General features: G+C 48.1%; 6 protein-coding genes across 18 annotated transcripts; 4 read left to right on the top strand and 2 right to left on the bottom strand.

Moving 5' to 3' along the window:
* The first annotated feature begins 10,926 nt into the window (after positions 1–10,926).
* SRSF6 (serine and arginine rich splicing factor 6) lies at positions 10,927–15,444 on the top strand. Of its 2 annotated transcripts, none has more exons than XM_031605609.2 (6): positions 10,927–11,179; positions 11,443–11,591; positions 12,852–12,979; positions 13,211–13,419; positions 13,757–13,846; positions 13,969–15,444. In XM_031605609.2, the coding sequence occupies exons 1-6, from the start codon at positions 11,073–11,075 to the stop codon at positions 14,321–14,323; spliced, it is 1,038 nt and encodes a 345-aa protein (XP_031461469.1). In that variant the 5' UTR covers positions 10,927–11,072; the 3' UTR covers positions 14,324–15,444. The 2 variants fall into 2 exon arrangements, with proteins under 2 accessions (XP_031461469.1, XP_031461468.1); XM_031605608.2 differs by having other exon boundaries at positions 11,443–11,600.
* Positions 15,445–20,564: 5,120 nt separating this feature from the next.
* Positions 20,565–59,059, top strand: L3MBTL1 (L3MBTL histone methyl-lysine binding protein 1). 8 transcript variants are annotated; one of them, XM_090151906.1, is made up of 23 exons: positions 20,565–20,916; positions 36,851–36,968; positions 37,209–37,347; positions 38,116–38,339; positions 39,199–39,343; positions 39,502–39,640; positions 40,275–40,398; positions 40,999–41,080; positions 43,267–43,358; positions 43,958–44,062; positions 44,913–45,048; positions 45,539–45,639; positions 46,627–46,778; positions 47,999–48,075; positions 48,517–48,602; positions 49,182–49,292; positions 49,576–49,690; positions 49,883–49,982; positions 50,848–51,045; positions 51,385–51,431; positions 52,358–52,515; positions 53,439–53,501; positions 55,148–59,059. In XM_090151906.1, exons 3-23 carry the CDS (start codon positions 37,212–37,214, stop codon positions 55,280–55,282), a joined length of 2,526 nt encoding a protein of 841 aa, XP_090008032.1. In that variant the 5' UTR covers positions 20,565–20,916; positions 36,851–36,968; positions 37,209–37,211; the 3' UTR covers positions 55,283–59,059. The 8 variants fall into 8 exon arrangements, with proteins under 8 accessions (XP_090008032.1, XP_090008031.1, XP_090008030.1 ...); XM_090151905.1 differs by having other exon boundaries at positions 40,999–41,095; positions 45,548–45,639; XM_090151904.1 differs by having other exon boundaries at positions 40,999–41,095.
* Positions 59,060–74,813: 15,754 nt separating this feature from the next.
* LOC116240829 (ciliary microtubule associated protein 1A-like) lies at positions 74,814–79,779 on the top strand. Of its 3 annotated transcripts, XM_090152210.1 has the most exons (7): positions 74,816–76,627; positions 76,927–77,056; positions 77,500–77,700; positions 77,905–78,006; positions 78,332–78,453; positions 78,611–78,751; positions 79,272–79,471. In XM_090152210.1, the coding sequence occupies exons 2-7, from the start codon at positions 76,951–76,953 to the stop codon at positions 79,353–79,355; spliced, it is 756 nt and encodes a 251-aa protein (XP_090008336.1). In that variant the 5' UTR covers positions 74,816–76,627; positions 76,927–76,950; the 3' UTR covers positions 79,356–79,471. The 3 variants fall into 3 exon arrangements, with proteins under 3 accessions (XP_090008333.1, XP_090008335.1, XP_090008336.1); XM_090152209.1 differs by having other exon boundaries at positions 74,815–76,627; positions 78,332–78,751; positions 79,272–79,779; XM_090152207.1 differs by lacking the exon at positions 79,272–79,471 and having other exon boundaries at positions 74,814–76,627; positions 78,332–79,265.
* A 1,868-nt stretch (positions 79,780–81,647) lies between these two features.
* Positions 81,648–86,803, top strand: LOC149915569 (borealin). The gene is made up of 10 exons (XM_090152132.1): positions 81,648–81,821; positions 81,910–82,038; positions 82,322–82,362; positions 83,915–83,990; positions 84,295–84,428; positions 85,100–85,179; positions 85,425–85,523; positions 85,711–85,837; positions 86,278–86,364; positions 86,702–86,803. The coding sequence occupies exons 1-10, from the start codon at positions 81,740–81,742 to the stop codon at positions 86,744–86,746; spliced, it is 900 nt and encodes a 299-aa protein (XP_090008258.1). The 5' UTR covers positions 81,648–81,739; the 3' UTR covers positions 86,747–86,803.
* Positions 86,804–105,189: 18,386 nt separating this feature from the next.
* On the bottom strand, positions 105,190–110,347 carry LOC116244317 (borealin). The gene is made up of 10 exons (XM_090151991.1): positions 110,172–110,347; positions 109,955–110,083; positions 109,631–109,671; positions 108,003–108,078; positions 107,565–107,698; positions 106,814–106,893; positions 106,470–106,568; positions 106,156–106,282; positions 105,629–105,715; positions 105,190–105,291 (listed from the first exon to the last, which is right to left on the bottom strand). The coding sequence occupies exons 1-10, from the start codon at positions 110,251–110,253 to the stop codon at positions 105,247–105,249; spliced, it is 900 nt and encodes a 299-aa protein (XP_090008117.1). The 5' UTR covers positions 110,254–110,347; the 3' UTR covers positions 105,190–105,246.
* Positions 110,348–112,213: 1,866 nt separating this feature from the next.
* LOC116244338 (ciliary microtubule associated protein 1A-like) lies at positions 112,214–117,179 on the bottom strand. 3 transcript variants are annotated; one of them, XM_090152206.1, is made up of 7 exons: positions 115,366–117,176; positions 114,937–115,066; positions 114,293–114,493; positions 113,987–114,088; positions 113,540–113,661; positions 113,242–113,382; positions 112,522–112,721 (listed from the first exon to the last, which is right to left on the bottom strand). In XM_090152206.1, exons 2-7 carry the CDS (start codon positions 115,040–115,042, stop codon positions 112,638–112,640), a joined length of 756 nt encoding a protein of 251 aa, XP_090008332.1. In that variant the 5' UTR covers positions 115,043–115,066; positions 115,366–117,176; the 3' UTR covers positions 112,522–112,637. The 3 variants fall into 3 exon arrangements, with proteins under 3 accessions (XP_090008331.1, XP_090008332.1, XP_090008330.1); XM_090152205.1 differs by having other exon boundaries at positions 112,214–112,721; positions 113,242–113,661; positions 115,366–117,177; XM_090152204.1 differs by lacking the exon at positions 112,522–112,721 and having other exon boundaries at positions 112,728–113,661; positions 115,366–117,179.
* Positions 117,180–128,968: the final 11,789 nt, after the last annotated feature.

The raw sequence follows: 128,968 nt of genomic DNA, 5'->3' as shown, positions 1-128,968 counted from the left end.
ACAGACCCATCTGGGTCACACGAACAAGAGTCAGCAGTGAGTGTCTAAGGTGAGACCAGGAGCTCATAATTGCTTAATCCGATTTCCCTACATGCCACAAGGAGCTTGAGTGCCAGCTATCCTTAGTCCCCAAGTACAGCTCCTCTCCTTTCCACCACCCTTTTTTATTAATGATGCTTATTGGCTTTGTGCCATTCCCAATGAGCCAGGACTCTCTTTTCAGCCTCCAGATCTTCAGAGAAAAAGTAAACCTCACTCACAGGGATATGCCACCAAAGGCCCCTAAACCACGTGACAGGCAGGAATGCATCACGGTGAGGGACATTCATTTTCCTGGTTTGTTTTCCTGGGGGTCAGCCTCTTCTCTCGTGTCATTAGTGATAGGACCAGAGGGAATGGTTTCAAGCTACAACAGGGGAGATTCAAGCTGGACATTAGGAAGTATTACTTTTCAGAAAGGGTGGTCAGGCACTGGAATGGACTGCCCAGGGAGGTGGTAGAGTCACCGACCCTGGGGGTGTTCAAGGAAAGACTGGATGTTGTGTTGAGGGACATGGTTTAGTGGGTGCTATTGGTAATAGGTGAACAGTTGGACTGGATGATCTTTTAGGTCTTTTCCAATCTTGGTGATTCTATGATTCTATTCTATGAAAAAGCACATCCTGCAAATCCCTCTTTTGTACACTTAGCATTTGTGTCTGTGCTCAGACCTACTCCTTGCTGGAGCTTCATCCTGGTAGTGTTTTGGGATGCCACAATTCCCTCAGTCCTATGAGAAGCTCTGCATGGCAGCAGTTCTCATGAGTGAACCCTCCAACTTTTTCTCTACTCAGGACAAACCTCAGGAGGCAAAGATGTAGGAAAGATGCTCGAGAAGTCACAAGCCATGTATCATGAACAGGAGAATACCTAGACTGTCACCTTTTGTGCCCATTACCTTCCCTTGCTTTCTTTTGACTCAGGAGAAACATGTTTCTCTAATATGTGCTGCCAGCTCATCAGAGTTTGAGGTCATCTGAGGTCAGCATCAGCCAGATGGCAGCTGGAGGGACTACAGGCTCCTCTCACAGGTCCTATCTCCTTGGTACAGAGGATGTGACTGCTGGAAGTACTCCCACCTTGATGAAGCTCAGTGCTTTTCACTCACTGTCAGCTGAGGCCGTGGCGAGATGCTAGGCGAGATGTAGAATCTAAGGAAAACTAATTGCTTTAGAGATAAGGCTGTGGTCATTTCTCCAAGCACATCACAAGAGAAAGTATTGGGACAGAAAGAGAAAAAAACAAACAAATAAAAAAACCCCATCAGCTTAAATAAAGGGCTGATTCAGCAATGAACAATTATTTGGATAGGAGAACTGCATCCAAACCCTCTATTATAAAGTGTCTGATCCCAGTCAGGGAAAGCCTTTTGCTGCCTAAGGGATTTAGAGAGTCTTTATATTATCCCAGAAGGAAACCTCATATTTGCCAGCTGACCATCAGATTTTCCTACTTAGTTTCCTACTCAGCAAACATCTTTTTCTGTTGCATTTGTATAGCACTGTGAACTGCAAAGTCCTACTCCATGCCTGGTTTTCCAGAATGCTGCTAGCATGCAGGGAACCTGGAAGAAGTGCAGACACATCTGCAGATGTGACTTCCTTTGCCCTAATGCCTGTCTCAAAATGGTCCACCACTGCAATGTGGGCTGCTGTGCAGAAGAAGCCTGTGTTATCTGCCTGGATTGCTAGATTACTAGGAGCAGCGCAGATTTGGGTTGCTGCTGGCCCAGTTCCCTCATACCTTGCAGGAAGACTGAGGGGAAATGGATAGATGCTTGCAAATGGAGCAGTGTCAGACCAATCTATTTCCCATCCCCTCTGACCACTTCTACCATTATTATATGGTGCTGATTGTCTCCAGATTGATAAATAAGAGCAGAGAAGCTGCAAGGGAATGTCACTGCTAATAGCATGCAAGACAAGATGACTGCTTTTTCATGCTTATGACTGAGGCATTTTGCTTGTGAAAGTGTCAGTCTTTTGGCTGAACTTTACCCTTCTGTACCTCTCAGGGATATGTTTTCTCAGATTGGGCACAAGATATGCAGAGTCTGGGGCTGTTTCTGACCTGCCTTCACAATTCTCCCGGTCCAAGCATGGGTCTCCTTGAAGACTGAAATACAACCACTTCACTCCAGGTCTTATTCTGCCTAAATATCTCTCTTTTTTCTTTTTTCTTTTTGTTTTTCTCCCCCCAGTATCTGCAATTAGCTCAATGAGTTTTCAGCTCTAATGCCATGACTTCTCACCATGCTCTGCGCAGTCTCTTCTTACAGCACTGCATCTGTCTGTGTATGCACCCATACAGCTGTTCTGTAAGGAGACTACAAGCAAGGATCAACGCATGGGCTAGGGCAAATTTAAATGCATCCTGGGAGACTGGATTTGTTGTAAGGAATTAAAGGCTCCCAAAGATTCGTCTGGCCAAGTTGCACCTAGATCTCTTATCACAGAATCATAGAATCGCAGAGTTGGAAAGGGCCTACAAGATCATCTAGTCCAACCATCCACCCATCACCACTGCTACCACAAGCACTAAACCACATCTTGTAGCTCCTCATCCAGACACCTCTTGAACACTGCCAGGGACAGCAACTCCACCACGTCCCTGGGCAGCCATTCCAGTGCCTGACCACCCTCTGAGAGAAAAAGTTTTTCCGTATGTCTAACCTAAACCTCCTCTGGTACAACTTGCGGCTATTTCAAGGCTTCATTCCCAATAACTGCAACACACATGTGGAATACAGGCCATGTAAGTAGCTTCCAGAAATGGTTGGTGGTCCAGGTGTCAAATAGCTCTAGTATTTGCTCCTGGTAATTTGGCCTTTCCTGGCGCCTGTCATCATGATAATCAGTACAGCATCCTGACTGAGGACTGAGGGATGTCTTGCCTGAGGGCTCAGCCCAGCTTATGACAGCTATTTGCTGAAGGACTGGATGCAGGATGCAGTGGGGAAATCTCTGCATATCACCTACATGGCTACCAGATACAACTTGTAGCAAGATCACTACAGCAAGAGCAAGAACCTTTCAAGGTCCTCTATGACATCTCATAAAGATCTCAAACATACAGTTTCAGGTGAAACTCACAAATCTGCTGCTGCCTGAGAAGCTCTGTGCATGGCTACAGGCACCAGCAAGGCACCAGGAGTGCAGACAGCCCCAGTAGCCAATGCTACAGGCATGGTTGATAACACATTTTTAATTTGTCTGAAAAAAACGGACACATTTCAGGTTTTACTGAAAAACCACTGTTAAAGGATTTACTGTATTGAACAACTTCTGAGTGATGTTTTACCAGGTGAAAACTAAACCATGCTTCTTAAAAAAATCAGAAATGTTACCATCCACAAGCATGCTGATCTCTGACTCTGTGTCATTTAAAAGGTACCAATGTGTTCTTATTTCAATAGAAACTTCGAGGCTGAGCTTTGGAAGCACACACAAAAGACTGCTCAATCCTGCAAGAATTTATTTGCACCAGATGTTTTCATGCTTAGTTATGTATGGCATTAAATATTTCTCTCACATACATGATATAGCCCAGAGATGTTTTGCTGGAATCAATTCTCAAGTCTGATCATGTAAAAATGTGGGAAACAAAAATAAACACAAGACATCTTAATCTGAAGCCCAAAGTGCCTTCATAGAAGGCACTTTGCACTGCTGAGAATAAATCTCTATCTCTGCTTATGTCCAAAATCCAAAAGTAAATTATTTGATATTTATTCTTGCAACATATGTGAAAGTCTTATCCATTACATGTTTGGCTCTCAGGGTAAGTGGATAAGCACTGGTCTCCAGGCTCAACAGAAAGGCTGAGAGCCTACCAGAGTGAGTGAATTACTCTCCTGTTCTCTAAAAAAGGGATGATGCCCAAAATTCATTGCTGAGCTCAGCTTGGGCCCAGAGTATCAGAATGCCTCAGCTGGCCCACCAACCCTTATCCACCACCATCTCATCTTCTGCCTGCTCTTCTCCAACATCTCTTCTCAGCAGATCTTATGAGACTGGGGCTCCTCCATACTTCTCCACGGCCTGTGACAGCAGACCCTCACTCTCCTGCTTGGCCTCATGCAGGTGCTCCAGCTGAAATCCCTGCCAGCACCCTAAGCTGGCTTCCACCAGGCCAGCCAGGTTTGCCCCAGCTGGAAGTGATGTGTGCCACCAGCACCATGCCAGAAACATCAGCAGGTCAGGTGTTTTGCAGTCAAGCCTTAACCTTCCACTTCCTTCCAGAAAAACTTTTTATTAATATTCCTCCCTTCTGCAAACCCTCCCCCTTGAGCAAGTTTGGCAGGAGCTCTGACAGGTTGCTTCTCTAAGGGAGACCATCTCTTTGAATTTCTAGTCCAGAACATTTTAGGTTTTATTGTTGGGAGTGGGATTTTTAATGCTACATAAATTTCAGCCTGCACCAGAGAAGTCAAGTAGCATGGGCAGCATAAAGAAGGATTTAGAAAAGAGATTCACAGAAGTTACAGAGGCTTTAAAAAAAAAAGAGCTATGATTAATCTCCTAAATGCAAAGAGCATTTTCTGTGATGTTAATTTAATGAGTCAGCACTGTTTTCACAGTGCTACCAAGTCCCTCCACTTGCCCTAGCTGCTAGAGTCCAGAGAATTCTGCTTCAGTTCAAACTAAGAAGTGCAGAATTCCAGGGGCAAGAAGAATAGCTGGACAAGGCAATAAGAAGCCTCCAGAATGTCATGCAAAGGGACCAAGTAACTCATCACTCACAAACCAGACTTGTGGTTTTGGTGCCCTATCCCCACCCACCTGGAAAACCACCACGGAGGCCAGGCTCGTCCCAGCTCCCCTGCACGAGAACACCCCCTGCCAGGGGCCAACACTCTTATCTGTGCTGCACACATGGAACTGGGTGAGCACTTCGTGGCTGGCCACAAGACCTTCCATAGAGCTGGTAGGGGACACAGCAGCAGCATGAGCGTGGGTGTGGGACATGGTAACAGCACAGGGGTTGCTTGCAGGGACAAGTAGAGCTGAGTGCAGGCAGGCCTATGCATTGCTACTGCCATGCAACAGAGCTGGCAGGCAGCACTGGCAGTGTCAGGGGAATGGGGCAGGCAGGCCCAGGGGAGCGCTTGCCCCACTGGGCTCCTTGCACTTGCATCACCAAACAGCCTTGTGGTTACAAATTTCAGCCAGGACTGACATGAACTGAGAGCAGATGGACAGGACTGGAAAGCAGATGGAGGGAAGGAAATTTGGACATAATTTAAAGGCCCCTAAGTGTCTTGTCAGGAAAACACACATTAAGGGCAGCTGTCTGAATGGCAGACAAGCCCACGGCTAAGTGTGAGTGCAAAGCTGGAACAAAAGGGATGCAAAAGGAGGGCAAAACACAGCTACTCTTCACAGGCAAGTCATTACCCACTCAAATCATTGGTGGCACACACAACCTCCAACTTGCTGGCATATACTGGTGTGGACAGAGATGGATGTTTTGCCAGTTTTTGAAGCTTTTGAAGCAAATAATGCCAGGCCTGGTACTGGCCAGATCTGTGCTGGGGATACATGTGTATGTGTGGCCAGGACATGGAAGGACAACTTGATTTTCCATCACATGGGAAAGGCTGGGAAAACTCTGTCCCTAAAACAGCCTGCCTTGGACTCATCCCACAGTGGAGAGTGTTTCCTGGTGGTTTCCTTCACCTAGTGCTCCCAGACAGAAATCTTTGTGCTGGTAGACAGCTAGCTAGTATCTTGTATGCATACTGCTTGCAGCATAGCAGCAAAATCACCTCACAGTGAGCAGGTTGCTGGTGCTGGGCCACAGTGCCTCAAGGTCCTGGATGGCTTGGCCTCATCTCCACTACGCACGCTTTCCCTGCAATCCTCACGCTGCCCCACAGCTGCCCAGAGCAAAGGGGCTGGCTCCTGCACTAGGCTCTGCTGACAAATGGTCCAATCTTCCACAACTCCATGGCTCTCAGCCTGAAAGCTGCCATGGCTTGTGAAGCGTTCCTGCTACAAGTGGGGCCGGCATCCTTTGAAATGAGAGTGGGAGCTGCCCACTACAGAGAGCAGATGGGAAAATGGGGGAAATGTGAGCCAGTTCACTGTCTGTATATTGGTTTCTACACCCCTCTGCTGGGCAGTCAGTACCATTGCTAAATAACGCAGCAGTGAATCACAGTGGAAGGCAGAAATGACGGTTGGCAGGAAAAAAAAAAAATCGAAATGCTACTGAAATGAAAATAACTTCATCAAAATTTCAAAATATGAAAGATGTTGATAATCTCTACTGACAACAGACTGGAGTTAGTGATAACCTCTCAGGGCCCTATTCTGCCTAGAGGCAAGAGGCTCAAAATATATTTTCATCAGGAGAATCACTTAAAGACAGTCAAGCAGGGAATCCTTGCTCTGTTCTTCCAGTGATATAAGATGCTGGACAGAAGGCATTTGAAAATAGTCACTTTTACCTCACTGAGCATTCACCTTTTATATTCTCGCAAGGTAGCAGAGATTGGGGATCCAGACTTGGAGACATCCCAAATCAGAGATTTTTTTGGCCTAAGCACAGACAACACCACGTATATTCTGTGGCACTTTATGAAAATAGCAATGTGGCAGCTGTATCTACATTTCTCATACATATAGGTCAATCAATCTTACAAACTTATATAAGACAAAATGAAACAAGAGACCTTTAGATACACTTCCCAAACTGAATAATAATAAAAGGTCTCAGTATGTAATGAGTACTTTGTCTGAGCACAGAATAGATGACATTACTGTGACATTTCTCAGGGACAGGCAGGATGTCCACATGGAGAGTGTATTTTTGCTGGAATCTATGACCATATAGGAGATGCAAACAGCACACATCGCACTAGCAGTGCTACTAGGGAGAAGAACAAACACACCTACTGCCCAAGGATATCTATCTCCATTCATATGTGTAAGTCCACGCTGTATAAGGATACCTCCAGACCTATATTGGGTGCCTCTGTTTAGGAAATGGATACATGGGGAAATGAAACTTTTGCAGAAGAGAAAACAAAGAGACTGCAAGCTGCAAAAGCCACTTGGCTGCTGCCCTTAACTGGGCACTGATGATGCCCAGGGAGTGCCCACAAAACATGTAAGGACACCTAAATGCACAACAGAAAAAAGCGTTAAAAATCACGTTCTAGCCACTAACACACAGAAACAGTTACTGTCAATTCAGCAGATTTGCATGTATCACAGAAACACAGAATCATAGCATGGCCTGAGCTGGAAAGGACCTTAAAGATCATAGAGTTCCATTCTCCTGTCATGGGCTGGCTGCCTCCCCACCAGACCAGGCTGCCCAGAGCCCCATCTAGTGTGGCCTTAGGCACCTCCAGGGATGGGGCAGCCTGTGCCAGGTGCTCACCGCCCTCTGAGTGGATGTGTGTGTATGTGTCAAGAGGTCCAGTCTTGGTCCAAAGCCCAGGCAGACATTCACAAGTCAGTGACTAGTCTGACCCAGCATGATAGCTCTGAAGGATCTGCTAAGCCACAGCAGATGGATGAGTTGCTTGAACAATAGCCCCTGGGAGCCGTTAACATCTCTTGTGTCTCTACTCACTTCAAAACATTTTTTAGTTTGTACCATGACTGGATGATGACAGCTTTTGCAACTCTTTTATTTTAACATTTTAACTGTGAATCCATTTTAACTGTGAATCTACTTTAACTACAAATCCATTTTAACTGCGAATACAAACTTACCCTTCAATATCAGTGACTATGACATTCACCTAAAGAAGCGAGGCAAAATGCAAGCAAAACAAAAAATCCAGTCCAGGCAGCCTGCACATTTTGCCTTTCGAGCAGCATCCTGAGCTCAGAACTGGGTTCTCTGTCAGAGACGTGACAGGGAATTGTTGATCTGAAAGGAAAGTGTAACAGCAATACTGTCAGAGACCTGACAGCAGTGTCCTGAGATGTCAGTCTTGCAACAAATAGCTGACCATAATGAATTCAGGATATGCATATTTTATACTGTTTTCATGAGACACACATATATGTCTGTACTTGCTGCTGGCAAGATTGGAGAAAAATCATCAATTTCACGCTGAGGACTCCTTTGACAACAGATTATAAGAAATAATCACTAGCCAAATATTAGAACTCAACAAGACAGACAAATTACATATGATTTTTATTGGGCTAACAAAAAAATACCATTAAAAAGTTACCAGAGCTCTGCTTTGTATCTCACAGATTATGATTAATTACAGACTTCAAGTCTTTGTAACAAGAGAGCCTTTCACCCTTAGCAAGAAAAAGGATGAATTGTAATTTCTTCTTATGACGCTTCTCTCACCTTCCACTGTGGAAGTTGTGTGGAAAGACTAATACTTTCTCCATTTCTCTGTTCCTTCTTTGTCTTAAGTGCCCAAGAAAATGCATCAGAGGTTTGAACTAAAGAGTTGCAATTTACAGTTCTGTGGAACCAGTTGATTTGGTGAGCCTGGCCAGTCAACACATTTGAGCCATTTATTCTGGGCTCCCAGGGGTCAGGAACACATATCTCTTTGAAAAAAAAGATGCGTACTTGTGTCAGGAATAAGAATGGAATAATGGGGGCATAAAAATTGGACAATACAGAGATAGGGATGGGAAATGACCCAGGGCCACTGATCCAGAAGTAAGAAGACAACAATTGATTTTATCTGTGTCTCCTGTGAGTAACATCTAGTAGCAGGCCCGGCCTGTGTAAGAGGTGAGGTTCATCTCTGGTCTCTACATATCTTTTTTACAGCCACTTCTTGCCTCAGCTTTACCAACAGACTATAAGTGAAGGCTAATATTATGCCTCTAATCACAGCCATGACTGGTCATATGGGTCCTGACATCTGCCTAGGCAGATTTTTTGTTGTTCTCCTCCTAGCTGTCAGCTTGACCTTAGCTCGGCCATTAAGCCCCCTGAAGTGGAAGAATATCAGTGGAAAAAGAAGCAAAGTGAAAAGCAGGCAAGTGATTATGGGGGACAACCAGTGGGAAAAAAAAGGGTAGGGGTGTGGGAATCAAGGATTTCAAAATGGCTTGAAAGTGCACCAGAGGCAGACGTTGGACGCAGCACCCAGTGAGGAAGCACCATGAAGTCCCTTTGTCTCTCAAGTATAGGAACAAAATAACAGAACAGTCATGCTTCAAGATTCAAGCATGACTCCAAGCATGGCTCCAAGCACGACTCCAAGCACTAGGGATCGCTTTCCATTCTTTACAGCAAGTCTCTCTCTGTAGTCATCTGACACGAGCTTTGAGATGTCCTCCCAAAGTGTATAATGGGAGCCCTAGGAGGCTTCAAAGGTGCATCACCCCATGCTGGTATATCAGTATTGCATATGAAATATGGAACTTCATATAGTCCCATCCTCTGATATTTGCACTTGGTGCACAGGTGTGAAAATTCACTGGAGAAATGGGCATTGTTGCACTGAAGATAACTGTACAATTCCTCTATCACTGGATGGGCTTTAGATGTGTTCTAGTCCAGAACTGGAAAGGTCCAGGCAGCACTACTCCCCTCATCAGCAAGACATGCTGCTAGGAATGACCCAGACCAAACAGAGATGGAATCGGGCAACTCTCTGTCTTTTGCTATCCTAGACATTCCTTTATGCATTTTAGTGCTATTTTGACCCATTCTAGACCTTTCTCTCTTTTATACTTTGTTGTTTATTCATTTAGTTATTTTTTTCTAACTTGATGTGGCTCTTGGCAGATGGGTTTGTCCAATGGATTTTGTTACAGAAAGACCAATTTTTGTTTGTTTTTGTTTGCAAAACTTGACACCACTTTGTTTGGGGTAGGTAGGCCCCAGTCACAGTTCTTTGCAAGCAAAACACAACCAAGAAAGTGCTGGGACTGCCTGTGCTTTTATGCTCCATATGACCCACAGCCAAGCTGACTGTTTCTTTCAATTCCTGCAGCACTGTCCAAACAGATAGCAGTGAAATAAACAGCAGCTGAAGTCTTGTAGCTCAGAGGGTGCACAAACAACACTTTTGTTGTGAAGAATTTTTTTACCTGCTGGAGGGGGGAAAAGAAACTCCTTATGCAGAGAGGCAGAGACACTGCAGTTGTGTCACAGGGCAGGATTTCCATGGGCTGTGTGAAAATACAGAGCCGCAGCCTTTCCTGAAAAAGCAGTTAATTTAAGCTCTGATGATGAAGAGTTTCCACCTGCAGGGAAGCCCCTAAGAAGAGGTTTAGCTTTCCTCCTATCCTTGAACATTAGCAGACGTTTACATACTGTCAGAAAGCCAGCACAGGGCATTTTAACAAGAATTACCTAATTGGGTTGCCTCCTCCAGATGATAGCATCCAACTCTCCTTTGCTGTGGGCGCCAGCACGGACAATTTCACATGAATAATCACAACCACTGTTTTTCAAATTTCCCCTGGATCTTTATCCTCTTAAAGAGCACGAGTGAAAAATGACAGTAACGGGGCAGAGAACGGCTGGTGACGGGAGCTCAGCAGCGACGGGAGCAGCACCAAAGCGGGGCAGCCGCGGGGCCGAGCCGCGAACGGAGGCCGCACTCCCGCACCAACAGCACGGCCGGGCGGGGCGGCGCAGGCCGCGCAGCTCCACGATCTGGAGACGCCGCTAAGGATGGGTGGAACGACGCTCCCAGTCAAAGCCTGCCAGCGCCCCGCGCATGCGCACAGGCGGTTCCTGCGCAGCGAGCGCCAGCACGTGCGGAAGAACGCGCATGCGCGCAGACACGCCGCCCAACCTACCTCTCTTCCACCGGCCCGCTCGGGCAGCGCGGTGACGTCACGGCCTCGGCCCCGCCCCCTACCCGCGATCGCCGCAACGTCCGCTGAGGCCCCGCCCTCCCCGCTATAAAAGGGACGGCGGACGGCGGGCGCCATTGTGCTGCGGAGCAGGCCGCGGCGGCGCGGTTGTGGGCTTGGGGTCGTACGCTTCCCATTCTCTGCTTGCCTCTTTCTCCGTCTCTCCTTCTCTTTTTCTTCGCCTCTCCCTCCCCTCTCCCCCTCCCTTCCCCTCCGGCCGCGGATATGCCGCGCGTGTACATCGGCCGCCTGAGCTATCATGTCCGGGAGAAGGACATCCAGCGTTTCTTCAGCGGCTACGGCCGCCTGCTCGAGGTCGACCTCAAAAACGGGTGAGCGCCGTCCGCGGGCCGGGAGCGGCCTGCGAGCGCCCGGGCGCGTCCTCCCTTCCCCCCCAAGGCCCCGCGGGGCCGCCCATCCCCCACGCTGGCGGCTCGGCCCGCGCCTCTCGCCGCTGCCGCGTGGCGCCCGCCTCAAAATGGCGGCGGCGCGGGGGGGAGCGGGGGCGCTGCGGTGGGGCGGCACTCATTGTCCCGGCCTCGGGAGCCGCCGGCGGGCGGGGCCGGGGCTGACGGAGCGGTTCCTTTTCACCCAGTTACGGCTTCGTGGAGTTCGAGGACTCCCGCGACGCCGACGATGCCGTTTACGAGCTGAACGGCAAGGATCTGTGCGGGGAGCGCGTGATCGTGGAGCACGCCCGCGGCCCCCGCCGCGACAGGGACGGGTACAGCTACAGCAGCCGCAGTGAGTACGGTCCGTTCTGCGGGGGGCTGCCGGGGCGAGGGCCGGGCGGGGCCGCGCTGGGGGTCGGTGTGTGTGCGGGGTACCTGGGCGCCGCTGGGAGCGCTGCCGGCCGTTTGTCGCGGCGCCGCGCTGCGCTCGGGTACCCCTAAAAAAAAAATTGAGAGAGAATATAAGCGGAGTGATTTTGGCTGCGAAATTGGGGCCTTCTTCTAGAGAGAGTTTCTCATAGCTTAGAGAAGATGTGCTCTGCTAACACATGGGCTCCTTACTCGTAGGAGCGCTTAAATAAAAGAGTGGTGTTCCATCGCTAATGTTAACGAGTAGATATCGCTATTTAATTGGGGTAGAAGCCGTCAGTGGTGATGGGTGGGGGTGGATTTCGAGCAGCAGTCTGGTGTATTTGTGGGGCGTGCTGTGAACTTTTCTGTGCTCAGCTCGTGTAGCTTCTTGAGGAGCTGAGCTGTGTGTGCATTAACTGCCCGGTACTGTAAATGAAGTACTGTGGTTTGCTGTTTAGTAATCTCTGAAATGGTGGTGTTTGGGGGGGGTGGGAATCTGTCTGTTTAAAAGAATCGAATGTATGTTGTTTAAAATTGTTGCATGTTCAATTTCAAACTTTTTAACAAGTCCTTGATGTTTCAATTTAAAAGTGACCAGTGGGGCTGAGGCTGTGTCCACTGAGGCTAAGATGACTGCCTTTCCTGATTGGCCATGGCTTTTCCATACATTGTGTGACCCTTGCCCTATGACCCTTTGGCTGACCTTACCGGAAGCCATGACGACAGCAGCCTTTTGCCATTAGACGCAGGGTGATGGTGAGGATTCCAAGGGTTAGACAAAACTGGTTAAACTGAACTAGGTGACTGTTACCTTGCGTGTTTTGTGGCCAAACCACCACCAAAAACCTCATACTGTGATGTAAGTACTTAGTGTAACTAGTAAACGTTTTTGTAAAATGTAGAAATGCATGTAAATCAGTTAAGTTTTATATTTTACAATGTTCTGTAAAATAAAACTTAGCAAGGTGAATCTAATAAGGAGCAGTCACTCTCTAACAGATCTTAGGAAGACAGACTTATAGGATTTCAGTCTGTTTGATTTGCCATTAGTATATATTATGGCAAAATTGCAAGTTTATTGGAGGTGTAGAGAAATAAAGTCCTACTCCAGTAAATATAACTGTTTAACTAACTTTTTCAGAACGTTTTAATTTTCTTCATTCTAGGAGACAATCTAACTTTATTTCTTTGTACAATAAAGGTGGGGGTGGTGGCGGATATAGCAGTCGGAGACAATCTGGAAGAGATAAATATGGACCACCTGTTCGTACTGAGCACAGACTGATTGTTGAAAACCTTTCCAGTCGCTGTAGTTGGCAGGATTTGAAAGTATGTATTAGCGTTCTATCGTAGAATGTGTTGTGATCAGTAGTGGGCAGTAGCTTCCTTTCTGTGTAAATGTTATTTTGATTTTGGTGGAAATAATTGAGAAGCATTTGCACATGAGTGTTGGCACACAATGCTTTTTCATTTGCTCAGGCTTATCTTTTAAGCTAATGTAATTGTGGAATACAAGCTACATATGAAATAGTTGTGTAATTTTCCATCTACTCCTAAAAGGATTTTATGAGGCAAGCTGGTGAGGTGACCTATGCGGATGCTCACAAAGAACGTACAAATGAAGGAGTAATTGAGTTCCGATCGTACTCGGACATGAAACGTGCCCTGGACAAACTGGATGGCACAGAGATAAATGGGAGGAAGATCAGACTGGTTGAAGACAAACCACGGTCAAGCCATAGACGATCTTACTCTTGCAGCAGGTCAAGGTAACTTGTGGGATATGTAGGTCTCTGCGTTGACAAGTTTAATTTAACTAAGAATGTATGTGTGCATCTGCAACCTGACCTACTGAGTGAGCTTACCTTCTCTTGGTGCTTTAGGAATGGGGTGATTGCTGAGAATGTTGTTTATATAATGCAGTGAAGTAGGGTATGAGAGTTTTTACATAAGATTAATTGACAGTATATTGAGTTGAGGTGGATTAGTGGTATATCTTGATGTGGTTGCTTTGAGAAGTTCTTTAACAGTTTCTCTATGATTAATAATGGGGCATGGCACACCAAACAAACAGTAAGGACCTGCCTTGTGTTTAAATGTGTCTAGGTCACGATCTAGAAGACGATCTAGAAGCAGAAGTCGTAGAAGTAGGAGCAGCCGCAGCAGGTCCCGTAGTGTCTCTAAAAGTCGTTCCAGGTAAGTGATCCACTGCTTTCTGCCAGTAGAAGAATTGCTGCTTGTTCATTGGTAAGAACTTAAAATGGCTACAAGTATATTTCAGTTCATGCTGAAATATAAACTGTCTGTCTTTTTGGAAGATCTAAATCCAGGTCACGAAGCAAAGACCGCTCACGTTCCAGATCTAAAAGCCGGAAGTCCAGATCAAAGAGCAAATCGAAACCCAAGTCTGACAGGGGGTCACGCTCTCACAGCAGATCTAAGGAGAAGTCGGAGAAGTCTCGGTCCAGGTCCAGGTCTCGATCTCCCAAAGAAAATGGTAAAGGAGATACCAAGTCTAAATCCAGGTCAAGGAGTAGGTCTCGTTCCAATTCTCCGCAGCAGCCATCTGCCAAGGCTCGTTCAGAGTCACCACCCAAAAGAGCTGCATCGAGGTCCCATTCCAGATCTCGTTCAAAGTCTCGCTCACGATCAAGATCTAGCTCAAGAGATTAAGACTAGAACTCTCCTCATACCTTGCACACTATTACGGAACATTTTTCCTACTTGTCAGGCCATTAGTGTTACGTTAGTTCTTCAGAAGTTGGTTTTTTCTCTTGCAGGAGTGAATGGCCTATGAACTAAGTAATGAGGCATAAAGCTTTAATTTGTATCCTAAATTTGAAAATAAGAGATCAGAAGGTGTGGTACAAAGCAGAAGACGCCCCCCACCTTTTTTGTTTCTTTTTTTTTAAACATTCAGCTAGAACTTTTAATTTTATAACACTTCTGCTGGAGTAACTTAACTACTCTATAGTGCGGAGTGGTTTTTATATTAAAATTTGAATATAACAGGCTTAAATCTGGGCTTTTTTCCTTCTTTTTTCTCCATGGTTTTAGAACTATGAGTATCATTGACTTAGTAGTTTTACAGCTTGCTACCAAAGGCAAGATTGTCTTGCTGGACAGATCAGAATTGTCTGGTTTATCTTCATTTGTGGAAGCAGGCTGCAAAGCTATAAGCAGGAAACTAAACTAGGAAGGCTAGACCAGCAATAAACTCAAGTTGGAGCATTTGTTTTGCATTTTAACTTGCCAAAAGAACATTCCTCCCCAATACTGTGACTGTATTAAAGGTAACAAAGGTACTCTAACCTGTGTCGTGCAGTATTGCTACGAATCATACTTTTTGAAACGTAAAAGAATGAAAGCTTGACATTTTTTTGCTTGACTATCAAGTGGCAGTTCTCAGACACCAATGTGTCTCTTGGGTGTAGCTGAAGTCCACTAGTATGTTGTATGATTTGTCAGCCTTGAAATATCTATTGGATATGAAAACTAGCTAAAATAAAACTGCTCCCTTTAGACTCATTTATGTTAACATTCTGCTTCAGAACTAAGATCATATTGTGTTTGAACTTTACTGGAAGTGTAATCTCTTCAAGCTAGAGTTCTAGTCTTAATGAATGCTTTGCTAAACCACAGTTGCCAATTCACTTAAATTGTGGAATAGAACTCATCCTAAAAACTCCCCTTTATAGCTGAATTGATTTTTGTAACATGCAACATTAGAACTGCCTTGTACTCTTTATACAATGTGTAGTTTGACTTGTATAAAATTAAATTGGTGACTCAAACTCTTGTGTTTGTTGGCTTGCAATGGAATTCTTTTTGTCTCATGCTGGTGAAATCAGTTTCTTGCTTTACACTTTTCATTGATCAACTATTTTTTTTAGCAGGAAAGTTGGGAGCTTTCAAAATCAAACTTGGTTTTGTGCCTGAGATGAACTGGTCAGCCAACTACAGTTTTTCATTAAGAAATTCTTTTTGTTGCTCATTGTCTTTTCAGATGTGACAATGTAAGAACATCTGACTTAGCAGGATTTTAGATATCTGTTCAGATAATTGGATCATGCACAAGAGAGTATCTGGTGCATATTCCAGTGTGACCATTGTGATGGTAACTTGCCAGGAGTTGCTTTACCTGAAGATTTCTCATCACTTCCTGATCGCAGCTGGAAGGCCTGAGCTTTCTTTTTTTTACCTGCTGTTCATTAGTAGCTATTCTAGGGATTGAAAGATGAGTGAAGTTGGCTGACTACTAAGCACATACCCTAGTGAAACCTGAACTGAAATGATTTCATTTCGTGCTTTGTGGTGCCAAAATATGTATTACTATTGTGTGCGTTGTGTCTATCCCAAGCATGGAAGAGCTGCTCATAAAACTTTCCCTTCTTCAACTTTCCCTTCTTCAACTATGGGTATTTACTGGAAACTTTAATAGAGGCTGGATGGTTCTAAGATACATGAATGGAAAGATTTTAATCCCCTAAAATTACACAAAAACATTGTACTTCCTTGTTTTTTTGGTGGGGTGTGTATATATTTTTAGTCATTTTCAGGATGTAGGTCAGATTTTCTGGAGAGCTACTACCCTTGGATTATACTCTGGGGGCTCTGTAAAATATGTGTTCCTTGAAACTATATTGTGAGTTAAGAAAAAACTCAGTCTGGTGTATGTGATCAAGTACATTTGAGATCTTTTAGACTTTGCAAAAGTGTATTTGGATGAATAATGTCTTAAACTTGAAGAGTGTGGAAGGCTTGCATGTATGCAGCCTTTTGCAGCTGCAACATGTAGCAGGAACAGTTAAAGGCAAAAGCATTTGGTGTTACTCAGCTCAGATTTTAACCTGATGTTGGAACCATCTTTTCAGGGGTGTGCATGTGTTAGGCATGCTGATTTTTTTTTTCCACACTTGATACGATGCAACATAAATTTGTTTTTGGAAAAAATTGAGTGATGAACATGCATGGTCATCAGATGTGTAGGTCTGATTTAAAATGCTTTGTCTTAAAGCAAATATTGAAGGGGAAATCAGTGCTGTTCTGTAAAAATTATTGAGAGTCGCAGTGAATGCATTTGGAGTCTGTTCTGGGCTTTCCTTGTTTTACTTTCATTTCTGAGTCCTCTCCCCTTAAATGTTGTTTTGGTGCAAATCATAGAATCACCAGGGTTGGAAAAGACCCCAAAGATAATCCAGTCCAACCATCCACCTGCCACCACATTGGCCTTTTATGTGATGGTAAGTACCTGCCTTAAAGTGAGCTGGTGAAAACACCTCATGTCTGTAATGTGTCTGGAACTGTTGATAAACAGTTTTGATAAACAGCGTTTGCAATTTCTCCCTCAGAAAGGAATGCCAATGGCTATTATACCTCAATGGGGATATTGTAATACACTATCACTCAGGGCTTCATGTTGACTTGTTTGTATTTGCCTTAACTTTAATCTGCATTGCCTGCCAGCGTCAGTATGACTTCGAGTATGTCTAACTCAGAAGTAGTGTGTGCATAATGTTTTCTTACAGTGGCAGAGACAGCCAGCAAAGAATTACTCTGCCTCTCCCTGTCCTGGAGAGAGTTTACTGATCTGCAGCTGCCCAGAGAGGCTGTGGATGCCCCGTCCATCTCTGGAAGTGTTCAAGGCCAGGTTGGATGGGGCCCTGGGCAGCCTGGTCTGGTATTAAATGTGGAGGTTGATGGCCCTACCATCGGGAGTAGGAGCTTCATGACCCTTGAGATCCCTTCCAACTCAAGCCATTCTATGATTCTAAGAGGATTCCTTTTTTCCCCAGCTCAGAAAGGCCCTTTTGTGCTTTAGTTCTGTGCTTTTATGGAGAAAAGAATAAAACATCAGTACACCAGGTCTGATGAGGAAGAAAGTTGCAAAATATGATTATACCTGAACTGGGTAGAAGACTGAAGCCTGAAATTCAAGTAGTGATTGAGGTTGGAGCGTATGTTGAGCATCTAACTGTTAAGTAGTTGGATACCCCAAAACCAGTGAACGGGGCAGATCTGTAGAGATGCTTCCTCAGCAGTGCCAAGGCCTGGGAACAACTATGTCGGCCTTTGCAACCACTCACTTGATTTTCAGAAGCTGCTAGCACTACTATTGAAGTCAACACAAGTAGTTCTGCTTCTGCATGCCACCATAAAAAAATGTCTTGCTCCCAGCATGCTTTAACAGGCAGGCATGCAGGCTTGTTTCATGGCAGGTGTTCAGAAATCACTTCTTAAATCAGAGCAGGAAATGAACTAAGAACAAGCTTGCTGTGCTTGTTACTTCATACCTGGTGTGAATTGAATTATTTCCAGTTCTTAAATCTAATTCGTTAGCACTGTAGTGAGAGCAGTGATTAATGTTCTCTAGTCAAAGAGTGAATCTGGGGATGTGTTCAGATAGCCAGAGTCAAACAACGTAAGCTGAGGAGTCTGCAAAAAAAAAAAAAAAGCAAAAAAAAAAAAAACAACAGTTGAGCTAATGTTTCCTTATGCCTTTGAGAGAACATGGAAAAACTTTGCAAGATACAACTTAAAATTTTCCTGGAACAGAGTTAGCAGATCTTTGCTGTATTTCTTGTTTGCTTTTCAATGCTGATGTAATATTTATAGGGATGCACTACTTTAAAAGGTGAGAAGAAAATCTAAGATAAACCGTTTTGTGTAGTGGCAGATATTAACAGTTCACAAACTTAGTCATCTGTTCTTGGGATCATAAGAGTATCTGAACATTGTGATTGACCTATTTTCCCCATGTTTAGTTTTGTGGTTAGCTGGAAGGAATCGAGTAGATAAGTAGCTAAACTCCCAAAGCTGCTTCATACTTTTGCTAGATTTGAATGTTGGAAGTTAACTTGCTTCGTTTTACATGATTTTGTGGGGTCTGAGCTCAACCCAATAAAAATCTGCAGTCAACTGTTCTAAAATGGCTCAAACCCTGTTAGTGACATCTTTCCATAATGGTCTGAGCTGGTTAACTAAATACAGGTGCAGGGGCACATCATAGCAATTGGTATGGTACATGCTGCAGTAAAAGTAGTGGCAGTAAGTTGATGTGTACCGCTAACACACGTTTTAGAGTGTATTTCACAATGGTTCGTAGCTCTGGATAGGATTCAAGGTGATTCTGAGTCCAGGGCTGCATCATTTTATAGGAAGCTGCGACAGTTACTTGGGTTTAGGAATCTCAAACTTTAATAAAATAAGCAAAGATGTTCCATTTTAAAAAGCAAAATTCTTAAAATTTTCCTCAAATGTTTTGACTTACTGGGACCAGACAGTTCTGTGATTTCAGTGCAAAATACTGAAAATAATGGAGGGGAGAGCTGCAGTTGAAAGTGATTGGAAGATGTAGCTTGTACTCATGGATGGTGCTGTGGGTGGAATTTGACAAATACTCTCCTGGTCTGTGCATCTGAAATAGGATTATATTGTGTTTAAATAGTAAATATTACTGTTCAGTAGATGTGAAATAGCTCGTCTCATCTGCTTGGTGTAATGATGTACAGTTGCACCTGATTGATTTACTAGCAGGAAAAACATTGCTTCTAGAAACAGGTAAAATGGGAAGCCTTTTCCTTACACAGTACTCTGCTTAGCATCAGTCACTAGCATTGCTGCTCAGCATCGATGTGAGTTGAAAATAATGCAGCAAATAGTCCCTTGGGATCATAGTGGCACAGTGACATTGCAGTTAACCAGTGGAGCAGCAGTGCTTTGCATATGGATGGTGCTTGGGATGGCAGCTCCTATTCTGAGCTGTCCAGTAGTGCCATGCTGCTCAGTGCAGGGTTAAGTGTTGTGAGGAACTGAGAGCAGAAATGTGTTGAAAGAGTCATTTAAAAGAAAATAAAACATTACAAAGAAACAAAGAACTAACTTGAAATAATAGAGGCTGTTACAACAGAGGTTGCAGTTGAGGCACAGGGAAGTGGAATAGCGGCATAGTATACCAACGTAGTACAGCAGCCAGAAGGTTCATGGCAGAACTGAGGACCTTTATGGTTTTCTTTTGCCAAAACCAGCTGTTCTCCAGGCATTCAGCATTCCTGAATTTGTAACTTTTTTTTTAATTGGCAAACATCACCAAGAATGGAGGGCCTACAGTGTGTGCTTTCAGTGCAGAGAGGGTGAGTTCTAGCTGATTTCCAGTGATGGATCTTGCACTGCTCTTCCTTTGAATCTGTTTGAGCCTCCTACTCACTGCATTACTTAATGTAAGTAGTACTTAAAGTAAGTGTACTTACTTTAAGTAATTACTTACTGAGCAATCCTACACTGCAGTGTAAATGCATTATGGGATGACTCTCCTCCCTGCTGTACTACTGACTTAAAAATAGTAAAGAAAAAAAAAAAGCAGTACCAGCAGAGGAAACACCTGTCAGTTGTTTCCTGATTGCTTGATCAGGCTTCTGCATCTTTTTTTAACACATTAAAAGTTTTGGAGTGCACAAATCCAGGCACGGTGAAGTAGCAAGACTCCATAGGAACAGCTACTACTGTGCTGCCATTCTTGGCCTACTTTGGCTGGGGTTTAAGGAGCCAGTTGTACCATCCTGTAGGTCTCCTATCTATATTATATGAGGTAGGTACTTCACCAGCCGTGATGGATTTCGATTGCTCTCCCTGCCCAATGTAACACAATTTCAAGCTTAAATTTTTAAGAAAGAGGAGTGAAAATGCCAGTTGAACTACCTCCCTGCCCCAGTACAAAGCAAGGCTGTGGGAGCCTGGAGCTCAGCCCTGCAGTTCGCGTTGTGAGGACTGAGTACTTCGTGCCTGCTCGCTTCTGCTACAGCCTGGGGGGGACGGAAGGACGGGGAAGGAGAGACGGATTCACCGCTATCGCCGCAGCTCACGGAGGTCCCGAGCGCAGCAGTATTGCCGCCGCCAGCCGGGCCGCGCCCAGAGCCCTCCCGGCCGGCTTCCCGCGGCCGAGCGCTGTGCCCGGCCGTTGCCGTCGGGCCGCTCCCCGAAATCGCGCGGCCGGACCGGGAACCGACGGCGCGGCGCCGAGAAATGCGCGGGTTGCCATGGCGACGGCGCTCATTAAGTGCATACATTCCCAACCTGCCCAATTACCGCCCCCTCCCCCCGCACACTCTCACTCACGCACACGCCCGGCGCGGGGCTCCGCAGCTCCGGGCCGCGCGGGCGCCGCGGAACGCGGCCCAACCCGCATCTGCGCAACGCGCTCCCTGCGGCGCGAGCACCGCCCTGAGCGGGCCGCGGGGCGCCCCGTGCGGGTCGGCAGCGCCGTGCCGGTAAGCAGCGCCGTGCGGGTCAGCGGGGCGGCGGAGGGCACCGCCAAGCCCGGGCCTGCGGCGGCGCTACCCGGCACTCGGGCCGGGCGCTGCGGCCCGCGCGGGTTTTTTTTAATTTATTTTCTTTCTTTCTTTCTCCTCGAAGGGCAGCGGGCGGCGCGCCGTGACGACGGGCGGTGGGGCGGGAGGAGGGCGCGGGTTCGGAGGCCGGCGGGCAGCGCCTTCCCGCGGCGCTCCGCTCCGCGCCGCCCCCTGCAGACGGGGCGGCCCCGGCGCACCCCGCGGGGAGGGGAAACTCCGCCATTTTCGCGCTGCGAAAAAAAAAGCCGTGCCCCGGGGAGAGCGGGGGGTGCGGGCGGGCGGCCCCCAGCCCAGGGCCCTCGCTCTGAACCGCGGAGGAGCGCGGGGGGAGAGTTTGCCCCGCATCGCCGCACGCCCATGCCGCGGCACGAACTGCTATTCCAAACAATGGGGGGCGTATCTTACCAAAAAAAAAAAAGTAGGTGTGGGTGCGTATTTCTCCGGCAGGAGGGCAGAAGGTCTCATCGCTGCCCCGCACCGCCGCACCCCGGCCGGCTCTCCTTCCCGCAGAGCTGCGCGGGGCTCCGCCGGGGCAGAGACGCGAGGAGTGCCTCGCTTGCGCGTCGGGTCGCGATGCCGCACGTTCGTTTGGACATCTGCAGGCAGCGCGTTTATGTCAGCTGGAAAGAGCCGCAGGAGTACCAAAAAATCTTTGTTTCTTTGTCAGAGGTCTGAAACTTATCCTCTCATCCTTTATCAGAACAGAAAGCAGTGGCTAGTTTTTGCCATTCACAGAACTGTGTTCAGCCAGCCTCTCAAAATGCATTATGTTATTTGCTGTCACTTGAGCTTGCAGTAATTTAACTTTCATTCCAAACGCTGCTGTGATTTGAAACATAGCACAGATAAACTGCTTTTCACCTTGAAGACACATATTTGGCTCATTTAAATGAGTATCAAATCCGCCAAAAATGCTCCATCTCCAACTTCTGGCACCAGCTTTCCTTTTGATTCCATACATGCCGTGATTTCATCTCACAGATCATAAAATCTTGGGAGCGTTTCCTGTCCCCCAGCCATCTTCCTTCGGAAGGGCAAATGATGTCCCCACAATTAGCATCCATACTTCTAAGGGACTCCTGGAACTGTTCATGAGTCAGTCCCTCAGACTTAATGAAATTCACAGCATTGATGACGATTTGCACGATGTTATCCATGTTTAAGGCTCTTTTGCACATACATTCCCATGATGTTTGGTGATAACCATCAGATGTGAGTTGCTGGCAGCACTGGTATTGTCTTCTATTCATTTTACAAGTCCCCCTTTCACCAGCCATCGCTGGGCACCATCAGCAGTTGTGCCACATACGTTTACACGAGTTTAGGAAAACGAAATGACATGTTCTCATGTCATTTTTACTGCTTCATACAAATGGAGAGATTTAGTTGTGTCTCAGTGGCACCAAAGCAGTGATGTGATATTTGTTGTCAATACTTCTAAGAAAAATGGCAGGCAGAGCCATATCTGTAGCATCAGAACTTTCATCTGTTGCCAAGGAGTAAAACTTGAAGAGAGCAGCTTTACTCTCCAAATTTATTTCTCTGGATTTTCCTGTTTCTTCGGTTTACCAAACACTGCTCAAGGAACGCCCTGTCAATGGGTTTGATGTTCTGTGCTATCAGATATGCTCCCGCATGACGAGTGTTTATAGAAGTATGAGCTGTAACTCAACAACGAACACTGAGATGACACTTCTCAGTTCCACTCTTTCGTCTCAACAAAACATTCCTTGATAGGCATCAGGTTTGGCAGCATGGTTTTGCATATCATGTATTTTTGAATTTGTCACGGATTTATTTCTAGATCTGAGTCTGTGACAAAGGGCACAAACGCAGAAGACAAAAGAGAGTTAAAAAAAACCTACTCTACCTATTAACAGTGCGCTCGGCCCTGTGACTAATGAGGCCACGCAGGTCGCGGCCCGTGAGCTCCGGGAGCGGGGGAGGGGGGAAAGGGAGCCTAGCAGATGGGTCTAACAAAAAAAAACAACGGCAACGATCTGAGGAGGAACGGTAATTTACTAAATCTAACAGCATCAAGCCAAACGAGAGAGACAAGAGTGTCCACAATATGACACAGTAGCCGAGCAGTCCCACTCCAGCACACTGCAGGGGAAGCACGTGTTTTTTTCTTCGCGGCAAACCTAGAGAGCCAGCGGCTGCCGTCCTGCCAGCAGCTCCGCCTTGCTTCCTCCGCCCGTCGGGTCCTCCGGAATGCCGCTCCTCCCCTCCCATCGGTATCTCTGATAAAGCAGATTTTATTCGCAATTGCGATGGCGGGCCTCCTGCAAGTAGGAGAGCACACAGAAGACAGTCACCTCTTTTTTTCCCTATTTCCTAACGCTTAGCTCCTTCTCCCCTGGTTCCTCTTTGGCTGAGTACTTTAAGTTCACAGTCTTCTCGATGTTTCACTAAACATGCAAACACTGGACAAACATAAATTTTTGCTGCATAAGCATAAATCTGTAGTTAATTAATTAACTTATTCCACACCTGATCATTATTTTGCTGGATATCTGCTTGTCCTTCTTTCTACAGAGATAAGCTTGAGAGAAAGACAGGGGAGTATCTTGGTGTCTGCCTTCACACCCCAGCCTTCTCACGGAGTGAGACAGTCTGGCCTTGTGAAGAGGCCCTAGCTTCTTTGATGTTTGCTAAATCTGTCTTTCTTTTGCTGGGAGTTTTTTATCCTAACAGAACAACCCTACAATATGTTTTCTAATCCCTAACACACTATACTTGCATTGTTTGGAACATTTAACAACTATTACAGTTTTGCAAGAAGAATTAATCACATAATTCAGTAATTATGTTTCTAAAACATGCTGCTAACATATACAGTATTTTACTTCTTAGCTCAACTATTTCTAAGGATAAGTTACAGAATACAAATGCATTATGTTCTACTTCTTCAAACCAATTGCTCTTTTTAATATCAAATTCAGAAACAACATTCCATTCTCACACATCCGAGGACCCAAAATGCCCAAAAAGGCAGTCCGTGCAACCAGAGCATGAACTCTTTAACTCCCATTGTTTTACATGACATTCTGGTATGGATTACCCACAACAAAAATTACAAAACCACGACAGAATTGTAACCTTTGATTGTAACCAGATGCAATTTCCTTGCTAATGAAGTGTCGTGCCCTATTAATTGTCTTGACAAAAAATAGCTCATCTGTCCATTTTTCTGGGAACACTCCTCTTTCATCCACAGTTTTTCTCTCCTGTCTTGTTCCCAGTTGAGAGGACACTTGGTAGGTTGAAGAAATATTAGCATTGATGCACCTGCTCAACACCTATGTGATCTAGGATAATTTTTATTTAATTAGTTTGAAGATAAAAGGTGGTATTTCAAAATGTTTGTGGACCATATTTCAATTATCTTTGGATGCATCTCCCTGCTTGTAAGTAGTAGAGAATAGCAGGCTGGGATGTTGTGGGCAATGCTCAGAGCAGGAGTTGGCTGGCAAGGTCTCTGCTCATCCCAGGATGGCATGTGAGATCACCAGTGACTTTGTGTTTTCCCTGTGTGTGCCTGTGAGCCATGACTCCAGAACCACAGGCCCAAGAGCTGGTCTCAGTGACAGTGATGCTCCTGGAGATGACCAGTGGGAGAGAAGTTCCAAGTGTTCCTGCTTTGTTTGCTGTGTCTGAACCGTGCCATTCCCTCTCCCATTTCTGTATTTAGAATCATAGAATTGTTTGAATAAGAAGGGGTCCCTTAAAAGCCATCTGGTTCAACTCCTCTGCAGTGAACAGGGACACCTACAGCTCCATCAGATGCTCAAAGCCCCGTCCAGCCTGACTGTGAGAGTCTCCAAGTACGGGACATCCACCACTTCTCTGGGTAACCTGTCCCAGTGTCTCACCACCCTTACTGTAAAAATCTTCCTTATATCCAATCTAAATATCCTCTCTTTTAGCTTGAAATCATTTGCCCTTGTCCTATCACAAAAGAGCTTGCTGAAGAGTCTGTCCTCCATCGTTCTTTGACAGTCCTGGCTAGCTGGGGATGTCCCAGTGGACTGGAGACTGGCACATGTGACATCCGTCTACCAAAAGGGTTGGAAAGATGATCCTGATAGCTACAGACCTATCAGTCTCACCTCAGTGCTGGGGAAGGTTATGGAATGGATAATCTCGGGAGCCATCATGGACCAGTTAAAGGTCAACTAGGGGATCAGGCCCAGGCAGCATGGGTTTACAAATGGTAGATCCTGTTTGACAAACCTTGTCATTCTATGACAAGGTGACCCGCTTAATGGATGAGGATAAGGCTGTTGATGTGGTCAACCTGGACTTCAGTAAAGCCTTTGACTGTCCCCCACAGCATCCCTGTGGAGACTGCCCATGGTTTGGATGGCCGTACGTTCTTCTGGGTGAAACCGGCTGGATGGCCGGGCCCAAAGACCGGCTGCCAAACCCAGTTGGCAGCCGGTCATGAATGGTGTCCCCCAGGGCTCAGTGCTGGGGCCACTTCTATTTAACATCTTTATTAATGATCTTGATTTGATGATGGCATTGAGTGCACCCTCAGTAAGTCTGCAGACAACACCAAGCTGGGAGGGAGTGTTGATATGCCTGAGTTAGGCACTACAGAGGGACCTGGACCAGATCGATGGGCAAAGGCAAACTGTACGAGTTTCAATAGAGCCAAGTGTCGGGTGCCTAATGGAAAGAGACCTTGGTGTACTGTTGTACAGTTGTCTGGATATGAATCAGCAGTGTGCCCAGGTGGCCAAGAAGGCCAGTGGTATCCTGGCTTGAATCAAGAATGGTTTGGTGAGCAGGACTACGGAAGTCATCCTGCCCCTGTACTCAGCACTGGTGAGGCCTCACCTCGAGTGCCGTGTTCAGTTTTGGGCAACTCCATACAGAAAGGACATGGAGGTGCTGGAGCAGGTGCAAAGAAGGGCAGCAAGGCTGGGGAAGGGCTTGGAGAATATGATCTATGAGGAGAGACTGAAGGAACTGGGGCTGTTTAGTCTGGGGAAGAAGAGGCTGAGGGGAGACCTGACTGGTCACTTCAAATACCTGAAAGGTGATTACAGTGAGAGCGGGGGGTTGGTCTCTTCTCACAGGTGACAGGACGAGGGGAAATGGCCTCACATTGCACCAGGGAGGTTTAGGCTGGATATCAGGAAAAACTTCTTTACAGAAAGGGTTGTTAAGCACTGGAATAGGCTGCCCAGGGAGGTGGTTGAGTCACCATCCCTGGATGTGCTTAAAGACCGTTTGGATGTGGTGCTCAGGGACATGATTTAGCAGAGGGTTGTTAGAGTTAGGTTAGTATGGTTAGGTCATGGTTGGACTTGAAGATCTTTAAGGTCTTTTCCAACCTGAGCGATTCTATGATTCTGTGAAGCTGCAGCACCATCCTCCTGCTCCCCAGTCTCAGCCTCCTCACAGGGACCCTTCTTCACTCACGCCAGGGGAAGAAGGAAGCACAACAAGATATGGACAGAATCCAAAATCTCTCTCATGCCACTATCTGCAAATGCAGACAGTTGCACACTGGAATGTCATGCAACTGCCACCCCCAGGGTGGACATGTCATGGTTGGACTTGAAGATCTCTAAGGTCTTTTCCAACCTGAGCAATTCTATGACTCTATGATTCTTTTTTATAGTCCTCCTTTAGATACTGCATGCTGCTCTCAGCTCTCCCTGCAGCCTTCCCTTCACTATGCTGCACAGCCCCAGCTCTCTCAGCCTGTCCTCACAGGAGTGGTGTTCCATCCCCTGGATGGTTTTTTGTGGCCCTCCTCTGAGCACGCTCCAACAGCTCCATGTCTCTGCTGTGCTGCAGACTTCACATCTGGACACAGTACTCCAGGAAGGGTCTCACAGTGCAGAAATAGCAGGATCCTGCTGGCCATACTTTCAGGGCACAGTTGCCTTTTTGGGTTTTGCGGGCACGTTGCTGGCTCATGCCCAGCTGCCACCCACCAGTACCCTGAGGTCATTTTGGCAGGGCTGCTCTCAATCCTTTCATTCCCCAGCTTGTATCGATAGCGGGGGCTGCCGTGACCTAGGTGCCAGACCTTGCACTTGGCTTTGTTGAACTGCTTGAGCTTGTCTAGGTCTCTTTGGATGGCAATATTCACAGCATCTGTCCAGTAACTTGAAATGTGCAATACATAAAACAGCCTCTCATCACACTGAAGGACATTTCATCCTGTTTTGTGATGTTAACAGCCACAGCACAGAGAAGGGCAATAGAGGCAGCCTCAGTCCACTCCAAACTTCACCCTGTGCTGGAGCAAAAACTTGAAGGGTTTTGAGGCTCTTTATCTACCTCCAAAGGATTTATTATTATTATTGTAGCTTTAAAGCAGCAATCAGATTTGGAAGGGAAGAAGTATAGTGTGTTTGCCTTTAGCACTGGGCCACCTGCTAAGCGTGCTTCTGTATCAGTATGGAGCAAATACTATTACAGTGCCATTAGTCTCATAAAACATCTGCTCTGGGCAATGCCAGATGACAGAGAAGGATCCAAGGAAGCAGCTCCCAGACCACTGTGTCTCCAAAATGCTGTTTTTCCACATGTAGTTTTCATGTGATCCAAAGTATTGCTTTTTCTTAATGGCTCTGTTTTGTTACTGGAGGTAGTTAATAATACATATCTCAGGTTAGAATCTCTCTAGTGGTTCGAAGTCTCTCTTGTACTTCAGAGAGTCTGGAACTGGACCCACCACTCCAGGTATGGCTCAGCAGTGCTGAGCGCAGGGGAAGTATCACCTGCTGACACACTCCTCATGCAGCCCAGGATGCCATCAGCCTTCTTTGTGGCAAGGGCATGATGCTGACTCTTGGTCAACTTGGTGTCCATCAGGTCCTTTCCTGTAAAGCTGTTTTCCAGACAAGTGGTCCTCAGCATGGATTAGCACAGAACTGAAAGATGTTTTACTCCCTTAGAAGCCACAAAACCAATAAGCACATGATATTGTTTTAGATATAGCTATTTAAAATCAATTATGTGATGAAAAGATACACATTTTGACTGCACTGTGCTTTGTGAAGTGCTGATTGTTGGGGCTAACAGTGTCTCTGAGCTGAGAGCTGCTTTTCTCTATGCTCCGTGATGGGCCATTCCAGAGTGTAACCCTCCTCTTTGCAAAAAGATCATCCCTTGGCTTTGCTGTGGGCTTATGAGAGTTAAAGTGTGGGGTTGCAGTAGAGTTGGAGCCTCTTCTGCACAGCAACAATAGAAATGGCAGTTTTCTTAGTCTTGGTGCCGTGGTGTCCAAAGCCTAACATTTTTTGTTTGATGAGTTAGAAACTTCAGAAGGAGCAGAAACAGAGAATACTAGTTGCCTTATAATGTGTGTTTTGTGGCCAGTTTCCTGTGTGTGTGCGCGCGTGCTGTGGTCAGCTTTCCTCAGTAAATTCAGCTCATTCTCTGTGCTGACACCTTCCCCTGTGAGGTGAGGGCAATCCAGGGGCCTTGTTCTCTATGTAGATTCTTTGTCTCCCAGACATGAAGGTTTTACTACTAGAGACCATTATTATGGAGACATCTATTTTGCTGTCAAAACTGGTTGAAATACACTGGCAGGGTCTGTTTGCAGACAGATGGCTGTATACCCATACATTTAGAACATGATTGCAAAAACTGCTGTACTGGAGGAAAGCGGGCCAAGAAAGAAAGTGTTTCTGGATGAAAGTTTTCTTGAGGGTTGATATATTATTCTTTTCAGCTTGCCTATTGTGGTGGCCTCTGTGGAGACCACAAATCAGCCATACATGCATGGCTGGAGTGTCCTAGAATGGCATTTCTCCTTTCTGAGTTTTTTGTTAGACTGAGCAGGAGCATGAGGTACTTTTTCTGTTCCTCAACAGAAGGTAAGAGAGAGGAATAAGTGTGCAGAGTTTTCAGGGAGCAGTACACAGTACGGGTGAGGCACAGCACAATGGCTCATCACCAGCCCACTGCTTCTCATCCAGTCCCTGAGCAACAGCAGCCCACCTGGCCACTTGCCCCATATTTATTGTTCTGCCTGATGTCATGTGGTATGGGATATCCCTTCGGTCAGTTTTGATCAGCTGTTCTAGTTGTGCCCCCTCCCACCTGTTTATGCACGCCTGGCCTTCTCATTGGGCAGGGGCAGCTCAATTGGCAGATCCCCAAGTGTTGACTAGCCAGGTGGTTTAGTCAATGTACCCTATTGTCTGAATGTCTCAGCACTCTTTGCTTGCAGTGTAGTGTTTAACAGTCCATTAGATTTTACTGGAGGCTGGTGTGTGACAGGGGGTGTGATGTACCCACTTTATGCATGCTCTTTGGCCCAGGCATTTATGAGGTTGCTTTGGAAATGAGTCCTGCTGTGTGGTTCAGTTCTTTCTTGGGTGCTGTGTTGCCAGAAGACTTGCTTTCAAAGGCCCAGGATAGTTTTTCAGGCATTGGCATTAGGGCATGGAAAAGATTTCCTGTTGTCCAGTGGTTACTTCCACCATTGTAAGCACGTGATACTTGTCTTGGTGGGTTTGTGGTAGTGTGTCAGCCTCCATTCTCAATTAGACTTCCCCACTGGCCATATGGGACTACTGAAGTTTAAAGAGTGACTGAGTCTCATTGATTACTCATTGTATCTCCAGTCAGCTAATGGATGGGAATGGGGGAGTGTTGATTGGTGCAATACTGTTGCCAGTGGATTGTTGTGCAGCAATCATTACCTGCTGTTTTTCAACCATCAGCCACCCCAGAACAGAAGGATGATTCGAGAGGCTGGACGAAGTAGATAGGTGTTTGATCTCTATGCGCAGGGCAGCTATACCAAAAGCCCACTGTTAGACTTTCAGGTCCTTAAAGGATCCACGGAGCCTCTGGGCCAGTCACAATGGAGTGCTTTTGCCAATCCTTCACAGTCAAGCTCGCTTTGGCATCTAGTGCAGTTAGCTCTTGGGATCTTCTCATCACTCCGGAAATACGGTTCGGTTCTGTCCCTTTATAGTTTGATGGTATTACAGTATACTGTGTACCAGTGTCTACTCAATCCTTACATTCCTGTGTCTGATGTGCCAGACCACTGAAACCACATAGTTCGGTAAATCCCTTTCCTCTGTCTGGCCAGGGGAAGGGTCCCTCAAGTTCCTCTTGATCATATTTGAAAAATCGTGGCTGTCAGGTGAAGTCCCTGCTAATTGGAAAAAGGGAAACATCACTCTCATTTACAAGAAAGAGAGTAAGGAAGAGCCGGGGAACTGAACTACCGGCTGGTGAACCTCATGTCTGTGCCTGTGAAGGTGACAGAGCAGATCGTCCTGGAAGAGATGTTTAGGCAAATGAGGGATGAGGAGGTGATCCGAGACAGCCAGCACTGCTACACCAAGCACAGATTGTGCCTGATCAATCTAGTGGCTTCTACGGTGGAGTGATGGCATCGGTGGACAAAGGAGGGGCAGCTGATATTGTCTACCTGGACTTGTGCAAGGCCTTTGACATGGTCCTGACCACGTCCTTATATCTAGTGAGGTTCAACAAGGCCAAGTGTAAAGAGTTGCACTTGGGTCAAGGCAACCCCAGATATGAGTACAGACTGGGACAAGAACTCATTGAGAGCAGCCCTGTGGAGAAGGACTTGGGGTCCTGGTTGATGAAAAGCTGGACGTGAGCCAGCATTGTGCAGTCGCAGGCCGGAAGGCCAACTGTGTTTTGGGCTGCACTGACAGAGAGGGGCAGTAGAAGGGAGGGGATTGTTCTTCTCTGCTCTGTCTTCATGAGGTCCCATCTGCAGTACTGTGCCCAGGCCTGGGGCCCCCAGCACAGGAAAGATGTGAAGGTGGAATTATTGGAGCTGTTCTAGAGGAAGGCCATGAAGATGATCAGTGGGCTGGAGCACCTCTTTTATGAAGATAGGTTGAGGGAGCTGGGCTTGTTTAGCCTGAAGAAAAGAAGGCTGAGAGGAGATCTCATTGCAGTCTTCCAGTACTTGAAGGGAATTTACAAGCAGGGGTGGACTAAATTTTTACATGGTCTGATAGTGACAGGACTGGCTTTAAATTAAAAAAGGGGAGATGTAGATTAGATATCTGGGGAAATGCTTTACTCAGAGGGTGATGAGGTGCTGGAACGTGTTACCCTGGGAAGTTGTGGATGCCCCATCTCAGGAGGTATTCAAGGCCAGGCTGGGTGGGATCCTGGGCAGCTTGATCTGGTGGTTGGCAGGGGGTTAGAATGAGATGATCATTAAGGTCCCCTCCAACCTAAGACATTTTATGGTTCTAGTTGGAGTAGCCATTATTTAATTACATGTAATAATGTACCCAATGTAAATAAATGTAAATCAGAAGTCCCTTCATTAAGATCAGAAGTATGATTAGCCCTTCATTCTGTCTGGGGAGCTGCCCAACAGAAACTGGAGCAGTTGTTTTCCTCTTCTGGCTTTTGTGTTATTCTTGTAACTCACACACCTGCCCTGCTAGCTTCAAAGTAGATTTTCTCTTCCCCCTTCCTCATGTTTTCCACATGATCATGCAGATGAAACCACAGAGTGGCATTTGACATGTACCCACTGTATCCTCTGTCGTGAGCAAAGAAACTTTTCCTCCTAGTAGCTGAGATACTAGACTGTACAGGTGGGAAGGAGCAACTCTTTGCTGGACCCCTTGGGCAGTTTCCTCACAGCCAAGATGCAGGCCCATTGGGAAGGGAGAGATTTTCTTTGTGTTACCAGAGCTGGATGACCACTATGTGCACCACTGGTTCCTCTCCATCTTTCCAGTGTGCTGGCATATGATGATTGATCCATACAAATTTCTGTTCCACTGACTGCATACACGGGCTTCATCTGGATCTTTGGTTACCTGCTTGTTATCCAGGTGACCACAGATCTCTTCCAGCACAGCTAATGTGCACAGCAGACCAGATGGAGGTGCTAGATACCTTTTTTTCATGGCAGTCCACTTGCATAGGTGACATACATCATCTTTGAAGGAGTTTGATGCCCAACAGGAATCACCTCCGGAGGCTGAGGGCTCATGGGCTTTTTCCAAGTCCTATTCCTTAGAGAGGGATTCCAGCTGCATGGCTTCCCTGCATGGCTAATAGCCCTGTTATCCTCACGTCGGAGTAATCAGGAGACAACATTCTTGCCTGGATGATGGCTGAAATCCTTTTGTGTATCTCACATCTCACTCAGGAATAGGGATTGGGTAGTTTCTGACTCATTTGAGTTCTGTCTCTTCCTCCTCCTGTTCTTGTGGTGGCCCTGCTGCAGGGGAGACTGCCTCTTCCAGTTCTTCCTCTTGCTACCTGCTAGGAGAAGCTGCTCCTTTCCCTGCTAAGTCAGCTGACTTCTGCTTCAGTTGTTTTCTCTTGATACAGCAGTGACTGATACTGTGGAGGTCAGGCTCTCTGGTTCAGCCACCATCCCTGTAGTGAAGTTGTGTTAGCCACAGTGTCTGCCAGCAGAGGTGGATTAGCTGCAGGGCTTGAAGTAGCTGCGGTGTCTGTGATGGAAGTTGGATTAGTGTTGAGTATGGCTCAGTAGGCATAGGCCAAGCCCCAAAACGTTTGTCCAGGTTTTATCTGGGACAGAGTTAACTTTCTTCAGAGTGTCTGATATGATGCTATGTTTTGGGTTTAGGAGAAAAGAACAGTGTTGATAACACAGCAGTATTTTAGTTATTGCTGAGTAGTGCTGTACGGAGCTAAGGAAGTTTCAGCAGTTTGTACTGTCCTGCCAGCAAGGAGCTGGGGGACACAGAGGGAGCTGAAAGGGGACAGAACCAGGACAGCTGACCTAAACTTGCCAAAGGGATGATCCATACCATACGTATCATGCTGGAAATTGGGGTGTTGGCCATTGGGGTGGAATTGGGGTGAGGGGCTACTGCTTCCTGGGGACTACCTTGGCATTGGTCAGTGGGTGGTGACTAATTGCTTGTAAATACATATAAGGACTGCTTTCTTTTATGATACGGGCAGAAAATGTCAGGGGCAGATGTTGGTGGGATGGCAGAAGTTGAACCTTCCCACCATCCCGTTCCATTTTGTTGCGATATGACAGACGGCAGCAGAGGGGCAGACTGACAGCATGGCATCTGATGTGCAAAAGTGTGGCACTCCTTCTGGAATAGAAGTGTAGCCATTGACATTCATCAGCATTTGCTGAATGTTTATGAATACCAAACAGTGGATGCTGGCATAGTGAAGCAGTGGGTGGTGAGTTTCAGCAGTGGCAACAGTGGCAGTGGGGCACCTCTGCTGGTGCAGATTTATAGGAGCACAGCATGCAGGCTCTTGTTCATTGCTGGCAAAAATGTGTAGTTAAGGGTGTTAAATGTATAGTTAAGGGTGTTGAAAAGAAATATTTTGTAGCTGAGAATGTGTTCTGTCAAAAAGTGCTATTTGTACCTGTTGTAGTTTCCTTGAAAATAAATAGGAGGCATTGCTTTTGTAGCACTCCTTGTATATATGTATTATTATTGTCATTACTATTATTTCTCTCTTCTATTTTAGTAAATAGTTTTTATCTCAGCTTACGAGTTCTATTTTTTTTCTTTCTGATTTTCTCCCCTTCCCCTCTGGCAGTGTGGTGCTGAGCTTGCTGTTGGGTTAAACCACAACAGTGTTGCAGTGATTTGTGCGATGCAGACATTTTTACAGTTTTTCAATATTTTGCACTTGTTCAGATATGAAGTTCCAAAGCACTGGCACTGTCCAGTGACCGAAATGCCTGTCCATATGATCTCACACACCCTTCCACTGTAACTAGCCTGCTTCAGGGCAGGTCTCTCCACGAACAGGTTGCCCAAGGAGGCTGTGGATGCACCATCCCTGGAGGCATTCAAGGCCAGGCTGGATGTGGCTCTGGGCAGCCTGGTCTGCTGGTTGGTGACCCTGCACATAGCAGGGGGTTGGAACTAGATGAGCATTGTGGTCCTTTTCAACCCAGGCCATTCTGTGATTCTGTGATGATTCTATGATTCTGTGATATTCTAAAGTAGTTCTTTAACCTTAGATAGAACCTGAAACACACTGTGGAGACATTGCAATAATTTGCTTGTTTGACCATTTCAAAGATATTCAAAATTCTTAAGCACTGTTGTAACTAGCCTGGAGGAGAAGAGGAAGGTGGAGGAGAATGGAGAGATGTCCTCTGCAGATTCACTCCCTGTGGAGAAAAGGTAGAAAATGTACTTGGTCATAGTTTTGCGAAATAACTCCTGAAATACGAGGATGCCAGCATTGCTGAGTATAAGTACCAGAATAGGCTCTTGGTCACTGTAACATAAGCAGATGTTATATACAAACTGAGGAAGTCAAAACCGAACTTAAGCCAGCTCTCAGAGATAGAGGCAGGTAGAAAGCGGTTACATAGAAAACCTTGTGAGCAAATAAATCAATGTTAAGAGCAAAGAAATCTGTGTTGTAATTGGCAACTGTTAAATGAATATGGTACTTACAGCAAATTACAAACATATTTTTTCGAACACTCAGGTAGATCTGTTGTTATTGCAATCTGTGGGGCTTCATGTTGGGTGCCAAAGGAGCTGTTGTTGTAGTTTAACCCAGTGGACATCTCAGCACCACAGAGCCTATGGCCCACTTTCCCCACAGTGAGAGGGATGTGAGAAACTTGCTCACGATCAAAAATTTCTAATCAAGCAGAGATCTCAGTGAAGAGCAGTTTATTCATTATTGCAATAATGGGCACACACCCCCTACTGATAAGGGAGAAATTGCATGACTAGTCAGTGAAATCCATCCTGTTATGTACCCTGGGTCCAACACAGGTAAAGCCTCTCCTAGCACTCATTGGTTGGGGGTCTAAGGCTCACAACCTTCCAATGCTGTTGCTACCCTACATTTCCATACAATGTCTTTTTCCAACCCATTGTTTTTAGGTATGTTCTGTACTTTTTATGGAGACAGGAGGACAATAGTCTCAAGAATTAGCACACTAGTTCTGTCCTGTACCAGACTCTCCCCAACCCTAGTGCCTGTGCCAGTTCTACCTGTGTCGGAATGCCCCAGTCTCAACTTTACTCTGTACAGGAGCTTTCTTTGTGAAAGGCAACTTATCCTATGCTACATACAGAAATAGTGCAAATTTCCACTGCAAAAACATGATCTACCTCTCACAGGGAAGAGATTCAACGAAGAAAAAAGTAAAACTCTTGAATAAAGACGTAATAATAAGAAGGAAAAAGGAGGAAAAGTAATAATAATAATAATAAAAAAAGGCTAAAAGAAAAGAATACACAAAAGGAATGATGCACAGTGCAGTTGCTCATCATGCACTGACCAATGCCAAGCCAGCAGCAGCCCCCCCCAACAAACTCACCCCAATTTTCAGCACGATGCTGGTGATACTGATCTCTTTGGCAACCTTAGGTCAGATGTCTGGTTCCGTCCCCTCACAGCTCCTTCTGACTCCCCTCCAGCTCCTTGCTGCTAAGGCAGCAGGAAAAGCTGAAATGTCCTTGAGTGTTGCTAGTGAACAAATAAAACATTGGTATGCTATCAGTGTTGTTCTCATCCTACATCCAAATCACAGCACCAAACCAGCTACTATAAAGAAAATAAACCATGAGCCAAAACCAGGACACCATAAAGAAAATATATGTGGATCACTCCAAAAGCAATGCCTCCTGTTTATTTCAGCAGAAACTGCAACAGATATAAAGAGCACAATAACACTATTTAATTGAACAAATTCTCAGCTACAAAGCACTATTTTTCAATATAGTCACTACCATTAGCTATGTATTTTTGCCAGTGATGAACAGGAACCTGCATTCTGCGCTCATAGAAGTCTGCACCAGTGGAGGTGACCCAATGCGGCTGTTGCCACTGCTGAAATGAATATTAGACTGATGTGTCACAGCTGTGGGCCTCCTCTGCCTGACATCTGACAGAGGTCCTACTCAGAAAGAAGAGCTGTCCAAAGGGCTGTGTGCCAGTGCCTTTGCTCCTGCTGCAACAGTGATGCTAGGTCTTCATAGCTGCAGCTGTGCTGCTATTTATTCTCTTTTCTCCCTTTTTGTTTCTTCGAATGTTCCCCATCTGAGGTATTTCACAGCAGGTTGAGCTTTTTGGGGCTTTTCTGTCAGTGTTTTGAAAGGTGTGAGTTGCAAACGCTGTCTCCAACCCTATTTTTCACTCCTTTGGAGGTGAGGAAGGAACTCATCAGCCTGTCTGTTGTTTAGTGCCAACTCTTCTTCCACTAGTGAGGCTCCTGGACATTATGGGACAGTGAACCAGAGCAGTGCTGTGTTATTTGTGCAGGCAGTATCTCAGAAATACTGTATTAAAAGTTTAATCATAGTTAATGTGAGCAGTGTTGGTGGTAGATTGCTGTCTAATACTATGGAAGCCCATGAGGAATGGTGGAGATCTCTGTGAGCTGCTGGATTTCAGCTATGGCAGTGGTGTGTTTATAAATCCACACCGACAGTGTTCTCATTAGACATTTGGCCTTGAAGTAGCTTTTGGCCTGGCCTGTGGTGTCTGAAGAGGGAAGCAAGTACTGAGCCATCATGGACAGGTCCAGCTGAGAACTCAGATCACTAGGCAAGGCCTGAGACCATTCAGGAGATCCATCTGCAGGCTAAATTCTGTGGCTACCAGGAAAGCCTGAGGTCAAGCCAGGCTCCAGACCAGCAGGGGATGATCCGTCTCCTCTCCCCCCACCACATGCCTTGCCTGCTCCTTTAAATTTATGACTGGATGGATTGAACACCACTGATACTGTGAGAAATTCAGTTGCATGCACTGGATATTCCTCCTGATTAATTCTTGTTTGTGAAATTCTCTCTTATAGCCAGTTAAAAGAAAATCAAGAATCACTGCACAGTTGGAGAACTGAAAGGTGAATTTCAGAGACCTCTTTCTTCTCCAGTGTAGGGTTCACCAAGCCCCAGCCATGGTCTGCATCTGGATGGTATAGACCTCAGATCCAGGAGCAGCATTGCTTGTACTGAACCTGCTGCACTCATCCCTTCTTATGGTTGTGCCAGGTAAGATAAAAACCTGGGATCATATAACACGGGCTTTACTAGGTCATGTTATGACTTTCATGATCTTCTCTGTTGGGATAAATGGGCCTTTAATACATCTCAGAGAAATGCCTCCTGGAAGGTGGTGGAAAGGGAAGAACCATTTTCCGTGGTCTCTTTCTCACTCCTTTGTTGTGTTTATACTACCAACTTGATTTCTTTCTTGCTGGCTTCCAATGTCTCACTCTGTGCCCACGCAAGGTGATGGACAGCAGAGCAGAGATGGAGGTTGTGAGAACCATGAAAGGAAATGCTGCTGGGGAGGTCAGCGTTCATGTGGTCACCACTGAGAGCACTGTGCAGAGCACCCACCTGCCAACAACTGCCTTCATCTTACCAGGTATGTGGTCTGATTTTTGGATGGTCCTTTGTAGAGCCAGGAGGTGGGATATTCTATGATTCTATGGCTGTCCTGTTTAACTGAGCTTCCTCAGCTCTCTCACCACGCATTGATGTGTATCACACTTCTTGTACATGTATGATCCTCCCAAACCTTGGGAAGCAAGGTTGTGCTGCTGTTACTATCTTAGAAATTCTCTGTGGCAATCCCACATCACTTGGATGGTTTTTGGCTGATCAAAAGCTCTCAGCTTTTTAAATGAAGCCGTGATCTCTAGGGCCCTGTGCTAGTGCAGAGCAGTTTGCCTGGGTGCCCACTTTGCAGAGGGCTCCTGTTTTGCAGTTCTAGGGCTAATCTGGCCCAGCGTAGAAGCAAATGTCCTAATTGTTTTTCCTCCTGAACTTGGATCCTGCTGTGGAAAAGCCGCAGACTGTATAGTGCATTCATTAAGCAGTCCAGAAGCTTACTGGCACTCTGCTACAATATGGTGTTCTGATCATGGGAGCAGGCTGAAGTTAGGCTGAAGTAAGATCCCCCGAATGTGGATAGTGCCACCTCCTCACACTGGTATCTCTGGCTGCAGATCCTGTTGGGCCACACTGCCTGCACATGAGTGCTTTAGAACACCATACAGAGCCCTTGGCTGGAAGATTATGTCTGTTACTTTGTGCTACCGGAGGTTGCTGTGATTCCTTTAAGATTTGTTCGCATCAGCAAAACATTCTCTGTATGTCTCTGGTTGGTTGTTTCTTTTCTTCCACTCTCAAGCAAATGCCACTACCATCAACCTTCCTACAAGCACCTTAGAAATCCAGCGATTCCCCAGGGAGCCACCAAGAAACACGGGGGCTGAGAGGCCAGAGAAAGGGGTAGGAAGTGAACCCATCACAGCCACTGTCATCCCCCAGATCAGTGGGGTGCAGGCCTGCAACACAGTCCGTGTGCTGGAGTGGAAAGATGGGGTGGCTACTTTGCCTGGGAGTAACCTGCGGGTAAGTGTAACCACAGGCCATATTTGCCCTCCTCCCTTCTCCTGCTGCTCCTTCTCCTCCCCTTCTGCTGCTCCCTCCAACTGCTTGCCCTTTTAAGTGGCAGTCCTCAAGCCTATGCCAGCCTGGGGCCTCTGGAATATGATGCAGGGCCCTGGCAGTATGCATGGCACAGCCAGAGAATCCTTCAGCTGTTCCTGCTCTGTGAGGCTGGTCATTCCCCATCTCTGTGACTGCCCTGTACTGTGAGCTTAGGAAAGAAAGCATGTACATGCTGTGTTTGGGGCTGCAGTGTTTTGCCCTGCACAGGGAGACAGAGGAATGCTATTTTCTATGTGGGGCATTTTTCCTTTCCAAGCCATGCTGTGGAGTTGGCTCTCAACAGAGTCCTGCACTCACCATAAAAGCAGCAGCCTTGCACTCATCAGACAGCTTTTAAGTGTACTGAGGCTACTGAGTAGTACGAAATAGCTTGCATGAAGTGCACTGATTTCTCAGCTTCTATTTAGCCACAGGGCATCACATCATGATGCCTGCTCAATGCTACCAGCTGGTGCTGATCACAACCAAGTGCAGGCAGACAGCAGATGAGGGCTGGGATTAGAGCCTCTCATGCTGCTTCTCTCTTCTTGGACCATGCAGGGTAGGCTCAGTAGCTAGCAGGGTCTGCGTGGTGGAGCATCAGGACGGCTGACTTTTGTGCTCTCCTCTATCATTGGAGGAGCCATCCTCTTTCTGGACACAGTAATCACTAAGCCATGCCCCTGTTATTCTCAGAATTCATATGCACCCACTGGCTATAAAGTTACATTTTTACCTCCTTGTTAACTTTTTCCTTCTGTTTTTTGGTTCAATGGCATAGTTTCGAATAAATGAGTATGGGACGCTGAAGGTGGTGAGTGGTGACAAGATGCCTCCAGCAGAAGCTATAAAGGAGGGTCATGCGAAGAAAGATGGGGAGTCAGATGTGGCACCTGATAGCAGGGACAATACTATTGTTGCTCAGGGTAAGAGCATCTTAGTGGTACTTCTGGGGTGGGTAACATCATCCAGCATGTGCTGTCTGGCTTAGGGCATAATAAGCAAGGCAAATATCCTGCTTCTTGCTTTTTTTTCTTTCTTTGCTACTCTTTGTGCCTCACTGTTCCTCTTCTCTCTGACTCAGATGTGCCAGAGCAACCCAAACTGCCTACAGCAGATAGCATTTGCCACTGTGATACCTGTGGCCGCAGACATGTGTCAGATGGAGCCCGGGAAGGCAGAGGTTTCTGCAGCGAGCATTGTCACCAGCAGTTCAAAGAAAGGTAAAGGAAGGGGGGTTTGCTCCACACAGGGACATATCTATCCATCTGTCTGCCCTCTCTCCTCTAATCAGCATGCTTCCAGGAAGAGATGCAAGCTCATCTGTCTCTGGCAGGTTCTGAGGACCCCACTTGTTTCTGTCTTCCTTGTAGGCAGGGTGTCCGGGGTACAGTGTGGGGGAGATAAAAAGTTGTTCCAAGGGGCAACAAAAGCTGCAGGAAGGTAGATTTTCTCTTACCCAGTTTGTGGCCTCACAAACATGCATCTGCTGGGGCAGGACTGCTGTGGGAGTTTGCTACAGGCTGAACAGCAGCGGGAAGTGTGGGTTGCAAGAGCATTTCCAACCTTTCTGCTTACTGACATGTGACTTCCAGCACTGATTTTCCAGCATCTCTGTGGACCCATCCCTAGGTTCAGGTTTCCCATACTAGTGTATAAGGGTGGTTCTGCTCTGTATTCTGGTTCTGACTGCTTGCCAGGTTTGGTGCTAAGAGGAGTGTATAAGTTAGTCAGGAGGAAGGGGATGCACTGCAAGTAGGAAATGGGACAATAGCACTTCTCCAGGACTGACTCCCTTACCAATGCCACAGATATTGCCATATATTTTACCACAGTGGTTTACTTTCCTCTTTGTAGGTCTGTCATTGTGGAAAACTCTGCCAGCAGCACCAGTGCCACTGAAATCCTCAAGCCAGTGAAGAAACGAAAGAGGAAGGACTACCAGAGCCCTTCAGAAGAAGACTATGAATCTGAGCAAATGGTAGGAAGATGGCAAGGCAAGCATGTGTGTACCCATGTCAGTGTTACTGTGTGCAGATCTCATCAGTGTTTTTCAGTGCCATATTAGCAGTATGTTGAAGGGGTAACCAGAAGCTGTTAGTACCAAAAAGACGAATATCATGGCTTCTAGACAATTGGCTGGCTGCTTGGCATACTGAGTGCATGGGAATGTTCAGTGTTGGACATGTTCTGACTGGGCTGTTTTAGATACTGAATGTTCTCAACTATTGTCTTGAGTCGATGCCACTCTAGTGTAGAAGTGCTGAAGAGAGCACCTATCTGTGTGATGTGTTTCTGGGGTACAGGACTGTTTGACAAGGCAAAGAAGCTCAGCTTGCCAGTCCTGGCTGTAGCAGATCCACACCAGACATCACTGCTACCATACAGTACCAACATTTCCCTGTCAGATTCTCAGATCAATCCTGTTGGCTTCCCATTTCTGGGCTAAGTATCAGTTGAATCATGGATGTTATTGGAGGCTCATCTTGGCCCTTGACACTGGTGTGAAGGTACAACATGCAGCATAAACCTCTGAGCAGGGATCCTGACATCTAATACCTTTGTCTGCTCTTGTATCAAGGAGGAAAAGCAGGAAGAGCTGAAAAACTCTGTGGGAGACTCTGCCATCAGCAATCCAGAGGCTGATACTTGGAGCCAGCACGGTATGGAGGGGCCAGGTCGGTGGAGGGGTGAACAGTCCTCTGCCACAGCAGTGTGGATGGGAATGCATGGTGAGGGCTGCAGAGTCTTACTGCAATCCTGCAGGGCTGGGCCAGCATTTTGGTGTTCCAGCAGAGTCAAGCACCAGTGCCACATATCGGTGCATGTTCTTGAAAGCTTGTGAACTCCTCTGCTTGATTGATCCTGCTCTCTCTGTCTCTTTCCCTTTCTTTCCTTTCTTCTCTTTCTCCCTGTGGATGGTTGCACCCTTACAAGTTACGGCTGTGTCTTCTTCAGGGGCTGTGTCGTACTGTACAGTGCTTTCTGGTCCCTCCCTTTGGGAATCAACCCTCCTGTGCGGATATTCCACTCTGAGAGGTCCTGTCCTGAGAAATAACCTGTTTATGCCTTGTTTGGCTGTTTCTTCCTCTTTGGGAGGTCTCAAAGGGAACTTCCCTCTTGGGATCAGGAGCTCACAGGTTTGGTTGCTGCTCCTGTAGGTCTTGGCTTGTAGGAGTCCAGTGATGTGGGATTGGCTCATGTCACAGGGATCTATTCCTAGACTGAATCAGAGCAAATCTCAAACAGAGATGTGGTGAAATCAGAGGGAAATTGGACAAGCTGAGGGACACACTGCTTGCCCCTTTTTTTTTTTTTCCAATCTTGGAGTATGACAGGGGGGAGAGGGAGGAGAGGAAAACTTGTGAAAATCCTGGAAGTAAACATTAATGGAAAATATATTTTCTTTGAACTGAAAGGTCATACTTAAAGTTATTTCAAAATGAAACTATTCCAGCTTCATACTCACGTCCACAGCAAAATGCAGGGACTGCAAGAGGCTCTAGATGGTTGTCAAATCCTGATTTTGAGTAGGTCCAAAGAAGGGCCACGAGTCTGCTCAGAGGGCTGGAGCACCTCTTCTGTGCAAACAGTCTGGGCTTGTTCAGCCTGGAGAAGGATGAGGGGAGAGCTGACAGTACTTTAAGGGAGCTTGTAAGCAGGAGAGAAATCAACATTTTACATGGATGAACAGTGATAGGACAAGGGGGAACAGTTTTAAGCTCAAAGAGGGAAGAGTTAGATTTGATGTTGGGGAAACTTTTCACTGAGAGAATAAGAAGGCTCTGCCACAGCTATGCATGCCCCATCCCTGGAAGATGAGGCTAGATGGGGCTGTGGGCAACCTTATCTAGTGCCTGATTTAGTGCTTGGCAACCCTACCCACAGCAGAGATGTGGAACTAGATGGTGTTCAAGGTCCCTTCCAACCTAAGCCATTCTATGATTCTATGAGTACAGTGAGTAAAGCACTACTGAAAAGGGAGGTTATATGTGGTTGCCAGGTCCTTTTCTCTACAGTCTGAGCCCTGAACACAGAATCACCCCTGCTGTTTACAAGTAAGCAGTGCTGAGCTTTGTTATTTTCAGCATTTTATTTTCTCATGTTTTAGAAGTTCATCAGTAGATAAAATATGCACCTGGATACTTCAGTGCAGCAAAGTAGGTGCACATTCTGTCTCTGGGTGTATTTATCACTCTCCAGAAGCATTAAATTTGTACTCATGCATTCCCTGGAAATTTTGCTGTTTTGGGTATTATCTTCTTTAAATGAGTATTATAAGGGCAAATGCATCTCTAGGGCATCAGAGTGGCTCTGATGTCTGAGGAAGACTCAGGTGGATATCTCAGAGAAGATAGCAGAACTTGTACCTCTGAAGTGGTGGAGGAAGGTGGTTTGACTGGCTGGGAGCCACTTGCATCGGGGAGTGATTCCCAGACTTCTAGATGGATTGTGCTGGCTGTCTCATATCTGTCAGCGCAGTGGTCATTTCAGATGTACTGGCTGGAGGACAGAGGTGTCCTGATGCTGTTGCACAAGATGACTTGTCTCTCATGGTCATTAGGTGCCTTCTAGAGTGTTGTACAGCAGCAAAAGACATTTGGGTTACAGGGACCTGTGTGAGAAGGGGGATCACTTGGCTCTGTCCCTCCTTGGGCAGCTGGCCAGGTTTGCTGGAGAAGGGGCTCTGGTAGGACTGAGCTTTGCAGTTATGCAGGACTGTGTGTGAGAGTGGGATGTGGCCCCAGTGGGATGGACCTGTGCGCTCACCTGCCCAAGGCAGGCAGGGACTGGGGCTGGAGCAGAACCTCAGCAGCGCCTCTTGTGTGTGCGTTTGTGCTGCGCTCAGGTGCCAGCGAGGAGAAGAAAGAAGGCTGGTCTTGGGCGTCCTACTTGGAGGAGCAGAAAGCTGTCGCTGCCCCTTTAGATCTCTTCCAGGATGTGAGTTGGGATTTTCCTGTCTTTTTCCCTCTTTCATCTTATCTTTTCTGTACCTTTTCTTTCCCACTCCTTTTTCTCCTCTATTCCTTGCTTCCCTATTTAGTGGGGTTCCCATCTTCTTTTGGAAGTGACCAGTCAGCCTCCAGTTCTGATTGACCCCAAGTCCTGCTCCCCAGCAGAATGCTGTCCCTGTCCCAAGTGCCCTGTGCTGGCCTATTGCTCTGGGAGGTTGGTGGAGTCCTTTCAGTCCTTCCTCAAGTCAGGCTTGGGCTCTCCTGAGGCCATGTAGGGGATCTGTGCCCCCACCTCCCATTGGTTGATCGCCAGGGTGCAAGAGGAGCCCATACCCCATCCCCCAGTTCCTGTCAGCCCAGGGACACTCTGCCCTGAGAGCAGCAAGAGACACAAACCCACAAGGAGGTGGAGGAAGGTGTTTTCTTCTGTGGAAAAAGCATAACAATTTGGCCAAAAACATAACCTGTTGCCCATAATCTCCTGGGCCCAGCAGCTCCCATAGGCTGATGGTTGTTCCTTGGGATAGTTTTAGACCCATTTACATATGCCATTTTTTTACATTGTATTTTAATTTTTGTTTCCAGTACCAAGTAGCTTCCCAGCACAAGAATGGCTTTAAAGTGGGGATGAAGCTGGAGGGAATTGATCCACAACACCCATCCATGTACTTTATCCTGACGGTGGCTGAGGTAAGGTGCCTTTGCTTTCTGCATCTTTCTGCCTGTCCTTGTGCTTCTCATTCCTGCCCAGTGGAACAGGAATTTGTGGCCCTCACCTGCATTCTGCTGCCAGCACTGCATGAGATGAGCTATCAAGCAAATGGGTGTTTCCTTCCCATTTGTAAGGGCAGGAGACATTGCTGTGGAGCAGCTGCCGTGTCCCAGCCCAGTTATTCTCTTTGCCACCCTGGAGCAATGGGGGAAGAAACTGTGGTATTGGCAACAGATTCTTACTTTTGAGTTGATGCCTCTCAGACAGGTCTGAGCCCTGGAGATGGAAGATGTGAAGGTGTCCCATTGCTCTTGTGTCTGCAGAGGCCTTCTGGCTCTGGGATTTTTCAGTCAGTCATTTGTCATGCCCCCAAATCAGACTTGCCTTGCATTTCTCTCTGGGCCCACAGGCAGCCAGGATGCTGTTCTTGCTACTGGAGAGATTTCACCAAAGCAACATGGCATTTAGCTAAACCTCTGTGCAAACATTTCCCACAAATGTAGAAAAGGGAATACTTGCACTCACTGGTTTTATCACATAAAGTGAATACAAACATATTTTACTGTGGCATCTTAAGCACCAGCCTGAAACCCCCTGCTCAGAAGCTGGCTAGCAGTGGCCTTGTACTTACCTTGCGCCATATTGGATAGCTCTTGGGTCTGGCATCCTGATTTGTGCACTGGCATATGATTTTTGTTTCTCAAGTGCTTGGCTTCCTTAAGTGCTATGCCGAAATGGTGCGTGGGAGGGGTGGTGGGTGCAACATCCAACCAGGGACAGCAGGAGGTTTCCATGGTCCTTTCCTTCTCCTGCCATTTCTGTGGGTAGGTATGTGGTTATCGGATGCGTCTCCACTTTGATGGCTATTCTGAGTGTCATGATTTCTGGCTGAATGCTGACTCCCCTGACATCCACCCTGCTGGCTGGTTTGAAGAGACAGGACACAAACTCCAGCCTCCAAAAGGTAAGAGTCTTGGTTGATGGGCCTTGTTGAAGGAAGGGGATGAATAACAAGCCCCTAGTCCAAGCGTAGGAGATAGGGACAGGGTGGTTTCCTGGGTTCCAGAAGGGATGATACTGCTAGGTGTTGCTGCAGGACACCACTTTAGGTACCCATCAACATTAAACTTTCCTTCCATTCTGGGTCAAAGCCCTGTTGCCTTGGATGCACTAGGCTGGTGCCCAGTGGTACTACTCCAATCTGGGTGCAGTGCACTCCTGGGCAGAGCAGGAGTGCTCTCCAGTGCTAAGCTGTTTTTCCACTCCAATGCTAACATTTCTTAGCACCCCTCTGAAGTCAGACACTGGCCTAAACCACAGGCTGTAGGTGCTCAAGGGCTGTTCAAAACCCTGCCCACCCTTGGTGTGAGGGCTGGCTGGATTAGGATGTCCGGGCTCAACCACATGACCTCTTGGCTCCCTGTGAACTTGCTGCTCTCATTTCTCTTCCTGAGGGGTTTTAGGTTATAAGGAAGAAGAATTCAGCTGGACAAATTACCTGAAGATAACAAAGGCGCAGGCAGCTCCTAAGCACCTCTTCATGATCCGAAACACTGTGAGTAATAGCTTCTCCTCCCTATCAGAGCCTGTGTGTTTGGGATGAACTGAATATTTCTACTGAATATTGGGCTTTTCTCTGTTCACCCCACAATTTTCAAAGCCACGGTGTGTAGGGCCAAGAGACTGCATTGCTTGTCAAGATGTGGTGTGCTTAGCTGCTGAAGATCCTTGGGCTTGCTGTGCCCAAAATTGGAGCTGGGCTGATTTGCTTTCTCATTTGGGTCCATCTCATGGACTGTTAACATCCGTTCCAATGGTATCGACTGGGGAGAAATAGGTGTTACTCTCAACAAATATTTTGCCAAAGAAAACCAAACAAACTATTCACGTTCCATTATCTGTTTTCTGTCTTCGTTATCTCTGTCTCTGCCTTTGTTTTTCATATGGCAGCTTGGGTAAAGGAAGTGAGAATATATTGGAATGAAAAATGCTGATGGTTTCTTTGCAGCTGCAGAGGAAACTAAACCTACTGATAAATTAGTCTCTTTAACTTATTTACTGTGGCTAAGTCCTTGAATGGATGGATTCCCTGCTGAGGTGGGGATGTGATTTGCTGCAACAATTCCATTAGAACGCGTGACACGGTGTTTTGCAGATTTGGGATCCAGGAAGTAAGGCATGGTAGGATGCAGGGCACTGTCCCAGCTCTTTCTACCAAACCTAGGGCATTAGTAGCTAACACAGTAGGAACATGACTAGACTGAAATCAGTATAAGTTGGAGGCAAGTTTTCTCTCCTTATAGAAGATATTGAGGGTCTGAAGACTTTTTTCTTTCTTTTTGAATGGCCAGGGTGATTTAATTACCCTCTGCCTGTTCTGTTACGTACACAGGCCCTTCTGACCCTAAATGGCCCTAGGCCTGCCTGCAGGCCTGAGAGGGTCTTGTTTTAGGCAGCTGCTCTCTTGCAGCAGGCAAGAGAAGTGGTGAAGAGGGTGTTGGGACTGAGGCTGTGAAAGAAACCTGCCCCTTTCTCCTCCCAGCATGAGGCTCCTCCAGGCTTTGAGGTGGGCATGAAGCTTGAGGCTGTGGACCGCATGAATCCTTCCCTGATCTGTGTTGCCACAGTGACTGATGTGGTGGACGATCGCTTTTTGGTGCACTTTGACAACTGGGATGATACTTATGACTACTGGTAAGTGCACAGAGGCTTCTAGGTTCCCAGGTGCCAGCTCTCAGTAAAACCTTGCTTCAGCAAGAGTGATGAGATGCTTTAGAAAACAGGACAATACCACAAGCATGCTGCTGCAGATCGAGCAACAATCTGACCCTGTAACACTGATAGACTAACCCAGTAACAACCATAGAATCGTGTAGATTAGAAAAAACATTCAAGATCTTGAAGTCTAACCATCATCTGATCTACCAAGTCCTATCATTAAACCATGTCCAGAGGGAGAGACTCCAACAGTTCCTTGGATAGACTGTTCCAATACTTGACCATCCTCTCCATGAAGAAATGATTCCTAAGATTCAATCTAAACCTCCCTTGGTGCAACTTGAGACCATTATGAGACTGAAGAAGAGGGTCACCCATCTGTGCTGGGATGCAAACCTTTACCTGTTCATTGTCACTTTCTGGGATGTTGCTGTGGCCTTTTAGTTAACATGGGGCTAAGACAGGTCTGATCACAAACCATAGGCTGGCCCTGATACCCACTTGTGTGTCAGAGAGGGTTTTCTGCAATGCAGATGAGGCAGAGGCTGGATATCTACTCTTAAAAAGAGTTCCTGGGCCTGTAGGTGAAGCATTGTTTGCCTCTGGGGATGTGAGTGTGGAAGTGTCCCAGTTGAGGCTAATTTAAGCCAAGTAGTACAAATAGAGTTCTGTTTTGTTACTGATACCCTCTTATTTTGCACCCCAAGATGCTGTGGGGCTGCAGCAATTTCTGTCTGTGGCTGCTCCTTGCTGGTGTTGGGTACACAAAATAAGTACTTCATTCTCTGATCCAAGGCAGACCTCAAGTGTTCTGTGATGAACTAAGAGCTGTGACCAGGGTGTGAGCCCTGCTGGTTGCCCGGATTTGACTGCTGTGAACTCTGAAAGACATGGCATGTATGCTCCCACAGGGTTGCTTTTCCCTGGGCAGCTCTGACACAGCACTTCCATCCAACTCACATTCATGTCCTGCTCTTGTGAGATGGAGTACCCTACTCTAGCCCTTGCCCTGTTAGGGCCTGGAGTCCCCTGGATCACTCAGGGTTAAAGTCTTTGTTTCTGCAGGGGCTTTTGCTGGTGGTGTAGATCTAGACTGTGCCACTTGCTGGCCTATCCTAGGTCTGGCAGCCTGCACAGTCTAGCAGGGATGAGACAGGTGTCTCCGTCCTGTATAATGGTTTAGATGTATTTTCTAGGTGTGACCCCAGCAGTCCATACATTCACCCAGTCGGATGGTGTCAGGAGCATGGCAAACCCCTCACACCTCCTCAAGGTGAGTTGATAGCTGGAGAGCACAGCCTTCAGTGGCACATCACCTCAGAGACAGGCTTTCTGGGGTGGGACGGGATGCCTAGGGAGTCAAACCCCATGGCCTGTACTTGTCTGCAGGCCCAGGCAGTTTCCTTCAGCAAGGTTGTGGCCAAGGAAGTGGCACGTACAAGAGTCTCTTGTACATATGTGTTCAGTTCCAGCATGATGTTTGTGTCAGGCCAAGTAGAAAGGTCAGGAAGACCCAAGCTATGTGTGCAGGCCCAAAATGTTCCTGCTTCCCTGCACCCTGGATTTCATCATCCAGGACAAAATAGTAGCACATCTCAATGTCTCCTAGTTTTCCACATACATGGCACAGGCATGGTTGGTCTTTCAAGGCCTCTGGGTTACTTGCCATCTTCCTGCTGTTGTGTATCTCACCTTCTGCATCTATCCCTTCTAGATTATCCTGACCCTGATAATTTCATCTGGGAAAAATACTTAAAAGAAACAGGAGCATCTGCTGTCCCAGCTTGGGCCTTTAAAGTGGTGAGTGCCACATCATCTTCTCCATTGTACCTGGGCAGGAATTCAGGTTTTCTCTATTGTCAGGTCTCCACATTTATGAAGAGTAAAGAGATGTTTAGCATCTTCTTACCACAGGCCTGGGATTCAGATCTATGCTCAAGGTTCAGAAGTGAAGGCTGTCCTAGGCAAATAGTTTAAAATGGGAAAAAATCAGAAGAATGACCATCACCTCTGCTAGACAGAAGCTGTGTGATGGAAAATCATTTAAGTTTGCTTGATAGCTATATCTCCACTTGTTTCAATAACAGCTATGTCCAGCCAAGTGCAGCTGTGGTATAGAATCTCTAAATAGCTCTTGAAAGCTTTCTTCCCTTGAGCATAGCTTTTTCATCTTGTTAAAAACACAGTTCAGATCTGGGAGATCTGTTCACACTCTCCTGGTAGCCAGTATGAGCAGCATTGGCTCTTATCTGACAGGTTGGAGGGTTGGAGCTGGGCTTTGGGAATACGTATGCTTCTGGGAAAGCAAAGTAGTCTGGGGGTGACAGGATCCTGAGCATGGCCTTACTCCCTGCTGACCTATACTTTTCCTTGTCCCAGCGCCCGTCCCATGGCTTCCTGGTCAATATGAAGCTGGAGGCAGTGGACAGGAGGACTCCTTCCCTCATCCGAGTGGCCAGTGTGGAGGATGTGGAAGATCACAGGATAAAAGTGGGTTCTGAAGTCTCGATGCTGAGTCTAGGTCCAGGCGCTGTACTGGCTTCTCTTGCCTTTCCTAATTCACTGTCAGTTACAATGGCAAAGTATATAGAGGTCTGTGGAAGCACACAGTGCATAAGACGGCAAGTCCCAGTGCCTGGATCCAGGAGTGGAGCAAAATCTTGTGTTGCAGTTCATCCCTGCTCTGTTGCATGCTGTCAGCTTGGAAGACTTCAGAGCTACTCCCGGAGGTACACTGCTGTTTAAAGAGTGACCTCTCTACTTCTTTCCCCAGATCCATTTTGACGGCTGGAGTCATGTATATGATTTCTGGATTGATGCAGATCATCCAGACATACATCCCATAGGCTGGTGCTCAAAAACTGGTCATCCGCTGCAGCCTCCTCTTAGTAAGTTCTCATACCAGGGCCCAAGTGTGCCAGATCCCCACAGTCACCATCACTTGTTCATGTGTATCCATTGTGCTGGTCAAGGGTGGGTAAGGAGGAAGGGCTTCCACTGGGAAAATACTCCAGTTTGGTGCATGCTGGGGTGTTTGGGGCTGTGTCTATGACACCCTGTCCCCTGTTCTTCTGGTCTAGGACCAAAGGAACCAGCTTCCTCTGCTCACTCAGGCTGCCCAACCCTGGGCTGCAAGAACATCCCTCATACCAAGAGCTCCAAGTACAGCTTTCACCACAGGTGAGCTCCCCAGCTCAGCTCAGAGGAGTAGAGCTTCCCTGCCAGCTATGTGCCACAGCCTTCCTCTGCACCTGTCAGCAACCAGTCCTTCCTTGCACCCACCCTGTGCCTGGCTCTGTCCCTGGAGCCTGCTGTCAGCGTATCTGCTGATGAGCTGATGCTTTCCTTTCTGTACCTATCCTGTGCCCCCAGAGCTCCTGAGGATGCTCTTCAAGTTCATCTGCATGAGATCCTATAAGCCTTGTAGAGGATGGCCTTTATGTACTTGTAGATGATGCTTTGAGAATGATATTCCTGCCACCCCTACCTTTCACTGTGAGGTTGTAAGCTGGGAAGTACTGAGAGGGGACATTCCCTCAAGGCTTTGTCAGGTGTTGCATGACCCTTTTCAGGGGAAATCAGTGCTGGTGTAATGCTAATCCCAGCATGACAGGCTGTCATCAGAGCAGAGGAGCGAGTGTAGCAGAGAATACTTGAGAATGAGGGAGGCAAGTCTGGCTCCCAGGGGTTTATACCTGCTGGGCACAGTCATGGCACATGCTTTATCCTTACTTTGAGGCTAATCTGGATGCCTATGAGGAAGCACTCCTATGAACCCCACTGACCTGTGTGATCAGCATTCTGCTGACTTGCCAGTGGACAAAATAGGACAGGTGTTTGTACTGGAGGGACTGGACTTGCCCTATCTATTAGCCCATGTAGCTGGCACCATGGCCCCAGGGAATGTGTTCAGCAAGTCTTTACTATGCTTTGCTTGGCCAAGGCTATGGCTTCCAGCAGTTGGGGTTGGACGGTCGTCCCAAGACAGCTTCACCCACTCTTGCCTCATGCTTTGTTCAACTCTCACCTGCCCTTTATTCTCTAGGAAGTGCCCCACGCCGGGCTGTGATGGATCAGGACATGTGACAGGGAGATTCACAGCACACTACTGCCTCTCAGGGTGCCCGCTGGCAGAGAAGAACCAGGGCAGGCTTAAAGCAGACTTGTCTGACACCGAGGCCTCAACTCGCAAGAGGAACCTGATCGGCTTCCCTCAGCGGAAGAAATCGCGGCACCATGGGAGGTAGGGGCAAGCCTGGCGAGCCCCATGCAGCAGTGTGGGGCCACTGAGCTACACATGACGTCTGTAGGATGGATGATTGAGTTGGAGAGACTCCTTGCCTGCAGGGGGGCATGTTTGCTGACAGCTGGCTTTTGCTATTGCAGCTCTATTGAGTGACCTTTGACACCTCTCCTGTTTTTTTTTTTTATTCACATTATGTTTCTTTGGCTGTCAACCCTTTTTGTCAGGGTCTGAGAGGTAATCCATGCTTCTACTGTCAAGGCATTGCTCTGTGCAGTGTGGCAAAGGGCTCTTAGGCCAGTTCCAACACAGGTGAGATCGGTTTTCCTTTATCTTTAGAGGGCGACCTCCAAAGTACCGGAAGATCCAGCAGGAAGACTTCCAGAGTAAGTGTGCTCCTCTGCCATGGTGTCATTGCGGAACAGGGGTAAGACCTGGCTGGCAGAAGTATGTCTTTCCTTGGCTTGCTCTGTCAGCACCAGGCATAGGTCTGTGTAGACTTCATGATGTCATGATGTCAAAACGAATCATCTGACAAGGTATGTCCGTGACTCTTAGCAGAGCTCTGCTAGGTCCCTCATCACTTCTCTTGATTTGTATCTGTGAATCTTTGAGTGCTTTAGGGCAGGAAATCAGGACTGTCTCTCTCTGGCTGTGCATTTTTCCAGGCACTTTGTCTTCAGCTAAGGGTGCTGTGCTTTCATCCTACCGGTGCTATACCCCAGATCCTCAGTGTGAGGTGCCACATTACTCCTGCAGAACAGAACCTGTTGTTGAACATTTTGTTTGGCATTTAGTTCTGATGATTGGCATGGGACGTAAGTGACTGTAGGGTGGTAAGGCATTTTCTCCAGCCAGTACTGATTTTACCATAGGCTGGCTTGGTGTTTAGCGCATCACTGGAGCTGAATGAAGATCTCTTATTGGAAGCCATCATTGGCTCATTAGAGCAGAGACTAAGGCTTAAAGTTTTGTTATAAACCTAAAAGGAGTTGAATGATAAGGGATGGTATTCTGGTGTGAAATTTGAATTGAAATTTATCTCAGCATGAAGGACTGAAGAGAACAAGGCAAAGTCAGCCTGGTCTCTAAACTACTCCCACCATCCCCAGTCCCTCTGTACTGAATGCCCTTGATGCATTAATATATCCTGTTAATTCAAAGGACAGCCACTAGCTCTTGTGACCCCACAAGACCATCTTCTCCCAGCCCCAGGTCTTCTCCTGAACAGAGTCTTCTCTAAGCCTTGTAGAATGGGACAGGATGTTCTCATCCCCCATCTTATTATCACACCTTGCATTTTTATTGGCAGCTATTTCTCCAGACAACATGCACCAGTCGCTCTTCATGTCTGCCCTGTCTGCCCATCCTGACCGCTCTCTATCACTGTGTTGGGAGCAGCACTGCAAACTCCTACCAGGAGTGGCTGGCATCACAGCAACCACAGTAGCCAAGTGGACAATTGATGAGGTAAGACAGTTTTGGAGTATGTGCTGGTTCCTAACCCACTGGCATGACTGGGAGGACTTCAGCTGGCTGTGCAGCACCATGGTACATGTCCCTGGCACAGAACAGTGGCCTTCTCCCTGGGCTAATGAGGTGTCCTGCTGGATGCACCTGAAGAGCACAGTGTGGACAGCTGTCAGTCACGTGCCCTGGTGGCAGTGGCTTGGGAAGAATATGCATAACTATCAGATTCTTCCTTGGCTTGAATGTGATGCTAGCAGGGCAGGCAGGTGAAGGACACCAGTCTTCATTTAGCATACTAGTTTTCCAAATCAGTTTTCTCTTTTCTAAATAAAGAACAAAACAACAAACAAGAAAAAAAAATCCCATAGACTGTGCAGATAGGGAATCCCTTCCCTCTTTCTCTGTGATGAAATATTTACTTCTGATTCATACTCGTCACTTTCATTTACTTTCTTTGGTATCGGTAGTGGCCTCTCTTGAAGGTTGGGTAGCTGGACCTCTGACACTGGACTGGCAGCCCCAGCACCCAGCTCTGCCTGATGTCCCCTGTATGCACCACTTCTGTCCCAGTCCCTTGGTGGGAATCATCTTGTTGGGCTGGAGATGGCTTATTGGAGATAAAGCCATTGTAGCATTTGCTATACAGGGGCTGGAAAGGACCAGCACCCATGCTGTTTCTTGAGCAGGCTATGTCTTGGATGGGTGCCACTAAACAAGCTTTGAGGCAAGTATTGTTCCAGCTTCTTACACACTGGTCAGGTGTGGCATAGGAGAATGCTGCAACTGCAGCACTTAGTCCTACCAGGTATGGGTTAACTTAAAGGAGCCATAAAGCTTCTGTGGAAATGGGGATGTGATCTTGTAGGATGTCTCCAGACAGAAACATTGCTTCCATCTTGACATTTCTTTCTCTTTATTCCAAGGTCTTTAGCTTTGTTCAAACTCTGACGGGTTGTGAGGACCAAGCCAAGCTCTTCAAAGATGAGGTGAGAAGGGCTGGAGGATGAATGCAGGAAGCCCAAAGCATCAGTTTGCCAATAGAGGACGAAGGAATTGGCCATTGGCCTTCCCTCAGTGGCTTTGCTGCTGAATGCCTAGAGTACATCCACCACCTGGCAGTAATTCCCACCCTGGGGGTGGCAGTTGCATGACATTCCAGTGTGCAACTGTCTGCATTTGCAGATAGTGGCATGAGAGAGATTTTGGATTCTGTCCATATCTTGTTGTGCTTCCCTCTTCCCCTGGCGTGAGTGAAGAAGGGTCCCTGTGAGGAGGCTGAGACTGGGGAGCAGGAGGATGGTGCTGCAGCTTCACAGAATCATAGAATCGCTCAGGTTGGAAAAGACCTTAAAGATCTTCAAGTCCAACCATGACCTAACCATACTAACCTAACTCTAACAACCCTCTGCTAAATCATGTCCCTGAGCACCACATCCAAACGGTCTTTAAGCACATCCAGGGATGGTGACTCAACCACCTCCCTGGGCAGCCTATTCCAGTGCTTAACAACCCTTTCTGTAAAGAAGTTTTTCCTGATATCCAGCCTAAACCTCCCTGGTGCAATGTGAGGCCATTTCCCCTCGTCCTGTCACCTGTGAGAAGAGACCAACCCCCCGCTCTCACTGTAATCACCTTTCAGGTATTTGAAGTGACCAGTCAGGTCTCCCCTCAGCCTCTTCTTCCCCAGACTAAAACAGCCCCAGTTCCTTCAGTCTCTCCTCATAGATCATATTCTCCAAGCCCTTCCCCAGCCTTGCTGCCCTTCTTTGCACCTGCTCCAGCACCTCCATGTCCTTTCTGTATGGAGTTGCCCAAAACTGAACACGGCACTCGAGGTGAGGCCTCACCAGTGCCGAGTACAGGGGCAGGATGACTTCCGTAGTCCTGCTCACCAAACCATTCTTGATCCAAGCCAGGGTGCCATTGGCCTTCTTGGCCACCTGGGCACACTGCTCGCTCATATTCAGCCAACTGTCCATTCAGTGGCATCACTGCCTCCTGAGGGAGACTCCTAAACCCTCATCTATCCATCCTTCCCTTCCTCTTACCAACATGTCAGTTTTGTGACACTACTGTCCATCAGGGAGGTTCATCATTTTTAGACCCCACTGTGGACAGACATACGTAAAAACTGATTTCTAGCATGTGCATTTCACCCCTGGCAGGCTGATCCTGGGCACACTCAGTACAGCGTATGTCAGCTTCAACCGAAATGGCCATTGTGCTCTGAGTGCTCAGGCAAAGTCAATGTGGGAGAAGCCTCTGTACATGCTGGGGCCTAGCAAGAATCAGTCTGGTGTTTGCCCAGAGGGACTTGCCTGCTAGCTGTGAAGTGCCCACTGCACTCTGGCACAGAAGCCCAGGCCAGCTGCAGTGTGAGTTCCTGGACCAGCTCTTGAATGGGTTTATCTGCATCCCTGCACTGACCCTGGCACATGAGTTTCCAGATCTGGCTTATCTATCTGGGACAGCATAGGAGTACTGTGAGTGGCTCTTGCCATGCTCCATATGAGCAGGGGGACGCTGTGGCTGGCTGCCAGGAGTGAGGTTGTTTACATCTCCAGAGTCTGTCTGTAGGACATCACAGCCTGGTTTGTCGGTGAATGCCTTAAGTCCCTGCTCTCCTCTGCAGATGATTGATGGCGAAGCATTCCTCTTGCTGACTCAGGCTGACATCGTCAAGATTATGAGCGTTAAGCTGGGCCCGGCTCTCAAGATCTACAATGCCATCCTCATGTTCAAGAATGCTGATGACACCTTAAAGTGACTTTCCTTGGTCCCACTGGGACCTTCCTTCAGCACTGGTGCTGCCAAACTGCCTGGCCAGGACAGAGACCCCCCTGAGTGCGCTCAGCTTGTTGTGTCCTGCAGCATCTCCTACAGTCTGTCTCCTCCTGTCCCCTCCCTCACTCTTTCTCCATGCCACCTCTCTGCTCCAGTGCTGAGCGCAGGCTGGCCACAAGATGCAGAGACAGGGGGTGGATGTGGGACTGCCTTAGTGCAAAAGATGCTCTAATACTCTACTGTAACTGCACCCATTTGGGGTGTGATCAAGGATGGGGGAGTGGTGCAGAGGTTGTAACAGCTGGAGGCTGACAGCTCAGCTTAAGCCACCAAGGGAAAGGACTGATTGACTGCATACATGCTTGAAGGCTGGTCTTTGCTCAACAACTGGGAGAGATTTTTGTTCCTTTTTTTTTTCTTCTTGTGTTTTCCTCTGGGGGATTAGATGCTCTAAAGGAGTTTCTGCTCACTTTGCCTTTTTGTCTTTCAGTTCTGTGACTCAAGGCTAGATGATAACTTTGCTTTGCCCCTCACTGTGCTGGGAAGCAGTGGCCTCATCTCTTGCTCTTTCTGGCAAGCAGTGAGTCCTGGCTGCAGCTCTGCCTATGACCATCTATGTTTTGATCACAGAGGCCTGGTGGGGCTAGGGCTTGGTGACTGTAGAACAAGCTCCATTTCCTCTTATGCAAGCTGTCTTTGCCAGCATGTCTGTGGGAGAAAGAGTGGTTGGTTAAATTGTTCCCCTTTCAGCAATTAAAAAAATCCTTTGCAAGGGAGAGTCAAGCCTACTTTGGTCCATGTATTAGGGGCAAAGCCCTTTCTAGAGCTGAGGCAGCTGCAAAGGGCAAAAAATATCCACAGGCAGAATGAGGGCTTAGTTCCAAAGGCATTCTTGGCCTGGCTTAATCAGTCCTACCAATCTGCCTTCTCCCCCATTTTGCCTTTGTGTGGTCCCTGAGCATTCCTGTATGAAGAGCAGGGTGCCTCGCTGTTCCTGGATTTCTTCCCTTCAAAACCAAAAGGAAGTTGGTTTTTTTTATTATTTTTTCCCCTCCTATATTTTTACTAATATATGACTTTTCCAGCAAGGATGCATGCACTTTGGAAATGCTCATGTAGCGCTCTCCCCTGTAACAGAGCAGTGTTCTGGAAGAAGACCCTCTCTTCAGATATTCCATGTGTCCCCTGCTCCTCGGGATGAGGCCCTGAAGCACTCACATGGCACTCACTGTGGTCTGCCATCCTTATGTGCACAGCTGCTGCAGGAGTTGTTGGAGCAGCAAAGTGGCAGTGCTGTGCTGCAGGGCAGCCACACACCCCAAGGGCTCTCCATAGTCTGCAGTGATGTGATCCCTTAAGTCCCACACTCACTTTCTTTCCCATTCCCAAGAATGTTACCAGTAGCAAAATATTTTTTCCCCTTTCCCAGTGTCCAAAGAGATGAGGTGTCTTAGCAAGTGCACCAGCAGAAGTGGAGCAGAACTGTGTTGGGAGCCACTGTCACACCTGAGTCAATGTGTTCTAGGCTTCCCATGGAAATGTAGCATTTTGATTCTTTGTTACTGAATATTTGAGGTTGCATTTGACCTGCTGTTGAAATGTCTGCTGCCTGCTCTTCATGCAGCTAGTCCATGTATTTATTTATTTTGTCAGTGCTTGGGTTTGACCTAGACAGCTCTGTCATCTGTTCAAGAACTGCACCGTGGTCTGCTGTGGAGAGATGGTGAGTGGGAGGGGACACCTGTGTCCCACAGTGACTCCTTGAGTCACTCTTGATTTGCAGTAAAGGTCCTGAAATTGGTCTCTTTAGCTAATAGGAAGCTTTTCTGGGCCATCCTGTGTTTGGAAAGAGGAAGAGCGGTCCCAGGACCTTTAGCTGTGAGAGTCTTCATGCAGACCACATTGAGACATCATCAGGTGTGGTCTGGGATGGAATGGCTCCTGTTCAGCTCTTGTTACCCACATGCAGCACTTGGTTATTGAGCTTATAGGGGAGCAACTTAGGAAAGAATCCTGTTCTCATCTACTAACTTATGCTAAGTCACTCCTCCTCATGGGGAAGCGAGTAAACATCGGTCCTGGGTGCTAAGAGAGGAATGTCAGATCTGAAACCAGTGTGAATGGACAGCCTTGTTTAACACAGGGCTGCTTTGCAGAGTAGAGGTGCTGGTGAGTTCAGAAGATACCTGAAGAAGAACTACTCTGCTGTTGGGTGTAATCAAGCTGTATTCTGCCTGGGCAACAGCAAAACAGGTAGAGGTGTGTGCTCCAGACTTTGCCAGCCTTTGGCATCAGCAGGAAGCTGTGCCCATGGGGTAATCCTCTCCTGGGTTCTTTTGACCTCCCTGTAAAGTCTGGTGGCAAGCTTGATCCAAGGTCCCTGCTGGGCTGGTACTCTGCCTGGGAGCAGCTGCCAGGAAAACCAGTGCCACAGGAAAGGTGACATGTGGAGTGATGGTCTCTATCACTCACTTGTCTGCTATCTTGAGCATTAGTCCATGGGCCTCCTAGGCTGACTCCTCTCAGCCCTCCGGGTACAAATCTTGAAAGAGAGACTCACGGAGTCTGCAGATTGTTAAGGGCTATTTGCTGTTAAAGTTTATAAGCTTTTTTTGATTCCTTTAGAATTGGAAACCAAGCCCAAAGCATTTTGTGTGTGTGTGTGTATAGGTTTTTATGGGTACTAGTGTGGAAAAATCACAGAACAATGTCCTACACTGTTGGTGTGACACTGTTTAATTGCAGTGGTCTCAGGCCATGGAGGTGGCCCAGGGTCTCCAGCAATAGATTCTCCATTAGCAGAAGTTGTCACTGGTCCCAGGAGGGAATCCAGGAAGAAGAAAGTTTGCCTGCACCTCTAAATTTAGCAAGTCCAATGTCTCCACAGAGCATTGCATGGGAGCCCCCTTTCAGGGAGCCCCAGGACCAAGGCAGAAGAACCAAAGTTTCTTTTCTTTATCACCAGACTAAACTCCTTGCAGGGATATTCAGTACCATGTCTCTGAGAAGCTGGAGTGGACATGGGCTGCACTGTGCCCATGGGTTCTCTGTGGTCTTCCTGAGATGTGTGACCACAACCAAAGTTGCTAAGCCAGTGAAGGGTTTTAAAGTCAAATGTGCTTTTCAGTAAAGTCCCCCTTGCCCCCCTTCTCCCCCCAGAGTCTGTGCTCCCAACATCCATGTTTTCTGCTTTAGCCATATGAGTTGTTCCACCACACACTTTGGCATCTTCTGGGGTGACTAGTCTACTGGTGACTCTGTACACGGGCACAATTGGAGCCTCTTGAGATGGTGCTTCTCCTTCCTTGTGGAAACGAGCAGCATTGTGATGGGGTGAGGCTGAGGTCTCTGTTTCTTTGAGAACAGCCAACCTGAAGCTCAGTGAGGAGGGTGACTATGTCTGCCCTATGGGAGAACAGGTTCTCTAGGAGGGTCTATGGCTTAGGACATCTGCCTCCTTCAGAGGCAGATCTGGGGACTCAAGTGCAATGAAAGGAGCTGGAGGAGAAGAGGGAGCCGTGAGACAAATGTGACTCGACTACTACTCTTCTGTTCCTCCTCACTCCTTAAACTGTTGGGTAGGGACTGCTTGATCCATAGGAGAGGAAAATAACTGAGGGCTACAGCCTAGCTCCATCCCTGCAACCCATCTCTTCCTACTCGGGGGGAGGAAAAAGGGGGAATATGTGGAAGGAGCGTGATACGATAACAAAGACTTTTTGCACTTTTCATTCATTTTGCACTTGTTTTTATTTTTTATTTTTTATTATATATATATTTTTTTTATATTTGCACATCCCCTTTGTGTTTTCATAACAAAAATATTTTTGTTGTAGCCAGTGAAGCTATTCTGAAATTTGTGTCCTGACTATATAGAAGTTTAAAGGTTTTATATATATAAATTTATATCTACATAAAATAAATTTATATATATAGATCATGGTGTGATGTGTTCTGTCAGTGTTTTAAAATAATAAATGAATGTGAGCAATGGAAGTCAGCGCAGCTGGAGATTACTTATTCAGCCCCACTCCCTCTCCCAGGCTCAGACCCAAACTGCTCATAGTAGGGGTGGGAGGTAGCATCCCTCCTCTGCACAGGGGGAAATGAAGGCACAGAGCACTGCCTAGGCCATACAGAGCTCAAAGTCCTCCCTGAACATTGCCACATCCCACAAAGGTGACTGCTGGAGGCAGCAGGAAAAGGAAGGGATGGTTTATTTATTTCATCATAAAGGACTTAAGGAGAAATATCCCATTACTGGTTTCAGGTAGGAGGATGCTGGGAGCTCTGTGTGCTGGGCATGTACTGACTGAGCCCTTCAATCTAGGTGGCCATGGCAGCACGACCTCCCATCTAGGTGGTCCAGAGGGGGGCTGTGTCTCATTCCAGGGATGGCAACTGTCCTGGTGTGTTCCTTTGGCTGTTCACGGCCTCGGCTACCATCAGACTCAGCAGGATCAGGACCTCCACCCCAAGGGGAGTGCATCATGTTGCTCCAGGTATAATTGCAGGGGATGGAAAGGACAGTCACTGGAATTCCAGGGAAAAATGGGGACCTCTAGGAGGAACTGGGGGGCCCAGGGGGTTCCCAGAGCAAAGGACTCCCATGGGTGCAACAGGTCACCCAAGGGAACAAAGGGGAGACACAAGGAGCTCCCAGGGCAAGCAGACTTGTGGATAAAGGAGCATGCTGGGGAGTCCTGGGCTAATGAGGAATAGGTTTACAGGGAACAAAGAGGACCCCCAAGGGCTTCTGTCTGCCCCTACTTCCCACATCCCTGCTCCTGAGGAAATGCCCCTACCCACAGTCTCTGACTTGTCACCCAACCCAGTCTGTCCTGGCACTGAGGATGAAGAGGTTAATGGGAACATAGAGCTGGACTTCACCTACAGCTATCAGCCAGACACTGCTGCTGGGCTGTGATGAGATGTACTGCTGTGACCAGGGACAGTAGCTTCAGGCGTAGGTCCCTGCATTGTGCCCCATCACATGGGGTAGTACAAAGGTGGCCACGTTGCTTTCTTGCTCTATAACACCTACAATCTCCCAGTTCTTCCAGAAGTAAAACTGGGCTCTCTGGACTCCACTGGTGCACCACAGTGTTACACTGGTCCCCAGCTGGACACAGCCTAGAGGCTTCAGGGACAGGCTGGGCCTGACCAGTTTGTGATCTGTCAGGAGGGGACAAGTGAGGCACTTGGAAAGGGACAGGACATCTGCAACCACTTCCTCATCCTCACCCCAAGCTGCTCTGGGGCAGAACATCCTCTGCATGTTATTGGGGGAAGCCCCCAGCCCAAAGTCCAAGTTTTTCCAGCAGCTCAGGGACTGAGGACAGCCCTTGGTGTGCCTGCAGGTCCCCAAACCCAGCATGGGGTCACAGCTGTATTTCATGCTCTCACCAGCAGCTCTGCAAAGGGGCTGAGTTGTGAAAGGCTACTGGGGTCAGATTCATTCCCATAATGGCAGGCATAGGCTCCCCTATCTTCTCAGGCTACCTGAATGATGGTGAATGTTGCCATGCCCCTGACTGGCCAGGCTCTCTGCTGGATGCTGACATTCCTAGACTTGTACAGCAACATGACTGTCTGATGGCACTGACACATGCAGTGGACTGTGTCTGATGTCCCCAGAATGGCACCTTCCTGACGAGTCACAGAGATGGAGGGGCAAGGGAGCAGTGATTCTGGGCACAGGCACAGGTAACAACTCTCAGAGCTGGATGAGACCAGGCAGCCCCTCCAGCTCAGCACTGAATGCTTTCCCTGACATTCACCATGCAAACAGTATGCCAGAAACATTATGTCAATAGATTACGTATAGCAACTCAGAGGAGCTGACAAGACTCAAAGACATCTGAAGGAAGCTGTAATCTTCTACTTATGCCCCTGTTACACCCGCTTTGTTCCTCTACCTCCTTGTTTCTAGTTCCACAGGATGTGGCTGAAGAGGGGTTCTCTCACCTTTCACCACCAGTTCCAGTGTATTGCTGACTCCAGACCAGTTGATTGGAATTCCCTCAGTGTAGCACTGGCAGCTGTAGCAGCCCCCCTTGCTGTGATCCACCCAGGAGAGGTAGAAATCTGTGTATTCCACTGAAATTTTGAAGGCAGTTGCCTGGCCCTCCAGGTATTCAAAGCAGCTTTGGAGTGTTTGATGGTGCAATGGAGCATAGTGTCAGCTCCTGCAGCCACCTCATGACCAGGCAGGACAGAGAGAACACGCTTGGGAAGACAGACTGTGTGGGGAGAGGAGATGAGAAGTTTTGCAGGACTTTGACATAGTGACCCAGGAGCCACTGGGTTTCCATAACTCCACCACCTGTCTCAGGCAGAGGTGATGATCATCTCTACCATTCCAAGCCAGGAAAAGGGAAAAATTTTGCCCATTATGTGGATGGGGAAGTGGCTGTTTGTGCCCCAGTCTGCCCAACTTGAAGGGTTTTGGAACAACCACAGCACATCCCCCTTATCTTCCACTCTGACCTCCATGGTGTCATGCGAGTCAGCACAGTCCCATTGCCTCCATCCACATATTGGCAGCTAACCTCTGTCCATTTGGGTGGCCTTAGAGATGGAGAACTCAGCCATGCTACCATTTAGCTCCAGGGTACAGAGCTGGTACCCATCCTTGTACAGTACTACGTTCCCACCATGGCAAAGACACCTGCAGCAGATAGTGGTAGAGCCTCCCAGTGGGATTATCCAAGGCGGCTGCAGGAAGATGGAAACTGTGGGGGCACCTGCAGAGACAAAGATGCTGCCAGATGGACAGGTAAGGCCCAGTTTCCCACTGCCATGTGATGAGCCTGAAGCCAGTTCCATACCCTATCTCTATACAGGGATGGGTTTTGTTCTGTGGGGCTAAGGAAGAGCCCTGGGAGATGGATTAGGGCTCAGGGATGTATCCAAATTCTCCATCCACCCACCACATAATACTCACTCGTTGTAGCCTTACTCTATGCAACCAGCCAAATGTGCAAGATAAATGGTTGTGTAATCCTCTGTGGAGTCTCTGAGCACACCGTGACCTCCACTGGGAGTCTATACAACCAGTGACACTCACAGAAAGCTAGAACACACGTTGCAGGAAGCATTGTGCTTCTCTTGTGTCTTTCAACTGAAGCGGGGTTTCTTTGAATGAAGATGCCGGCAAGAGACACTGAGCCTGTTCTTTTGCAGAGAGATTACTTCCTTTGGGTCCCACCAAGAGTGTCACATGCCACTTTCTGCCCCATGGAAAATGTGTTTCTGAAGTGCAGGGCTGGGAAGGTCAAACTGGAACCAGAATATCCCAGTCAGCTCTCCCGGGACTGGATACCTTTGTTAACCTGATTTGCTCCTGGGGCTCTTAGTTTCTATTTCTTTGCTCTGCTCATTCATGGGAAAATGACTTCTCTCAACCCTTGTGAAAAAAGAGAATGTTCTGCAAGTCAGATTGGGGGAAGAAATGACTCGTGGCTCCTTCCAAATCTCAGTGAGAAAGCCCCAGCAAAAAAATAGTGTAATTAAATTGCTCTTTTTTTAAGACACAGAAACAGTAACAAGTGAATCTTACTCTCCTTCAGAGACTGGGCACCACACTTTCCTACATTATCAGTGGATGCTGAATGGATTTTCCTACAAGTTGTGCAAATCCTATCCGTGGGAAGGTGCTCAATAAAATTTACTTACTGTTTATATTCTTCCTTTTTTATTATTATGATTAGTGTGTGCCACTAAAACAGCTATTTTATTGATCTTTTGATTTTGGGCCTGGCTTTAACAATAGATGCAAAAACGTATGTATGGGAACTGCTGAGTCCCAGCCTGAACCTCTGATTAGTCACCTGCAGCAAGCAATGAGTCAGCCAGGGGAGCACAGGTGAAAGCAATTCACCTGTGCTGCAGGAAGGGGTGGAGCCTGGCTCCACCTCTCCTAGACCCATTTAAGAGCTGACTACCAGTGGGGAGGGATCTTTCTCTCTCTTTGGAAGATCCATGCCACTGGAGTTTCCTGAGTGAGTCCATGACACGGGTAAGCATCCTGTTTATTCTCTTTGTCTTGCTTTGCCTAACTCTCTTGTTTATTTCGTTATTATAACATCTTAATATTATTTGATTATACAACATTCCTTGATTATACGCTATCTTAATATTCTTTGATTATACAACATATATCAAGTTCAAAAGAGTAAACTTGTTTTTACTATTCAAGATAATACAAAAAATAAGCAACAGACTAGAAATAAAGCAATGCATCTAGTCATTACTATATAGTGAAAGTCATAATCTTTAAGAGAGAGCAAAGGCCCTAATACTTCACCATCATCCAGATCTGCAATTGCTGAGGAGACCTGGTTACACCAAGGATTTGGCGAGTCTTTCCTGGCAACTGGGAGGCCTTACATGATGTGTCCATCCAAAGTGAGGTCTCCAGTATTGCTGTAAGAGGGTCCAGCTTTTATACTGCTGAATAAACAAGCTTACCTAACTTCAAGAGTGGAAACATCTGGTTTCATTCTCCTTTTGGATTCCACCACAAGCCCGGTCATGGGAGGAACCAATGGAGTTTGTGTACTTGGCCTTGATATTATGCTTCTAAACAAGGAAAAATTAGTACATTCATATAATGTTTTATCTAAGTTACGCATCTTGCTGATGAGACAGTTTATCTAAGCTATGTATTTCACAACAATCAAATACTAATGTCATATAATGCTTTGTTGAGAGGTTCACCTAGAGGTCAGCATTGGTTCAGGGCCTGTTGTTCAGACCTTAGCACTCCAGGTCTGTCTCACTGAAGTCGAGGAAGATCTCTGCACCATATAATGCCACTGTAGTGATTTAACACTGGTAGGAAGCTGAGCACCGCTCTCTCACTCCCAGTATGCAGAACTAGTAACAACTAGAGCAATGGGAGTTAAAAAGAGAAGTAAAAATACCTTCCTCTACCTGAATGGCACAGAGGGAATGGAAATGGGGGTTGTCCAGAACACTTGTCTCTGCAACTGTTCACTGTCAGTCTTCCCCTGCTTTGGCATGGAGTCTCTTCCAGTGGGATGCAATCCTTCCTGAACTGGTTCTGTGTGGTTGCTGTGCAAGCTGTGGTTCTTTGAAAACTGCCCCAGTATGGGTCCATACCACAGGGTTCCTCCTTTCAAGGCAGACTACTTCAGAGCAGGTCCCCATGGGCTGCAGCTCCCATGGGGCATCCCCCAGGCCCTGCTCCCATGGGGCTCTGTGGGCTGCATCTCTTTCAGTCCACATCCACTGCTGCACCGCAGGTTCCTCCATGGCTGCAAGGGGAGATCTGCTCCGTGTGGTGCGCGTGGGCAGCAGGGGGAAGGCCTGCTCCACCGTGGGCCTCTCCTGGACCGCAGGGAGCTGCTGCTCTGTGCCCAGGGCACCTGACCTCCTTCTGCACTGACCTTGGTGGTCGTAGGGCTGCTTCCCTCTCAAGGCTTGCTTCTCTCTCCCAGCTGCTATTGTGCAGCATTTTTTTTTTTTTTTTACCTTCTTACACCTGCTCTCACAGGGGCACTCAGCACCACTCATGGCTCAGGTCTGGCCAGTACCAGGTTCCTTTTGGAGCTGTCAGGAGCTGGTTCTGATCTGACATGAGGCAGCTGCTGGGCTCTGCTCACAGAGACCACCTCTGCAGTCCCCTGCTACCAAAACCTTGCCACGTAAACCCAATACAATTCCCCCATTGAGCAGAACATACAGTGCAGTCTTCAGAACCTCGGGAATCATTTTAGAAGAGCAGGAGCAGACGCCTGGAAAAGCTCAACTGGATGTCAAGCCTACAAATAGACAGAGGGGAGCTAATGCACCATGTCTAGGGTCCCAGTGAGTTGGGAAGCTGAGTAGGAATTGCCTCAGTGCCCCAGCCTTGAGAATATTAACAGGTGCATAAGGAAGTGAGGAGCTGGTCTTTCTTCCCTTTCTTAAAAATGGGAGTGATGTTTCCCTTTTTCCAGTCAACAGGGATTTCACCTGCCAGCCACAACTTTATGGAGAGTGGCTTAGCAACCACATCAGCCAGCTCCCCTAGGACCATGGGATGCATGTCATCTTGCCCCATTGACTTGTACACATTCAGTCTCACAAGGTGGTAAGTCTATTACTCTGTTACAGTGGAGGGGATTTTTCTCCCACAGTTCCCGCCAAGAAGTTAAAAGATGTGAGGTTCAGGGATGTGAGAGGCATAAGAATCCTGGCTGCCAGTGGAGGCTGAGGCAAAAAAAAACTCCATGAGTACCTTAGCCTTCTCCATGTCTGTTGTAGCCAGTTCTCCCTTCACAGTTATCATAGAGGGCATGCTCTCCTTGGCCTGTCTCTTCTGACCAAAGTACCTACAGAGTCCCTTTTTGTTTTCTACATCCCAAGTAAAGGGCAGTTCCATCTGTGTTTTGGCTTTCATTATTCCATCCCTGCGCATCCATATGTAGTCCAGAAAGAATACAGGGATTCCATGTTTTTGTTTCCACTGTCTATACCAGTCCTTCTTATCCCACAGTTTGACCAGCAGCTCCCTACCAAGCTACGTTGGTTTCCTGCCTCCTCTGTTTGTTTTCCTCTACTGGGGAACAGAGAGCTCTTACACTCTCAGAAAGGCATCCTTAAAGAGTAGCCAGCTTTGTTCCACTCCTTTGTCACTAAGACACAGATTACTGGGTGAAATCCCCTGGGAATCCTTTAAATAGCCTGAAGTGTGCTCTCCTAACTTTGCTTTTTGCCAGGCATATCCTTATCAAGATTACATCCTACCAGGGCATGTTTACTACAGCCCAGGGTGCCTCCAGTCTCAACCTCTTTCATTAGCTCCTCTAAGTTGGTGAGCACCAGGTCCAGAAATGCTTCACCTCTGGTCAACATGTCTAATACCTGGACCAGGAAGTTATCCTCAACACACTCAAGGAGTCTTCAAGATAGCTTGCAGCCTGCTGTATTCTTTTCCAGTAGACATTTGGGTAGTTGAAATCCCCTATCAAGATGAGGGCCTGTGAGTGTGACGCTTCCTGCAGTTGAAGCAAGAAGGCTTCATCCACAGTTTCCTCCTGATCAGTCTGTAGTAGACCACAACCACTAGATGTCCTTTATTGGTTCAGTCCCTGATTTTCACCCACCAGCTCTCAACATGATCCTCATGTTTCTCAGAGGCAGCTCTTTGTCCTTTATCCACCTCTTAACATAGAGTGCCCCAAATGCCCCATACTTCTTTCCCTGCCTATCTATTCTATAAATCATGCAGCCCTCAATCATCATGCTCAGTCATGTGAATCATTCCACCATATCTCTATGATTGGAATTAGGTCTTACAATTCTAATTGTGCCATGGCTTCCAGCTCTTCCTGCTTATTACCCAGGCTGCGTGCTTTGGGGTAGAGGCTAATAGCTGGGTTACTGGCAATGTTATGTTCTCTGAGGTGTCCTCATGAGATCCTTTGGGACAATTAAGAGATCTTTCCCTGCTGTTTCCTAAAGTGAGAGTTCCCCAGCGCTTCTCTGTCACATAGAAAAAAATCCCATTCCCCTGTTGTTAGAAATAGCCAAATAATTTATCAGGACAGTATCTCTGATAAAAGCAGATTATATTCATGACTGCAATCCTGTAAACAGGAGCGTGGCTGCAGAGACGGTGTTACAGCTTTTATGGTCTATTACTCAACCCTTATATTTTCCTCCCCTGGTTTCTTCCATGCTTCAGGATCACAAATCTTCTCGATGTTCAACTAAACATACAAATACTGGCTAAACATAAATTTCTGCTAGCTAAGCATATACTGCTATTTATTTAACTTCTTACATTCGCTCACTCAACGAGTGAGCCATTATTTCTGGACATCTGCCCATCCTTGGATACAGACAAGTTTGGAAGGAGGATAGAGGGAAGTATCATGATGCCTGCCTGTTGCATGCCAACCTACCCACAGAGCGAGACAATCCGGCCTTGTGTGGAGGCCCTGGCTTAGGGTTTCTTATACAAACAGAATAGCCTTACAACATCCTTTCTAGTCCATAATGCTATACCAATATAGTATTTGCAACTATTACAGTTTTACAAGTGAGAATTAATCACATAATTCAACAATACTTCTAAAATATGTTACTGAAATATATGATATTTCTACTTTTTCAAACCAGTTATTTCTAAGAGCAAATTACAAAATACACTGGGCTGTACTTCTTCAGGTCAATTCCCTTTTTCAATATCTAATGCAGAAACAACATTCCATTCCTATACTGTCAAATCTAGTTTAAAGCTCTGATCATCAGTCCAGCCAACTTGCTTTCGGGTATTGTTTTGCCCCTGGTCCTGCTCAGTTGCATTTCGTCAGATGCCCCCATACCTGGTCTCTCAAAGATCTTCCCAAGATCATGAAACATCCGTGCAGCTGGCCATTTACCTGACCTGTTCTCCTCCTTCCTTCCAGATTCCAGCCACCATTTGGAAGGACAGAGCAGACCACTACTTGCACTGCCGATCTCTCCAATGTTTTTCTAAGGCATGCAAAGCCTCTTACTATTCTGCAGTTTCTGTGTTGCCTGAGGGCCAATTCAATGGCCCTCAGGGAGGAGTCCTCAGTCACTAAGTCTCTTGGCCCTTTTTTGTTGGTTCCAGTTTTGATGTAATTCTGTTCCCAGAAAAAGTCCAGTCCAAATGAAACTCCTTTAAACCAATGTGATATCAAGGGTAAGGCATTCTTTATTGTGGTGCCAGATGCACTGGGGACTGCTCTGTGTAACATGCACACCCAGGAGCTAAAGCAGATATATTATATACATTCACATGTATAAGTTTCCACAAAGTGCCCACTTATTCTAAGAATAAGTTAGGGTTGCATATTAAAATCTAATACTATGTATGTGCTGTGTTAATGAGGCTCTTGCAGGAGGCCTTTGGTGGTCATGGGGTTTCATGGACTACTGGGGCAAAAGATATGCATTAGATAAGTCAGGTCTCATATTTCATCAAGAAATTGATTGCACAAATTCAGCTAAGTTTCTAATTATCACATCCACCTTGTTACAGTGCCCATATTAATCAACACTAACAGAGTACAGCGCATCTCCCCACAGCTAATGCTTCTACACATGCATGGTGCCTCCTGGTGGTCCCTCTGGTGATCGTGGGGATGCAGGCTGTATGTCATCCTTGCAGTGTACTTCTGACCCTGGTGTAGTTTGAGGAAGTATTTCAGCTTCTGGTTCAGTCTCTAGGATGGTTTCAAGGATGTGGCTCCTTGAACCAATTAGCAGGATCCTTGGGTTACATGCTCATGCTGACAAGTGAAATGTGCTCATAGCACAGGGCCGCGCAGGAGCTGTCTCAGTTCTTGCTGAGGTGCTAAGGAAGCTACTCGCTTCTCCAGTCTGTGTGTGGGGAGCGTGCAGATCCTGTGTGCCATGCAGACCCCTGTGACACTTCTCATGTGTGGCTTTTTTTCCCCTTCCCTTCCAGCTCAGCCCTCAGAAGGATGCTGTGATGCTGTGACCAGTTAGTCTTAAGGAAAAGAAAACCCTTAGGCATACAAACCGAGCCCCAGTTGGTGCAGAGCTGCATAACATGACCCAGGGACACAAACATGCATGCTTTGGCTGTGTGTGTGCCTGACAGATGTAGGGAGCACAGCAGAGACGCAAGCAGAAGAAATCCATGTGCAAGGCTGCAGCTAGTACTAGTGATGAGGCTGCTGAGAGCCAGGGGCTGGGGATCAGATGCACTCCCAGCAGTGACACCTCTCACTGCCCTGCTGCTGTGCTATCAGAGTGCTCTGGGCTAATGAGTCTGTTGCTTTGTACAGGAGTCCCCAGCTGTCAGTACAGGGATAGTGATTTAGTAAAACACTGATGTATAATCAATGAGTATACAGATTATAATTATGTAATAAACAAAAAAGTTTGGCTAAGCAAGTTACTATAACAAAAAGAAAATAGAGTGCTTACCCTTGTTCAGGGCTCACTGTAAAACTCCAAAGGAGGGATCTCCAGAAAGAGAACCTTCCCTACTGGTAGTCAGCTCTTAAATTGGTCTAGGAGAGGTGGAGCCAGGCTCCACCATTCCGGCAGCACAGGTGAATTGCCTTCACCTGTGCTCCCTGGCTGACTCATTGCTTGCCTCAGGTGATCAATCAGAGGACCAGCAGTTCCCATACACCTGAGTAATAGGCTATCATGTTATAATTGACCGAATGAAATGGTTGTTTGTGGGACACTGATTGTATTGGCAAATTCCACTGAGAATTAATGCCCGCGTTTAGCATCTTCCTGGTCTCAGTACAGCAGTTCTTTTCATGATTCATCTCAGCACTTCTTGAGCATCCATCCTAGCAATTCATACTGAAGGAATTAGCAGGAATTTTATAAAGAAACTTCCTTAGATGCTGAGCTAATAAACACTGATCACCTGCAAGTGGCTCTCTGAGAAATAGCAATTATAATGCTGGTGTTATGTAACTAATTTTTCTATGGTTGTTTTATTCCTGATTTGCCTACAAAAGGCAGGACTTGCACCTCAGCAAGTTTATAGTGCATTTGGAAACATACATTACATATATTACTTACGTATATACATTTTTCATACAGACTTGTATTACTCACTTCCACCACTCTGTATTCAGAGAAACTGGTGAGATCTAGAAGCTCACTGGGTCTTTGATTGTTTTTTTGTTACAGTAATGTCTGGGTTCTCACTCTGCTTCCATTTTGTTATGATGGCAGTGCAGTGTTTGGACGCATGCAGCCAACTGACTTGTTTTTCTTGTTCTGGGTTTTACCGCATGGTGCTCATGTTTTGCAGAGGTAGACTACATTTGATTACTGACTTCTGGATAGAAATGTGTACAATGTGCTCATTATCTTCAAGTAATCAGCAGTCTTCATTAGGGTGGAGGTGAAGGAAACAAGCTTTGGTTGTGTGTTGGTCACTGTCAGTGAATCGCTCTACAGCTCTGGCAGCCCACCCAGCGTGCCCGTTGCAGCTGAGCTTGTTGTCAAGGCATGCAAAAAGAACCGAGTTGGGTGCTAAGCCGTAAATGCAGCTACATGTTTCAATCGGGGCCTTGTGCTGTATCTTGCTGTTGATTTGTAAATATTTCAGGCTTGGCCTAAGGCAGTACAAGTCTGGATGCTGTTTTTCCTTTAGCACATTAAAGATACTGTTACAAGTCACCAAGGGCACCAAGGATGAAGCTTTGCTTTAGCAAGCTACAGAGATGGCAAGAGGTTTGTAAAGCTAGGTTTATTTATGCTGATTTGTTCTAAAGAAATAATCTTGTACTGATGTGAATTTTGTGGTATATTACAGATTGCTCTGTAGTACAAGTTTTAAAGCTGCGTGTGTAAGGACTGTCTGAAGTACCATACAGCACATCCATCTGCTGTGTCAGGACAAGAGATGAACTGCAGCTCTCTCCTCTGTCAGTCTGAACTCAGAAATGCTGAGGTGTGAGGACAGCTGTCCTTAACCACTTTGAGAAAAATGTTGTGGAAGTTGTAAGGCATTTTTGAGTTACATTTTCACCTTGGCCTATGCAGCTGAGTTCAGGTGTTGTTCAGGTTCTGATGATACATATAAAAGGGGATGTTCTTAAGAAGAACTAGCATGAAAAACACAGGAGGAAAAGAACATAATAAAGTTAATCTAACTGTATGTTTCTTAGGGTGTCTCTCAGATTGTTTGTCTTCAGTTACAAAGAGTAGGTGTAAGGATTCTGTTGTCTGGTTTATCTATACAACTTCTTTCTGAGAATCCTGTCTAAATTGTGCTGCAGTATTCTGATACATTTACTGTCTTCTATACATTTTCTTGCCAAACTGAAATCTGAAAGAAAGTTGTTGGGAAATCATATAAATCATCTTAAAAAGACCAGGAAACAGACTTTGTTTCCAGTGAAACAATTTCTAATCTAAAAAAAATCTGATTAAAGAAAAGGAAGGCACCACTATCTTAAGCAAAATAATTTCAAAGCTTATAGTTTTTGTGTAACTCCATTTTGGATTAATAAAGATAAAAGCATTGTCTGAAATAATCGAAACAAAGCACCACAGCAGAAAGCACTTGCAAGATTGTGAAAGGAAATTTGAGTTGTCTGTCTTGTCACCTGCAAGGTTTAACATACTTGCTACGTGACTTCCTGGCTCTCATATGCTTTAGTATCTTATTTGGAGGTTGGTCCTATTCCTGCTGTTTTCTTCCTTTCACAAGACCTTTGTGTTAACACAAGCCCCATTAGTTTAGCATTGTGGCAGCAAGACATTGTGTTCAGAAGTTATTGTAGAACAGATCCAAATCTGTAAATGCAATCTTGGCTTTTATACTGAAAATCTCTTCATCAGGAAGAAGTGAAGCTTATCTTTCTGCTCAACTCATTTCCTCTGAGCTTTAGATCTCTACATTACTGTTGTCTTACATTGAACTTAGGCAGAATTTTAATTTGAGGAAGATTCTGAGTTTAATTTTTTTTTATGAGCATATTTTTAGAAGAATTCAGGATCTCTCCTGAAGTGCAGATATTGTGTATTTATGCGGGAATACAAGAAAAACTGCTCAAAGCAGCAGCTGTGGAGCAAGATAAAACAGCACAAGAACCAAGGACACCTCTAGAAGAAAGAACGTCTGATGGCTTTGATTGGATAAGCGCCTGATTGGATAAGCGCCTGCATGAATGGTTGAAGAGTGTAAAGGTGGATGGGGAAGTTGTAGGGGAGGATGGGAAAGCTAGAAAAAGAAAACTTGTGAAGGTATATAAGCGATGTGAGAACATGTAATAAACGATTTGGATTGTTCACATCTGGGTCCGTGCATCAGACGCTGCACTCCTCCAGTCCCACAGTTGCCCCTTTTTTGTGAGTCAGTACAGTGGCTTCAGCAGCTGTGCTAAATAAGGTATAAAGGAGCACCAGTACCCCAATATACCTAAAAACTCCTGCAGCTGCTTTGGTGTTGTACGGATTGGAAATACCTGAACCTTATCTATTACAGCACTGGGTAGTACTTTGGTCTTTCCTGACCAAACCGCCCCCAGGAATTTTACAGACAGGCCCGGACCTTGCACCTTCTGAGGATTTATAGTCCCTCCTCTTTCTTGCAGACAGTAGTTAATGAATCTGCTGCCTGTCCTGCCGCCTCCAGTAGATCAGATGTCAACAGGAAATCATCAGTATAATGATACAAGTTAACATTATCAGGTTTCCTCCAATTAGCCAGGTCACATGCCACTTGATTATGACAATATGTTGGTGAATTCATGTACCCCTGTGGCAGAACCTGAAAGGTCCACTGCCTGCCTCCCCATGTAAACGCACATTGATCTTGTGTTTCTTCAGTAATTAGAATACTGCAGAACACATCTGCTAAATCTAGGACACACTGGTAGGCTTTTACTTCCCTACTCAGTGTGTCCATTAGTGAGGCAATATTGGGTACAGCCGTGTGCATAGGCGGCGTGACCTTATTTAATTCTCTATAATCCACTGTAATTCTCCATGTTCCATCCGACTTCCACACTGGCCATATGAGGGAATTATATGGGCTACGTGCAGGTCTTATAATGCCCACTTTTTCTAATTCCTGCACGATTCTTGATATTTCATCTTGTCCACTCAGGAGTCTATACTGTCTCACATTAGTAATCTGGTGTGGTTTCAGCAGGCAAATAGGCTCATGCTTCACATAGTTTCTCAATATTGCCTATACTACCTGGACACTAAGACTTAACCGAAGTCTGAACTCTCCCACAGCCATCTGGAGAGTCAGGCCCCATAAAATATCTATGCTGAAGATGTACTCTTTCACTGGGACAATAGACATTTTATACTTCCATGGTGAGAGATGCCCAACCCCCAGTTTAAACCATGTTTGGGTGACTGGAATGGTCTGTTTCCCAAAGCCACCAACCATCACTCAATCGCCATTGAATTTAGTTGGATCTCATTATTACTGATGTTATCTGTGTCAACCAGTGCCATCACCCTTTGACTATTCTTTTGGGACCAAAAAATTGTCAATTCTACATAGGGTCTCCAGTCCTGTCTGGGGGCCCTAGGGGACTAACATCCCTTGTTACGCCATAAACTGTGCATTGTGGCCCGAGGCACCTGAGGAGGCTTCTTTTTTCTACTAGGAACTATAAAATCTAAGTTCCATGTTGTTGTTGGTAATTTGTCAGTAATTCTTACCCTATGTTTGGGGGGGGTAATTTTGAAATTTTTGATTGTCCTTCAACTGTTTCATAGTTGAAGGAAGACACGATTGGACTGCTGATCACTTTTCACAAATTGGACTCCAGCTGGGATTAAGTCATTAAACATTTGCTTTCAGGCTATTTGTATGGGTCCTGATGGAGGAGTTCATATGGTTGGTCTCCTTGTTTTAGTTACTGGAAAAGCTTCTGCATCTTCCAGTGTTTGAATATTGCGTCTGGTCCACAGATGTTCTGTCTCCCCCTGGATTGGCCACTAGTTGGGCAGCCTGTTGGACTACAGACTCTGAGGCCACCAGCGGGTTCAGTATAGAAGCTAGAGTTCCATATAGATGGGAAGGGACCTGCTGCACAATCAGATCTGTCATACCCATCTTACCATATCTGGGCTGTCAAATGTATCTTCATAGATAGCCTCTCTTATACGCAATTCACAAATGTAATTTTGTCCATGGAGGACCATAACCCTGTATGTAATAGTATAGCTGATTTATTGGGCCAGACCAATCTATTATGGAATAGTTTTCATTAGTATATTGGACCGCAGCGTATAGTCTCCACCTAAGGGCAGGGTGCACAGTCATAGTTGCCAATTTAGAGATTTCTGGGCTGTTAACCACAGCACTTTTTGACCCTGAATCCCATAATCTTAATAGCCAAGCTGGCACACTTTCTCTAGGCTTCTGTCTGAACCCTTGTACCAGATCCATCAACTCTGTTGCCACAGATGGACGGCCACCACATGTCAGTGAGTTTGGGCAGGGGGCCAGGGACCAGAGGGCACCCCTGCTGGTCTATCTTGTATCTTTTTCATTTTTTGAGTTAATATAGGGCAGATCTCCAAGGGATCCACTGCAAGTGGAACATCAAGATCTGATTTAGAATTTTTATTTTCTGGATCAACCAAGTCCATTGATTCAGGAACCTGGTTACTATCTATTGAAATATTATGGACTCGTCCTCTCAGAAAATTCAACGTTGTTTTTTTCCCCATCAATATACAGAGTTCTTGCTTTAATTTTTCAGTGCAGTTTCACAATAACTGTTTTTCATTTTCTAATGTACTGGCCCTCATTTCGGCCTGGTTTAAAGCACTGAACAGTGGCCTTGCCACCATGGAAGCAGATAACTGCCACTTTGTTGTAGCCAGAATATCTTTGCTTAGCCCATGAAAATAGTTCCAATAACATGTAGAGGACCCTATTTTTCAACAGTAGTTGCTAATTCAAAATAAGGAGATCCAAGAATATCCTGGGATCTGTCCAGGGGTTGTTTTGCCCAGGTAGGCAATGTTCTCCCAGTGACCAATTTATAGATAATCCAAAGAAAAGACATTATACATATTTTTAGTATGTTCAGCCTGCCAGGCTCACCAAGCATATAACCAACAAATAAAAAGTGCTGTGGTTAAGCTAGCATCTACAGACTACATAGCTAGAAAGATTAAAATGGTGGAAAAGAAAAAAGGAAAGAAATGAAAATGCTCACCCATGTTCCGGGCTCGCAGAGAAACTCCAAAGGAAGAGATCTCCAGAAAGAAAACCAACTGCAGTGGCAGTCAGCCCTTAAGTAGGGTCTAGGAGAGGTGCAGCCAGACTCCAACCCTTCCTGCCACACAGCTGAATTCACTTCACCTGTGCTCCCAGGACTGACTCAGTGCTGGCCTCAGGTGATGAATAAGTGGTTCAGGTCATGATTCAACAGTTCCCATACACCAAGAGTGTCCGCTTCTCTAAGTTTTCTCCTGAGTTTCTCCACACCCTCTGCCACTCAATTTTAACCAGCTTTGGGGAAGATCCCCAGCCAATACTACTAATAAAAAGCACATATCCAAAACATGACAGTGTGAACAATGTGATTGTATTGGTTTGGACGTTTCAGAAACGTCCAGAAATTTTGAGAGAGGGGAAAGGAAAAGCGTGGGAGGAGGGAAACTTGAAAACCTGTTGAAACATCTCTCTGCCCGTTGACACATTCCCTGGGAAGGCAGTGGAGGGCATAAAAGCATTAGCGCCCTCAGGAGTGTAGCTTTTAAGGCTTAAACCATGCCACATTGTAGACAAACTCCAGACGTGTGCCAGCTGTGCTTTTAGGGCTCTTGGATACATACACAGCTCCAAAGAACAGTGTGTCATTCACAACAAGGTAGGTTCGAAGTAATATAATCTCTCCCTTCAGGTGATGCTGATCCGGGGAGACCTCATGGTGTCCTTCAAGTACTTGAAGGGAGCATATAAACAGGAGGGGGAATGGCTGTTTGCGAGGGTGGATAGTGACAGGACAAGGGGGAATGGTTCTAAACTGAGACAGGGGAGGTTTAGGTTAGGTATTAGGAGGAAGTTTTTCACTCAGAGGGTGGTGATGCACTGGAACAGGTTGCCCAAGGAGGCTGTGGATGCCCCATCCGCGGAGGCATTCAAGGCCAGGCTGGATGTGGCTCTGGGCAGCCTGGGCTGCTGGTTGGCGACCCTGCACATAGCAGGGGGTTGGAACTAGATGGTCACTGTGGTCCTTTTCAACCCAGGCTGTTCTATGATATGATATGGTTCTATGACTCCGGGCCTGTCTGGGCCGGACTGAGCGGAATTGCCTGGTGCCATGTATGGGCTCTAGAACAGAGTGAATGACAACAACACGTGTACTACATTTAGATGTGTTACAACCTAAAAAAGAGGGCAACCAAATCATCAAGCTGGGGGCTGCACACAGATGAGCTGGCCGTGCCAGACGGAAGGGACTTTTAGTCCAGTTCCTCGCTGGGATTCTCTCCCTTTCCGGTGATGCTGATCAAGCCCCAGGAGCCCCGGGCAGCACGGGGCTGGAACTGAGAGCTCGGTCCATCTGCAGGTGTCGGCAGCGTGCGCTACAGCTTCTTCCTGGTTGGGGTGCGAGGCCGAAGAGGCGTGGAGGGCGTGGCTCCAGGCCAGCTGGGAGATGTCACAGCACAGATGTCGTGCTGTCACAATGCACTGCCATGACGACGCCGGGCCCTCCCCAAGGACAGCTGGCCGCTGGCTCCAGGCGCCTCATTCGTGAGCTGTGCTACCCGCAACCGCTCGCCGTGCCCTGTGCCTGAGAGCAGCCCCAGCAGCAGACCAGCTCAGCCTCGTCGCGCTCGTCCTCCAAGGCTCACAGAGGTGAGGGAGAGCTCCAGCACGCTTCAGGCTGCAGAGCCCGGCCGCAGGATGCGGGCTTAGCTCTGCTGTGCGCGAGAGCCGTGCAGCACGAGACTGGCAGGACTGCCGTGAGCTGGAGAAATTGCTGCCGGCCCTTCTGGCTCGGGAGCTCCAAGCCACGTGGCGGACGGCTCGTGGCTGAGCAAAGGAGACAGCCCTCTCCTGCCTGCCCCTCTGGGCTCCGAGGGGGCGGGAAGCAAAGCTCACCCGCGGCCTCTGCCGGGGCAGCCCGTCACTAACTCCTCTGCGCTTGCCTTTAGGTTTGGAGGCACGTGCCTGCCAGCATGGACGGAGCCTGGGTGGGGACGTGGAGACCTCATCGCCCACGCGGCCTCATCTCGGCCCAGTTCCCCAGCCCCGGGCCCCAGTACTCCATCCCGGGGACAACAGGTACAGCGGCCATCCCCAGGGCAGGACGCGCATCGGGGACATCACGGGGCAGAGCAGCTTCCGAGCCTTTCCCCGTTCTGTCAGAGCCTCCCCCAGACTCAGCTCGGCAGCTGCACAGAGGCGCTCTGGGGGCTCTCGCTATGGAGTGCCTACACTCATGGTGCGGGAAGGCCTTTGGAAACTGCTGGCTACAGGCAGCATGCTGGCCAAAGCTCCGCTCTCTTTTTCCCGTGACTTCGCAAGGCGCTGGCGCAGCCGTTTGCACTCAGGGTCTGACTCTTCTGCACTCCGAGGCCCTGCACGGCTCGCCTCCGTTGGTCTTGGAGGAAGATGTCACGCAGGAAGGGGATGTCAGGGGGCCAGGCGCCTAACTGCGCCTTTTCCAAAGGAGCTTGAAACAAGCAGCTGCACAGGGGTGTGCTCTCTTCTGCCTTTCCTCCTAGGTTTCATGGGCCACAGCCCCACCAAAGCCCGTGCCCCCGCGTACACATTTCGCGGGACCAAACCGCCTGCGGCAGAGAGCTGCGGGCCAGGTCCCTGCTACTTTGTGGAGCCCGCCATCACCAGGAACGGGAAGTACGTGGCTCCGGGCGTCCACCTTCGTGGGCGACCCACGACGGAGACCACCGTCACCCCCGGACCCAGTGAGTACCACTTCTGCAGCACTTCCCCCAGACAACACCAGCAGGACATAGTGGCGGGGCACAGAAAAGCATCCCCGCGTGCTGCCCGGGCCCCCTAGCAATCCTGCAGCTCTTCAGAAGACCCTTTCCTCGGGACATTGTCTCTGCGGCTGCAGAGGGAGACCAGCATTTCACGGCTTTCTTCCTCTTCTCCTCTGCCCCCAGGTGACTACCGCACCGAGGCAGCCAACAGGCAGGTCTTCAGGTGCCCACCGGTGCAGTCCATGGCCTTCCGGCGGGAGCCCCTGCGCACAGACCTCACTCCAGGTACGCTGACCCTTCAGCCTGAGCATCCTCCAGGGATGGGCTGCTGCTCAGCACCAGCAGCGGGCCGACTGCACAGCCTGCACGGCAGGACGCAGCGCTGGAGCTGCAAGCTTTCTTGCATGACCAGCACCTCTCGGCCCGCAGCAGCTCCGGCTGCTCAGGCTCGGAGATGCTGGCGCTGGCCCAGTGCCTGAGTAGAGGGAGGGACAGGCAGAGAGGAGACCTCCCTCCTGTTCCCACCAGCAGGCTGGGCAGGCTGCCCCTCTCTGCTGCTTCCGTCTCCTCCAGCCCCTCACGCACACGCTCCCTGCTGCTCCTCCTGCAGGTCCGGGCACCTACACACTGCCCAGGCTGATGGGGCCCAACACAGCCTACACATTGGCCAGCCCCTGCTACTCTGTCAGGGGAAGGAGCCAGCGCGGCCGCTTTGACGAAGACCTTGCCAAGGTGAGCCCTGCTGCTCTTCTTTTCCATGTCAGCATCCCAACCTGGGCTGCTCTCCCTGTGCCACAAGGGCTTCCAAGCCCCAAGCACCTTTGCTTAACGCAGACTTCCAGGGAAAAAGAGAGCCTTGAGTGTGATCCCAGCCATGACTCTCTTGCAGACTCCGGGTCCTGCGGCGTTGCCCAAAGTGCCTGTGGATGCCTACAAGACCAGGGCGCCCGCGTACACCATGGCAGCCCGACCAAGACCTGGAGAGGGCAAAGCAGCAAAGCCTGGGCCGGCAGACTACAGCGTAGGCCGGGTAAGGCAGCTGCTCAGCTCTCCCCCTCTGTTTCACATGCACAGCCGTCACGTCCCCTTCCCCTGAGGCTTCCTCTGGCCAAAGAGCTTCTGGCCACAGGGACCAAGTGCTGGACAGCAGGCCTGCTCCCTGCCCTCGTGCCACCTCTGAGCAGAGGAAGGGAGGGACAGCACAGCACGCAGCTTTTCCTCCCTCTGCTCCCTTTCCCTTCACTGGGGTGTGCTGGTCCTTCACAAGCTCTTCTGGGGAACGCAGCTCTGAAGGGCTCCAAGCAGCATGCCCCCGGGATAGGAGAGTTAGCTGCAAGGTCCCAGGTGCACATCCAGCCCTCTCTGAGACGGGAGGTGCCCATGTCAGGCCAGCCCACCTGCTCTGCTCCAGCAAGGAGCTGCACCAGCTCTGCGCTGGCACTCAGCCCTGCCCAGAAAGGCACCCACGACTGTCGGGCATCAGCAGGGAGCGAGGGCAGCAGAGAAGAGAAGGGCCTTTCCTGATATGCCTTTCCTTTTCGCCCTTCCAGGTGACACTGATCAAGCCCCAGGCGCCTGCATCCACTTTTGGAATCCGGCATTCCCTCTACACAACCCCTCTCATCGTGGAATAAAACAGCAAAGTCTGGAAGGCCTTCTTTGCTTTCCTGGAAGGGGAGCGGATGGGAAGACACCACTCAACTGCCGCTTTCCATGTGATTCCATTTCCCTGTATCGAGTTCGGCTTTGCCCATTTACTCTTGGACATTAGCGATGGGAGGATGTCATCAATAAAATCAACTCAACACCTCTATGTACGCTTTCTTGTTATTCCTCTTTCCTCACCGCTGCACACAGGAATGCGCCACCGCTTCCTGAAGCCTTTCAAACATCAGTGCATTGGGAACTGCTGATGCTTGCTTTATCAGTCATTTGCATTACTTATGTCTGCCATGGGCTGAAGTAAAGAGTAAGCAAAGCAAATAGCAAAGGGAGGCCGGCCATGGGCAGTGCAGCCCTTCCAGCGTGCCAGGTAGATTTTAGTGAGACGCTTGGGGCTGGGCCACTTAAATACATGGTGGTGATAGTACGCCAGCTTACAGGATGGCCGGCAGCATTTCCCGTACCCTCAGCAACGTCTGGCTCGGCCATAAAGACGTTCCTGGAACAAATCATTCCCCGGTACGGGATAATAGAGCTGACAGCCTCAGGTAGAGGAACTCGCTTCCCTGGGAAGGTGTTGCAGCGAGTCATGAACAGGTTGGGGCATCCCAATGGTGTGGGAATTAAGTGACGTTTAAATTTATTTTTGGCTCGGAATCAGTGACAACGCCGTACGGAACTTTAACATTGTGCGTTCTCGTGCTCTGTCTGATTGGTTAAGAGACGGACTTGCAGCTAACTGGTGATAAACACACAACTGTAACAACCTGGTGAAGGCCTCAGAACAATCACTGTACTGTCACGTTCTTGTGAAAGGTGCGCAGCAAACGCACGGTGTGCCAAGCGCAATGGAGAAGCCAGGAGTTAGTCATCTTGCTTACAGCAGGCTCAGCTTCTCCCCCCTCCAGCAATGACCCCCCATGACTGCCCTGCGAAGGGAGAAGCACGGCGGTACAGCACGCACACAGCGCGTGATGCCGGGCACTAACCGCCAGGCAGCAGCTCCCGGCCCAATTGGAGCGACCATCATACGGATCACAGGCACTGCCAGCCCCACAGCATCCTGACCAGCCCAGAAAGAGAAGAAGGAAGCGGACGGGCCCTCAGAACATCACGAGTTCTGAAGTGGTGGCCCATTCACCTTTCCCTTCCCCTTTTCCTTCTCCTTCCCTTTCCCTTCCCCTTCCCCTTTCCTACCCCTTTCCCTTGCATTTCCCTCTCCCTTTCCCCTTCTCCTTTCTTTCTCCTCTCTTGCTCACTTGCCTTTGAATCAATCAAGGTGCACCCGTGCGTTTGTTCCGCATCTTTCCTTTGTGTATGACAGTACAGTGATTGTTCTGAAGCCTTTACAAGACTGTTGCGATTCTATTACGGTGCAAAACCACAACTGTAATTCAAAATGGGGGGATGTCCCCGCAGCAATGCCCATGGCTCAGGGCAGGGGAGGTGTCTCTGTGGAGCTGGAAAAGAAGTGGGCTGGAATTTTGGGGGAGATGGGTGCAGCTTGGATGTCCTGGCTGAGGTTTGGAATCCTGCTTGGCCAGCTTAAGGGCTTGGGGAGTGTTGGGGGGATGGGCCCCTGGGGACTTTTTTTTTGGGGGGGCAGGGAGTCTTGGAGCGTTCTGGGTATTTCAGGAGGGTTTTGAGGAGGTGTGGGAGCATCCTTGGAATCCATCACAGAAAGACCGAACACATGCAACGACACAGAACCCTGTGCTGGTGATTTCACGGAAAGTACTGAGTACGTGCGTGCCGTCTGATTCTTAACGCTAGGATAGTGCACAGCGTTATTTGGAGAAACGGAAGAGCCGCCGTCTGTACCAAGCGTCTAAGTCTGTCGAAAAGCATCTGCTATTTGCAGCCAAAGCCTGGCTTAGTAAGGCCAGCTCTGTAGCTGCGGATTCAGCAGCCCATGAAGAACGTCACTTTTAACGCAGCTTGTTTCCCTTCATTCAGCTCATCTCCGAAAGCTCCTTCTTGCCCGCGCCCCCGCCCTGCCCGGGGAGCGCCGCCACGGGAGGCTGCAGGCGCCGGTAGCAACGCTCCGCATCCAACGACGGGCAGCGCGGCCCGCGCCGCAGCCGGTCGGCCAGGCCCGGCTCCGCCGCTCGCTCCTCGTACGGCCGCAGCACAACGGCCGTACGGCCCGGCCCGGCCCCACCGCGTCCGCCATCGCCGCCACGGCGCCGCGCGTCATCACGCCGCGCCGCGTTCCCATTGGCTGCGCCGCCGCTCGCGGAGCTCTGATTGGGCGGCGGGCGCGCGGCGGGCGGCGGTTGAACGCGGCGCGGGCGGGCTGTGCTGTTGCGCCGTGCGGGAGCGGGGCTCGGTGCGCTCGCGCCGTTCCTCGGCCCTCATGGCTCCTGCCCGCAGGAAGGCGGCCGCGGGCGCGCGCGGCAGGAAGCTGAGCGCCTTCCTGAAGGACTTCGACCGGGAGGGTAGGCCGCGGGCGGGCCGAGGGCCGGGCCGGGCTCTACGCTCGGGCTCGGGCTCGGGCCGCGTCCGACGCCGCGTCCGTCCCCGCAGTGAGAAGCCGGGTCGAGCACCTGCGGGCGAACGGGGAGCGCCTGGTCAAGGAGATGGAGAACCTGTACGACGTGGAGCTCCTCCGGCTGCCCCTGGCTCTCCGCGAGATGAACTGGCTGCAGTTCTTCGGTAGCGGCGGGGGGCGCGGGCGGGCGGGGCGGGCTTCCCCCGGAGCGGCGCTCGGAGGCCGTCGCTGAGGAGCGGTGGGACGCGGCGCGCGGGGCTCGCGCGAGCAGAACGCGGGTGGGTGCGCCGCGCCCTCTGCCCGGGGCCGCTCGCTCGCCCGCCGCCGGAACGCCTGCTGTGCGCTGCCCGCTCCTGCGGCGGCGTTGCGGCGCGGCTGCGGGTGTTGCGGGAGCTGTCCCGGCTGCGGACCGCAGCGACGCTTCCGAACGAGATGTCTTCTTTCTAGCTGAAGGGGGAAGCCGGAAAGTCCTGGAAGAGGCTGTGACGGTAGGTATCCGGCACGAATAGGAAACTTTCCGCGGCGCGTGGTGCGTTCCTGGAGGAGATGAAGGCTTTGTGTATCCGCAGGAGCGCTGCTGCGATAGCGCGGGTTACGCACGCGGATCTTAACTGCGTTAAGGCTTAGCGGGAGGAGATGCTGTGGTGTCCCCTGAAGGGTTTGCGTGCTCGTGCTGCTCCTTGCCCGGCTTTCTGGGCCTGCTTAACTTCACGCTAAGGGATTGCTGAGGTTGGAAAAGACCTCCCAAGTCACTCTCAAAATTCCTGGATGGTCACGGTTTCCCCTCTGAGTCTGTTGTGTAATCACCACAACCCCCCTTACTCCTAGTGGCATCAGAAGCATGTCGTGTGGAGGGAACCTTTCCTTTAAACATCCAGTTTGAACTGGTAGTCAAGGTGCTGAAAGGAGCCGTGCTTCAGTGCTGATTGTTTACGATTGTTTGCTCCTCAAACTCCCTCACATGCTGTTGAGCCAGGCCCCAAATAATTTGTGCCTCCGTAGGTCTGCTGGGGCCGCAACTTTCCCTCTCTTCAATACCTTCCTAACCTCCCAGGGTTCTGCAGGAGTTTGGGAGGGGAGCTCTGTGACACCGGGAGTGTCCACTTCTCTAAGTTTTCTCCTGAGTTCCACCACACCCTCTGCCACTCAATGTTAACCAGCTTTGGGGAAGATCCCCGGCCGACACTGATAATGAAAAGCACGTTCCGAAAACATGACAGTGTGAACAATGTGATTGTGTTGGTTTGGACGTTCCAGAAACATCCAGAAACTTTGAGGGGGGAAAGGAAAAGTGTGGGAGAAGGGAAATTTGAAGACCTGTTGAAACATCTCTCTGCCCGTTGACACATTCCCTGGGAAGGCAGTGGAGGGCATAAAAGCATTAGCGCCCTCAGGAGTGTAGCTTCTAAGGCTTAAACCATGCCACATTGTAGACAAACACCAGAGGGGTGTGCCAGCTGTGCTTTTAAGACTCTCGTACATGTACACCATACAGCAGTGGGCACACTCTGGGCAGCCTCTGCCAGTACGCCTCTCCCAGTCCTCTTTGCATTTTAGCATTCTTCAGGGATGGTCATAAAGGAAAAAAAAAATAAACGTGATATAATCACCCTCCACTGGCTGCTCCACTATCACAAACGGTGATCACTGTTGCCTAATGCACCAGCCCTTCTCTCCTGCTATCTGTAAGGTTGCTCTGCTCCCCTGGAGTCATTTTGTGGAGTCCCACGCCGTGGGGGCTTGCTCCTAAGTCTCTGGAAGAGCACACGCCTCTCAGTAAGCTAAAGCATTGCTGTGGTGGTTGAGCAGCAGGGAGTAGGTGAAGTGTGCTTGCAGCTGCCCAGCAAGGCGTGCTGGCGCTGAAGGGCACCGAGATCTGTTATGTCCAGAATAACGAGGAAGGAATTTGTTTGAGCGCAGCAGAAGAACGTAAAGATATTTTTGCTGTGAAATAGTAATAAAGATTTAGCCTGCAACTTTGACTTATCACAGTCTCGCACTATTGATCATCCTGACAATATTATGACCTCTTAATTCTAGGCAGACTTGGGAATAACAGAAATAAACAAGCTAACAGCAGAATTTATCCAGACTCCTTTGAAAATCGTCACAAAAGGTCAGTAGTTAACATTCTGTGAATGCTGATTTGGTTCTTAGCCTTTGCTACATTTAAAGACAGGGACATAATTCTACCTTTACTCCTGCAACCTGAAGTAGTTTTACTTGCTTTAATTAAAGCATTCTGAATAATTCACAGCCGTGTTCTTTTTATTGTTGTCATCAGAATTCAGATTTTAGAAGCAAACTGTTGCCAAAAGAAGCTTGTAGTATATTTCCTTACCTTAGCTAATGGTCAGTTATGTCACATTAGTTTGGTTTTTTTTCCTGTCAACTTGAATAATGCTTTCTCCTTTTCGTAGAAAAATCTAAACAGGGTATTGAAGCTACTGAAGAAGCAGCAGAAGTTCCTTTGCTCCCTCCAGCAAAAAAAGCAAAACATGATAGCCAACTTCTGGAGCAAGCAGCTGCAAGTACTAATGCAAGAAGTGGAAAGGTAAGCAGCTGCTCTTTGTGATGGCTTTTATTCCCAGGATATAAACTATGTACTGAGACAATGCTGATGCCTATGGTGGGACAGCTGTGCAGGATGACAGCTGTAAGGGTGACATTGAAAAAGCTGTTGCTTCCTGATTGTTCTGGTGGTGCTGCAAGCTTTCATTGGCAGACAGTGCTGTTACTTGTGGCGAGCAAAGTGACTGTGCTGCAAGTTACCTCTGCTTTTATTCCTGTTGTGCTTCTGCATGTGAGTGTCTCATCCTTCTCATCTGAGTGGGTGTCTTCAGCATTGTTGTATGTAGGGAGTGATATTCCCTAGGGCAGAACAGTCTGGGCCACGTTGAAAATATTTACCAATAATGCTTTTTGGTTTTTCAGTTTATGAATTTTGCAGTGGACGATACTAAATACGTGAACCGTCCCGAGTCAGAGTAGAAGTTAACATGGTCCGTTATCCTCCTGAAGTTCTACAGCTTAATGTTGGGGAAAGGATGTGAGAGTAGTACTCGAATGGGGAAGGTCTCAGAAGGTTGTCCAGTGTCTTGTTTCAGACTCTCGTGCTGCAGGAAGGAGCCTGCTGAGCCAAGCAGGGTGGGGAGCATTTGCTCGGTGCGGACTTGGCTGTCACAGGAGAAGGAAATGACCGACTTGGCAGCTAATGTGTTTCAGGTGAGGACGTCCACTAAAAAAGCACCAGCGTCCAGGAGCAGAAGAGCTCCTTCGACAAGAGTGAAACGCATGAGTAAAAGGTAACGGCGATGAGTTTTGTGGCAGGATTTCAGAAACGGACAGTAAAGGTGCGGTGCTAACGTAGCTGCTGAATGGGGTGGTGCGTGGTCTAGCAGGCTGGGTGATGTAGGCATGCTGTGCTGCAGGGCGATCTGTGAGAACCTTGGGTTGTCTCATCTAAGTCTCTGGTAAGACGGTGCTTACGTGTCTGTTAAAATTATTCTTCTGAGAACAGGGCTCTACTTACACAATTCCTTTTGAGCAGATCAAGCAAAAGCAGCTTTATCACTCCGGCTACTGGCAGAAATCTCGATCTCTGTGCTCGAGGAGGTGCCTCCATCGTCACACCCAGGTTTGATTCCAGGTTTGTATTCTATTGCATTTCTCTATTAATTTCTTATACAGAGGAGTGCCTTGCTGCTTGCTCCTTACATCTCAGTTGTCTATATGCAGAATATTTTCCAGCAGCGCTTTGAAACTGCAATGGAAGACTTTTGGTCCAAGTGCTTTAAGCAATTGCAGTAAAATTCCTTACCTGTTGCTTTTTCCAGAGTTTTCAAGACGCCGGGTTTGCGCACACCCGCAGTAAATGAACGTGTTTACACCGTCTCTGCTAATGGCAGCCCCCTTGCTGATGGCAATGATGTCTTCATTACCATTCCTGTTGGAGGAGGGGAGGTAAAATCAAACTTGAGTCTGTAAAATCTATGCAGCAAGGAGAGCCTGTGCCTTCTTGGGGGCCTTATCAGTTTCAAGGGACTCCTGTTCATTCATTCTCACCCGCTTACTTGTGCCATCACAGTTTATCAGGAGGTAAATGTCGCTTAAAAAGAACCTGAAGAAGTTATTAGTCAGAAGCGGGAGCTGTTCGTTCTGGTCTAAGCAGAATGCAAACTGTTGCTTTGCTGTGCTTTTAAGTAATGCTGAAAGTACCTTCTGCTCACGGTGGTGCGTCAGTACACCAAGGGCAGGTACAAGATGGGCTGGTCAAGCTGGATGTGGCTCTTGGCACATACGCAGCCTCCTAGTTGTGCATGGAGTTTTATTTTTGCTGCTTCTAGCTGTTGCAGCTAAACAACCGGGAAACCTGAGATTTGGTGGTGCTTGGCTTCTTACAGAGCGTTCGTTTAACAGCAAGTGATCTGACCAAGAAGAATCTTCTTCATCTCAATCCAGAGGCACGAGGCATTATGAAGAAGCTATCTGTAAGTCTTTCCGTGTTTTGTTTTTTTTTTTCTTGTTCAGGACCTGACGCTGTAATGCAGCACTATCTCTGTCCTTAATTATTGTCCTTAACCGTTGAGCTGTAACAGAAGCTTCTTATTTCAAGTCTTGTATCTTAGCTCCTACCACTGGTGAAGAAGAAGCATGAACTGGGAAGGGAAGGAGGGATAAAACCTCACACTTGTAGAAAAATAACTATTGTCAGCATTTTGAAAAACTGAATCAAAACTAAAAGGTGTCTTCTGCTCCAGATGGAAAGCAGAAGTGGCTCTGGGTTATAATCTCTTTGGCTGTTGATGAATTTCTCTTTCTTTCTAGGTTCGTCTTGCACAAGCTTGTAGCAGTGCAAAAACCCATAGGTGAAGAGCAGTGAATGTCAACACCTTTTGTAAACGTGGAACTACTATAAGCTACAAGTACATTTTATTTGGTGTCTTGTAATTTGTGAGCATTCATTTAAGCAAAATGAAATAATAAAAAAAAAACACAAACAGCAAAGCAGTTAAGACCAGTGCTGTATAACTGACAACGCTGTTAATATTCAAGCATCCTTTTCCAGCTGTCAGAGTGATTTGGTTGCAGCTGGCATGAGTCACAGCTACCTGGCAGCTAATAGCTAACCATATTCATCACCCAAATTCATTTCCCATTCTGTTTGAGCCCCGTATGCCTCCAGGGAGTGGGTAAACAATAGCTCTTTCCTCTGCAGTGTATTGCTTGCGCACACTACTAAAATCCCTTCTGCAACCTCCGTGGCAGTAGCGTTTGGCTTAACCAAATTGGAACTTCCCTCTGCTATTCAGCTCAAGCGTTTCAGGCAATGCAGGGAAGCTGAGTTGCTTCTTTGTAACAGAATCTCTCAGTGTAATGCAAAAGCGCCGGTGCTTCTTCATTAAGGTTTTCTGATCCTAAAGGAAGTACACAGACGTGGAGAAGCCGCTGGCATTACTGTGGGCAGGTCATTCACACAAGGTCATTCACACAAGGCAAGGAGACTTGGGTACAGCTGCAGAGCAGTTCCTCCCAAACAAGTTTCTTCAAGCTGTGTGCAGAAGTGCAGGCTGAGGCAGTTTACTGATTTTATGGTACTGGCTATATAGGGCCATCCCCAAATAATCGTCTGGAGCAGCTGAAACGTAGGTATGGCCAGCCATGCTGACCACACGCCAATGAAGAACCTCAAACTGTCACATGTGCAGAATATTTAATTAGGATCCTTATTCAAGGATTTGGGTAAGAGAATCTTCTTAAGCCAGCTTTTGGGTGAAGCTCCTGGAAGAAGCAGTGATAGTAGGTATCCAACACAGATTTAAAGTTCCTTGCTCCTTGCTCCTCCTTGCTGAGGAGACCAGCTTCAGAGCAGGTAAGACTGTGCTGGGTAAGGGATCTAAAGCGAAAAAGCCGACAAAAAAGCTCTTTTTAGGACTGTTTTGAAGGCAGCAAAAGCACTGTGCCGGCGCCGGGGGCTGGCAGCTTGTGGGCAGGCTGCTGAGGCAGCAGGGGCGGAGCTGGCTCTTATCTCTTGCTCCTGACCTTGACTGTTCATTGGGAAACTAAAAGCAGCTCTTGGGAGGGCAGAAGCTAGCTTCTGCCGGCATATCACTCCAGGTGAGAACGGGGTGTTACCCTCCTCTGACACCCGGGAGGGAGGTCAGAGTGTGAACACAGCCCACACTGCTCATACATTACCGCAGTAGCAGGTGTGGGAGGTGTGTCTTGTGGCAGGACACGTCAGTGCTTTGTCCTTGTCTTTGTTCAGGAGATCAGCAATGAAATGAAGTGAGTGGGAGCAGAATGCAATGAAAAGAGATGGAGTAGAGCAGGGTGAAAAAGAACAGTGAAAAGGAATGCAATAAAATAGAGTGGCATGCTACTGGAATGTACAGTTCTTTAAATCACAGAATCACAGAATCACTAAGGTTGGAAAAGACCTATAAAATCATCCAGTCCAACCATTCACCTATCACCAATGGTTCTCACTAAACCATGTCCCTCAACACAACATCCAAACGTTCCTTGAACACCTCCAGGGTTGGTGACTCCACCACCTCCCTGGGCAGCCCATTCCAGTGCCTGACCACCCTTTCAGAGAAGTAGTATTTCCTAATATCCAGCCTGAACCTTCCCTGGCGCAGCTTGAAACCATTCCCTCTAGTCCTATCACCAGTTACACGAGAGAAGAGGCCGACCCCCAGCTCGCTACAATTTCCCTTCAGGTAGTTATAGAGAGCAATAAGGTCTCCCCTGAGCCTCCTCTTCTCCAGACTGAACAATCCCAGCTCCCTCAGCCGCTCCTCGAAAGATCTGTGCTCCAGACCCCTCACCAGCTTTGTTGCCCTTCTTTGAACACGCTCCAGGGCCTCAGTGTCTTTCTTACAGCGAGGGGCCCAGAACTGGACACAGTACTCAAGGTGCGGCCTCACCAGAGCTGAGTACAGGGGGACAATTACTTCCCTACTCCTGCTGGTCATACTATTTCTGATACAAGCCAGGGTGCCATTGGCCTTCTTGGCCACCTGGGCACACTGCTGGCTTATGTTCAGTCTAGCACCAATCAACACCCCCAGGTCCATTTCCTCTACACAGTCTTCCAGCCACTCTGCCCCAAGCCTGTAGCGTTGCCTGGGGTTATTGTGGCCCAAGTGCAGGACCTGGCATTTGGTCTTGTTGAATCTCATTCCATTGGCTTCAGCCCAGCTATCCAGCCTGTCCAGATCCCTCTGTAGGGCCTCGGCTACCCTCAGGCAGATCGACACTTCCAGCCAACTTGGTGTCATCTGCAAACTTACTGAGGGTGCACTCAATGCCCTCATCCAGGTCATCAATAAAGATATTGAAAAGGACAGGCCCCAGCACCAACCCCTGGAGAACACCACTTGTAACCAGTCACCAGCTGGATTTAACTCCATTCACCACCACTCTCTGGGCCCGGCCCTCCAGCCAGTTCCTTACCCAAGAGTGTATCTGTCCAAGCCATGGACTGCCAGCTTCTGCAGGAGAGTGCTGTGGGAGACAGTGTCAAACTGTCAAACAGTGGCTTTACTGACGTCTAGGTAGACTACATCAACAGCCTTTCCCTCATCCACCAGGCAGGTCACTAGATCATAGAAGGAGATCAGGTTGGTCAAGCAGGACCTGCCCTTTGTGAACCCATGCTGGCTAGGCCTGATTCCCCCGTTGTCCCGCACTTGCCGCGTGATCTCCCTCAAGACAATCTGTTCCATAACCTTCCCTGGCACTGAGGTCAGGCTAACAGGCCTGTAGTTCCCTGGGTCCTCCTTTGTCACGGAATAAACTAGATCAGTTTATGCCCGTGACAGCGGGCAGTAGGCCCCTGCCCTCCCCACCCCCCGCCTGGGCCCACAAAATGGGAAGGAAGGGGGAAAAGAGACAAAAACAGAGGCAACAATCTATGGAGGTAAACTTATTTTACTAACTATGATATCGGAATGCAAAATAATACAATATAATACAATCTAATTGAAATTGAGACTAATAAATCAAATAAGATATGAGAGAGAGTTCTCGAGACTGAGTCAAACCTGAAAAAGCTTGGAACGGCTAGGAAAGCACCGTCCAGCACCCACTGCCAGGCAGTAAGAGACCGCCCCCCCCGGAAGGGTCAGATCCCGTGACTTCCGCAATGTATAGGGATAGGTACGTAGAATTAGAGCATTAACACTTCCAGTACATGATGTTTTGATGTGGAATATTGAAAATCAAATAAGCAAAAACCAAAACCATGACATTCCACCCCTTATTCTACATCACTACATCATGCTTAATATATATATATATACACATATACATATACATATACATATACAAACAAACAAAATGATTAAAAATGCATCACACGCACACGTCTATACACATATACACGGAATTACTGTCTACACTCCCCCAGCATCAAATTTCCTTGTGGTACACATTGAACATCCCCATTTTCCTGCTTTACCCACCAAGTGGATCCAGGTCCCTGGGCAAAAACAGTACCGTGGAGAGGTTTGCCCTTTCCAGAAGCTGGAAGAACCCAAACTGCTTTTCCCAACATGCTCTTTACATGTACAACAGGGACCTTATCTCCCTCTACGGTATGTAGAGAGCTGGATTGGGTAGGACCATCACGATTGATAGATCCTCTGGTATTGACTAACCAGGTGGCTTCTGCCAAATGCTTCTCCCAGTGCTTAAATGTTCCGCCACCCATTGCTTTCAGCATTGTTTTTAACAACCCATTGTATCGTTCGACTTTACCAGAGGCTGGTGCATGGTAGGGAATATGGTAAATCCACTCAATGCCATGATCTTTGGCCCAAGTATTTACAAGAGAATTTTTGAAATGAGTCCCATTATCTGACTCAGTTCTTTCTGGGGTGCCATGTCGCCACAGGACTTGTTTCTCAAGACCCAGTATGGTGTTTCGGGCGGTAGCATGGGGTACTGCATATGTTTCAAGCCACCCAGTGGTCGCCTCTACCATGGTAAGCACATAACACTTACCACTGCGGGATCGTGGCAAGGTGATATAATCAACCTGCCATGCCTCCCCATATTTATACTTTTGCCATCGCCCTTCCTCCCAGAGTGGTTTCATCTTCTTGGCTTGTTTGATTATAGCACGTTTCACAGTCATGAATAACCTGTGCAATAGCATCCACAGTTAAGTCCACCCCTCGGTCTCTAGCCCACTTATATGTTGCATCTCTCCCCTGATGGCCTGAGGTCTCATGAGCCCACCGAGCTAGAAATAATTCACCCTTGTTCTGCCAGTCCAGGTCTATCTGAGCCACCTCAATTTTGGCAGCTCGGTCCACCTGGTGGTTATTTTGCTGTTCTTCAGTAGCCCGACTCTTGGGCACATGAGCATCTACATGGCGTACCTTCACGACCATATTCTTTATTTGGGCAGCAATATCTTTCCACAGTTCAGCAGCCCAAATAGGTTTACCCCTTCTTTGCCAGTTATTTTGCTCCCACTGCTGTAACCACCCCCACAAAGCATTTGCCACCATCCACGAGTCAGTGTAAAGATAAAGCATTGGCCACCTCTCCCGTTCAGCCACATCCAAGGCCAGTTGGACAGCCTTTACCTCTGCAAATTGGCTTGATTCTCCTTTCCCTTCAGTGGCCTCTGCAACTTGCCGTGTGGGGCTCCACACAGCATATTTCCATCTGCGATGCTTTCCCACAATACAACACGAACCATCAGTGAACACGGCATACTTCCTTTCATTTTCTGGTAATTCGTTGTATGGTGGGGCCTCTTTAGCTCATGATACTTCTTCTGCTGGTGTTCCAAACTTTTTACCTTCAGGCCAGTCCATGATGACCTCTAGGATTCCTGGACGGCTGAGGTTCCCCATCCACACTCGTTGTGTAACGAACGCAATCCACTTACTCCAAGTGGCATCAGTTGCGTGATGGGTGGGGGGAACCTTTCCTTTAAACATCCAGTTCAGCACTGGTAGTCGAGGTGCCAGAAGGAGCTGTGTTTCAGTACCGACCACTTCAGAAGCAGCCCGAACCCCCTCATACGCGGCTAAGATCTCCTTTTCAGTTGGAGTGTAGCCCTCTTCCGACCCCTTGTAGGCCCGACTCCAGAATCCCAGGGGTCGGCCTCGGGTCTCTCCTGAGGCTCTTTGCCACAGACTCCAAGTGGGACCCTTCTCTCCAGCAGCAGTGTAGAGGATGTTCTTAATATCCTGCCCTGTCCGTACTGGCCCTAAGGCCACGGCACGGGCTATCTCCTGTTTAATCTGTTCAAAAGCCTGCTGCTGCTCAGGGCTCCATGTAAACTCATTCTTCATTCGCGTCACATGATAAAGGGGGCCCCTGCCCTCCCCACCCCCCGCCTGGGCCCACAAAATGGGAAGGAAGGGGGAAAAGAGACAAAAACAGCGGCAACAATCTATGGAGGTAAACTTATTTTACTAACTATGATATCGGAATGCAAAATAATACAATATAATACAATCTAATTGAAATTGAGACTAATAAATCAAATAAGATATGAGAGAGAGTTCCCGAGACTGAGTCAAACCTGAAAAAGCTTGGAACGGCTAGGAAAGCACCGTCCAGCACCCACTGCCAGGCAGTAAGAGACCGCCCCCCCGGAAGGGTCAGATCCCGTGACCTCCGTAATGTATAAGGATACTGCTCATACATTACCGCAGTAGCAGGTGTGGGAGGTGTGTCTTGTGGCAGGACACGTCAGTGCTTTGTCCTTGTCTTTGTTCAGGAGATTAGCTCTCCTACTGACAGAGCTCGAGACCACAGGTTCAAACATGGTCTCTACCAGGTGGCGGGCTTGCCCCAAGGGGACTGTGGCAATCCAGACAGAGAGCCTGAACATAGCAGTTCTGGTCTCTGGCTGTAGGGAGTGCCTGAGCCTGCTGCTGCCAGGGGAGAATGGGAAGGATGCCACTTGTGCAAGGTGCGAGCAGGTGGACGAGCTGCTCAGCCGGGTGGTGGAGCTTAGGGAGGAGGTAGAGAGATTAAGAACCATCAGAGAGTGCGAGCGGGAGCCTGACTGGTGGTGTGACTCTCTGCAAGAAAGACACAGAGATTGCACCCCCCAAACTGTAGTGGACCCTCTCCCTTGCCGCAGTCAAACTGAGAGAGCTAACTTGAGGGCAGAGGAGGAATGGCAGCAGGTCCCAGCTCGGCGATGCGGGCAACCCCCATCCCGACCTACCTCGGTTCCCCAGGTGCCTCTTTGTAATAGGTTTGAAGTCCTGAAACTGGAGGGTGTGGTAGCTGAGGATGAGGTGGGAGAACTGCCTCCAAGCATTCCCAAGGAGAGGCATCCAGCTCCACGCTTAAAGACTGCCTCCTCCATTAAAAAAAGGAGGGTGATAGTCATAGGAGACTCCCTTCTAGGAGGAACTGAAGGCCCAATATGTCGGCCTGCCCCCACCTGTAGGGAGATGTGCTGCCTCCCTGGGGCCCGGGTCAGGGATATTTCTAGGAAACTTCCTAGTTTGATCCGCTCCTCTGATTATTATCCCTTATTGATAGTTCAGGCTGGCAGTGATGAGGTCACTGACGGAAGCCTGAGGACTATGAAAAATGACTTTAGGAGACTGGGGAGGTTAGTTGAAGGAGCAGGCGTATAGGTAGTATTTGCCTGTATTCCTACAGTGGCAGGGAAGGATGCTGAGACGACCAGAAGAACACACCTTATAAATGCGTGGCTGAAAGGCTGGTGCAAAAGCAAGAATTTTGGGTTCTTTGATCATGGGGTGGTCTACTCGGCACCTGGCCTGGGGTCTGCTGATGGGTCTCACCTGTCTCGAAGGGGGAAACAGATCCTTGCCCAAGAGCTGGCAGGACTTGTAGAGAGGGCTTTAAACTAGATATGAAGGGGGTAGGGGATAAAACCAGGTCTGCTAGAGATGAGCCTGGGGGAGCGGCAATGGGATTAGGGTTGAGGCGAGGGGCTCGGCTGAAGTGCATCTACACCAATGCACGCAGTATGGGCAACAAACAAGAAGAGTTGGAAGCCATGTGCGGCAGGCAAACTATGACCTAGTCACCATTACAGAAACATGGTGGGACTGCTCCCATGACTGGAGTGCTGCAGTGGATGGCTACAAGCTCTTCAGGAAGGATAGGCAAGGAAGAAGGGGTGGTGGTGTGGCTCTCTATGTTAGAGAGTGCTTTGATGTTACTGAGCTTGTGGCTGGGGATGATAAGGTTGAATCCCTATGGGTAAAGATCAGGGGAAGAACTGACAAGGCAGACATATTGGTGGGCGTCTGCTATAGACCGCCTAATCAGGATGAAGAGACAGATGAGGTGTTCTATGAACAGCTGGCAGAAGCTGCGAGATCGCCGACCCTTGTCCTCATGGGGGACTTCAACTTCCCTGACATATGCTGGGAATACAACGCAGCGCAGAAGAAGCAGTCCAGGAGGTTTCTGGAGTGTATGGAGGATAACTTTCTGATGCAGCTGGTGAGAGAGCCTACGAGAGGAGCTGCCCCGCTAGACCTGCTGTTCACAGAGAAGGTCTGGTGGAGGTCGGGGGCTGTCTTGGACAGAGTGACCATGAGATGGTAGAGTTCTCGATTCTTGGTGGAGCCAGGAGGAAGAACAGCAAAACTGTTACCTTGGACTTCCGGAGGGCAGACTTTGAATTGTTTAGAAGACTAGTAGGGGGAGTCCCCTGGGATTCAGTCTTAGAGGGTAAAGGGGTCCAAGGCAACTGGTTGCTCTTTAAGAAGGTAGTCTTACAGGTGCAGGAGCGGGCTGTCATCCTGACCTGCAAAATGAGCCAGCGGGGAAGGAGACCGGAGTGGATGAATAGGGAACTATTCTTGAGGCTCCGGGAGAAAAAGAGAATCTACCTCCTGTGGAAGAAGGGACGGGCAACTCAGAAAGAGTACAGAGATGTTAAGATGTGCACGGAGAAAATCAGAAAGGCAAAAGCCCAGCTCGAACTCGACCTGGCCGCTGGGATAAAAAGAAACAAGAAACCCTTTTACAAATACATCAACAGTAAGAGGAGGACTAAGGAGAATCTCCATTCTTTACTGGATGAGGCTGGAATGTCACTACTGAGGATAAGGAAAAGACAGAGGTCTTGAATGCTTTCTTTACATCTGTCTTTAAAGGTCAGACCAGTTATCCTCAGGATACTCCACTTTTTGGCCTGGTAGTCTCGGCTGGGGAGCAGACTAAACCACCCACGATTCAGGAGGAAACAGTCAGAGACCTGCTACTCCAACTGGACTGCCACAAGTCCATGGGGCCGGATGAGATTCACCCGAGAGTGCTGAGGGAGCTGGCGGAGGTGACAGCCGGGCCGCTTTCCATCATCTATCAGTGCTCCTTGTTGACTGGTGAAGTACCAGAAGACTGGAGGCTTGCCAATGTGACTCCCATTACAAGAAGGGCTATAAGGATGTCATGGTTTTGGTTTTTGCTTATTTGATTTTCAACCACATCAAAACATCATGTACTGGAATTAAAGTGTTAATGCTCTAATTCTACGTACCTATCCCTATATATTACGGAAGTCATGGGATCTGACCCTTCCGGGGGGGGGCGGTCTCTTACTGCCTGGCAGTGGGTGTTGGACGGTGCTTTCCTAGCCGTTCCAAGCTTTTTCAGGTTTGACTCAGTCTCGGGAACTCTCTCTCATATCTTATTTGATTTATTAGTCTCAATTTCAATTAGATTGTATTATATTGTATTATTTTGCATTCCGATATCATAGTTAGTAAAATAAGTTTACCTCCATAGATTGTTGCCGCTGTTTTTGTCTCTTTTCCCCCTTCCTTTCCATTTTGTGGGCCCAGGCGGGGGTGGGGAGGGCAGGGGCCTACTGCCCCCTGTCACGGGCATAAACTGATCTAGTTAATTCCGTGACAGATTTTGGTGGAGAATGCGGGCATAGCTGCCTTTTGTTTTTGCTTTTTGCTTTTTGGCTCTTAGAACGAATCTCGCTCTCTGCTCTTAGAGAGCTTCGTTAGGGAGCATTATCAGTAGTTCAGGTTTTTGTGCTGGGAAACTTGACCTTGAAAGACCAGGCATACTGCCAGTATTCTGGGATATTTGTAAACTTTGAGCACTGCTTAGTCTGGGTAGTGCCTTTTTTTTTCCTTTCCCCCCCCTCTTGTTAGTTTCAATTCATTAACCCTTTTTGAGCAGAAACCAGCGATGAACCCACTCTTTTTCCTGGGAGCGCTGAATAAGGGATTAAAAGCTATGGTGTTACTCGCGACCTACTGGCGAATCATCAATAATTACTTGTCATAATTACTTGTTTTGGAATTGTGTACATATATAACCACATAAGGGCACTGACGGAGACGCCTGTATGGTACCTATCTTGGTACCTATATGCAATGTTTAATATGAGTTTTGACACTTGCATCCCAGATGGAATGGCTAATTTCACAAGCAACTACATCCCAGATGGAATAGCTAATTTTACAAACCACACGATGTTCAAACCAGTTTCCAGGTTTTCCTCTCGGTTTATCAGACGTTTTTCCAATGGTGAGTTAACTCTCATGCTTGTAGGCATAACAGTCCTGTTCATATCACTCTCCCTGAATGTATTCCAATACAGGAATAGTAAGCAGAAGGAGTCTCCTCCAAAACCAGAGAATGCTGACTGGCAGGGAATATGGAGAGGTTTAGGAAAAATCTTAGAAGCATGGGGACCCGCAATGTCATGGGATTTCACTCTTGAGCACCTGTGGGATCCCCAGAAACTTAGCCAGTATTTGAGACAGGGGCAGTGCGGCTTAGGTAAATCTAAGGAGGTACAACTTATTTGGGGTTTGGCTTGTGCTTACCGCGCCCTATATAATACTGTTTTGGAGAGAGAGAGTTTCCAAGCTGAGGTTCAAGCCAAAGGGGAAGTCAAATCTGATCAATTACAGGAGACACCAGTAAAAATATCAGTTGCCCCTGTGGAGGGCAAGAAATGGAAACGAGTGTCCTCGCGTCTAGAACGGAAAAAAGAAGAGGAGGAGGAGGAGGTGGAGGAAGATCCAGGTGAGGGGCCCTCCTCGAAACCACCAACATCAAGAAAGGCAAAAGGAAAAACTAAGAGACATGCAGAAGAGAGTGATGAAGAGGAAGTTTCTATTACTACTCGTCGGCCTCTGAAGATGACTGAAATCCAAGGCTCAAGAAAGGAATTTACGCGGCTCCCAAATGAAACTCTCGTTTCCTGGTTAGTTCGCTGTTGGGACGACGGGGCCAGTAGCTTGTCTTTAGATGGTAATGAAGCTCGCCAACTAGGAGCCATTGCCAGAGATCCAGCTATTGACAGAGGAATTAGTCGATGTCTGGATGGGGCTGCTTCCCTCTGGGAACGAGTATTAACAGCCGTGAAGGAAAGGTAGTACTGGAGTACTGTGTCCAGTTGGAGTACTGTGTCCAGTTGGAGTACTGTGTCCAGTTCTGGGCTCCTCAGTACAAAAAAGACAGGGATCTCTTGGAAAGAGTCCAGCGGAGAGCCACAAAGATGGTGAAGGGCCTGGAGCATCTCCCCTATGAGGAAAGGCTAAGTGATCTGGGTCTGTTTAGCCTTGAGAAGAGAAGACTGAGAGGGGACCTGATCCAGGTCTATAAATATCTGAGGTGTGGGGGGCAAAGTGGCGAGGCCAGACTGTTTTCAGCAGTGTGCGGAGACAGGACAAGGGGAAATGGCCAGAAGCTGGAACATAGAAAGTTCCGCACCAATGTGCGCAAGAACTTCTTTAGGTGAGGTGACGGAGCACTGGAACAGGCTGCCCAGGGAGGTTGTGGAGTCTCCTTCTCTGGAGATATTCAAGACCCGCCTGGACGCCTACCTGTGTGACCTGGTGTAGGGATCCTGCTTTGGCAGGGGGGTTGGACTCGATGATCTCTGGAGGTCCCTTCCAACCCCTACGATTCTGTGATTCTGTGATTCTGTGTACCCCTTCAAAAGCGGCTTGAAGCCTGTGACGAAAAGATGGGATACAGTTGAACAGGGTATCCAGTATTTGAGGGAAATAGCCGTGGTGGAAATGTTGTATGACCCTAACTGTGTTTTTAACGACCCACAAGGCCATGACCCTGAGAAAGTGAGAACAACGCGTGAAATGTGGCAGCAACTCACATCAACAGCACCAGCCAGATACGCCTCTGCACTATTGGCAGCATCTGACAGGACCAACAGAGAAGTCCCTTAGTTTATGAATTGATTCTTACGCTCCAAAGCTATGAACAACAGCTACCCCCAACTCGCGCCGCCATCACCGCCATCTCACAAATGACGGAGCAACTGAATAAAATGCAAGAGCAAGTGTCTTCACTGATGAATCGTGACAAACCTGTAGAAGTATCAGAAACACTTGAGGAAGATCAGAATAGTCAAAAGAGTCTACTGAAGGAGATGAAGGAGATGATGGAACAAGTGTGGATCCAACTAACTAAAGACGACGAACCCTCCTTCTCAGGTGCAAAATCAAAAATCTCAGCTGTTAGAGGCAAACGCTCTCCAGCTCCAGGAAGGAATCCTACATCGCGACTTGCCTTGTGGCGTTACTTACGTGACCATGGAGAAGACATGAGGAAGTGGCACGACCAAGCTACTCATGTACTACGAGCACGGGTGAGAGAATTACAAAGCAGATCAACCACCAATGCAGTTGCTCCAGTTACCACAGGTAATGAATAGAGGGGCCCTGCCCTCAGTCGGGGGGGGAAAGGGATAATAGAGTTTATTGGACTGTGTGGATCCGATGGCCTGGCACATCAGAACCACTGAAATATAAGGCATTGGTGGATACCGGTGCACAGTGCACTCTGATGCCCTCGACTTATGAAGGGACAGAATCAATCCATATTTCTGGAGTGACTGGGGGCTCTCAAGAATTGACTGTGTTGGAGGCCGAAATAAGCCTCACTGGTAGGAACTGGCAAAAGCACCCTATTGTGACTGGTCCAGGGGCTCCATGTATACTTGGTATTGATTACCTCAGAAGGGGATACTTTAAGGATCCCAAAGGGTATCGATGGGCCTTTGGAATAGCTGCTGTAGACACAAACAACATTAAGCAGCTGTCTGTTTTGCCTGGCCTGTCAGACGATCCGTCTGTTGTGGGACTGCTACAAGTAAAAGAGCAACAGGTACCAATTGTTACAAAAATGGTGCACAGATGACAGTACCGCACCAACAGGGATTCCTTGCTCCCCATTCATAAGTTGATTCGTCAACTAGAGAGTCAGGGAGTGATCAGCAAAACTCACTCGCCTTTTAACAGCCCCATATGGCCAGTGCGTAAAGCCAGCGGAGAATGGAGGCTGACGGTGGACTATCGTGGCCTGAATGAGGTCACACCCCCACTGAGTGCTGCTGTGCAGGACATGCTAGAACTCCAGTATGAACTGGAATCAAAAGCAGCCAAATGGTACGCCACCATTGACATTGCTAATGCCTTTTTCTCCATTCCTTTGGCCAAAGAATGTAGGCCACAGTTCGCTTTCACCTGGAGGGGTGTTCAGTATACTTGGAACCGTTTGCCCCAGGGGTGGAAACACAGCCCAACCATTTGCCACGGGTTGATCCAAACTGCATTAGAACAGGGCAGTGCCCCTGAGCACTTGCAGTACATTGATGATATCGTTGTGTGGGGCGATACAGCAGAAGAAGTCTTCACAAAAGGAGAGGGAATAATCCAGATTCTTCTGCGTGCTGGTTTTGCTGTTAAGCAGAGCAAAGTGAAAGGACCTGCTCAGGAGATTCAGTTCCTAGGTATAAAGTGGCAAGATGGCCGTCGTCACATCCCGACAGATGCGATCAACAAAATCACCGCTATGTCTCCACCCACTAGTAAGAAAGAGACACAATCTTTTTTGGGTGTAGTGGGCTTTTGGAGAATGCATGTTCCAAACTATAGCTTCATTGTAAGCCCCCTTTATCATGTGACGCGAATGAAGAATGAGTTTACATGGGGCCCTGAGCAGCAGCAGGCTTTTGAACAGATTAAACAGGAGATAGCCCGTGCCATGGCCTTAGGGCCAGTACGGACAGGGCAGGATATTAAGAACATCCTCTACACTGCTGCTGGAGAGAAGGGTCCCACTTGGAGTCTGTGGCAAAGAGCCTCAGGAGAGACCCGAGGCCGACCCCTGGGATTCTGGAGTCGGGCCTACAAGGGGTCGGAAGAGGGCTACACTCCAACTGAAAAGGAGATCTTAGCCGCGTATGAGGGGGTTCGGGCTGCTTCTGAAGTGGTCGGTACTGAAACACAGCTCCTTCTGGCACCTCGACTACCAGTGCTGAACTGGATGTTTAAAGGAAAGGTTCCCCCCACCCATCACGCAACTGATGCCACTTGGAGTAAGTGGATTGCGTTCGTTACACAACGAGTGTGGATGGGGAACCTCAGCCGTCCAGGAATCCTAGAGGTCATCATGGACTGGCCTGAAGGTAAAAAGTTTGGAACACCAGCAGAAGAAGTATCATGAGCTAAAGAGGCCCCACCATACAACGAATTACCAGAAAATGAAAGGAAGTATGCCGTGTTCACTGATGGTTCGTGTTGTATTGTGGGAAAGCATCGCAGATGGAAATATGCTGTGTGGAGCCCCACACGGCAAGTTGCAGAGGCCACTGAAGGGAAAGGAGAATCAAGCCAATTTGCAGAGGTAAAGGCTGTCCAACTGGCCTTGGATGTGGCTGAACGGGAGAGGTGGCCAATGCTTTATCTTTACACTGACTCGTGGATGGTGGCAAATGCTTTGTGGGGGTGGTTACAGCAGTGGGAGCAAAATAACTGGCAAAGAAGGGGTAAACCTATTTGGGCTGCTGAACTGTGGAAAGATATTGCTGCCCAAATAAAGAATATGGTCGTGAAGGTACGCCATGTAGATGCTCATGTGCCCAAGAGTCGGGCTACTGAAGAACAGCAAAATAACCACCAGGTGGACCGAGCTGCCAAAATTGAGGTGGCTCAGATAGACCTGGACTGGCAGAACAAGGGTGAATTATTTCTAGCTCGGTGGGCTCATGAGACCTCAGGCCATCAGGGGAGAGATGCAACATATAAGTGGGCTAGAGACCGAGGGGTGGACTTAACTGTGGATGCTATTGCACAGGTTATTCATGACTGTGAAACGTGCTATAATCAAACAAGCCAAGAAGATGAAACCACTCTGGGAGGAAGGGCGATGGCAAAAGTATAAATATGGGGAGGCATGGCAGGTTGATTATATCACCTTGCCACGATCCCGCAGTGGTAAGTGTTATGTGCTTACCATGGTAGAGGCGACCACTGGGTGGCTTGAAACATATGCAGTACTCCATGCTACCGCCCGAAACACCATACTGGGTCTTGAGAAACAAGTCCTGTGGCAACATGGCACCCCAGAAAGAACTGAGTCAGATAATGGGACTCATTTCAAAAATTCTCTTGTAAATACTTGGGCCAAAGATCATGGCATTGAGTGGATTTACCATATTCCCTACCATGCACCAGCCTCTGGTAAAGTCGAACGATACAATGGGTTGTTAAAAACAATGCTGAAAGCAATGGGTGGCGGAACATTTAAGCACTGGGAGAAGCATTTGGCAGAAGCCACCTGGTTAGTCAATACCAGAGGATCTATCAATCGTGATGGTCCTACCCAATCCAGCTCTCTACATACCGTAGAGGGAGATAAGGTCCCTGTTGTACATGTAAAGAGCATGTTGGGAAAAGCAGTTTGGGTTCTTCCAGCTTCTGGAAAGGGCAAACCTCTCCACGGTACTGTTTTTGCCCAGGGACCTGGATCCACTTGGTGGGTAAAGCAGGAAAATGGGGATGTTCAATGTGTACCACAAGGAAATTTGATGCTGGGGGAGTGTAGACAGTAATTCCGTGTATATGTGTATAGACGTGTGCGTGTGATGCATTTTTAATCATTTTGTTTGTTTGTATATGTATATGTATATGTGTATATATATATATATTAAGCATGATGTAGTGATGTAGAATAAGGGGTGGAATGTCATGGTTTTGGTTTTTGCTTATTTGATTTTCAATATTCCACATCAAAACATCATGTACTGGAAGTGTTAATGCTCTAATTCTACGTACCTATCCCTATACATTGCGGAAGTCACGGGATCTGACCCTTCCGGGGGGGGCGGTCTCTTACTGCCTGGCAGTGGGTGCTGGACGGTGCTTTCCTAGCCGTTCCAAGCTTTTTCAGGTTTGACTCAGTCTCGAGAACTTTCTCTCATATCTTATTTGATTTATTAGTCTCAATTTCAATTAGATTGTATTATATTGTATTATTTTGCATTCCGATATCATAGTTAGTAAAATAAGTTTACCTCCATAGATTGTTGCCTCTGTTTTTGTCTCTTTTCCCCCTTCCTTCCCATTTTGTGGGCCCAGGCGGGGGGTGGGGAGGGCAGGGGCCTACTGCCCGCTGTCACGGGCATAAACTGATCTAGTTTATTCCGTGACAAAGGAGGACCCAGGGAACTACAGGCCTGTTAGCCTGACCTCAGTGCCAGGGAAGGTTATGGAACAGATTGTCTTGAGGGAGATCACGCGGCAAGTGCGGGACAACGGGGGAATCAGGCCTAGCCAGCATGGGTTCACAAAGGGCAGGTCCTGCTTGACCAACCTGATCTCCTTCTATGATCTAGTGACCTGCCTGGTGGATGAGGGAAAGGCTGTTGATGTAGTCTACCTAGACGTCAGTAAAGCCACTGTTTGACAGTTTGACACTGTCTCCCACAGCACTCTCCTGCAGAAGCTGGCAGTCCATGGCTTGGACAGATACACTCTTGGGTAAGGAACTGGCTGGAGGGCCGGGCCCAGAGAGTGGTGGTGAATGGAGTTAAATCCAGCTGGTGACTGGTTACGAGTGGTGTTCTCCAGGGGTTGGTGCTGGGGCCTGTCCTTTTCAATATCTTTATTGATGACCTGGATGAGGGCATTGAGTGCACCCTCAGTAAGTTTGCAGATGACACCAAGTTGGCTGGAAGTGTCGATCTGCCTGAGGGTAGCCGAGGCCCTACAGAGGGATCTGGACAGGCTGGATAGCTGGGCTGAAGCCAATGGAATGAGATTCAACAAGACCAAATGCCAGGTCCTGCACTTGGGCCACAATAACCCCAGGCAACGCTACAGGCTTGGGGCAGAGTGGCTGGAAGACTGTGTAGAGGAAATGGACCTGGGGGTGTTGATTGGTGCTAGACTGAACATAAGCCAGCAGTGTGCCCAGGTGGCCAAGAAGGCCAATGGCACCCTGGCTTGTATCAGAAATAGTATGACCAGCAGGAGTAGGGAAGTAATTGTCCCCCTGTACTCAGCTCTGGTGAGGCCGCACCTTGAGTACTGTGTCCAGTTCTGGGCCCCTCGCTGTAAGAAAGACACTGAGGCCCTGGAGCGTGTTCAAAGAAGGGCAACAAAGCTGGTGAGGGGTCTGGAGCACAGATCTTTCGAGGAGCGGCTGAGGGAGCTGGGATTGTTCAGTCTGGAGAAGAGGAGGCTCAGGGGAGACCTTATTGCTCTCTATAACTACCTGAAGGGAAATTGTAGCGAGCTGGGGGTCGGCCTCTTCTCTCGTGTAACTGGTGATAGGACTAGAGGGAATGGTTTCAAGCTGCGCCAGGGAAGGTTCAGGCTGGATATTAGGAAATACTACTTCTCTGAAAGGGTGGTCAGGCACTGGAATGGGCTGCCCAGGGAGGTGGTGGAGTCACCAACCCTGGAGGTGTTCAAGGAACGTTTGGATGTTGTGTTGAGGGACATGGTTTAGTGAGAACCATTGGTGATAGGTGAATGGTTGGACTGGATGATTTTATAGGTCTTTTCCAACCTTAGTGATTCTGTGATTCTGTGATTTAAAGAACTGTACATTCCAGTAGCATGCCACTCTATTTTATTGCATTCCTTTTCACTGTTCTTTTTCACCCTGCTCTACTCCATCTCTTTTCATTGCATTCTGCTCCCACTCACTTCATTTCATTGCTGATCTCCTGAACAAAGACAAGGACAAAGCACTGACGTGTCCTGCCACAAGACACACCTCCCACACCTGCTACTGCGGTAATGTATGAGCAGTGTGGGCTGTGTTCACACTCTGACCTCCCTCCCGGGTGTCAGAGGAGGGTAACACCCCGTTCTCACCTGGAGTGATATGCCGGCAGAAGCTAGCTTCTGCCCTCCCAAGAGCTGCTTTTAGTTTCCCAATGAACAGTCAAGGTCAGGAGCAAGAGATAAGAGCCAGCTCCGCCCCTGCTGCCTCAGCAGCCTGCCCACAAGCTGCCAGCCCCCGGCGCCGGCACAGTGCTTTTGCTGCCTTCAAAACAGTCCTAAAAAGAGCTTTTTTGTCGGCTTTTTCGCTTTAGATCCCTTACCCAGCACAGTCTTACCTGCTCTGAAGCTGGTCTCCTCAGCAAGGAGGAGCAAGGAGCAAGGAACTTTAAATCTGTGTTGGATACCTACTATCACTGCTTCTTCCAGGAGCTTCACCCAAAAGCTGGCTTAAGAAGATTCTCTTACCCAAATCCTTGAATAAGGATCCTAATTAAATATTCTGCACATGTGACAGTTTGAGGTTCTTCATTGGCGTGTGGTCAGCATGGCTGGCCATACCTACGTTTCAGCTGCTCCAGACGATTATTTGGGGATGGCCCTATATAGCCAGTACCATAAAATCAGTAAACTGCCTCAGCCTGCACTTCTGCACACAGCTTGAAGAAACTTGTTTGGGAGGAACTGCTCTGCAGCTGTACCCAAGTCTCCTTGCCTTGTGTGAATGACCTTGTGTGAATGACCTGCCCACAGTAATGCCAGCGGCTTCTCCACGTCTGTGTACTTCCTTTAGGATCAGAAAACCTTAATGAAGAAGCACCGGCGCTTTTGCATTACACTGAGAGATTCTGTTACAAAGAAGCAACTCAGCTTCCCTGCATTGCCTGAAACGCTTGAGCTGAATAGCAGAGGGAAGTTCCAATTTGGTTAAGCCAAACGCTACTGCCACGGAGGTTGCAGAAGGGATTTTAGTAGTGTGCGCAAGCAATACACTGCAGAGGAAAGAGCTATTGTTTACCCACTCCCTGGAGGCATACGGGGCTCAAACAGAATGGGAAATGAATTTGGGTGATGAATATGGTTAGCTATTAGCTGCCAGGTAGCTGTGACTCATGCCAGCTGCAACCAAATCACTCTGACAGCTGGAAAAGGATGCTTGAATATTAACAGCGTTGTCAGTTATACAGCACTGGTCTTAACTGCTTTGCTGTTTGTGTTTTTTTTTTATTATTTCATTTTGCTTAAATGAATGCTCACAAATTACAAGACACCAAATAAAATGTACTTGTAGCTTATAGTAGTTCCACGTTTACAAAAGGTGTTGACATTCACTGCTCTTCACCTATGGGTTTTTGCACTGCTACAAGCTTGTGCAAGACGAACCTAGAAAGAAAGAGAAATTCATCAACAGCCAAAGAGATTATAACCCAGAGCCACTTCTGCTTTCCATCTGGAGCAGAAGACACCTTTTAGTTTTGATTCAGTTTTTCAAAATGCTGACAATAGTTATTTTTCTACAAGTGTGAGGTTTTATCCCTCCTTCCCTTCCCAGTTCATGCTTCTTCTTCACCAGTGGTAGGAGCTAAGATACAAGACTTGAAATAAGAAGCTTCTGTTACAGCTCAACGGTTAAGGACAATAATTAAGGACAGAGATAGTGCTGCATTACAGCGTCAGGTCCTGAACAAGAAAAAAAAAAACAAAACACGGAAAGACTTACAGATAGCTTCTTCATAATGCCTCGTGCCTCTGGATTGAGATGAAGAAGATTCTTCTTGGTCAGATCACTTGCTGTTAAACGAACGCTCTGTAAGAAGCCAAGCACCACCAAATCTCAGGTTTCCCGGTTGTTTAGCTGCAACAGCTAGAAGCAGCAAAAATAAAACTCCATGCACAACTAGGAGGCTGCGTATGTGCCAAGAGCCACATCCAGCTTGACCAGCCCATCTTGTACCTGCCCTTGGTGTACTGACGCACCACCGTGAGCAGAAGGTACTTTCAGCATTACTTAAAAGCACAGCAAAGCAACAGTTTGCATTCTGCTTAGACCAGAACGAACAGCTCCCGCTTCTGACTAATAACTTCTTCAGGTTCTTTTTAAGCGACATTTACCTCCTGATAAACTGTGATGGCACAAGTAAGCGGGTGAGAATGAATGAACAGGAGTCCCTTGAAACTGATAAGGCCCCCAAGAAGGCACAGGCTCTCCTTGCTGCATAGATTTTACAGACTCAAGTTTGATTTTACCTCCCCTCCTCCAACAGGAATGGTAATGAAGACATCATTGCCATCAGCAAGGGGGCTGCCATTAGCAGAGACGGTGTAAACACGTTCATTTACTGCGGGTGTGCGCAAACCCGGCGTCTTGAAAACTCTGGAAAAAGCAACAGGTAAGGAATTTTACTGCAATTGCTTAAAGCACTTGGACCAAAAGTCTTCCATTGCAGTTTCAAAGCGCTGCTGGAAAATATTCTGCATATAGACAACTGAGATGTAAGGAGCAAGCAGCAAGGCACTCCTCTGTATAAGAAATTAATAGAGAAATGCAATAGAATACAAACCTGGAATCAAACCTGGGTGTGACGATGGAGGCACCTCCTCGAGCACAGAGATCGAGATTTCTGCCAGTAGCCGGAGTGATAAAGCTGCTTTTGCTTGATCTGCTCAAAAGGAATTGTGTAAGTAGAGCCCTGTTCTCAGAAGAATAATTTTAACAGACACGTAAGCACCGTCTTACCAGAGACTTAGATGAGACAACCCAAGGTTCTCACAGATCGCCCTGCAGCACAGCATGCCTACATCACCCAGCCTGCTAGACCACGCACCACCCCATTCAGCAGCTACGTTAGCACCGCACCTTTACTGTCCGTTTCTGAAATCCTGCCACGAAACTCATCGCCGTTACCTTTTACTCATGCGTTTCACTCTTGTCGAAGGAGCTCTTCTGCTCCTGGACGCTGGTGCTTTTTTAGTGGACGTCCTCACCTGAAACACATTAGCTGCCAAGTCGGTCATTTCCTTCTCCTGTGACAGCCAAGTCCGCACCGAGCAAATGCTCCCCACCCTGCTTGGCTCAGCAGGCTCCTTCCTGCAGCACGAGAGTCTGAAACAAGACACTGGACAACCTTCTGAGACCTTCCCCATTCGAGTACTACTCTCACATCCTTTCCCCAACATTAAGCTGTAGAACTTCAGGAGGATAACGGACCATGTTAACTTCTACTCTGACTCGGGACGGTTCACGTATTTAGTATCGTCCACTGCAAAATTCATAAACTGAAAAACCAAAAAGCATTATTGGTAAATATTTTCAACGTGGCCCAGACTGTTCTGCCCTAGGGAATATCACTCCCTACATACAACAATGCTGAAGACACCCACTCAGATGAGAAGGATGAGACACTCACATGCAGAAGCACAACAGGAATAAAAGCAGAGGTAACTTGCAGCACAGTCACTTTGCTCGCCACAAGTAACAGCACTGTCTGCCAATGAAAGCTTGCAGCACCACCAGAACAATCAGGAAGCAACAGCTTTTTCAATGTCACCCTTACAGCTGTCATCCTGCACAGCTGTCCCACCATAGGCATCAGCATTGTCTCAGTACATAGTTTATATCCTGGGAATAAAAGCCATCACAAAGAGCAGCTGCTTACCTTTCCACTTCTTGCATTAGTACTTGCAGCTGCTTGCTCCAGAAGTTGGCTATCATGTTTTGCTTTTTTTGCTGGAGGGAGCAAAGGAACTTCTGCTGCTTCTTCAGTAGCTTCAATACCCTGTTTAGATTTTTCTACGAAAAGGAGAAAGCATTATTCAAGTTGACAGGAAAAAAAACCAAACTAATGTGACATAACTGACCATTAGCTAAGGTAAGGAAATATACTACAAGCTTCTTTTGGCAACAGTTTGCTTCTAAAATCTGAATTCTGATGACAACAATAAAAAGAACACGGCTGTGAATTATTCAGAATGCTTTAATTAAAGCAAGTAAAACTACTTCAGGTTGCAGGAGTAAAGGTAGAATTATGTCCCTGTCTTTAAATGTAGCAAAGGCTAAGAACCAAATCAGCATTCACAGAATGTTAACTACTGACCTTTTGTGACGATTTTCAAAGGAGTCTGGATAAATTCTGCTGTTAGCTTGTTTATTTCTGTTATTCCCAAGTCTGCCTAGAATTAAGAGGTCATAATATTGTCAGGATGATCAATAGTGCGAGACTGTGATAAGTCAAAGTTGCAGGCTAAATCTTTATTACTATTTCACAGCAAAAATATCTTTACGTTCTTCTGCTGCGCTCAAACAAATTCCTTCCTCGTTATTCTGGACATAACAGATCTCGGTGCCCTTCAGCGCCAGCACGCCTTGCTGGGCAGCTGCAAGCACACTTCACCTACTCCCTGCTGCTCAACCACCACAGCAATGCTTTAGCTTACTGAGAGGCGTGTGCTCTTCCAGAGACTTAGGAGCAAGCCCCCACGGCGTGGGACTCCACAAAATGACTCCAGGGGAGCAGAGCAACCTTACAGATAGCAGGAGAGAAGGGCTGGTGCATTAGGCAACAGTGATCACCGTTTGTGATAGTGGAGCAGCCAGTGGAGGGTGATTATATCACGTTTATTTTTTTTTTCCTTTATGACCATCCCTGAAGAATGCTAAAATGCAAAGAGGACTGGGAGAGGCGTACTGGCAGAGGCTGCCCAGAGTGTGCCCACTGCTGTATGGTGTACATGTACGAGAGTCTTAAAAGCACAGCTGGCACACCCCTCTGGTGTTTGTCTACAATGTGGCATGGTTTAAGCCTTAGAAGCTACACTCCTGAGGGCGCTAATGCTTTTATGCCCTCCACTGCCTTCCCAGGGAATGTGTCAACGGGCAGAGAGATGTTTCAACAGGTCTTCAAATTTCCCTTCTCCCACACTTTTCCTTTCCCCCCTCAAAGTTTCTGGATGTTTCTGGAACGTCCAAACCAACACAATCACATTGTTCACACTGTCATGTTTTCGGAACGTGCTTTTCATTATCAGTGTCGGCCGGGGATCTTCCCCAAAGCTGGTTAACATTGAGTGGCAGAGGGTGTGGTGGAACTCAGGAGAAAACTTAGAGAAGTGGACACTCCCGGTGTCACAGAGCTCCCCTCCCAAACTCCTGCAGAACCCTGGGAGGTTAGGAAGGTATTGAAGAGAGGGAAAGTTGCGGCCCCAGCAGACCTACGGAGGCACAAATTATTTGGGGCCTGGCTCAACAGCATGTGAGGGAGTTTGAGGAGCAAACAATCGTAAACAATCAGCACTGAAGCACGGCTCCTTTCAGCACCTTGACTACCAGTTCAAACTGGATGTTTAAAGGAAAGGTTCCCTCCACACGACATGCTTCTGATGCCACTAGGAGTAAGGGGGGTTGTGGTGATTACACAACAGACTCAGAGGGGAAACCGTGACCATCCAGGAATTTTGAGAGTGACTTGGGAGGTCTTTTCCAACCTCAGCAATCCCTTAGCGTGAAGTTAAGCAGGCCCAGAAAGCCGGGCAAGGAGCAGCACGAGCACGCAAACCCTTCAGGGGACACCACAGCATCTCCTCCCGCTAAGCCTTAACGCAGTTAAGATCCGCGTGCGTAACCCGCGCTATCGCAGCAGCGCTCCTGCGGATACACAAAGCCTTCATCTCCTCCAGGAACGCACCACGCGCCGCGGAAAGTTTCCTATTCGTGCCGGATACCTACCGTCACAGCCTCTTCCAGGACTTTCCGGCTTCCCCCTTCAGCTAGAAAGAAGACATCTCGTTCGGAAGCGTCGCTGCGGTCCGCAGCCGGGACAGCTCCCGCAACACCCGCAGCCGCGCCGCAACGCCGCCGCAGGAGCGGGCAGCGCACAGCAGGCGTTCCGGCGGCGGGCGAGCGAGCGGCCCCGGGCAGAGGGCGCGGCGCACCCACCCGCGTTCTGCTCGCGCGAGCCCCGCGCGCCGCGTCCCACCGCTCCTCAGCGACGGCCTCCGAGCGCCGCTCCGGGGGAAGCCCGCCCCGCCCGCCCGCGCCCCCCGCCGCTACCGAAGAACTGCAGCCAGTTCATCTCGCGGAGAGCCAGGGGCAGCCGGAGGAGCTCCACGTCGTACAGGTTCTCCATCTCCTTGACCAGGCGCTCCCCGTTCGCCCGCAGGTGCTCGACCCGGCTTCTCACTGCGGGGACGGACGCGGCGTCGGACGCGGCCCGAGCCCGAGCCCGAGCGTAGAGCCCGGCCCGGCCCTCGGCCCGCCCGCGGCCTACCCTCCCGGTCGAAGTCCTTCAGGAAGGCGCTCAGCTTCCTGCCGCGCGCGCCCGCGGCCGCCTTCCTGCGGGCAGGAGCCATGAGGGCCGAGGAACGGCGCGAGCGCACCGAGCCCCGCTCCCGCACGGCGCAACAGCACAGCCCGCCCGCGCCGCGTTCAACCGCCGCCCGCCGCGCGCCCGCCGCCCAATCAGAGCTCCGCGAGCGGCGGCGCAGCCAATGGGAACGCGGCGCGGCGTGATGACGCGCGGCGCCGTGGCGGCGATGGCGGACGCGGTGGGGCCGGGCCGGGCCGTACGGCCGTTGTGCTGCGGCCGTACGAGGAGCGAGCGGCGGAGCCGGGCCTGGCCGACCGGCTGCGGCGCGGGCCGCGCTGCCCGTCGTTGGATGCGGAGCGTTGCTACCGGCGCCTGCAGCCTCCCGTGGCGGCGCTCCCCGGGCAGGGCGGGGGCGCGGGCAAGAAGGAGCTTTCGGAGATGAGCTGAATGAAGGGAAACAAGCTGCGTTAAAAGTGACGTTCTTCATGGGCTGCTGAATCCGCAGCTACAGAGCTGGCCTTACTAAGCCAGGCTTTGGCTGCAAATAGCAGATGCTTTTCGACAGACTTAGACGCTTGGTACAGACGGCGGCTCTTCCGTTTCTCCAAATAACGCTGTGCACTATCCTAGCGTTAAGAATCAGACGGCACGCACGTACTCAGTACTTTCCGTGAAATCACCAGCACAGGGTTCTGTGTCGTTGCATGTGTTCGGTCTTTCTGTGATGGATTCCAAGGATGCTCCCACACCTCCTCAAAACCCTCCTGAAATACCCAGAACGCTCCAAGACTCCCTGCCCCCCCCAAAAAAAAGTCCCCAGGGGCCCATCCCCCCAACACTCCCCAAGCCCTTAAGCTGGCCAAGCAGGATTCCAAACCTCAGCCAGGACATCCAAGCTGCACCCATCTCCCCCAAAATTCCAGCCCACTTCTTTTCCAGCTCCACAGAGACACCTCCCCTGCCCTGAGCCATGGGCATTGCTGCGGGGACATCCCCCCATTTTGAATTACAGTTGTGGTTTTGCACCGTAATAGAATCGCAACAGTCTTGTAAAGGCTTCAGAACAATCACTGTACTGTCATACACAAAGGAAAGATGCGGAACAAACGCACGGGTGCACCTTGATTGATTCAAAGGCAAGTGAGCAAGAGAGGAGAAAGAAAGGAGAAGGGGAAAGGGAGAGGGAAATGCAAGGGAAAGGGGTAGGAAAGGGGAAGGGGAAGGGAAAGGGAAGGAGAAGGAAAAGGGGAAGGGAAAGGTGAATGGGCCACCACTTCAGAACTCGTGATGTTCTGAGGGCCCGTCCGCTTCCTTCTTCTCTTTCTGGGCTGGTCAGGATGCTGTGGGGCTGGCAGTGCCTGTGATCCGTATGATGGTCGCTCCAATTGGGCCGGGAGCTGCTGCCTGGCGGTTAGTGCCCGGCATCACGCGCTGTGTGCGTGCTGTACCGCCGTGCTTCTCCCTTCGCAGGGCAGTCATGGGGGGTCATTGCTGGAGGGGGGAGAAGCTGAGCCTGCTGTAAGCAAGATGACTAACTCCTGGCTTCTCCATTGCGCTTGGCACACCGTGCGTTTGCTGCGCACCTTTCACAAGAACGTGACAGTACAGTGATTGTTCTGAGGCCTTCACCAGGTTGTTACAGTTGTGTGTTTATCACCAGTTAGCTGCAAGTCCGTCTCTTAACCAATCAGACAGAGCACGAGAACGCACAATGTTAAAGTTCCGTACGGCGTTGTCACTGATTCCGAGCCAAAAATAAATTTAAACGTCACTTAATTCCCACACCATTGGGATGCCCCAACCTGTTCATGACTCGCTGCAACACCTTCCCAGGGAAGCGAGTTCCTCTACCTGAGGCTGTCAGCTCTATTATCCCGTACCGGGGAATGATTTGTTCCAGGAACGTCTTTATGGCCGAGCCAGACGTTGCTGAGGGTACGGGAAATGCTGCCGGCCATCCTGTAAGCTGGCGTACTATCACCACCATGTATTTAAGTGGCCCAGCCCCAAGCGTCTCACTAAAATCTACCTGGCACGCTGGAAGGGCTGCACTGCCCATGGCCGGCCTCCCTTTGCTATTTGCTTTGCTTACTCTTTACTTCAGCCCATGGCAGACATAAGTAATGCAAATGACTGATAAAGCAAGCATCAGCAGTTCCCAATGCACTGATGTTTGAAAGGCTTCAGGAAGCGGTGGCGCATTCCTGTGTGCAGCGGTGAGGAAAGAGGAATAACAAGAAAGCGTACATATAGGTGTTGAGTTGATTTTATTGATGACATCCTCCCATCGCTAATGTCCAAGAGTAAATGGGCAAAGCCGAACTCGATACAGGGAAATGGAATCACATGGAAAGCGGCAGTTGAGTGGTGTCTTCCCATCCGCTCCCCTTCCAGGAAAGCAAAGAAGGCCTTCCAGACTTTGCTGTTTTATTCCACGATGAGAGGGGTTGTGTAGAGGGAATGCCGGATTCCAAAAGTGGATGCAGGCGCCTGGGGCTTGATCAGTGTCACCTGGAAGGGCGAAAAGGAAAGGCATATCAGGAAAGGCCCTTCTCTTCTCTGCTGCCCTCGCTCCCTGCTGATGCCCGACAGTCGTGGGTGCCTTTCTGGGCAGGGCTGAGTGCCAGCGCAGAGCTGGTGCAGCTCCTTGCTGGAGCAGAGCAGGTGGGCTGGCCTGACATGGGCACCTCCCGTCTCAGAGAGGGCTGGATGTGCACCTGGGACCTTGCAGCTAACTCTCCTATCCCGGGGGCATGCTGCTTGGAGCCCTTCAGAGCTGCGTTCCCCAGAAGAGCTTGTGAAGGACCAGCACACCCCAGTGAAGGGAAAGGGAGCAGAGGGAGGAAAAGCTGCGTGCTGTGCTGTCCCTCCCTTCCTCTGCTCAGAGGTGGCACGAGGGCAGGGAGCAGGCCTGCTGTCCAGCACTTGGTCCCTGTGGCCAGAAGCTCTTTGGCCAGAGGAAGCCTCAGGGGAAGGGGACGTGACGGCTGTGCATGTGAAACAGAGGGGGAGAGCTGAGCAGCTGCCTTACCCGGCCTACGCTGTAGTCTGCCGGCCCAGGCTTTGCTGCTTTGCCCTCTCCAGGTCTTGGTCGGGCTGCCATGGTGTACGCGGGCGCCCTGGTCTTGTAGGCATCCACAGGCACTTTGGGCAACGCCGCAGGACCCGGAGTCTGCAAGAGAGTCATGGCTGGGATCACACTCAAGGCTCTCTTTTTCCCTGGAAGTCTGCGTTAAGCAAAGGTGCTTGGGGCTTGGAAGCCCTTGTGGCACAGGGAGAGCAGCCCAGGTTGGGATGCTGACATGGAAAAGAAGAGCAGCAGGGCTCACCTTGGCAAGGTCTTCGTCAAAGCGGCCGCGCTGGCTCCTTCCCCTGACAGAGTAGCAGGGGCTGGCCAATGTGTAGGCTGTGTTGGGCCCCATCAGCCTGGGCAGTGTGTAGGTGCCCGGACCTGCAGGAGGAGCAGCAGGGAGCGTGTGCGTGAGGGGCTGGAGGAGACGGAAGCAGCAGAGAGGGGCAGCCTGCCCAGCCTGCTGGTGGGAACAGGAGGGAGGTCTCCTCTCTGCCTGTCCCTCCCTCTACTCAGGCACTGGGCCAGCGCCAGCATCTCCGAGCCTGAGCAGCCGGAGCTGCTGCGGGCCGAGAGGTGCTGGTCATGCAAGAAAGCTTGCAGCTCCAGCGCTGCGTCCTGCCGTGCAGGCTGTGCAGTCGGCCCGCTGCTGGTGCTGAGCAGCAGCCCATCCCTGGAGGATGCTCAGGCTGAAGGGTCAGCGTACCTGGAGTGAGGTCTGTGCGCAGGGGCTCCCGCCGGAAGGCCATGGACTGCACCGGTGGGCACCTGAAGACCTGCCTGTTGGCTGCCTCGGTGCGGTAGTCACCTGGGGGCAGAGGAGAAGAGGAAGAAAGCCGTGAAATGCTGGTCTCCCTCTGCAGCCGCAGAGACAATGTCCCGAGGAAAGGGTCTTCTGAAGAGCTGCAGGATTGCTAGGGGGCCCGGGCAGCACGCGGGGATGCTTTTCTGTGCCCCGCCACTATGTCCTGCTGGTGTTGTCTGGGGGAAGTGCTGCAGAAGTGGTACTCACTGGGTCCGGGGGTGACGGTGGTCTCCGTCGTGGGTCGCCCACGAAGGTGGACGCCCGGAGCCACGTACTTCCCGTTCCTGGTGATGGCGGGCTCCACAAAGTAGCAGGGACCTGGCCCGCAGCTCTCTGCCGCAGGCGGTTTGGTCCCGCGAAATGTGTACGCGGGGGCACGGGCTTTGGTGGGGCTGTGGCCCATGAAACCTAGGAGGAAAGGCAGAAGAGAGCACACCCCTGTGCAGCTGCTTGTTTCAAGCTCCTTTGGAAAAGGCGCAGTTAGGCGCCTGGCCCCCTGACATCCCCTTCCTGCGTGACATCTTCCTCCAAGACCAACGGAGGCGAGCCGTGCAGGGCCTCGGAGTGCAGAAGAGTCAGACCCTGAGTGCAAACGGCTGCGCCAGCGCCTTGCGAAGTCACGGGAAAAAGAGAGCGGAGCTTTGGCCAGCATGCTGCCTGTAGCCAGCAGTTTCCAAAGGCCTTCCCGCACCATGAGTGTAGGCACTCCATAGCGAGAGCCCCCAGAGCGCCTCTGTGCAGCTGCCGAGCTGAGTCTGGGGGAGGCTCTGACAGAACGGGGAAAGGCTCGGAAGCTGCTCTGCCCCGTGATGTCCCCGATGCGCGTCCTGCCCTGGGGATGGCCGCTGTACCTGTTGTCCCCGGGATGGAGTACTGGGGCCCGGGGCTGGGGAACTGGGCCGAGATGAGGCCGCGTGGGCGATGAGGTCTCCACGTCCCCACCCAGGCTCCGTCCATGCTGGCAGGCACGTGCCTCCAAACCTAAAGGCAAGCGCAGAGGAGTTAGTGACGGGCTGCCCCGGCAGAGGCCGCGGGTGAGCTTTGCTTCCCGCCCCCTCGGAGCCCAGAGGGGCAGGCAGGAGAGGGCTGTCTCCTTTGCTCAGCCACGAGCCGTCCGCCACGTGGCTTGGAGCTCCCGAGCCAGAAGGGCCGGCAGCAATTTCTCCAGCTCACGGCAGTCCTGCCAGTCTCGTGCTGCACGGCTCTCGCGCACAGCAGAGCTAAGCCCGCATCCTGCGGCCGGGCTCTGCAGCCTGAAGCGTGCTGGAGCTCTCCCTCACCTCTGTGAGCCTTGGAGGACGAGCGCGACGAGGCTGAGCTGGTCTGCTGCTGGGGCTGCTCTCAGGCACAGGGCACGGCGAGCGGTTGCGGGTAGCACAGCTCACGAATGAGGCGCCTGGAGCCAGCGGCCAGCTGTCCTTGGGGAGGGCCCGGCGTCGTCATGGCAGTGCATTGTGACAGCACGACATCTGTGCTGTGACATCTCCCAGCTGGCCTGGAGCCACGCCCTCCACGCCTCTTCGGCCTCGCACCCCAACCAGGAAGAAGCTGTAGCGCACGCTGCCGACACCTGCAGATGGACCGAGCTCTCAGTTCCAGCCCCGTGCTGCCCGGGGCTCCTGGGGCTTGATCAGCATCACCGGAAAGGGAGAGAATCCCAGCGAGGAACTGGACTAAAAGTCCCTTCCGTCTGGCACGGCCAGCTCATCTGTGTGCAGCCCCCAGCTTGATGATTTGGTTGCCCTCTTTTTTAGGCTGTAACACATCTAAATGTAGTACACGTGTTGTTGTCATTCACTCTGTTCTAGAGCCCATACATGGCACCAGGCAATTCCGCTCAGTCCGGCCCAGACAGGCCCGGAGTCATAGAACCATATCATATCATAGAACAGCCTGGGTTGAAAAGGACCACAGTGACCATCTAGTTCCAACCCCCTGCTATGTGCAGGGTCGCCAACCAGCAGCCCAGGCTGCCCAGAGCCACATCCAGCCTGGCCTTGAATGCCTCCGCGGATGGGGCATCCACAGCCTCCTTGGGCAACCTGTTCCAGTGCATCACCACCCTCTGAGTGAAAAACTTCCTCCTAATACCTAACCTAAACCTCCCCTGTCTCAGTTTAGAACCATTCCCCCTTGTCCTGTCACTATCCACCCTCGCAAACAGCCATTCCCCCTCCTGTTTATATGCTCCCTTCAAGTACTTGAAGGACACCATGAGGTCTCCCCGGATCAGCATCACCTGAAGGGAGAGATTATATTACTTCGAACCTACCTTGTTGTGAATGACACACTGTTCTTTGGAGCTGTGTATGTATCCAAGAGCCCTAAAAGCACAGCTGGCACACGTCTGGAGTTTGTCTACAATGTGGCATGGTTTAAGCCTTAAAAGCTACACTCCTGAGGGCGCTAATGCTTTTATGCCCTCCACTGCCTTCCCAGGGAATGTGTCAACGGGCAGAGAGATGTTTCAACAGGTTTTCAAGTTTCCCTCCTCCCACGCTTTTCCTTTCCCCTCTCTCAAAATTTCTGGACGTTTCTGAAACGTCCAAACCAATACAATCACATTGTTCACACTGTCATGTTTTGGATATGTGCTTTTTATTAGTAGTATTGGCTGGGGATCTTCCCCAAAGCTGGTTAAAATTGAGTGGCAGAGGGTGTGGAGAAACTCAGGAGAAAACTTAGAGAAGCGGACACTCTTGGTGTATGGGAACTGTTGAATCATGACCTGAACCACTTATTCATCACCTGAGGCCAGCACTGAGTCAGTCCTGGGAGCACAGGTGAAGTGAATTCAGCTGTGTGGCAGGAAGGGTTGGAGTCTGGCTGCACCTCTCCTAGACCCTACTTAAGGGCTGACTGCCACTGCAGTTGGTTTTCTTTCTGGAGATCTCTTCCTTTGGAGTTTCTCTGCGAGCCCGGAACATGGGTGAGCATTTTCATTTCTTTCCTTTTTTCTTTTCCACCATTTTAATCTTTCTAGCTATGTAGTCTGTAGATGCTAGCTTAACCACAGCACTTTTTATTTGTTGGTTATATGCTTGGTGAGCCTGGCAGGCTGAACATACTAAAAATATGTATAATGTCTTTTCTTTGGATTATCTATAAATTGGTCACTGGGAGAACATTGCCTACCTGGGCAAAACAACCCCTGGACAGATCCCAGGATATTCTTGGATCTCCTTATTTTGAATTAGCAACTACTGTTGAAAAATAGGGTCCTCTACATGTTATTGGAACTATTTTCATGGGCTAAGCAAAGATATTCTGGCTACAACAAAGTGGCAGTTATCTGCTTCCATGGTGGCAAGGCCACTGTTCAGTGCTTTAAACCAGGCCGAAATGAGGGCCAGTACATTAGAAAATGAAAAACAGTTATTGTGAAACTGCACTGAAAAATTAAAGCAAGAACTCTGTATATTGATGGGGAAAAAAACAACGTTGAATTTTCTGAGAGGACGAGTCCATAATATTTCAATAGATAGTAACCAGGTTCCTGAATCAATGGACTTGGTTGATCCAGAAAATAAAAATTCTAAATCAGATCTTGATGTTCCACTTGCAGTGGATCCCTTGGAGATCTGCCCTATATTAACTCAAAAAATGAAAAAGATACAAGATAGACCAGCAGGGGTGCCCTCTGGTCCCTGGCCCCCTGCCCAAACTCACTGACATGTGGTGGCCGTCCATCTGTGGCAACAGAGTTGATGGATCTGGTACAAGGGTTCAGACAGAAGCCTAGAGAAAGTGTGCCAGCTTGGCTATTAAGATTATGGGATTCAGGGTCAAAAAGTGCTGTGGTTAACAGCCCAGAAATCTCTAAATTGGCAACTATGACTGTGCACCCTGCCCTTAGGTGGAGACTATACGCTGCGGTCCAATATACTAATGAAAACTATTCCATAATAGATTGGTCTGGCCCAATAAATCAGCTATACTATTACATACAGGGTTATGGTCCTCCATGGACAAAATTACATTTGTGAATTGCGTATAAGAGAGGCTATCTATGAAGATACATTTGACAGCCCAGATATGGTAAGATGGGTATGACAGATCTGATTGTGCAGCAGGTCCCTTCCCATCTATATGGAACTCTAGCTTCTATACTGAACCCGCTGGTGGCCTCAGAGTCTGTAGTCCAACAGGCTGCCCAACTAGTGGCCAATCCAGGGGGAGACAGAACATCTGTGGACCAGACGCAATATTCAAACACTGGAAGATGCAGAAGCTTTTCCAGTAACTAAAACAAGGAGACCAACCATATGAACTCCTCCATCAGGACCCATACAAATAGCCTGAAAGCAAATGTTTAATGACTTAATCCCAGCTGGAGTCCAATTTGTGAAAAGTGATCAGCAGTCCAATCGTGTCTTCCTTCAACTATGAAACAGTTGAAGGACAATCAAAAATTTCAAAATTACCCCCCCAAACATAGGGTAAGAATTACTGACAAATTACCAACAACAACATGGAACTTAGATTTTATAGTTCCTAGTAGAAAAAAGAAGCCTCCTCAGGTGCCTCGGGCCACAATGCACAGTTTATGGCGTAACAAGGGATGTTAGTCCCCTAGGGCCCCCAGACAGGACTGGAGACCCTATGTAGAATTGACAATTTTTTGGTCCCAAAAGAATAGTCAAAGGGTGATGGCACTGGTTGACACAGATAACATCAGTAATCATGAGATCCAACTAAATTCAATGGCGATTGAGTGATGGTTGGTGGCTTTGGGAAACAGACCATTCCAGTCACCCAAACATGGTTTAAACTGGGGGTTGGGCATCTCTCACCATGGAAGTATAAAATGTCTATTGTCCCAGTGAAAGAGTACATCTTCAGCATAGATATTTTATGGGGCCTGACTCTCCAGATGGCTGTGGGAGAGTTCAGACTTCGGTTAAGTCTTAGTGTCCAGGTAGTATAGGCAATATTGAGAAACTATGTGAAGCATGAGCCTATTTGCCTGCTGAAACCACACCAGATTACTAATGTGAGACAGTATAGACTCCTGAGTGGACAAGATGAAATATCAAGAATCGTGCAGGAATTAGAAAAAGTGGGCATTATAAGACCTGCACGTAGCCCATATAATTCCCTCATATGGCCAGTGTGGAAGTCGGATGGAACATGGAGAATTACAGTGGATTATAGAGAATTAAATAAGGTCACGCCGCCTATGCACACGGCTGTACCCAATATTGCCTCACTAATGGACACACTGAGTAGGGAAGTAAAAGCCTACCAGTGTGTCCTAGATTTAGCAGATGTGTTCTGCAGTATTCTAATTACTGAAGAAACACAAGATCAATGTGCGTTTACATGGGGAGGCAGGCAGTGGACCTTTCAGGTTCTGCCACAGGGGTACATGAATTCACCAACATATTGTCATAATCAAGTGGCATGTGACCTGGCTAATTGGAGGAAACCTGATAATGTTAACTTGTATCATTATACTGATGATTTCCTGTTGACATCTGATCTACTGGAGGCGGCAGGACAGGCAGCAGATTCATTAACTACTGTCTGCAAGAAAGAGGAGGGACTATAAATCCTCAGAAGGTGCAAGGTCCGGGCCTGTCTGTAAAATTCCTGGGGGCGGTTTGGTCAGGAAAGACCAAAGTACTACCCAGTGCTGTAATAGATAAGGTTCAGGTATTTCCAATCCGTACAACACCAAAGCAGCTGCAGGAGTTTTTAGGTATATTGGGGTACTGGTGCTCCTTTATACCTTATTTAGCACAGCTGCTGAAGCCACTGTACTGACTCACAAAAAAGGGGCAACTGTGGGACTGGAGGAGTGCAGCGTCTGATGCACGGACCCAGATGTGAACAATCCAAATCGTTTATTACATGTTCTCACATCGCTTATATACCTTCACAAGTTTTCTTTTTCTAGCTTTCCCATCCTCCCCTACAACTTCCCCATCCACCTTTACACTCTTCAACCATTCATGCAGGCGCTTATCCAATCAGGCGCTTATCCAATCAAAGCCATCAGACGTTCTTTCTTCTAGAGGTGTCCTTGGTTCTTGTGCTGTTTTATCTTGCTCCACAGCTGCTGCTTTGAGCAGTTTTTCTTGTATTCCCGCATAAATACACAATATCTGCACTTCAGGAGAGATCCTGAATTCTTCTAAAAATATGCTCATAAAAAAAAATTAAACTCAGAATCTTCCTCAAATTAAAATTCTGCCTAAGTTCAATGTAAGACAACAGTAATGTAGAGATCTAAAGCTCAGAGGAAATGAGTTGAGCAGAAAGATAAGCTTCACTTCTTCCTGATGAAGAGATTTTCAGTATAAAAGCCAAGATTGCATTTACAGATTTGGATCTGTTCTACAATAACTTCTGAACACAATGTCTTGCTGCCACAATGCTAAACTAATGGGGCTTGTGTTAACACAAAGGTCTTGTGAAAGGAAGAAAACAGCAGGAATAGGACCAACCTCCAAATAAGATACTAAAGCATATGAGAGCCAGGAAGTCACGTAGCAAGTATGTTAAACCTTGCAGGTGACAAGACAGACAACTCAAATTTCCTTTCACAATCTTGCAAGTGCTTTCTGCTGTGGTGCTTTGTTTCGATTATTTCAGACAATGCTTTTATCTTTATTAATCCAAAATGGAGTTACACAAAAACTATAAGCTTTGAAATTATTTTGCTTAAGATAGTGGTGCCTTCCTTTTCTTTAATCAGATTTTTTTTAGATTAGAAATTGTTTCACTGGAAACAAAGTCTGTTTCCTGGTCTTTTTAAGATGATTTATATGATTTCCCAACAACTTTCTTTCAGATTTCAGTTTGGCAAGAAAATGTATAGAAGACAGTAAATGTATCAGAATACTGCAGCACAATTTAGACAGGATTCTCAGAAAGAAGTTGTATAGATAAACCAGACAACAGAATCCTTACACCTACTCTTTGTAACTGAAGACAAACAATCTGAGAGACACCCTAAGAAACATACAGTTAGATTAACTTTATTATGTTCTTTTCCTCCTGTGTTTTTCATGCTAGTTCTTCTTAAGAACATCCCCTTTTATATGTATCATCAGAACCTGAACAACACCTGAACTCAGCTGCATAGGCCAAGGTGAAAATGTAACTCAAAAATGCCTTACAACTTCCACAACATTTTTCTCAAAGTGGTTAAGGACAGCTGTCCTCACACCTCAGCATTTCTGAGTTCAGACTGACAGAGGAGAGAGCTGCAGTTCATCTCTTGTCCTGACACAGCAGATGGATGTGCTGTATGGTACTTCAGACAGTCCTTACACACGCAGCTTTAAAACTTGTACTACAGAGCAATCTGTAATATACCACAAAATTCACATCAGTACAAGATTATTTCTTTAGAACAAATCAGCATAAATAAACCTAGCTTTACAAACCTCTTGCCATCTCTGTAGCTTGCTAAAGCAAAGCTTCATCCTTGGTGCCCTTGGTGACTTGTAACAGTATCTTTAATGTGCTAAAGGAAAAACAGCATCCAGACTTGTACTGCCTTAGGCCAAGCCTGAAATATTTACAAATCAACAGCAAGATACAGCACAAGGCCCCGATTGAAACATGTAGCTGCATTTACGGCTTAGCACCCAACTCGGTTCTTTTTGCATGCCTTGACAACAAGCTCAGCTGCAACGGGCACGCTGGGTGGGCTGCCAGAGCTGTAGAGCGATTCACTGACAGTGACCAACACACAACCAAAGCTTGTTTCCTTCACCTCCACCCTAATGAAGACTGCTGATTACTTGAAGATAATGAGCACATTGTACACATTTCTATCCAGAAGTCAGTAATCAAATGTAGTCTACCTCTGCAAAACATGAGCACCATGCGGTAAAACCCAGAACAAGAAAAACAAGTCAGTTGGCTGCATGCGTCCAAACACTGCACTGCCATCATAACAAAATGGAAGCAGAGTGAGAACCCAGACATTACTGTAACAAAAAAACAATCAAAGACCCAGTGAGCTTCTAGATCTCACCAGTTTCTCTGAATACAGAGTGGTGGAAGTGAGTAATACAAGTCTGTATGAAAAATGTATATACGTAAGTAATATATGTAATGTATGTTTCCAAATGCACTATAAACTTGCTGAGGTGCAAGTCCTGCCTTTTGTAGGCAAATCAGGAATAAAACAACCATAGAAAAATTAGTTACATAACACCAGCATTATAATTGCTATTTCTCAGAGAGCCACTTGCAGGTGATCAGTGTTTATTAGCTCAGCATCTAAGGAAGTTTCTTTATAAAATTCCTGCTAATTCCTTCAGTATGAATTGCTAGGATGGATGCTCAAGAAGTGCTGAGATGAATCATGAAAAGAACTGCTGTACTGAGACCAGGAAGATGCTAAACGCGGGCATTAATTCTCAGTGGAATTTGCCAATACAATCAGTGTCCCACAAACAACCATTTCATTCGGTCAATTATAACATGATAGCCTATTACTCAGGTGTATGGGAACTGCTGGTCCTCTGATTGATCACCTGAGGCAAGCAATGAGTCAGCCAGGGAGCACAGGTGAAGGCAATTCACCTGTGCTGCCGGAATGGTGGAGCCTGGCTCCACCTCTCCTAGACCAATTTAAGAGCTGACTACCAGTAGGGAAGGTTCTCTTTCTGGAGATCCCTCCTTTGGAGTTTTACAGTGAGCCCTGAACAAGGGTAAGCACTCTATTTTCTTTTTGTTATAGTAACTTGCTTAGCCAAACTTTTTTGTTTATTACATAATTATAATCTGTATACTCATTGATTATACATCAGTGTTTTACTAAATCACTATCCCTGTACTGACAGCTGGGGACTCCTGTACAAAGCAACAGACTCATTAGCCCAGAGCACTCTGATAGCACAGCAGCAGGGCAGTGAGAGGTGTCACTGCTGGGAGTGCATCTGATCCCCAGCCCCTGGCTCTCAGCAGCCTCATCACTAGTACTAGCTGCAGCCTTGCACATGGATTTCTTCTGCTTGCGTCTCTGCTGTGCTCCCTACATCTGTCAGGCACACACACAGCCAAAGCATGCATGTTTGTGTCCCTGGGTCATGTTATGCAGCTCTGCACCAACTGGGGCTCGGTTTGTATGCCTAAGGGTTTTCTTTTCCTTAAGACTAACTGGTCACAGCATCACAGCATCCTTCTGAGGGCTGAGCTGGAAGGGAAGGGGAAAAAAAGCCACACATGAGAAGTGTCACAGGGGTCTGCATGGCACACAGGATCTGCACGCTCCCCACACACAGACTGGAGAAGCGAGTAGCTTCCTTAGCACCTCAGCAAGAACTGAGACAGCTCCTGCGCGGCCCTGTGCTATGAGCACATTTCACTTGTCAGCATGAGCATGTAACCCAAGGATCCTGCTAATTGGTTCAAGGAGCCACATCCTTGAAACCATCCTAGAGACTGAACCAGAAGCTGAAATACTTCCTCAAACTACACCAGGGTCAGAAGTACACTGCAAGGATGACATACAGCCTGCATCCCCACGATCACCAGAGGGACCACCAGGAGGCACCATGCATGTGTAGAAGCATTAGCTGTGGGGAGATGCGCTGTACTCTGTTAGTGTTGATTAATATGGGCACTGTAACAAGGTGGATGTGATAATTAGAAACTTAGCTGAATTTGTGCAATCAATTTCTTGATGAAATATGAGACCTGACTTATCTAATGCATATCTTTTGCCCCAGTAGTCCATGAAACCCCATGACCACCAAAGGCCTCCTGCAAGAGCCTCATTAACACAGCACATACATAGTATTAGATTTTAATATGCAACCCTAACTTATTCTTAGAATAAGTGGGCACTTTGTGGAAACTTATACATGTGAATGTATATAATATATCTGCTTTAGCTCCTGGGTGTGCATGTTACACAGAGCAGTCCCCAGTGCATCTGGCACCACAATAAAGAATGCCTTACCCTTGATATCACATTGGTTTAAAGGAGTTTCATTTGGACTGGACTTTTTCTGGGAACAGAATTACATCAAAACTGGAACCAACAAAAAAGGGCCAAGAGACTTAGTGACTGAGGACTCCTCCCTGAGGGCCATTGAATTGGCCCTCAGGCAACACAGAAACTGCAGAATAGTAAGAGGCTTTGCATGCCTTAGAAAAACATTGGAGAGATCGGCAGTGCAAGTAGTGGTCTGCTCTGTCCTTCCAAATGGTGGCTGGAATCTGGAAGGAAGGAGGAGAACAGGTCAGGTAAATGGCCAGCTGCACGGATGTTTCATGATCTTGGGAAGATCTTTGAGAGACCAGGTATGGGGGCATCTGACGAAATGCAACTGAGCAGGACCAGGGGCAAAACAATACCCGAAAGCAAGTTGGCTGGACTGATGATCAGAGCTTTAAACTAGATTTGACAGTATAGGAATGGAATGTTGTTTCTGCATTAGATATTGAAAAAGGGAATTGACCTGAAGAAGTACAGCCCAGTGTATTTTGTAATTTGCTCTTAGAAATAACTGGTTTGAAAAAGTAGAAATATCATATATTTCAGTAACATATTTTAGAAGTATTGTTGAATTATGTGATTAATTCTCACTTGTAAAACTGTAATAGTTGCAAATACTATATTGGTATAGCATTATGGACTAGAAAGGATGTTGTAAGGCTATTCTGTTTGTATAAGAAACCCTAAGCCAGGGCCTCCACACAAGGCCGGATTGTCTCGCTCTGTGGGTAGGTTGGCATGCAACAGGCAGGCATCATGATACTTCCCTCTATCCTCCTTCCAAACTTGTCTGTATCCAAGGATGGGCAGATGTCCAGAAATAATGGCTCACTCGTTGAGTGAGCGAATGTAAGAAGTTAAATAAATAGCAGTATATGCTTAGCTAGCAGAAATTTATGTTTAGCCAGTATTTGTATGTTTAGTTGAACATCGAGAAGATTTGTGATCCTGAAGCATGGAAGAAACCAGGGGAGGAAAATATAAGGGTTGAGTAATAGACCATAAAAGCTGTAACACCGTCTCTGCAGCCACGCTCCTGTTTACAGGATTGCAGTCATGAATATAATCTGCTTTTATCAGAGATACTGTCCTGATAAATTATTTGGCTATTTCTAACAACAGGGGAATGGGATTTTTTTCTATGTGACAGAGAAGCGCTGGGGAACTCTCACTTTAGGAAACAGCAGGGAAAGATCTCTTAATTGTCCCAAAGGATCTCATGAGGACACCTCAGAGAACATAACATTGCCAGTAACCCAGCTATTAGCCTCTACCCCAAAGCACGCAGCCTGGGTAATAAGCAGGAAGAGCTGGAAGCCATGGCACAATTAGAATTGTAAGACCTAATTCCAATCATAGAGATATGGTGGAATGATTCACATGACTGAGCATGATGATTGAGGGCTGCATGATTTATAGAATAGATAGGCAGGGAAAGAAGTATGGGGCATTTGGGGCACTCTATGTTAAGAGGTGGATAAAGGACAAAGAGCTGCCTCTGAGAAACATGAGGATCATGTTGAGAGCTGGTGGGTGAAAATCAGGGACTGAACCAATAAAGGACATCTAGTGGTTGTGGTCTACTACAGACTGATCAGGAGGAAACTGTGGATGAAGCCTTCTTGCTTCAACTGCAGGAAGCGTCACACTCACAGGCCCTCATCTTGATAGGGGATTTCAACTACCCAAATGTCTACTGGAAAAGAATACAGCAGGCTGCAAGCTATCTTGAAGACTCCTTGAGTGTGTTGAGGATAACTTCCTGGTCCAGGTATTAGACATGTTGACCAGAGGTGAAGCATTTCTGGACCTGGTGCTCACCAACTTAGAGGAGCTAATGAAAGAGGTTGAGACTGGAGGCACCCTGGGCTGTAGTAAACATGCCCTGGTAGGATGTAATCTTGATAAGGATATGCCTGGCAAAAAGCAAAGTTAGGAGAGCACACTTCAGGCTATTTAAAGGATTCCCAGGGGATTTCACCCAGTAATCTGTGTCTTAGTGACAAAGGAGTGGAACAAAGCTGGCTACTCTTTAAGGATGCCTTTCTGAGAGTGTAAGAGCTCTCTGTTCCCCAGTAGAGGAAAACAAACAGAGGAGGCAGGAAACCAACGTAGCTTGGTAGGGAGCTGCTGGTCAAACTGTGGGATAAGAAGGACTGGTATAGACAGTGGAAACAAAAACATGGAATCCCTGTATTCTTTCTGGACTACATATGGATGCGCAGGGATGGAATAATGAAAGCCAAAACACAGATGGAACTGCCCTTTACTTGGGATGTAGAAAACAAAAAGGGACTCTGTAGGTACTTTGGTCAGAAGAGACAGGCCAAGGAGAGCATGCCCTCTATGATAACTGTGAAGGGAGAACTGGCTACAACAGACATGGAGAAGGCTAAGGTACTCATGGAGTTTTTTTTTGCCTCAGCCTCCACTGGCAGCCAGGATTCTTATGCCTCTCACATCCCTGAACCTCACATCTTTTAACTTCTTGGCGGGAACTGTGGGAGAAAAATCCCCTCCACTGTAACAGAGTAATAGACTTACCACCTTGTGAGACTGAATGTGTACAAGTCAATGGGGCAAGATGACATGCATCCCATGGTCCTAGGGGAGCTGGCTGATGTGGTTGCTAAGCCACTCTCCATAAAGTTGTGGCTGGCAGGTGAAATCCCTGTTGACTGGAAAAAGGGAAACATCACTCCCATTTTTAAGAAAGGGAAGAAAGACCAGCTCCTCACTTCCTTATGCACCTGTTAATATTCTCAAGGCTGGGGCACTGAGGCAATTCCTACTCAGCTTCCCAACTCACTGGGACCCTAGACATGGTGCATTAGCTCCCCTCTGTCTATTTGTAGGCTTGACATCCAGTTGAGCTTTTCCAGGCGTCTGCTCCTGCTCTTCTAAAATGATTCCCGAGGTTCTGAAGACTGCACTGTATGTTCTGCTCAATGGGGGAATTGTATTGGGTTTACGTGGCAAGGTTTTGGTAGCAGGGGACTGCAGAGGTGGTCTCTGTGAGCAGAGCCCAGCAGCTGCCTCATGTCAGATCAGAACCAGCTCCTGACAGCTCCAAAAGGAACCTGGTACTGGCCAGACCTGAGCCATGAGTGGTGCTGAGTGCCCCTGTGAGAGCAGGTGTAAGAAGGTAAAAAAAAAAAAAAAAATGCTGCACAATAGCAGCTGGGAGAGAGAAGCAAGCCTTGAGAGGGAAGCAGCCCTACGACCACCAAGGTCAGTGCAGAAGGAGGTCAGGTGCCCTGGGCACAGAGCAGCAGCTCCCTGCGGTCCAGGAGAGGCCCACGGTGGAGCAGGCCTTCCCCCTGCTGCCCACGCGCACCACACGGAGCAGATCTCCCCTTGCAGCCATGGAGGAACCTGCGGTGCAGCAGTGGATGTGGACTGAAAGAGATGCAGCCCACAGAGCCCCATGGGAGCAGGGCCTGGGGGATGCCCCATGGGAGCTGCAGCCCATGGGGACCTGCTCTGAAGTAGTCTGCCTTGAAAGGAGGAACCCTGTGGTATGGACCCATACTGGGGCAGTTTTCAAAGAACCACAGCTTGCACAGCAACCACACAGAACCAGTTCAGGAAGGATTGCATCCCACTGGAAGAGACTCCATGCCAAAGCAGGGGAAGACTGACAGTGAACAGTTGCAGAGACAAGTGTTCTGGACAACCCCCATTTCCATTCCCTCTGTGCCATTCAGGTAGAGGAAGGTATTTTTACTTCTCTTTTTAACTCCCATTGCTCTAGTTGTTACTAGTTCTGCATACTGGGAGTGAGAGAGCGGTGCTCAGCTTCCTACCAGTGTTAAATCACTACAGTGGCATTATATGGTGCAGAGATCTTCCTCGACTTCAGTGAGACAGACCTGGAGTGCTAAGGTCTGAACAACAGGCCCTGAACCAATGCTGACCTCTAGGTGAACCTCTCAACAAAGCATTATATGACATTAGTATTTGATTGTTGTGAAATACATAGCTTAGATAAACTGTCTCATCAGCAAGATGCGTAACTTAGATAAAACATTATATGAATGTACTAATTTTTCCTTGTTTAGAAGCATAATATCAAGGCCAAGTACACAAACTCCATTGGTTCCTCCCATGACCGGGCTTGTGGTGGAATCCAAAAGGAGAATGAAACCAGATGTTTCCACTCTTGAAGTTAGGTAAGCTTGTTTATTCAGCAGTATAAAAGCTGGACCCTCTTACAGCAATACTGGAGACCTCACTTTGGATGGACACATCATGTAAGGCCTCCCAGTTGCCAGGAAAGACTCGCCAAATCCTTGGTGTAACCAGGTCTCCTCAGCAATTGCAGATCTGGATGATGGTGAAGTATTAGGGCCTTTGCTCTCTCTTAAAGATTATGACTTTCACTATATAGTAATGACTAGATGCATTGCTTTATTTCTAGTCTGTTGCTTATTTTTTGTATTATCTTGAATAGTAAAAACAAGTTTACTCTTTTGAACTTGATATATGTTGTATAATCAAAGAATATTAAGATAGCGTATAATCAAGGAATGTTGTATAATCAAATAATATTAAGATGTTATAATAACGAAATAAACAAGAGAGTTAGGCAAAGCAAGACAAAGAGAATAAACAGGATGCTTACCCGTGTCATGGACTCACTCAGGAAACTCCAGTGGCATGGATCTTCCAAAGAGAGAGAAAGATCCCTCCCCACTGGTAGTCAGCTCTTAAATGGGTCTAGGAGAGGTGGAGCCAGGCTCCACCCCTTCCTGCAGCACAGGTGAATTGCTTTCACCTGTGCTCCCCTGGCTGACTCATTGCTTGCTGCAGGTGACTAATCAGAGGTTCAGGCTGGGACTCAGCAGTTCCCATACATACGTTTTTGCATCTATTGTTAAAGCCAGGCCCAAAATCAAAAGATCAATAAAATAGCTGTT

The sequence above is a fragment of the Phasianus colchicus genome, chromosome 17 (assembly GCF_987193195.1).
Source record: "Phasianus colchicus chromosome 17, bPhaCol1.hap1.1, whole genome shotgun sequence".
Lineage (NCBI taxonomy): Eukaryota > Metazoa > Chordata > Aves > Galliformes > Phasianidae > Phasianus > Phasianus colchicus.
This window is presented reverse-complemented; position numbering and strand designations above follow the sequence as displayed.

Coding starts and splice junctions, on each gene's coding strand:
- SRSF6 (XM_031605608.2), top strand. CDS start 11,073: ATGCCGCGCGTGTACATCGGCCGCCTGAGCTATCATGTCCGGGAGAAG. Junction 11,180..11,442: donor GAGGTCGACCTCAAAAACGG/GTGAGCGCCGTC, acceptor CTTTTCACCCAG/TTACGGCTTCGTGGAGTTCG. Junction 13,847..13,968: donor GTCTCTAAAAGTCGTTCCAG/GTAAGTGATCCA, acceptor TCTTTTTGGAAG/ATCTAAATCCAGGTCACGAA.
- L3MBTL1 (XM_090151901.1), top strand. CDS start 37,212: ATGGACAGCAGAGCAGAGATGGAGGTTGTGAGAACCATGAAAGGAAAT. Junction 45,049..45,538: donor CAAACTCCAGCCTCCAAAAG/GTAAGAGTCTTG, acceptor TCTCTTCCTGAG/GGGTTTTAGGTTATAAGGAA. Junction 46,779..47,998: donor GATGATACTTATGACTACTG/GTAAGTGCACAG, acceptor TGTATTTTCTAG/GTGTGACCCCAGCAGTCCAT.
- LOC116240829 (XM_090152207.1), top strand. CDS start 76,951: ATGGACGGAGCCTGGGTGGGGACGTGGAGACCTCATCGCCCACGCGGC. Junction 77,057..77,499: donor CTCCATCCCGGGGACAACAG/GTACAGCGGCCA, acceptor CTTTCCTCCTAG/GTTTCATGGGCCACAGCCCC. Junction 78,007..78,331: donor GCGCACAGACCTCACTCCAG/GTACGCTGACCC, acceptor CTCCTCCTGCAG/GTCCGGGCACCTACACACTG.
- LOC149915569 (XM_090152132.1), top strand. CDS start 81,740: ATGGCTCCTGCCCGCAGGAAGGCGGCCGCGGGCGCGCGCGGCAGGAAG. Junction 83,991..84,294: donor TTTGAAAATCGTCACAAAAG/GTCAGTAGTTAA, acceptor TCCTTTTCGTAG/AAAAATCTAAACAGGGTATT. Junction 86,365..86,701: donor GCATTATGAAGAAGCTATCT/GTAAGTCTTTCC, acceptor CTTTCTTTCTAG/GTTCGTCTTGCACAAGCTTG.
- LOC116244317 (XM_090151991.1), bottom strand. CDS start 110,253: ATGGCTCCTGCCCGCAGGAAGGCGGCCGCGGGCGCGCGCGGCAGGAAG. Junction 108,079..109,630: donor TCCTGGAAGAGGCTGTGACG/GTAGGTATCCGG, acceptor TCTTAATTCTAG/GCAGACTTGGGAATAACAGA. Junction 106,569..106,813: donor GTGAAACGCATGAGTAAAAG/GTAACGGCGATG, acceptor CCTTTTGAGCAG/ATCAAGCAAAAGCAGCTTTA.
- LOC116244338 (XM_090152204.1), bottom strand. CDS start 115,042: ATGGACGGAGCCTGGGTGGGGACGTGGAGACCTCATCGCCCACGCGGC. Junction 114,494..114,936: donor CTCCATCCCGGGGACAACAG/GTACAGCGGCCA, acceptor CTTTCCTCCTAG/GTTTCATGGGCCACAGCCCC. Junction 113,662..113,986: donor GCGCACAGACCTCACTCCAG/GTACGCTGACCC, acceptor CTCCTCCTGCAG/GTCCGGGCACCTACACACTG.